Source organism: Tympanuchus pallidicinctus, unplaced genomic scaffold (genome assembly GCF_026119805.1).
Source record: "Tympanuchus pallidicinctus isolate F22 unplaced genomic scaffold, pur_lepc_1.0 scaffold15, whole genome shotgun sequence".
NCBI lineage: Eukaryota > Metazoa > Chordata > Aves > Galliformes > Phasianidae > Tympanuchus > Tympanuchus pallidicinctus.
In genome coordinates, this window is record NW_026294669.1 from 4,195,196 (window position 1) to 4,339,374 (window position 144,179).

The 144,179-nt window shown below is 38.0% G+C and overlaps 2 protein-coding genes across 10 annotated transcripts in view; both read right to left on the reverse strand.

Moving 5' to 3' along the window:
- ARHGAP15 (Rho GTPase activating protein 15) overlaps positions 1–5,002 on the reverse strand; it is a 319,740-nt gene extending 314,738 nt beyond the window's left edge. The window contains exons 1-2 of one of the 2 annotated variants that reach the window (XM_052676132.1): positions 4,960–5,002; positions 2,105–2,252 (exon numbers count right to left, since the gene is read on the reverse strand). The gene's annotated coding sequence lies outside the window, so the exon portion shown is untranslated. Of the gene's footprint in view, positions 1–2,104; positions 2,253–4,959 lie in introns of those variants that run through there. The other variant, XM_052676133.1, reaches the window with a different exon arrangement.
- Positions 5,003–15,372: 10,370 nt separating this feature from the next.
- KYNU (kynureninase) lies at positions 15,373–101,069 on the reverse strand. 8 transcript variants are annotated; one of them, XM_052676128.1, is made up of 14 exons: positions 101,066–101,069; positions 65,654–65,840; positions 60,926–61,046; positions 55,029–55,111; positions 49,438–49,499; positions 47,880–47,951; positions 46,397–46,471; positions 44,924–45,070; positions 38,441–38,539; positions 37,628–37,701; positions 21,657–21,709; positions 20,095–20,180; positions 16,787–17,017; positions 15,373–15,706 (listed from the first exon to the last, which is right to left on the reverse strand). In XM_052676128.1, the coding sequence occupies exons 2-14, from the start codon at positions 65,817–65,819 to the stop codon at positions 15,554–15,556; spliced, it is 1,422 nt and encodes a 473-aa protein (XP_052532088.1). In that variant the 5' UTR covers positions 65,820–65,840; positions 101,066–101,069; the 3' UTR covers positions 15,373–15,553. The 8 variants fall into 8 exon arrangements, with proteins under 8 accessions (XP_052532088.1, XP_052532087.1, XP_052532085.1 ...); XM_052676127.1 differs by lacking the exon at positions 101,066–101,069 and adding an exon at positions 72,834–72,851; XM_052676125.1 differs by lacking the exon at positions 101,066–101,069 and adding an exon at positions 70,411–70,506.
- Between the last annotated feature and the right edge of the window lie 43,110 nt (positions 101,070–144,179).

The window sequence follows — 144,179 nt, forward strand, 5'->3', positions numbered from 1 at the left end:
AACAAAGAAAACCATGAAAGTTATCAAAGCAACTTCATACAGATGGCATCCACCACCACCTGTGAAATGGATTTGGTAAATCCATGTAGAAGTCTTATCTGAGAGATGGGATGCACAGAAACTGGCTGAAGTTCCAGTGATGCATTCTTTTGTTTTTAAAAGATCAACCCAAGCTACACTTAGATATGCCAGGTTAGGAAGGATCAGTACAAACATCATGTTTCAGATCTCTGATTAACAGCACACATAACAGAGAGACTTCTCCAGCATCAAGGGAAAGATTTTACAAGTATGCGGGCTTCAACAACACTGATTAGCAACTCAAAGCAATTGAGCTGATGCAGCAGAGTTATATTTCCAGAAAGTATCAGAATTGCACACTGTGGGCCTCAGAGAATTTGGTAGACGTTGCACACAACCTCCTAAGCACCATGTGACCTGGTAGAAACAGGCCACGAGGAGGTACCTTCTCCTGCTGCTAAAAGTCTGTGAGACTCCATAGCACAGAGCTGAGATGAAGTTCTCTGGACAGCAAAAGCCATCTTTTGTAATTTCATTGTAGTATAAAGTATAAAGTTTAAAACACAGAGTTTTGGGGCTAGTTGTTCCATTTGAAAAAGAAAATGAACAAATATGTGCTACTGATGTAATTGGATTGAGAGGTAAAGCGAACAAGAAATGCTGCTTTTAAATGAATTTCCTTCGGACACAAAGAGCTAAATGGCAAAGAAGAGAATTAAAAAAAAAATGAATCTGAGAATCCAAACTTAGTTTACCAAATCTCACAGCTCTATGAAAAAAAAAAAAAAAGCATTTCAAATCACTCTAAAACATTGAAGCAGTCGCATAAAACCCACAACAGACAGCCCAGGAGGACAATGTGTTCTTTTTATACAATTTCCCAGTCTGTGCTGTGTATGCAGGCAGGACAACTTTTTTTCCTCCAAATATAGATAGAAAATCTGAAATGTAGTCTTACAACGCTGCTCCAAAATCTGTCTCTGATTACTATACATGATTTCAAAATGAACTTAAACCCATGTGTGATTTCTTTCAACTCTGACCCATATTTCCAAATGAAAAACAAGTTGCTTCTAATGGTAATAAGATTATCAGTTACAAACATGAGCATGTCACCAAGTTTGCAAAAACTATGTATTAGCAGGAAAACAAATCTTGTCTCTCCTTTGTGTCTGTAATCAGAACACTCTATTGTGTTATTTGAACATCTTCCAACGTTGCGATTTCTTTGTACATCTCTAAAAGCCAGAAAGCAGTGCTTGCTTATGGAGAGAAATCTAAAGCTAATTTTGCATTCTTCATTTTCTTTGTGGCTGGCTCCAAAGCAGATGACAAAGCAGGCTGGATCTAAATAGCTTTATGCAGAAACATTCTATTGTAGCATTTCCACCAAGCAATGGTGGAAATACTCCATAAAGAGATGCGTTGAGAGTCCCCATGGGTATACCAGGGGTATTTTTTGTACAATGACCCTTACACTTCCCCATGCCCTATTTTTACTGCAACGACTGATGAGTAATAAAGTAGTAGCAAGCTAGCTGACGTGGAGCAGGGCAAGAGACTCTTCAGTCTCCAGTAATACCTAAAATCAACTAGAGACGAACCTCCACCACTCACTGACTCTTGCAGAATTTACCATTATTGATCACAACCCTCATGGTCACCAGCAAGGAAGCCATTTAAACACACAGGGTTAGCTGCAGCCAGACAAGGTAAGAGGGAAACATAATTTAAGTCATTTTCCCAAGCAGTATTGCTGATCTTTTCTACTTTTGAGGATGACTACTTACAAGGGATACAGATGGCAGAAACGATCATTAGTTCAGGATGTTACAGATAATTAAATATTGTGGATATCTGAGGATATGACAGGGTTTTTGTTAGATTCTGAATATTATTTTTACATCTAAAGCATAATTTCTTATTAGCATTCTCCACATTGTTTTCAAATGAAAAAAATTGACAATAAAATAGTCGTGCTAATACAACTTGTACTGAAAGCATACAGAACACAGTTACAGATATTATTAAAACCATTATCAGATTTCCTAAATTAGATAACAATGAATTTAAGGCTCCTTACCTACAGCCTCGCAGACGTCGTCATCTCATCTCAAACGGTCATCAACCAGCAACAGTTTAACTGTTTCAAAAAACGGAAAACTTGTTGGTCACGTGTCCATAGCAGCATTTGGGTTAATTTCTCTCAGCTCGTAAAGATAGAAAGAAAGCTAGAAAAAAAAGTTAAGTCAAACCACTTCCTGCAACAGCAGAAGCTAACCATGTCACCCTAGTCTATGGCAAAACTTTTCTGGATTGGAGAAAAAGCCAAATTTTAAAGTATGAAAATATCTGTTAAATTTGCACCAAACAGGTGGTATTAGATTTTTTGCAGAAGGTAAACATGAAGTTTAAAAGGAAATGCTGAAAGGAATTACAGATCTAAGCCTCAAGACAACTTCCCTTTTCAGACTTTCAATGAAACCCTTTGAGTACTGAAACAAATAGTTGGCAACAAATCCGCTTTGCTGCTTTGATATGTGGCTTTGCTAAGTGAGACACTTCCACACAGTTACTTATTATTTATAATATAGCAAACTCTGGATAATCAGAGTCTGCTAGTAAACAACAGCAAGCTTTAACTGTTTCCTGCTGAAGTTCTCTCAGATAAACACTTCTGTTTCTTTAATTTTCTATTTTAGCACTTCTTCATAAAGAAGCACGGGAACATACAGCTGCTGCCCTGCTCCACTTCCTGCAGTGCTCACACCGATGTTGTCCCCATTGGGCAGGGGCAACCTGAGAGAGGGACATCACACAGCCCTTTTTCTTTCCTTTTGCTCAGAAAGGAACAATAATATCTTCCCAGTATTTCTAGCATAGTTTACAAAGCTGGTACCCCATCTCCCTGCAGGAGTGGTAGATCCTGGTTAGGGCACAGAAGCTGTGGTGCATGCATGAGGACTAGTCAGGCTGCAGAGCCCTCTGTTGATGCTTTGCAAGAATTAGAGTTTGGGGGTTTTTTTTGGTTGTTTCCCATCATAAAACAACAATCTGCCATACAACTTGAGAAAATCAAGTCCATGTTTATGGCTTTGTGGCAATGACAGTGCCAGTGGAGCTCCTTGAGAAGATGTGTTCCATCAGTGCAGACATCCAACAATAAAACCCCTGGGCACCTCAGTGGAAGATCCTGAAAAACACCCCAGTATTTGGGGTGAGTTATCTCTCAGTGGGATTTGGGCAGAATATTGTATTGCCAGGTCAACGTCAGCGGGAGGAGAGTGAGAAGGCTAGAGTGTAGGACAGATCAGCAGGACAGGCTTCAGGATGTAGCCCACAGTTATTTTCATTGGAATTTTAACTTTCCTCCACCTCTCAGAGGCCTCATTCAGCAACCTTTCTCACTCAACTGTTCCTACTTTCTCCCCTGATTTCTACAGTTGATTTTGTTACCTTCACAAAAGATGGGACAATATTTCTCTTACATGAAAATCAAAAGGCAGAAACTGAGTGTCCAGGTAACCAGAGACAACTGCAAGTTATCCTCAGCTGCCCAGCTGTCCATCTCCTATCAGCACACTGGCAAAACGTCCCATGCTGAGATGATTTTTCTTATATTGATAGAAAAGCAAAGAGTTAAATGCTTCTGAAAGTTGAAGTTTTGTTTTGATACAAAGATGAACATTCACAATAGAATTAAGAGAAAGGGCAGAGATGGAAATCAGGCTAGGACTGAGGCTGGAGTAGAGCTAAGAACAACCTAGAAAGGGAAAATGACTGATTTTACAAGGCAGCACAGAAAAACCTGATATGCAGGCAGACCATTTCCCATTGCAGCAAGAAAAGAAGAGTTTCTATAAAGAACTGCTTTAATGCAACATGCATTTTCTGAAGTACATGGAAAACAAGGAACACAAGTGACCCCCAAAAAATCAGAAGGAATCAGGTGGAGCATTGCACTGCTGAAGGAAAAACAGAGCTATTAGGGTCCAGAGCGACCCTTACATTATTACTGCTGATTCCGTGCTAACTTCTAAAACCTCTATCTTACAGCTAAATATCCAGTTATGCTTGTTTCATATGTTGTATGAAACCAAACTCAATGCTGTTTTTGTCCCTAGTTGCTTGCTTCCTGCTCCAGGAGGCAACGCACACATATGGGCAGGAGAGGAAGGTGATAGCATGCCAGCTGGTCTTCACAATTCTAAACCACTAGTTTCTGGTAGGCACTGCAATTTAAGGATGTGTTTTGAAGATGGACTTGTGGAATATCAAATTAGACAATTTGTGTAAGTGATGATGGGTTGTTCCTTCCAGATGTGAGGATAGAAAGCAGTTCACTGTTTTCTCCACAAACTAACAAAAGCTAAGGCTTAAGGAACTTCTGTTGGAATTTATTGATTATATTTTTATAAAAGCTATATGGTTCAACAAATTTCTGGGAATCACTAATTTAAAAATCTACTTTAGTTGTACATCTCTACACACTTTCTTCAGATGAAACCAAAGGCATTTTTACCATTAGTAAATATTAGTGGACAGTGTGGACAACAGAACTTCATCACTTAGATGTGAAGAGACCATCAGTAAATGTGTAAAATACCACAGCAGAACTTGGCTAAGTTACCTTGTCGAAAACCTAGATTACTAAGGACATGACATTTTTCATGAAAATGTCTTTCACTGTACACCTAACATTTTAAGTCAAGTTGCATACTCTGATTTCCTTCACATCCATTTGACAGTATGTCAGCAGTGACAAAATTCTATAAAAAGATGGCAGCTTTGCATACTGCTGAAACTTATGCAGCACAAGCTTCCTGTGTGATCTCTGGAAAACTGAAAATAAGATGAAAGTGCAAAAATCCATTTAGAGAAATCTAAGAGCTCACTAAAGTAAAATTAATCAGGAAATGGAAATTACAGAGGTATTACCTGGAGCATATTTTTGGTCCGTAGGTTGGTCTTTGTGCATTAACTGTGCAAAGAAAGAGACACAGAATCACTTCTGGAGCTCTGATTTCTCATCTCTATTTCAGCAACTCATGGCATCATTGCTTATGAGATATGTCATCAAGCTGGTGAACGTCCAGATTTCCATATCTCATAACTGAGAACACAGAGACTAAGGCTAAAACAGCGTTTTAAAACTCAGTGCTGACTGAGTATGCCCTGAATGCCCATCATGTCATAAATCCAACGAGTATTAGAAGTTTCATCAGGTTCTTGAACAGGCATCCAAGACTAGCCCTGAACCAATAGCCATCTGAGAGAGAAAATTTGACGTATTTTTCTTCTTGTTTTGCTCAATCTTTACTCTTTTGGAGTGACTGACAGGCGGTCGATAGTACGGCTCGTAGAGCAAACAACCTCCTCTAGCAGAAAATCTAATTCAGAGGGTAAGTCAAGCTATAAGATACACTGTGCATGTGGACAGTAATCAAAGACAATCCTGGAAGAACTATGCATTGCATGCAATCACTTTTTCCTGATGAAAATAACTGTTGGAAATGAAAATGAATGAAGTTCCAAAACTTCAAAGTCCATTGGAAAAACAAATAAATGAGCAAAACTCACTAGAAAACTAGCAGCCTAAGTGCAAAACTTTTTTTTTTTAATTATCACAGGTGGTAGAAAATAGATACTAAGAGCTTCTCCACATGCTTAATGCTGGCTATATCAAGAGAACATATGCACTGTGAGTCAAGGTCGAAAACCCAAAGCATTCAAATTTTAGGAGAAAAATAATCTTATGTTAAGTCATCTCTTAATAGCTCAGCTGCTAAGGCAATGAAAACATGTATACTTTACAAAGCAGCAGAGAAATTTAGGATAGAATTCTCTGAACTTTTACTTCCAGATAAAGATTTTGTCTTATAGCAAGCCTTGGATTTAGGAATATTCAAAATTAGGAACATTTTATTTTCCTAACATATAAGCTTCTCACTGCTGAAAGAAAAGGGAAGAAAAAGGAAGAGAACTACTAGGTAAGAAAGTTCTACAGAAATCCAAGCTGGTCCATTTCTCTCTTTCCCAGGTGTTTTAGGAATCTGGACACTATTTTAAAGGCAAGCTTAGCCTATGAGTATTTCAAATAACTTAGAAAAGCCACTCCAATCCATTATATAGCTAGACTGTACTAAAAAAGAAACACAAGCATATGTTGATGCATTATGTAAAGACTTTCTCTGACAAGATTTAGTTACATGCAAGCTTTAAATGCAGTGTAAATGCATTTTCTGGAGCGTTTGGCTTCCAAATGCTAAAAGTGCTACAAGACCCAACTGCCAAAATGGTACTTTTACATTACACCATTGCAGACCCTAAAAGGACAAATGAGTCATGCACTTTGTATGGCAATATCTTAATCCTTGGACCTGTGATAAAGTCAGAGGTACAAATTGATGCTAGCACTGGTGCCCAGTATGGCCAACTATCAATGCCAATAACTGTCCAGAAAAAAAAAATGGGGTTTTTAGGTCTAGGGAGCAATTTTTCAGATTTCAGTAGCATTCTGAATTTAGGAAAGTGAGAGTTTAAGACATTAGATGTGACACTGCAGTCAGCAGTCCCCAGTACTTGGCCAACCAACGTGAACAGAACCACATCTCTGCTGTAAGTCCTGTGTTGGTGAAGATTCATTTAATTACAATCCCTTTAGCCAGCCACCATGATACCAATTTACCTTTATGTCAAGCTTCGATCATCTTGAGCTTTCCCAGTTCTTCTGAGTAAAACAGCATTGAATGTTAGGCCTGTTAGGAAAAATATTCCCTGCAAGAATTCTTAATCCTGGTTTATCCTTCCTTTTTAATGAGGGCTACTCATTCCTCATGTATCCTCGGCTCAGAACCCTTAGATGACCTTCAGCAGCAAGTGGGTGATGGAGGCACCAGCCCTATTTCAACAATGAACAAGCTTGCATAGCTGAAGTATGACCGTAATGCAAAAAAAAATTAAACATTGGAACTCTACAGTCTATGCTATTATGATATATGAAATGCAAAGCAGCTGTTCTGAACAGATTTGACATATAACAGGGGTAACGTAATTTCACACAAATCACTATGTTCTGTATATTAAATTAAATAGATTAGAATTACTCAGCAATGTCTCTTACGCATCATCTTACGTATACATTTCCTTATCATTATATTCTAAGGTGTTCTTCTTTTTCTCCTCAATTTTTTGGTAAATAAGCAGATAAGTCTAAAGGACTAGCAGCATAAGTCCCTAAATTCATAGCTGTTGAACCTCTTCCAATGTAAACAGTTGAAAGAAAGGTACACAAGAGAATTAGAAAAATACATCATTTTTTTCCTGATTTTTTTCCTGAAGAGTGAATGTTTTGGTGTTTTTTTTCCCCATCCTACAGGATGAGATTCTGGACTAATTTTTCCAGCCAGAAACTTTAAAGCGTAAAAGCTCATCAAATATCTTCTCTTCAAAGACAAAATGCTATCTATGTTCAAAAAATGTATAGCCCTGAAAAACTGATGTCTTATTTCAGAGTTAACGACCCTGCTTTCATTGAAAGTTTGATTTCATCAAGTTAAAATTCCTCTTATATGTTCTCTAAACATTTAAAAAAATGGAAGACAAAAACAAATCTTGCTATTCTCTGAGAAAGAACACATATATACATACATATAGAAGTGTGTATATATTAAATGCATTCAATTAGTACGTATTTCAGCCACTTTCTAATATTTTTAGGATAGATTTACTGTAGATTATGAGGTATTTTGTGTGTTTTTTTTTTCAGATGATTTTGAAGAGCCTTTGAATTGAAAATAGCAGTCTTACAAAGCATTAGCCTTCATGAACATCATTATAATTAAGAGCACGCTTTTCATAACTAAATATAAAAAGATTTTTTTTTCAAGTAAGTCTGGGTCTGATTACTGATGGAGGAACTTAAAGACCAGTTTTGCTAGGCATTTCAATATTCATTCAGAAAAATGTCAAGATAACAGACTTCAGCGTATAATTTTTGTGATTCACAGTTTTTTTCCCCTTATTTTATCACTTCAGTTTTAATATTCATTTAAAGGAAGAAAGTTTGAATAAAATAAAAATACTAATGAAAATGAAGCAGTCATATGCTTCTTCCATACTTCCACAGCATTTCAGATCTTCTAAAAATAAACCATTACTTTATTCTTTATACGTATCTGAAACAGAAAAATAATCTACACCTTGTTGGTTAATTTGAGAAGTTGAGTCATTTCTTCCAAATTTAGTTCACCTGTCACTCCTGCATTGATCCAGAAGGAATTTATCTCGTCAAGCTCATGTTCATTCAACAACGCATGGAGCTTAGATGACAAATAGGTACATTAATTTACCAGTGCACTATGTTCAAGCAGGAAGTCATAAATGATGATAATGAATGGGATTTTCAGATCAATCTGAGTCAAATAGCAGTATTTTGAGCATGTCACTGTACACAACAAATACATATATCATAATAAACCACTTCTGCACAACTGTATGTTAACCAGCACGTGACGTAGGAAAAGAGGAAGCCCAAACAACGAAGACTGATATCTACAAATGCTCCTTAACACATCTCTTGATAGCAGGATGGTGAAATGCAGAAACCAGACTGTGATCTGAGGTTCCCTTCCGGGTGGAAAAGAAATGAAGCACCCTGAAGGGCTGCATCACCAACAGAAGAAACCAAGTTACAGCAGGTTTAGCCACTACCCCACACTAGCAGGTACCTGAAATTTAGCAGTGAAAGTTATGTCTATGTTCTTGCCCTGCTCTGACGAGTATAGCTGATTCAGAAGCTCCCATAGATTCCTCTGATCACCCTGATCATAGTAGACTTGTCTTGTGATTAACTATGTGGACACATTTTTGTTAATGAATCAGTTCTTCTGGTGGTGCCTCACAGCTCAAAAAGAGCAGCTTTTTTCCTTTGTCAGTTCTGCCTGGTTTCAATGTCTCTTTTACACTCTGGCACCCCTCCAAGCTGCAGCTCATGGCTTACCTGCCTGTCCTTACCCACCATCACTCTACACAATTACAGTCATACGTCATCATGTTATATTCTTAAAACTGGACAAAAATATGAACTTACTTCCTTCAGGCAAATGTAAGTGGAACATATTGGGCTCCCCTCCTGCAGTCATGCTCCCCCACCTGCGAGTTCTTCTTAGCAAGAGACGTCTCCAGTACTCGTTCTTTACTACTTTTTGCTCTGGTAGACACTGGGTCTTATCTTGCCAGGGTGTGCTAGGGATGTTTTCTCAATACTTGCTTTGACTGGGCTGTTCTAGAGATCTAAGCAGTGCTTTGGTTCTGATCATGGTGAGCTATTCCTTCAATTTCCTTCCTTCCTTCTAGTGGGTGAAGCCTCTTTCCAAGTTGAGTACCAACAAACTTTTAGGTTAGCCTCTTATAAAAAGCCATATGTTATTAATGGTTGTTTTTATAAGGACTTTAACCTGTCTGAAACTCAAACCCAAAGTCAAGAAACAGAAAAGCTTACTGACATATTTGGACCTTGTAGAAGAACAGAAGCATCATGAAAAGTATTGAAAGCTGTGTTTTTAATATTAGGCAGTCTAACACGAATGGCAACTCCTGGGGACAGAGCTTGGAATACCACTGCTGGTGCTGTTATTGTACCTGATGAGCCATCTTACAGGGGCCTTTTGAAGCTGAAGTTCTCCTTTGTCTTTCTCTACACAGAACCAAAGAGCCCTGCTCCTATAGCTTGTATATTTTATTGCTTCTGCATCAAAGCCATTTTTCCAGCTCAGATGTGGATATAACCCTTTCAGAGGCAGTTAACTCAGAAGCTGTTGAAAATGGACATCCATGTATAGATATTTTCTGTGAGGAAATCTTCACCTCATTTCTTTCCATGGGAAGCATCAGTTCAGGAAAAGATAGAAGCATCTTTGCAAATGTGCACTCATTTCCTTTAAAGCTTCATAGTTGCAAAGCATTATTCTAAAAAGGGAAAAATAAGCAGAATTAATGACCACTTTTCTCAAACTTTAAATTAGATACTGCACACAAGAGCATCTGAGCATTTTACATAAACTTTCAACTAAGACACTAAAAATGCTTCTATGCCCTACCTGAAAGACTGGTATTTCTTCCAACTTCCTTTCACCTCCCAAGTGCAGCTTCAAATAAAGCACTCATTAAGAAGAAACACAGTGTCAGTATGCTGGACCTAATTCACTCCAAAAAGAAGAATATGGCAGCACATTTCTGCTGAGATTCATTAATGACTTTTTCACAGCTGCCTATTCTTGGCATCCTGTGCTGAGCATCGCTGCAAGCTTTGCAGAAATCAGCCCTCCTTGCAAGAATCTCACTGCTTTGTACTCCCTCCTCGGTGGCAGAGATGCAAGCTGTACCCAGGAAGTTTGATTCATACTCTACAACCACAAACACCTACACCACTCCGGACAGTCTCTCCAGCATCAGGGAACTTGCTTTATATTACAGTAGGGGAGCCCATGAGCCAGGCTACTGCCTAGATGAGTATCTACACATGCTATGCTCCTCCAGGTGGGTGGCATCCCAGAAGACACAATCCTTTTCCACGTGCAATATCTCCGATTCTAAGATGCTTTCTTTCATTCTGAATGCTCTCTGTTATATGCAGGAATTGGGAAAGTTTTCATACAGATCTTTGAATTGGGAAAGTTTTCATACAGATCTTTGTTTTTATACCTGGCATGGTGATAAGACTGCCACTAGTTTTCATTTCAGATAGCACATTTACAGAGCTGTGTGGCCCCATGATTATTTCAGAACCCTGTATAAGTCTTGCCCCATGCGGGAGTTATTTCAAATGTATTAAATAAAAGCAAGAAAAAACTAAAATCTGTTCCTCTTCCACTTTGATTGAGCCTCTTAGGAGAAAGAACTAGCATGGATATAAAACTTGGTCATGTTTTAACAATTTGACAATCTCTTTAAAATCTTTCAGTAAAATAGAAGATTTTGTGTTGTTTTTTTTCTTTTTTTTTTTTTAAGAAAAAAACTTCTGCAGTTGAAAAGGGACCCCACACCCCCTCACAAGTTATAACACAGCAACTTTCTGAGCATTTACTTAAAATTTGCATTTTGTTTCATAGAGCTTTTTTAATCATTTGATTAATTGCTTAAAACTGTACACAAAGATAAAGGGAACTTTGAAATTCATACCTTAGAGTATTAACACGTACTCAGGACTAGATGTAAATGTCAGAGAGAAAAAAGATCTAATGAACTCTTTATTGGTGAGATACTGTATTGCAACTGTCTGGAATTTTAAATGATTTTGTATCAGGCTCCAAAGCAAAATATCTACAGAAGTTTACTTACAGTGTGAGCTCTCATTTAGCATTTCTAACGTCTTCTTCCAGGGTGGATAGATGCCATTTGTTTTTCTAGAAGTTTCAGCCATTTCGTGTCATTGAAGTTTTGTGGATCATCTTTATGTTGACAAAGTGTCTGGGGAAAAAAGTAAAAGAAAAAAAAAAAAAAGTAGTGCAACTGCAGAAGTATTTTTCTGTCTAGAAAATTATACCACCATTAGTTTCCTTTTTTCCCTGATGTCTTCTCTGCCATAATAACAGCTTCAGGATTTAAATCCTTTGCTGCTATTGTGACTTCAAAGCCTTAAAACTGCAATTGAATGAAGTAGTTCATCTGTCATTATTCAAATATGAAGCAATTATGATGAAATAAAGATAGAACTCCATTGAGAAATGCCCCAATCAATTCTCACTTATATTTAACTAGAAGCATAAAATGATGCTTAGCAGAGTAAGTTTAGGTAATAAAAACTTGGAATATAAAGAAGTATAAATTGCTGATCTATAACTTCTTCATTTCTGAATAAGCTTTCTAAACATATTTCACAAATATTGACAAAAGTTTAAGCTTATGATGCAAAACTGTCTCTCAGATGGTCATAAAGACTGACTAGATTTTCAGAAATGTATTATCATTACTTGGTATGCCCAGAGGTTCAGATGGGAACCTGCTGAGAATTTAAGGGACTCTGCATAGGTCAGCTCAGTCTGAAATAAGTCAGGTGGAGACATGTTGATTGGATCTGCAAATAAAAGTGGGCTTTACAAGTGGATATACAAAATAGCATTCCTACCTTGGCCATCTCTTCATCCAACTGCCGCCACTGCTTTGGTGTCTGCACATTCTGTAAGCCCTCCTTGCCATTTAGCACAAGAGGAATCTTTTCCGGGGCTCCCTGTTCCTTTTAAAACCAACTGGGAACACAGCAGTAACATAGCTTAAACATCTTGTTTCACTATTTTTTTTTCCCCAAGAACTTATCATATAGCAAAGCCAAACTAGGGACTTGGTTTCTTTTTCTCACTTTTTTTCTCCTTGCTTCACTGTCTAATCCTCCTTCTTGCTTGATACCCTGCTGATAAAGTGAAAGCAAGATGGACTTTGCAGTGGTCAGAACAAGGACTCCCAGTATTTTACATCTTAATTCTCTTCATATGGTCTCATTCTCAACCATGGAACAAGCCTCAGATGAAAAAAAAAAAAATAAATGCACAGCATACCTTTTTCTTCACTCAGATTGCATTGTTCTTTTGGGAAACAAAACCATCATTTTCTATCTTGTCTTCTCCCTAGTCTTGCTTTAGTAAAGTAGTGGGAGGAAAAGAAGGCGCCAATCGACCCTACAGTATTTTTCCCTATTTTTTTCAGCATTTACAGTTGACTTAAGTGATCTGGACAGTATTGAATTGGTGCACAAAGAAAGATCACATACAAACAAGGACCTGCTTATTCACAATTCTCTTCATTTTATAAGCATTTCCTACCTGAGTATCAATTTTCTGTGCCTACATACACTCACATGTTGCAGTGTAATCTGAAAAACGTAAATGTGATTTCTTCAGACAACCCAAGAACTCAATAATACCACAATTAGAAAACAGTAGTACTTAATGCTGAATTTTAAATTAGAGAAGTAAGTACCAGAAAGCATTTGGGGCATATACAATTAATTATTTCACACATAATTATTCCCGATATTACTTTAACTGTGATAACTTAAAGCATTTCAAAAAGCAGACTATAATATTCCTTTTTTTATTTTTTTGTACAGAAGCTCCTTCACTTGATACTCTCTCACTAAATAATATGTAAAATACTGACACCTAATGTTAACTTTCAGTATTATTCATTTTGTAAACTTTCACAAGAAATCAGGAAAGAATGTGTAAATGTAAAGCTCAAGTGTTAATTTTGTTTCAGACCCCTCAACTCATGCAAATTTTAAAAATGAATAGCTGATGTCTATACAAGCAAGGAATCTGATGCTTACCTTCATTGCTTTATATTTATCTTCACTATTCATAGATAAAAGAGAAAGTTACTCAGATAAGTTGACCTACTGAAAGTCATCCCTCAAATGAAATGTAAGTGCTTGTAAATAAAGTCAATACCTGTATCTGTACCCTGAAGTGACACTAAAAGGCAAAATACTAATAACCACTAACTTAACTGTACAAATTCAGGAAGCACTTTACCAACCTTACAAGATTCACTTTTCACAGTCCCCAGTGCAAGAAGTTTCTTTCACAGACAGCGAATTTAACACAGATGCCGAACTGCTCTGCAAGGACAAAACCTCACCATTGTTCTCTTCATGAATTCCAATAAGGATTCTACTAATTTGATTCCTAGATGCTATTTGGACATGCTTTGCTTCCTTACAGCATATGTCCAGCTGTCCATCAAAATAAGGTATGACATAGTATGACTCAATGTGGATTTCTATTAAGCTTGCTTAACTTTACAGTGAAGACTTAAGAGAGAATAATCCAGTAGCATAAGTGCTTTGAACTTACTGGCAGTGAAATAAACCACCTTTTGCTATTGTGGCCCATCACGGTTTTATACTTGATGCTTTCCCTCATCAACTTTATGAAAACCGGTTCTTTTCTAAGGTCGCCTCACTGACAGATGAAAGTAGCTGTGCTGCAGATGTACATATAAAAATAAAACCCCAGGCACTGAAACTCAGATAGTTGGTCTGCAATACAATGGCACAGCCTTGGCTGACTTCAGAAGAGATGACGTCAATGCAATCAGAACCTCTCGAGTAAGCCAGAGATGCCCAAGTGCTACTCTTTAAAACAATATTGATGCAAAAGGAGCTCTTCTTAGTTCTCACAGGTGCTAACAGTACCAGCAAATTCTTTATTTGCTGTTCTTTCAGCTTTCCTTTTCACATAACAGATGACGAGAAAGGTCTTATTGAGGCAGATTTTTTAAAACTACCCTTTTTGGGGTAGTTTTACAGTGTTCGCATCCACTATAAAGGTTTCTCATTTGCAGAAGCCCCAGCATGCACTGAGAGATGCTCAATTATGCAAATAGTTCGAACAGAAGAAATGCTCTTGAGCCAAAGTGGTTTGGAGTAGTCCTCACTTCTTCCCCACAAATCCTTTCTCACTCTTGAAGAGGAATAAGTAGTACTACTAACAGTAATTCTCCAAGCGTTTCCAAGCAATAACCGTCAGAGAGAAAGGTTTCCAGATTAACAGATTCTTGAAGAAAAAGATCCGTATAGAATAGCTACAGACTTAGGAACTCAGTTGCTATTCAGGTCAAGGTGTTATTTATTTCTCAATGCAGTTCTGGGTATAGCATTGGTGAAATATAAGAAGTTTTTCTTCACTGCTCTTAGCTGCCAAGTGCAAATCTCTATAAATATTTGGGCCACACTGTGAGTAAACAATGAGGTTTCTCTCTGCTTTTGCTGAAACAATCCAGTTTTCATTTATTTTAATCCAAAATAAGCCTTGTTAAAACCTCAATACGTTCTCCTGTAGCCCTTCACAGTAGGTTACATGAATGTAAAATCCTTCTCAGCTTTCTCAAGCCTATCAACTTCAAAACGACTACCTAGAAAGATAAAAGATGCATTGTTTTAGGCAACTGTATCACAGAAAAGAAGGTATCCACAATGCAATTTAATTCTTCAATTAAATCATTAATTAAACAAATTTTTAGGTCCTTTGAGAAAGTCAGTATGTATCAGCTAAGAATTATTAAACAACTGATTGTTTAACTTTTACTCTCCTAGTAAACCACATATTTTAAATGGGATTGATAAATTAAAAATGTAAATTGGACTGTATCTTTTAACTGTTAGCGACTGGTCTATTATTTTCTACTTTCTATTATGCATCATTTTTGTAATAAAGAAGGTGGGTTTTTTTCATTCCTATTCTAGTTGATAGTGATTCTTCCCTGCTTCTCAAAGCCAGTGTAATAAAACTACATGAAGTGTTTATGAAAAGCCCCATTAAAACATACAAAGCATACTAATTCATGAAGTCAAAGTCAAAGCAAAGTGGAAAAATGAGCTTTAATAATATTAGGGCTGTTGTAAATAACTATTCAAGCACAGTCATTTTTTTTTGCAAATTGCATGGGATATAGCTTCGCTTACTCAAAGCAAGGAACCACTTAGTGGGATAAATGCATCATAGTCAGAAGTAGATTAAAAGATATGGCAGAGCCATCAATAAGAACCCGATAGTGCAGTATTGTTTGCTGTTTGTTTTGAAGAAGTAATTGCAGATCCCAAGATTTCAATAAATCTGTGCACATCCTGGAAAGAATTGTAGAGAGGAGCTGGGGCAACACGAAGAGCATTTGGTTCTCGCATGTCACACTGCAAAATAGAAAGGGAACGCTTAGTAAATTCAGGTCACTTTGTATTTATTTTATCAGACAGTATTTTTAAGAGTTACACCAAGGAAGAAGGGTATCTGTACAGACATAAGTGAAAATTTAGGAACATCCAAGAAACTGTTTGGAGGAGCATTACTGTGAGGAGCAGAGCGAGAAGAATGGTGTGTGGCCAAAAGGAAAGGATTCAAGGCTTGGGACAGCAGTGCCAATAGGGGATCTAATTGGCTATGCAGCCTTGTAATTTATGCTGAGGTCTACCAGTAACCCATGGCTGAGGAAGCATACAGGTGACTAAAAAGCTGCCACAAAAAAGAAACATCCCTTCCAGTAAGATAGACTTGAACTAAACTCTTGAACTAAAGACACAAGTAATGTTACAGGGCATACAGTAATTTTCTTCCCCTCTCTGTGAATTTGAGCATTTTGCTGAACAGAATAGCCTCTTATATTTGAAGCATATAATTGCATCGCAAAGACAAGCCAACAGCATAAGGCCCTCTTAAAAGCTGCAGTTCCTGGAATTCCCTGGCAGCACCAAAACAGCAGCATATTTTACCTGTAGAGTTGCCCTCTGGGAGCATGAGTTACCAGCAGAAATAAAACTCATATATTATTTATATGGCATTAGGCTATCAGCCTCTCCTCCCAGTACTTCTAAGTCATGAAATGCATAGCCTTAAATTTAGTTTTGCTTCTTTGTGAGCAGCACTGACTGATAACCATGCTGTTACATGGCACCACTGGTCCATAGTGTCCTACTTGGACCAGCTTAAAGTCAATAACACCTACACCATTGTGCACCAGCAAAGCCACTCACAGAATTGTGAGAATTAACCAACAGAGAAAGGACAGCCTGCACATTATCAAATAATTTATAAAATAACACTGCTTTCTTGCTCATTTGCACAACTAAAGATTGAAGTTATATAAGCACTTTTCATTATTTCAAGACTTTCTTGGCCTTACAGAAGATTACTGAGGAATAAAAGACAAATGATTATTTTCACAGGGCATGTGCTCAAAATGCAATGAACAAGAAGTTGAAGTTTGATTTACTCACAGCTACTCCTCTCTTCTCCAGCTCCTCAAACACAGACTTTATTGGAAGAGAAAAAGTTAATGTGAGTTGGCATCCTCTCTCTTCAATCTGAGGTGGTGTGATGATTTTTACAAAGGGCTTCTCAGGATTTGCTTTATCCTCACTGTAGTGATGATTTATCAGGTATTCCAAGTAACCAGTAAGCAGAATAGATTTTCTTCTCAATGCTTTCATTGTAGTTTGACCAAAAACCTGTAATGATTTAAAATCATTAAAATGGTAATGCATTGCAACAGAAAATAGAAAAGGTGAAGATGATTAAGGCCATTTCTGAAGTTAATAATGACTTACATAATAATTATTTTTTTCTTTTAACTTTATGACTCAAGTCTGCTGTTGTTACCAAACATCTTTGGACTGAAGCACTGATATCAGGCAGATACTGTTGGTACACATCTTAAAATTGGGTTCTTGAACACATAGTATAACGTTACTACTTTCAGGAAATTAAAGATGTCTGTCTGTTATTAAAGATTTCTACGCATCTACATAAATTAATTTACATACATACACAAAAAACATTTGCTTTTCTAAGCAAATCTGAAGATACGCAACAAGGATGCACAAGGAAAAGTCATATAGAACGTGGTATCATGCCTCAAGAAACAAAAGTTAAGGCCCAAGGCAAACTTTATGACTAATTTATCAACTCTTATTTTCAAAAATATAAAATTTGCTTTATTATGCCCTGAACAGAAAGCTTTCCAGAAGTTCTGCATCTGATAGCCCACATAAAGAAACAGGGTTTGTTTGGCTGGTTTAATAGCTCTGTGCCCTCATCCAGTTACAAGAACTAGTGAGCTTCAACAAACAAAAACCTGTGTCAGAACATCATGAAAGAAAAGTAATGCTTAAAAATGACAGCCCTACTGTCACACATACAAGCACAAAAGGCATGGCACAACAGTTTGGAAGGCCATGCAGCTCCTGCTCCTCTCCTGCTGGTCTACATGGAAATACCCAGCTACAGGGAACAATAGAAAATGCAACTCCTGCCTTGCACAGATCTTCCCTTTTCTTCTTTCCATACAAGCAGCTGCTGGGGAAAGAGGCAAAATAGTGGTGTCAAAGCAGACAATATTCTATCTAGGCTGCATTGTGGCTCATAGCTGCAATATAGGGGCTTAGACAATCATGTCTCCACGGACTGCAGCTGTAAAATCAGAACCAAGGTGAGGTTCTGCACAAAAAAATCCACCGTCTTCATTCTCAGAAAATCATTGTTTCAGACTGAAGGAGTCACACTTTCAAAACCAATACATATATAGTATTACCTTACACACACCTCAAAGAGCATATAAAGAGGTAGATGAGAAGTTCCACCAGAAATACAACAAAGTTTGGTTTCCAGCAGCATCTGGAAATTTTGTAGAATATTCCAAGTATTGCTCCACCCTGCCATTAAAGGCTGTACAAAACTACATTTTCCTTCTGTGATCCCAACTGTTAAAATATGGCTGCCGTAAGACAGCCTTAGCAGGCATGGAAATGAATATGGCAGAGCCACTAGCAGCCCCTAGACACATGTCAACAGAAATCCAGAGGTGCTTTCCTCACCACACAGGTGGGCAGAGCATACCCATAGCCATTTAGCACATGACTGGAGGTAAAACAGAAACCTGCCTCCTATTTCTCAGTGCGTTGCAGCAGGATGAGGAATGAATGCGAAAATCTGTCTGCTCAGGCTTTGTGCAAGGAATATCTGGTCTCCTGGGTGAAATTTTCAAAAAAAGATCTTTTAAATGGGGCTGTAGAGCACTCTCCTTTTTTCCATAAAAGGGAGCAGCAACTGCCATAACAGTCACTTTAAGCATTATTGAGGAATAACAGGCGCTAACACTTGCAGTTTTCATTGTTTTCATTGGAAACACTGCCTTCTGCTTAATGCGTCCCAGTGAAGGTGGCATGCAATTTCACTAGCCATCTCTTGCCAGACATGAAAACTATTTTGTTTCCCACTGTATTAGAGCAATTAGCACTGGGAAATCCTGGCTGTGCCAAAAGGTAATACAGGCACAGAAAGGGGAGGCGATGGAAACTGCTCAGCCCTCATTGTTTCAGGCTCCCCGCAGTGGGCTAAATGACATCAACCCACACAAACTGGAGCACTGACAATCTGGGTCATAGCAGAATAGCTTTCAGCTTATCTCAAAGGTCACATAAAGTTTAAAATATATTGGATGTTTAAGGACTAACAAAATAATTGTTGGGGAGAACAAGAAGCATTGCTGTGCCCTTTGCAGTCCTTCAGCATTGCATGTAAGCAGGGAAGAGCACAATTGGCAATTTTCTGATTTTGTTTGTTTAAAATACTGTTTTTTCAGTCAATAAGGAAGAAGGATGTACAGTGTACAGACACTGCTCTTTGTATCAGCATCAGCTTTGCTGTTACGCTAATGCTAATGGAATGCTGGCAGAAATAAATTTCTGTCATTATGCTTGTGGCAAAACCTTGCTAACCAAGGCTGGCTTGAAAAGCAGCTTACACAAAATTTAATATAGGGAAATTAGTGTAAAACCATCCTCTTCATCTTCAAATCTCTAAAGTCACGCATGTCAGGGGTGAACAGTGAATAGCTCCATAAATGGAACTGTACTATGCATGGGGCCCTTCTCCTTTTGCCACCAGAAAAACCAATGAAGAGATGAAAGGCAAAAGTCCAGATCCGGAACACATTGATGAATTGTCCTTTTAGGAAGCATTAACAGACAGTTTCTGTCTTTTCTGCTTGTGATAGAAGAGATTACAGAGGATAACAAAATCATAGAGCCATTGGTTCAGTGGAACACCCAGCTGCCCCATCTAATTTTTCCTAAAAAGCTGAGCCTGTTTTGCACAGGGGAATATATATAGAAACAATTCTTGATACGGTCCTTTGGGTTTACATGATTCCCTCCTAGGAAAGTTTCTATTGGTGTCCTTCATATGAGTTGCATAGAGGCAAATCCTAAATGCCTGCACTGGGCAACCTATCTTTTGTATTGACCCTCTAAAAGCCCAGTGGTCAGGCCTGTACAAAAGCAGAACAAGCAAACCATGTGTATCCCAAACCTGATGGCAAAATTTATGGGAATAGTGAAGAAACAAGTAAGATTTGTAAGGATTTGGTTTCTCAGGGTTGAATAATTTTTGGTTATTTGTTTTTTCCCTACTTGGCTTTTTAGCTTTTCTGGACTTTTAAAAGAGAGACAGCAATAAAATCATTCATTCACATTCATTTCACATTTTATATTCACAAATTCAGACTCAAAATAAAGCAGTCACTTACCTCTAAACCAGCTTGGAGAGAACAGACCAATAAAATAGGAGGATTTGATAACCGAAATCCATTAATTCCTTTACTTAGTTGTAATTCTGGAAAATGAATAATTTATGTTAGTGTTTTTGATTTCTTCCTTTTAATGGATTGGACCTTATCTTGAAGTCCATCCTCATGCAATAACACATTTCACTAACGTGGCCTGAAGGAATCACTCATTAAAAGGAAATAGTAATCTATTCACAGCTAATACTTTTAACTTTGAGAGAAGCCCAATTTTATCCAGCAGAAGACCTCATTAGTAGCTTCATGGAATCTAAAGAACTGCAATTAATTTGTTTAAATGGTGTGTGTTAAAACCACCTTTACACTTGAATCTCTTTTACCACTGGCATAAACCAGAGAAATTCCAAGTCAGCAGAGGCACGCTCGTGCAAAGCTGCGGTGCACGATCAGGGAATCACATCCCTTGACTTTATTAAACTGACGAGACACGTGGGAGCATGCATTTGCAGCTAAGTGTAGCTTCGGGCCACGTACAGAAGTTGCATAGACTTTAGGCTGTGAAATTTCACAAAATCTATTTAATAAAGCCATAAAGCTTCGCTGTAAGTTCTGTGTCATCATTTATATTTCATGCTCCAGCACCAGAGGATGCTGCGGAGGAAATGCTCTTCACGCACAGCAGACTGGCTAATTTTATAATGATTATTGCCCAACTTCTGCCTCTGAACTGTCCATGCAAATGGATAAGCAACATTCTTCCTCTAACAGTATTTCAAGGTAATTTGCGTCTCCTGCTGGCTTTGTATAGTGCCACTCCTAAACTTGGTCAGAAAAGAAGAGCCAGACTGAGGTTATTAGTGAGGTGTTCACCAGCCAAAGTCACATCAATAGGGGCCACAGAAAATTAAAAGTATATTAAAAACAAAACACATTATTAAAAAAAAAAACAAAAAAAAAAACAAAACTCCTTTCTCATCCTGATCTCCCAGGATAGTCTCTCTGCCTTGATTTTAAATGGAGCCAAAGAGTCTAGCTGTCAGATTTAGAAAAAAAACCTCCTCATTTCATTGTGCTCTGGGACAATAAATATTGAGCCTATTTCACAGCAGGTTTTTTTCTGTCTCATATTCCCTCAATTGTTAGTGCAAAAGATTCAGATGTTAAAAAAAATTAAAGCTATTGCAAAACTTATGTCAGGCTGCTTTACTGTTTCCCATTAATTCCAGTGGAATTAATCCTAAATACATTATCCATGTGAATAGTAACAGATCCTCACTCAGAACCTTATGAGTTCAATGCATTAAGGTGATTCAAGTGTTTCATCCATAATCTATGCCTGTATCTTATCAGCAAAGTGTCTGAAAATGGATAGTCAGACACACATCCAAATTTATTCAATGTATTTTATTGACTCTACAGTACTATATATTTGGGATAAGCCTAGCTGAACACCTTTAACATAAGCAGGAAAACACAGAGGTCCATCCTTTCTACTCCAACTTATTTAAAAACTATGTTGTTTGGGATAAATATACAGGTAAAATTGAAGGTGTAAAAGTACATACTGTTTTCCATGAGGAATCGTGTTTTGAACTCATGACCCCACCAGCCGATTAACCTAAAATTTTATAAAGTAGATGAGTAGCAATTTTACTATAATATCTTTTAACTTACGTTTCAGAATTAAGAAATATATACATTTTTAACAGATTGCAATTCTAACAATGACATAAAAAAGCAATAAATTCTATAAATAGATAGCATTGAATACTTAGTTTTACTGTTTAGAAGTTCCCTTTTGACAAGTAATGATAAAATGTACCACATCTTTCAAATTAACTATTGATTTCTAAGAATAACCATTTTGTCGGAATTCATTTTGCAAAATGAGAAATAGAACAGAAATATTTCCTCCGCTTTGTTCCAAAGCATTTAACATAACCCCCCCTAAGCTTACTGTATTTTAAACACTGAAAGCTAAAAGGTGGTATAAGATCAAACTGAAGGAGGTTAGTAGTAGTGGGCAGCATGCTGCCAACTGGGCCTTACTAGAAAGACTGTGTTGGCATTGCCTTCTCCATACTGTGAGATAGCCACATGAGTCTTGTAGTAAGTTTTTCTACTGAACCATTGTTATGACTAAGAAAAGATGCTTTAAAAAGAAAAACCAAATCAATTTAAACCAGAAATCAGTTATTCACATAATCTCCAGGAGAAAATAAAATGAAAAGTTATTGGTTTGAAGAAAATTAGCCAAGCTTTTAAACGAAGTTGATATTAGATTATTAATATTCCTATGTTTGTTGAGAAATACACTCTGAACAACTCGGAGAAGCAGCTGGAGGCACCAGACCACCTGATGCCCAGGACACTTCAACCTGTGCTGCAGACAAAATCAACACCTCAAAACAAAGGATTGTCTCCCCCACATCCCGTGGGTTGTGTACTTCTTGACTGGAAACATCAGAGACTAATCACATCAATATTAATTGAAACTTCCCAAACATCAGTGCTATTATAACATTAGAAATTCCTTCCTGACCTCCTGAGCTCTCCAAAGACAGACAAACAGACACCATTTCCTTCAAAGCTTTGGCTTTGCTCAGTTTCTTCTATGTCAGGTAGCAGGGCTGTTAGAAATAAAACCTGTTCTAAAATTCTAATAGGAAAAAAATCTATAAGAGGAACCACATGGGAGGTCAGCATTTTCAGAAGTAAACAAAGAGAAAGAAGAGCATTGACCATCTCTCTCTGAAACAGGAACACTTCTTTGCAGCATGCTAAGAAATGTTTAGCTCTACAGAATGAAGACCGCATTTGAGTAGAAGACTTGTGATCTGAATACTGCATAGTGTAAAATAAAGTATTTTGTATTTCTGTATAACAACATAGGTTTTATGTTTACTTCTGTGAAAGGCTCTGAGCTGCATCCAAACATGATGTATACAGAAAAAACATGGACTTTTTTTTATTGTTGTGTGATGTTTTTACTATTCTAAGGCCCATGAAAATCAATAGCGCAATATACATTCATTTCAAATGAGATACTATATTGCCAAAATGAATATACCCAATATAAAATAAACTGCTGCTTCTGCCCAAATGCCTTAGTTAGTGATGCTTTGAATCATAAAAGATATTTCAACTATTTAATATGCACTGTATATCTATAGGACATTTCACTGTAGATACCAAAGACTGGATGTTACTACAACGTAATATCAGTAATGGTAATGTCAGTAACACGCACTACATGAATTTCTGAAGTTTTAAACAGCAGAAGAAAATGTGAAATACATTTGGACTGTTACTCTTTAGCAAGGAAGAATAAAATACAATGTTCCATGTGGACCACATCGTACAGTTAAAGAAAAACATCAACCAGACTTCTGCCCCAATAAAACTCAATGGAAAGCATTCTGGTTGTATGTGGAAAGCTCAGAACTTGCTAACTCTGAAGCTGGCTTAAAATCAGACCTCTGCTGCAGCACCACTTTCTCATCTTGGAAACTGAAATTTCAGAACTTTTCCAAAATGACAGAATAAATGATTTTTTGAAGACAGTTTTAGCTTTCTTGCCCTTTTCTACCATAACGTTGACAATTTTTACTTTCTTAAAAAAAGAGAAAAAGATAAAAATTGGCTGTTCTAGATCTTTAAAGGTGTCACTACAGGATGTGCACTTCAAAGCAGCCCTAGTCTTACACTATCATTGATCTAATAGTCCATATGGATGTCATATTATTTGACATTTAAGCTGACAGACTTCAAAGTGTGGACTCTAACAAAATCTTCATAAATTAGCAATTTGCTGTTTACCACTTCCTGTGAGAAAAAAAAAAAATTGAAATGAGGGTTGCCGCTGCTATGCCAAATTTCAACCTATTATGATGGGAAATAGCTAAGGTGTTAAACCCTAAACATAAGGCTTTGTAAATGCTCTCTAAAAATAATAGGCAATAAAACAGCACGTTAAGATGCTTCAGTAAAATCTCTTGCTAAAAAGTCATTGCTCTGAATGTAAAATGAGTATTTTGAAATGCAGTCACCATTTTGATTATTCTGATTTCAAAAACAGACACCAAAATCTAAACTAATTTTGAATTCCCAGTCACGATCTTTACAAAATATGTAATATGAAGGCTCTTGAACTGTCTAATATACTCTGTTATTTAAAAACACTTTAGAATTTGACGTAACTGGACTTGAGAGTTAAAACTGTGTCCACTTTTGGGTTCTGCAGTTCAAGAAAGACAGGGAACTTCTAGAGAAAGTCCAGCAGAGGGCCACAGAGGTGATGGGAACCTGGAGCATCTCTTGTGTGAAGAAAGGTCTGAGAGACCTGTGCAGCCTGGAGAAGGTGACTGAGAGGGGTTCTTATTGGCACTTATAAATATCAAAATGGTGGGAGCCAAGAGCACGGGGTTAGGCTTTTCCTGGTTTTACCTTGATATAGGACAAAGGGCAATAGGCAGAAACTGGAACATTGGAAGTTCCATGCTAGTGCAAGGAGGAACCTTGTTACTGTCAGAGTGATGGAGCACTGGAACGGGCTGCCCTGAGACGTTGTGGAATCTCCTTCTCTGGAGATATTCAAATCCATCTGGACATTCAGGAACCTATTCCAGGTATCCAGGTGCTCCTGGAGCACTCCAGCAGCTAACTTCTTTTTCTTCAACATTAAAAATAAACATGAAACCCACTGCTGGCATGTTAAAAAGGAGAGTAAGTTAGGACAGGAAGAGCTGTATGTTTTCTGTGGAGTGTGTACCTTTACATAAAACCCACTTTCGTAAGAAACAATATTTAAAATAACACATGTTCTGTTTCATCCTGCAAACAAAACCCATATCTTTGTGCTTCAAAAGCACAGGGACTTTCCTGGTAAATTCTGCCATTCTCCAATCTATGCACAGAAGTCATTTTGAAAGAAGCAACATGCAATTTAAAGCAAACAGTCACTTAGTGCAACTCTTAGCATATCATGAATATTGCTGAAATATTTTTCATATTATTCACTTTACCCCAGAATGTTCTCTTATTTTTCAAATAAATGAACAAAAACTTGCTGGGTTTGGAAATGACTCCAGAAAGGAGCAGTACACTCTCATTTAACTCTACTCCCTTTAAGAGTATTTACACCAGGGAACAATCTCCTCAATAAGTATTTTTATTTAGCTCATTTCCTTCCTTCATATCTGTATGCATTAGACTGAAGCACTACTTATTCATAACTTGAGCCACCTCGTTTGTAGTTACATTAATGATGCAAGAGCATGGGCTATAATGATCATGATGCATGCGCAACGCAGACATCAAGGAACATCCAGTTAAAAAACACAGAAAATATACAAAAAAAATTTTGCTGACCCTTGTGTCCAAGTTACAGATGATCATTCTACCCATTTATCATTTACAGCCTGAAGCAGCACAGCCTCTCATTTCCCTTCTTCGCAAGGAGAAAAATAAACTCTTGAGTAGTGATACAGAAAACAGGGAAAAATTATTAATGCATTTTGACTTGCACAGTCCAGGGCAATGCACTGGAAGCATCCTTTCATTACATTGTGTGAGAAATCATTTTAAGTTCATGAGAAAGCATGTTAAAGAGCTGCAATGGGAATTCAGTGTGAAATTAGTAATATGCTACATCACATTTGTTGGCTTCACCATGCGTGTGTTTCTTCACTCCATAATCAGGTCATAATGCTATCTAGAAATTTTACATGCATTGCTTCCACAGTGTCTATGTTAGGAGCACATACCAGCAAACCACGCTCTGTTTATGAAACTTTGGATTAAGTTAAATCATAAACGGGCAGTTCTGGGACAGGCTGTGCATGCAAAGGTGCTGATGTAGTTACTGGGCTGCTACTGAACTGTTCATTAACTCCTCGTTTTATTTTATAAAGTCTTCTGGGTATTGACATAGATTTGAATTTCTGTGCCAGTGTTCTACCTATCAGTACAAATCAGCATTAAGAGTTCATATGATGCCTTCTCCTGCTCTTGTCTTTAAATGAGAAGTTCACAAAGAACACAGAACTGAACTGACACTATGTCTGCAAAGACAACTTCCCAATGGAAAAGGAGTTCAGAGGCCAACAATATCCACCAAGATGAGTTTCCTGCAGTCCCACACACACCCAGAACCACTGGCCGGCTGAAGAGCATCCCTACCATATCCACCCCATGTGCTCCTGGTTTATAAGACCATAGAAGCACACTATGATGTGATACACAAATAAAGAATGGAGGTCCGTTGCATCTCCTATGTTTTCCTGTTAACATGAAAAGTGTTAAGTAAATAACTCACAAAGTCTCAGGAGTTAGACTGAAAAGAAAACCAAAAGCATGGAGTCTGGGACCAGTCTGAAGCTGGGAACAAATTGCATGTGGCCTCAGTTACAGCAACTTGACCATGTTTGATCAGCATCTCCTGCTATGCAGGAGAAGGTTGTGGTGTGCCACACTACCAAGGCCAGCCCCATCCAGCACTCATGTTTCAAAAAGTACTTTATAATGGAAAAGAAGTGACAGCCAAATCCCAAAAGACCTGAAGTATTCCTCAGCATGCCATTTATCTATATAAAAATCTCCAACTTGACTGTTTAGTTCCAGGTGGTGAGGCATATTCCACTATAGAGAGCAGTAAAGATGGAAGAGGTAGCCAGGAGTCAGGTCCTGAGCAGGAGCATCTCCTGCAACATTCAGACTAATGTAAATCCCAGATCTTGACCTTGTGTAAATGAACTTGTACCACCTCACAAAGCCATAATACGTACTACAATGCAACCACTATTGGAAAACTGGGAGCAAGTGAGAAAAGAAAAAGAGTAAAGCAGCATGCATGCTCCCACCCTCCCAAATCACACACTAACAAGGTACAACACTGTCTCTGCTGCCAGGGGCCACCTACCACAAGGGTGGCGTTTGAGGTGCATGGAACTGGATGACAGGAACATAGATTTCACCAGCCTGGAAGTAAGCATGCTTCCCACCTCCTCTAAGCATAGACATGATCCTCAGGTTCAATAGCTGAGGCAGTCTTTGCATTCTACTCTGCATTAATTTTACTCCGTTTTTAACACCAACTACTTCTAAATTTCAATATCATATTGTACTAATTGTACTGCAAGTTCAGGAGTATGATTGCATTTGTTTGGATTCAATGACAAAATTTAGAATAGTGTTGGGAATCAGCTCTCCTAAAGAAAGCAAATAGAAAAGATGCTCATTACTTTACATAGCGTATTTTTGGCTCACTGACTGAGTTTGAGGAGTTTCAATTTTCTTATCACAGACTTCCCTGATCGCAAATGAGTAATTTCATCGTTCTATGCCTCAAGCCTTCAGATCCAGAAATACTGCTCAGTATTGCCCTAACTCTCTGGTGAGTGGTGAGAATATACTCGTTGACATGGTTTCACATACTTAGTAATGAGGTTTGTGTACGTATGGAGAAACAGATTTCCTAAGAGTATTTTTTACTGATTTTTTTTAAATACAGATGGGAGGAGGGAAGCTGTAGGCAATGACTGATGCCACTCTTTCCCCTCCTCTCGGCCTTTTCCCAAATTACTCTCTCAGACTCAAAAGTTGTTGCCAATCTCAGGTTTCTGTTGAGTTCAGAATTTAATATTTTTTTTTTATCCATGTCACTTAACAGGCTTTTATGGAAAGAAAGAAAAAAAAAAATTTTTTTTTTCCTTTGCTTATTTCTACACATTTTATAGCTGTTTTGAAATAAAATAAATTTGCATAGTAAGACAACATTATTCAACAGTCACGCTTGAAAACAGGGCTTGCTAAACAAACTCCCATTCACCAAGCCTGCCCCAATCTTCCTGCACACCAAAGCAAGGTCATGCTTCAACCCAAGTCTTCCTTGCTGACAGTTTGCTGGAAGGGAGTGAAATACTTACATCTCATCTGGGCTTGAGGGGTCTGTTTAATCAAATTGAAGAATTTTGAAGGAACACCCAGTTTCATCACGGAGATACAGAATTCAAAGATTTTAACCCTCATGTACAAGTGAAATTCTTCACATGCCATGAAGCTGTCAGTTACAGAGTGTTCTTCATAAGGAACACACTGAGGTGAGGATTTGCATGAGGAGTTAGCAACCAGCTCCCGTTGGGCTCTGGTAATGTTTGCAAACTTAACTCTCACTGTCTCCTTCAGAAAACCTTGCCAGGATTGCCAAAGCTATATTAAGGAACCTTCCTGCCCAAGCCCACCTTACATCTATTTAGACATCCTTTTTCCCAAATGATAAGAACGGATTTTTTTTTCCATTATTCTCTTCCATTCAGTGGCTATAGTTAATTTTAAGCAGGATCTGTTGTTAAAGAATTCATAAAGCTCAGGTAATTACTTGCCTCAGACTTGTGTATTTTCAGACTACCAGACACTGTGATGCTTTTCAATTTATTACCTAATTATTAAGCACATGCAACTTGTGAGCAATGCCATACGTTATAAACAGACCAGTTTCTTACAGCTTAGTGGAAAAACAATCAAATCCTTATGAAAAGTTGTTACTGTGGAAGTAGTAACTTTTCATATTTAATATAGTGAGGCTTCACTTTGGTAAAGGACCAAGGTAACATGACTGCATTAGGGGCTAATAGTGTGATATTTCTATTAAGCAGCTTGCATTTTTAGTATCAGCATAAAAAGAATACTTTGAGCACTGTTTTTGGTTAAAAAAAAATAAAAAAATCATTTCCTGCCTAGTATCAAAATTTTTTTGACCATTATCGTGAAAAGCCAGTTTCATAATGGACATAATGACATTTATTGAGAATACAGCTGCAATAGCTGACATGACAAAATCCTCCAAGCTCTTCTTCCATCCTTTTTTTTTTTTTTTTTTTTTTTTTTTTTCCCCAAAAGTAACCAGGCAGCTCTCAGCTCCTGTGTTCTCAAGGGTGGGGAATTCAATGCAGCTGTTGCCACAATTAGAGAGACTCTTGGGTGAAAAACCAAGGCTGTTGGGTCAATCAAGCACAAGGTGATTTACAGCCAGTAGGTATTTGAAGACAGAGGTTGCACATGCTCCTCTTGCATTGATTTTTTTCCTTGTTAGTCTTTTAGGCTCGACACAAGTGGGAATACACCAATTTCAAAACGTCCCTCCACATTACCCCTCCAGGTTAGAAGGAAAGGAGATTGAGCTCACTTCTGCAACAAGAGACAAAGTGCAGAGGAATAGGAATGGCTGCCACGTCCCAAGTGCAATCAGGGCCAGGAGGACTGACAGCTCTGCGCCAAACCTTGTGATGAGGGGGGATAACTTCATTTGCCATCATCAGGCAAAAGGAAAGCACAATCGAGCAGCAGCCAATCTGTGGGCTAAACTAAATCCCAGAAAAAGTTCTTACAAAAACAACAAAAAACAACACCTCTAAGGCTAATGAATTAAAAACTAAAATCAGCTTATGAATAACTATTAGCACAAAGTGCTTATATATCACTCGCACTAGAGAAATATCAGATCTGCTAAAAGGGGAAATACAGCCAACAGTATGCTAACACACTTAGCAGAAGTAAAAATCAAATATTCTCCCTAGCATCAGAAATTAAAAATCAAGCAGGGAGCCAACTAGCGTATAGATATATTAATAAAATTCTCAGCTATTTTTATAAAGTATTGAATAGTTCCCAATTATATTATGGTAGTGGTAAAAGCATATTACATTCTTTCAGATTTCAGTAAATTTTTCTAGGGTGTTTCAAATAGATTAAATTAAACAAGAAGCAGAAGCAACATTCCCTCCAAGAAATACTTCTAACTGTTAATTCTGACTTATAGGAAACTTGGATGGTTTTGATTATTATGATGCATTTACTATATGGCCTCCTCAATCCCTTGAATGAATCTTTGAGGGAATAATATCTAGATAGATTTCTAAATAATAAATGTACCTGACTGAACTATTATATGAAAATTTAAAGATCTGGGAAGATATGCTTCCTTGACTCTTTGTTGTTTTTGAATAGAGCAATCACAATATTAATGCAAGACCTTTATCATACTGGAATCCTTATTAGCTAAAATGCAAGAGTTATCACCTCTGCTCTTTGCCTGAAACAAAAAGCAATCTACATTAGATGAGGGGTTTTGTTCTAAACGTATGTCAGAGATTGGAACTAATTGAATTCAAAGTTTTAAGCGTTAGAATAGTTGCAATAGAATCTTATAGATGTATTACCAAACATTTATTATCACTAAATGGCACTGGAAGATTCAAACTGATGTTATTGAGCTGAAGTCTAAGACGAGAAATTAAGGGAACTCCCAGATTGGATTCAAATTTGGAAGGGAGCACCCAGATTGGATTCAAACTTGAAGGAAGAAGGAGATGAGAGGAATATATAACATTCCTCACAGTATCTCACTTCTCTTCAGGCACCAGAGTGAGCACAGGTATCTGCATGAAGTCGCAGCCAATCCTGAACCTCATAGAATCATCACAGAATCATGACTTGGGTTGGAAGGGACCTCAAAGATCGTGAAGCTTCAATTTCCCTCCCCTCTCCCCCCTGCCTCCCCCACCTTATAGGCAGGGCCACCAACGTCTATATTCAGTACCAGACCAGGCTGCCCAGGGCCCCATCCAACCTGGCCTTGAACACCTCCAAGGATGAACGGGGCATCCACAGCCTCTCTGGGCAGCCTGTTCCACCATCTCACCAGACTTATAGTAAAGAACTTCCCCTGATATCCAAAATAAATCTTCCCTCCTTCAACTTAAAACCATTTCCCCTTGTTCTGCTATTATCTACTCTTTTGAAGAGTTGACTCCTTTCATGTTTATGGGCTCTCTTTAGATATAGAAAGGTTGAAATGAGATCACCCAGCAGCCTTCTCTTCTCCAGCTGAACAAGCCCAGCTCCCTCAGCCCATTTTTGTAGGGGAGGTGCTGCAGCCCTCTGACCATCTTTGTGGCCCCCCTTTGGTCCCTCTCCAACAGCTTTTTCCTCCCTGAGCAAGGGTGCATACTGAAAAGCAAAGAGTGAGAAAAGCATGAGAGAGGAGATAATATCTCAGTGACCTAAGGCATGGAAAGGTAGCTTTGCCTTCCATTTTGAAGTATGACACCAACGTGAGTGCTGTCTCTCAGGAAGCTCATTCAGCAGGAAAGAAGCCAGCTCATTGCATTTCCTTACTGGTAAAATTAAGGCACAGCAGAAAAGAGCATTCAGAACTAACTGAGGATGAGATCGGAGGTGCAAAGAGCAAGCAGGTAACAACACATATCTTTTGAAGTGCGAAAAAGAGATCACAGCAGCCATAGACTCTGAGGAGAGCCCCAGGATTTCTTCCTTGCTAGTTAATGGGGATGCAAGAATTGCCCTTAGGCTACACTCACCTTTCCACCAGCCTAAGACTGTTGGGTTCCTTTCATGTGTTCAAGCAGTTGTGACTTACACCAGCTGATGAGAAAAACTTCAGGTTTCAGATGGCAAATTGCCCTTGTGAGAAGTGTAGCTGCCTCCCCTCTCACTTCCAAAGCTAGAGGCAGGAAGGGGCTGTGGCAGAGCAAACAAGTATTTTGTTTCCTGCCAGCACGGTCCAGAAGGAGAGATTGAAAGTAAATTGGAACTGGCTCTGATCTATCATGTACACTGGTACTGGAGAATGAATATCAGAAAGAACTAAAAGATTTGACCAGTATTGGGAAAAAATAACTGTGAGAAGAATGCTTGAAAAGACATCTCTTCATGTTGCTGGAGTTTTGGACAAATGAAAAAGCAAGAGATTAGAGGCCAAGGCTTAAATAACATGAAATCCCCAAATCTGCCTGTAAGATATCTGTAGATGTCTGCAGCCAAAACAACCAATGCTATAAATACCGTTTGCAAGAATACATGACTCAGAGAAGCTAAGTGCTTTTGTTTGCCTGTTTATCTCTGCTTATTTCAGCATTTTGATGCCTACAGTCAAAAGCAGATATCAGTTCAGCACCATGCTTTTTAAAGCTCTGTACTTGAGAAATATAAATGGAAACACATCTCTGATTTTCCACATGCTCTACTGCAAAGATTAAGAATTCAAAACTTACAGTAAAGGTCTGTACATCATGGGAGCACACAAAGGGAATGATAACAGCGCATTACTTTCATACACACTCCAGCTGCACTATAAGGAATGCATACTTGATATCCAGCAACTTTACTTGTACATAATCCCTTGAATTTACAAGGAGACTCACAGGCCCTCTCTTGCAGACCTTAAAACCCAGACAAGGCAGTGACGACAACACACACGTAAGGAAACACCTTCAGGGAGGAGAAAATGGGAGGATTATTTATAATGAGAAAAGACTGCTTGAAGATGAAGCTTAATTACAAGGGAGGATTTGAAGGAAGATAGAAAATGTTGACAAAGAACAAGATAAAAATGATTTTTATCATGGCAGTGACATAAAAGGATGCACAGAGCTGAAAAGATGAAAGTGGGAATGCACATTAACCTCTCTTTTTTTGTCCCAAAGACTTATTCCAAAGTTAAAAAGTACTACTGGATATTTGCCATTCAGCTGGTGAATATGAGAACACACCCCTGCAGGCCCATCATGGGTCTAGATTGGCCTAATAAATCACTTGTCCCAAGACAATGCAATTAAGCCTAATTAGCCGATGCCTTTATTCCTAAACAGTCTTTTCCCAAGGGAGGTATTAACTTTTGGTTTCTAAATTAGCTCAAGGATCTAAATTGCTCTCATCTCCTTGGCAAAGAAACAGTTCCTTTCTACCTCAATACAGAACACTTCATGCACTCCGGGGACACATGTTGCGCTCTGCAAAGACACTGCCTATACATCATTCCACAATTTGAGTGCACCACGACAGGCCCTTCTGCACACAGCCACACACACTATCATCTGTGACCCCTGACTTTCCAACACACCGTGTTCAGTGCAGTGTCCTGGAAGTCTCAGCACTGCTTCTTCAGATTGACTTGGCCAGGCCAGGATGCTCTACCCAGTTATCAGCAGTATCAAGATCTGATAGACTATAAGGGCAACAATTGGAACATCAGTCCCCTGCTCTCAGAAACATTTTAACTAACTTTACTTCTTTCTGGTGCTGTAGTTATAAAGCAACCTTCCCAACGTTTCTGTTATTCTCCCTCACTCTCAACAATAATCACCTCACTCCAAAGCCATCAAAGAAGCTTCAGCTACTTCATTTGGGGATTAAGCATCTCCAATTCTAGAAGGGATAATATGGTATCTCTCCAGAAATTGAGAGAATAACTAAAGGAAAACAACCAGAACCCTGGAAGGAACTGAGCCTCTACTTCCAAAGTAGAGCAAATGGGAAGAGAGGATTAGGCATGGGAGCAGGGTGGGGACAAGGGAGAGGAGGGAAGGGGAGACATCAGTCACTGACTCAGCTTCACATATCACTGAAATAGTCCACCTACCAAAAAGATATGCAGATCAACATAAAAAGGTGGAGAGAAACCTCTTGTGCTCTGGTATTTTCAATTTTCAAGAAATCTAAAAGAAAAGAGATCTAAGAGAAATGGCTGATTTTTCACCTCAATGTACAAAGAACTTGTCTGAGGGTATCTTGTCCTTCTCAAAGGTTCTATGAAATGGTTGTTTTTATTTATTTTATTTTTTTTACCCTATAGCAAAAGTAGATGTGATTTGGACATCAGCTGCTTCCTGCACACGCAACACTTCTTCACATCACTTAAACTTTTCATTTTTTTTACCTGCTGCTAGTCTGTGCTGAAGTCTTGATAAATCCTTTTGCTTTAAATGCTAGGCTGTGTACAGTTTTCATTTAATCCTCTGCCAAGTCTTATCTATTATTCTCCTGACTACTTTACATATATTTATTTCCCTTTCATCTTTTTAAATTGTGCCTTACTTTTTTCTTACAAGGATTCAGTGAGGACTTTTGTTCCATTCCTATCTCAAGACTCCGAGAGTTTGTTCCCTCCCCATCCCTTATGTCAGCTGACAGCAGGATTAAGCTCACCATGCATTCACAGTTGCTATGAATACCTGGCTGCTGCTGTACCATATATCCTAGGTGCTTGCAAACTTGCACATTTCTGTAAAGAATCATAGAATCATTAAGGTTGGAAAAGACCGCTAAGATCATCAAGTCCAGCCACCAACCCATCCCCACCATGCCCACTAACTTTGTCCCTAATGCAGCTAACCTGCATGGCAAATTATCGTTACCCTTCTTTTCATAAATGGAGAAATTGAGAATTGGAAAAAAAAAAAAAAAAGGTTTCTCTAAGCTCAAAATGCAAGTCAACCTGATTTTCAGTATTAATCTCCCATTTGCAACACAACAGAATTCAAATGGAAATTTGGTGGCCTGGGATCAGCATGCAGCCAGTGGTCAATGCATCAGCAGTGTTCCATGCTCTGCCCAGGTCTACCGCCACAGAGAAATGGCTCTGGCACAATTAGCCAAGAGTATACTGCTCTGTGATATATGTGATATAGATAGAACAGGTATTAAAAAGAGCCATTCAAGTAATAAAACAGACTTCAAAGGAGCTGAGATCATGAGAGAATAGGGATATATGGGGCCCATATATGTCAGATTGATTAAATTTTACTACTGTGGGAAGAAAGATAGTGGACTAGTGAAGGACTGCCCAAAATACTCAGGTACAGATATTAATTAGGATGGTTACACAATGTAACTTTTAAACCCATGGCCTTGCTATGAGTTAGAGGACGATATCTAGCTAAGCTCAAGTGCAGGATAGTATTTGCAGTGACACAGAAGAAGGGGACAGATAAGCTTGTGCTGCCCATACCTTCCACCTTCTGATCACCAGGCCCAGGGATCAAACCCAGCTCTTGAACTGGTGAATTAGTGACTTCAGAGAAACTAGTGGGAAACTAGCACATAAACGGAAGTGAGATTGGTGATTATTTCAGTCTGTTGGAATATGACATGGTATTACTGCACAATGCAGGTTTGGAGGTGTTAGATTTACAGTTAGGCTGACACAATGCCTCAGTTTGCAGGCTCAAAGCAGAGATCAGTCCTGAGATGGCCCTATCTGCTGTGAGAAGGCTACTAAAATAAAATTAATAAATCTCTCTATACATACACATATGCATAAAAAAGAATACAGAAAGAAGCAGAGTTTTCACTTTTTCTAGTCCAGGGAGCAGACTGGATGGAACAACATCTGTGAGTAATATAAGCAGCCATACCTACAACACCAATGCCCACTTCCTTGCAATGTTCATATTAGCAAGACTCTAGGCACAAGAAAAAAAAAGCACAAATAAAAATAAATAAAGAAATAAAGGAAATTAAAACAACAACAAAACACCTCTAAATGCCTTTGATGAAAGGCAGTAGCTGGACTTAAGAGTGTCTTAGTAAAGAAATATGGATTAAATTGTTTAATTTCCATTGAGTACTTAAGTCCTTTTTGCCCTGAAGTAATAGAAAAAGGCACCTGGCAGATATTCTGGGTTTGTCTCTCTGAATTACGATCAGAACATATATATATTTTTATTATTAAAATATGATATATAATTCCAATGGATAAATAACTACTTAGTCAATAACTTCTAGAAAATATAAAGGTTGAAACAAATTAAATCCATAGAACTGGGTAAAGTGACATCCATAATGCTCATCATGAGCAAAAAAAACAATATTTCAGATGCTTTAAATGACAAAGGGCTATCAGTTGGAATGGAATTTAATTAGCCTTTATGTGTGGATGTGGTGGAAGTGAAGGAAGTATTTAGTGCTTCGGTTTTGAATGAAGTTGTCTGGCCACTGGGTGTCATCCTTGATTCAGATGACAGCCAAAGACTTTTTTCAGATTCAACATAAAAACTGCAACTTCCAGAGCAGTTAAATTCCACTCTATTTGATTGTACAACACACAGCAAATTGCTCTGCATTTAAATCAGCTATAAAATTGAATACTTTGACAAAGACAAATTCTCCTTTGTCTCACTGTCTTATTTGGAAACCTGAAAAGGCTGGTCGGTAGGGAAGAGGAAAAAAAAAACAGGATGTATTAGCTACAAACAGTTTGAAGAGTGATTATCAGATCTTAAGAAATATGAAATAACTGTGATTAAATAATACAGAAGGTCTACACAGGAAGCTTGGAATAATATTCTCAATTGAGTCCCAGGTTGAAAAACTTTCATACAAGCATTTGTATTTAAGGCATTCAACATCGAGATCCAATACACAAGTTAATGATTATGTATGAAGAAGCAGGTTCAGGAAAAACTAGTTTAAGCCCTTCCCTACACTACCAAGCCAGTCCCCTCCCTAAAATTCCAATGTTTCATCAAGGAAGAAGAAAGACACAAAGTTCTTGAGACTTTTTTCATTCTTTCTATTGCTATTCTGTGATTTCCAGCTGGTCCACTTTTTCCACCTCTGCCCAGCATCTTCCCTGCATGCCACAGCCAAAGCTGGAGGCCAGGAGACCAAACCTGCACCTGCTGACTAATGGTGGACTAACAGACACCTTTCCAGCAGCGCTATCCCAATATCTGGAATATTTTGCCAGCATTCACACATGAAGATCAAATCAGCTCACAGCAGGTCATATGTCATCCTAATGAGTTTTCTGTTATGGGTGACTGAGAAGAACCTATCAGCATTATTTTGTTATCTCCTGAGAGTCTAGACAGTCTGAAACCAGCACATAGCACAGCAAAGCTGTTTATTATAATATTATTTCTCTGAAACCTGATTTAGTTTGCCTTCCTCAAGCTAAAATAAAAGTAAGTGCCAGCAAATTCTCCAAGCATTAAAGCCAGAACGTGTTTACATTTGTCAATGCATTAAAAGTATTAATCCTACTGTTCTTAATACACATAAAGGGCAGACATAATGTTTTAAATAACAGGTTGTTTTTTTTTTAATGCAGCTAACTTCAGTTCTGATAGCACAGCTTTTCCTGGATTATAAAGTCTTTGAGAGCACAGATCTCCATGTAATGCTTTCCAGCTTTACCAGTGGATATAATTTTAATGAAAACATGCCAGTATTAAAGGGCTATTAGACACAGAGTTGAAATTGCCTTTGATTTTTGTTCACCAATAAAAGACTTCAATGATTAAAAAAAATCCATTTTTAAAAAGAAGATATTAAGTATTCTCTTTACATTAAACCATCTCACAGGCATGATTTGGGTTTCTTATTTTTAATATTATAAGCATTCTCTTTTATGATTACGCTTAGTTTAGAACCAATAGCAGACTTCAAGGAAAAATCATTGAAGATGTGAGCTCAAACACTAACTATTTCAAAATACACCCAAATTAGCATAAAAATAACCATTCTGAGATAACAAAGTCAGATAACCAGATTATCTAAACTTACACTACCTTCTTCATTAAGGCAATAAGTCAGCAACAAATATTAGTCTAATAAGTCTTCTTTGAAGCAGGGAATTTTTTTCTGCATCCATCCATACAAACATATTACAAGTCGATGATCAGGAGTCCTGTATACTTTTCCAGCTCCCTGTATTTAAGTTCAGAAATACACTTACGCTGGTTGAATACTCTGGGAATGCTTCTCGTGAATGTAGGCAGCAGCGAGGCCTCCTGCTCCAGAATTTAAATACTGGAAAGAACAAATCAAAATGTAAGCATCTTTTGTGCTCGTTATCTGTAATGTATAGCTTTTCTTACCTCACCCTGCTCTATAAAACAGACTAATTTCAATATTTCTCGTGGTTTTTAAAATGGAGATCTTAGCACTTGTCTCGAAGTGCTAACGTAGGTAGAAGTAGATGTATTTTTTCAAATTAGTTCTAAAAATATTCTTGGCTTACATATGGTATCTGAAATCTAACAGACAAAAGGCTGAAGCAGACCCCCATTATAATACACAGAGAAATAATTCATTAACCTGTGTTTATTGACTCTCAATCTCAACAGAAAGTGAAAAGAGCTAATAGATATCCTGCTGCATGATCTGAAATTCTTTGAGTTTAGGGGAAATTGCTCTCATTTAGAGGCAATTTACAAAAATCCCATAGTGGCAAGACTTCTCTGTGTGGGAAATAAGAGGAGAGCCTTTGATTCCATGGCCATGGATCTGAACATCCATCAGGGCAGATGTTTAGCCACTGCTAGCATCTATCCACCAACATCCACTAACACTAACAACAACTTACCGCTTACTTTTTGGAGCTTCTCATAACAAAAGCACCACTAGAGTCAGTATCCTTCAAGAGGTGCTGCAGCTGGTTCAAAGATTCAACCCAAGCTTTGAATAATAACATGTCAGGTACAGCTCATACTCATCTTACCTCTATAAATGAGATTATAGAGGACCTCAAACAAGGAATCTCTTTTACCTTGTAGGTGCACCAGCATGCAAAATCCACTCCCCAGTCATGCAAATGGAGCTCTATATTTCCAACAGCATGAGCCAGGTCAAATCCAACAAAGCAACCCTGCAGGAAAAATATTTAATATATTGCTTATCACGATAACCAGCACCTTAAAGTTACTTTGAAAAAGAATCTTCAGAGCTAGTTGTATGTATTGCTCTCTATACAGGCTTGATAACAAGTTCCATCATTTATATATTTTTACTATGAATGAGAGCTGTATGTATCTACCAAAACTGTCATTTGTTTTATGGGCTTGTCTTCAAGGACACTCAGAGATAGTTTAGATTTCTATTTTTTTTTCCTCATGCAGTAAAGTGGGATCACTCGAAATAAGCAGTCAGAGAAGCTCTAAGCAGAGGAAAAACAGTAATATACATAATGACATTATTCAGAGAAGAGCAGTTAGATTTTAATGTTTTCTTATGTTTAAAATCCCCTCAATTTTCACACCCCGATGTTGCTCTTTGGGAATCCAAATTAGTGAGATAGCATCCTATGCAACATCTTGATTTTTTAGGGATTTTTGTATTTGTTAACACACTGCCATTTCTCTGTTAAAAGTGGGTGTATTTTAACAACCAAAACTTGCGTGGGGCACTGTGTAAGGAAGGAGAAAAAACGATATATAATACAGATGTGTAAGATCACAAATAGCAGTTTTACACACAAAACAGCCACTGGATGGCAGCATTTTTTAACTAAGAAAGTCTTCTTAACTTTGCTATTTATTTAAGCACAGAGAAATAAAACTGTCTTTTGTGCCTAGACTACAAATAAAATGCTATTTTGCATTTTGCTTTAAAAACCAAAAACAGCCAGCTTGAAAACAGCATGGTAGGCGTAAGAGTGAGAGCCCAGGCTTCAGAAAAAAAATCAGCATCCAATAATAAAACAAAGGATTTTTCTTTTTTTTCCAAGAATCTCTTGCTGTTTCTTGCACGAAGGGAGTCTGAACTGAATTATTTAAACAATACTTTGGTATATTTAATCCTCTGTATAAGATAGATAACAATTTGAATGAAGCAGCATTTTAAGAAGATCCAATGGTAATTCCAGTGGAGGAACTAGTGAAGTTATCAGCTGGAAAAACCAACCCAAAATGATGGGAAGAAGAAAATCCACTGCCACAGTATTTGCATAATATAAGCATCTGCTATTAAACAGAACCAGATTTCCAATAAATGTTCCAGCCTTCACACACACTGCAACTTGTCTTCATAGAGACACTCAGGAGTAAGTTAGGACAAATAAACGTAAATGATGAGGTTAATGCAGAGAGCTGAAGCACACTGGATGCCCATGGGAATGCTCTCATCCAGAGATAAAATGGTTTAGGTTCAGAAAATAAGATACTAAAACCAATCTGGTAGTGAATGAAAAAGCTTAAGACATTAACCCGGCTTCAAAACATCCGTTGTCTGGATTCAAACATTTACATGCATACGAACTACACCAATTTTTTTTTTAAACTGCTATAAGAAATTCATTGGTTTCAGTGAACAACAGGCATACTGCAATATGTTAGGAGTCTTGGAGAATTAGCGTGGCAGCACATTAACAATATTAATACAAAAGAACTTGCTGCTCATGGAAAGAAGTGCATAAGAAATGCAACTCTATGGTAAATTCTGTCTTGAATTCATTTGCCCTTCCTTACATGTAAGCAGTAATTTCTACAATATATTTAAGTGCAAGATGAATAATTGAGAAAAGATTGTAGAGTGAAAATAAGAGAAGATGGTGAGGCACCCAGAGAAGCTGTGGATACCCCATACCCGGAGGTGCCTAAGGCCAGGTTGGATGTGGCCCTGGGAAGCCTGATCTGGTGAGGGGCAACAAATGCACAGCAGGGGTTTGGAACTGGATGGGCTTTAAGGTCCATTTCTGCCCAAACCATTCTATGATTCTGTGACACCAGGAAGTTGGATGCCCTTGTAATCATGGTACTAAATAGATGTTCCATAGCCAGAGCTACATCTGTAACCTCAATATGCCCAAGTGTGCCAAGAGCACTGACGCCAGCTGGTAGGTGTTGGCTTGCATCAGTGCCATGCACCTGCAGCCCACCAAGCAAATAGTCACCAGCATGCCACCCATGGGACATATCCCTCAGCCATTTTAACCAATCCCCATTGTTTTGAAATGGCTTGGCAAATCCCGCAGAGCACCATTAAACTTCATGAGGTTCCGTGCTGGTTTCCTGCATCACCTCGGGAAATCCCATTCATGTTTTGCTCAAGTTGTCATCCCCAAAAACGATGCTGCTGCTTGGCTTTCCTAGGAAGGCGTCTGGCACGAGTCGCATGAACAGCAAATGTTTAGCCACACAGATTTCATGGAAGAAGTAAAACAAACTGAAACAGCTCTCCCTGCACACACCACGCAGAGCAGGGACTGCGTGGGAACGTCACTTCCCCAGGCACAGGGAAAGCAGAGCTCTCCATCTGTTATGGGCAAAGCGAAGGACGCAAGCACTCCCCTGCCTCTTCAGTTTTATTTTAACATCTAAAAGTCATTCCTGCAACATGTCTGGGTAGCTGCTGATAACCAGCAGGTAACAACTCAGCATGGACAATGACATTTGGAGAGACGCAGAGAAATGACAGCCTCACACAAGCAAAGCTGGGACATTTAGAGTGAGACGGGAAAAGAAATGAAGATGAAGGATCTTAAATCTCCTCCTACTGGGACTCAAGAGATTAAAATACTTTACGTACTGTACAGAGACAGTGAAAAGTACAATGTAACTTATAAAATGAAAATCATATTTGAAAGGCAGTCTCCTAGAAGTCAGCCATTTCTTTGCTTGCAGAGGAATAAAACAACTAAATCTCCTGCAACCTCTACAGCAAGCACAGAAATGTGGAGCAAGAAAAACTGTTACATCCTCTTTCAGCCTGCTGATGGGTCTCTAGCACAATACGCTGTAATTTTGATTTATCTGAGAGACCTAAGATGGAAAAATAGCCTGAGGTAATTTTTCAAGCTTAATTTAGTTCATTTAATATTTAATGACTTAATGAAGCTGTCTATGTGCAGAGCTTTCACTCTGGGAAGAATCTTAGCGTACGTAGAGAACTTACAAAATTGGCTTAAAAAATGTAAAAGGAAATTGGTAACTTAATTCATAAATGATTGACCTCAAGGATCCTAGGACATTTTCCAGACCTCCAGAGCTTGTGGCTCAGACCTCTAGTTAAGCCCTGATGGGGTAAAGCACTGCAGGACTTTATTTCAATTATCCATTACAATAATTAAGACCATCCGTAGGACGTTTTTTTCCCCTCAGCCACACCAGTTGACTAGTGATATTCTTCCCCCTCTTCTCAAATGACACTGTCTCATATTGTTCTTCCCAATTTCTCGTTGTCAGCTCTGCACAGTTTCACTGCTTATGCTCAGGAGCATGGGACCATTCACTACTCTTCAATTCCACTAAGGAGAGCCTTGTATTTCTGCTGTCAACATGACTTCTCAGGCGAAGCCTTTTTTAATGCACATTTTAAAGGACTTCAGCTGTTCTATGTTAATGTCACGTATGAGACAGTCATTCTAACCACTGCTGGTTTCATCAGGTCCAGAATCTCTTGAAGAAATGGTCTTCAAGTTCTGAAAGCCTGTCAGCCCAGGGATAAGTACTGTACAGAAAAGAAACCCATAGACATTACATGGATGCTAATGACTAATCCTATCAGGCAGTTTTATCACATGTATCTAGCTCTGCTTGATCTGCTGCATGGCACTGGAATTTCCCTTTGAGTCATTAAGTTGACCTTTTGAGACACTGAAACATCTGCATGATAAACAATACCTCTTCAACTCAGGGAGAATACTGGATCCGAAGTTCTCATAATATTCCCTAACTGGTCCATAAAAGAGGAAAAAGACAATAAAATAAAAGCAAAGTACTTCCTCAAACAACATATGGAAAAGCCCTTGTGAAAAAAATACAATAAAATAGCAGCTTATCATAAGTACCTGGAATCTCCCTAGATGGTTGACATCTCAGTAGCCTCACTGTCCAACATAATCAAGAATTGTTCTAGTTGACACTGCATTTCAAGTTCTACTTGTTTCAAAATTGAGGACCAAAAGCACTGGATTAAATCCAATCCAGGTTAATCATCTGAACTCAAATTTCTCAAGCAGCAAAGGCTGTTTCCTTTTCATCACATCTCCCCCTCTCTGTACGGCTGGGTCAGCAGCTGTTCCTTGCTCTCCTCTGGCCCAACATCAGCTCCTACCATCAGTTCTGATCTGGGAACTGAGGAGAGGAGCCAATTGTGTTTGAGGACCCAGCATTTTCCCTTCAGTAACCAGAATCTCCAAAATCAAGAAGCAGCAGCTTACAGGAAAACAACTTACCACTATTAACACAGCAAACTCTCCATGAATTGCTGATTTAATAGCTGCTCAAGTAAATATTTGCAGTATGCTGATTGTTTAAGTGTGGTGAAACTGTATGTCAAAAACTAGTTTTGTATAAACATATAAACATCACTTAGCCCAGAGGCAGAATCCATAAGGATGTGGAGCTGAATGTATCTGACAGTGGCTGAAAAACAAGAGCTGCCTTATACTTTGCTTTTAAGGCTATCTAGGTGCTCAAGCACTTCTACAGACTTTATTACTTTTCTTTAAATACAATAACATCCCAGGTCATGAATGTACTCACTTCCCAGTCCAACAAACTATCCACGAACAGGTTAATTACTTGCATGCACAATTTATGCCTACATTCACTAAGAAGCATTCATAGGGACACAGCAGCCCACGCACCCTCCTGCTTGAATTAATATTTTGACTTGCACAGCCTTATGGAAATGTTAAGCTCTCTATAACACATCCTGGTTATCCTCTCAAGCAATATAACCATCAAGCCCATTTTTGCTCTGTATGAACAAACTATCACTGACTATTTTTCCCCTGGAACATGTCTCAACGTGTCAGTGAGTTAGTTCATAGCTTTCACTGAAGCCACAGAGCTTCTGCTCCTTGAAATGCATGCTCATAGTCCAGTGGGCATCTATAAGAGAGAATGTAAAGAGATTTTTCCAAATTGTTCATGTTTACAGTGAAGAGAGATATCAGATTTTTCAGACCCTTCACAGAGTGGATTTGGAGGCATGGTTTGTATGTGGGTGTTAGTAAAGTGAGCAAAAAGTTCTGCTACGACAGAGAGCATGAGTAAGCAATGCACTGGCTGGCATCACCCCATCAATCACCTGTCTGCCCTTCAGATGTTGCAGTCCATCCTTCTAATTGCTTACATTCAGAAAAACACTTAAAGAGGAAGGCACCACAAAGGTGTTGTTTTTAGAGCTACTTGGAGCTGATGCACAGACCTGCTTGCCCCCACAGCTGATTGCCTTCCTTTCCTTCTTCCTTGGCTCTCTACATCTGTACAGCAGGTTGGTGCTGTTTTATATTATGTTCAGGACCAATTCTGTCATCAAGTGCTGTTCAGTCAGAACCCCCCTCTTTTTAATAATCCACAGTCCCTGTACCTGCTCTTCTCATACCTGCTCTGCTCTTTACTGTCATTTTTCAGAGCCCAGCTGCTTACTCCCTTGACCTCCAGAGAAACGCCCACAGCCAAAACTACAGCTATGGAAGACACACTGTGACACGAGTCAGGAACATCTCCAGAGTTAAAACATCTAATTGTAAATAATTTACTGCTTTGCAAATGCACAGTGATACTAAATAAATTCACCTATGAATGGTTTAATCCTCAATTAGATAAAAGGTACATCTACTAAAAGAGTGCCCCTATGCAAAGCCTGGAAACTTCCGGGAGAGTAGAAGACTTAATTAAAAACTGTTTTCTCTTGGATTCCTGAGGCAATTGAGATGGTTAAAGAAGTTTTGCAGCTATGCCCATGGAGCACACTGCCTGCAAGTTCCTAAGGCTGAGCCATCACTAAAACACAGTCATCTTGTGATGCTGATGCGTTCATCTCTGGAAAAGTGAGCAGTGGGGTTGGAGCAGTGCTGGCTGTGTGGGAGCTCACCTGCCTTAAGGGTGAACACTGCTGAAGTGAGGCCACAGGGAAAGAGGGAAAACTATGGAAGTCTGCCAAACGAGGAGAAATCTAGCACAAATTAATCTTTAAAGAGAGACAGAAGCTATGATTTCCTCCTCCCCCTCTACTGCACTGAACCTCTTAGAATTCTATCCTTAAGGGAAAGCCAGGTAGAAGTCAAGTCGTGCATAATCTCCATAATCTCCTCACATAGTTTAAGACCCACCTATAAAATTGGCTCTCTCAGCCCTCTTTATTCCCACAGCACTCAGTTCCCAAATGATTTGTGCACAGCATGCTTTTACCTTTTATCAGAGTCCCACAGCTTTCCACATACGCTCCAGTTTGTTCCACGAAAAGAGGAAATCAAAAATATTTCATTATACATACATTTAGGCTGGCCTTGGAGCAATCCTACCTTCTTTTGGCCAGCTTTTGTTATTCTAGGGATGTCAAACAGCTGGCCTGTGTAGTACTGCACCCCACTGAACAGAACAACAGCAATAGAGTCCCCTTCCTCTTCAATCACAGCAAGAATATCTTCAATCCTCAAGGTCTCCTCCCCCTAAAACAAAGTTAAAACGCACATTTTACATCAACTTTGGCAGTAATGAAACTGTCATTTCTGATTTCGTAATCTATATTTTACCACAAGCCATGCTGCTTGCATAAGGAGATCAAAAGCAAATCCTTAGCACAGTAATGATATACAAAGGTAGAGCCATGAAGTAGCCTATGAGTAGAGTTATTTCAAAAAAGAAAATTAGCAAACTTATCTCGAAAGTGCCAGTTTTTAAATGTCTATTCACTTCATATTTTAGCATGTTTCGTACTCTAATATTTCAGACAGCTTTAATTTACAAGCCAGCATATATGGTTATTTTTAAATATCTGAAATTTGTGACATTCACAAGGCTTAAAGCTGCCTAACAGTTTCATCCTATACTTTTTTGATAAACTTCATATCCCAGAGGAAACCATTATAAGTTTGCTATATTTCTGTTTCAAAAACAATAAGTCTCGCATCATCAAAGCGCAACAATCCCCAAACATGGGGTCATTACACGTAAAAGAACTTTAACAAAAAGTCTCGCATTCTCAATTCTTTACAGGAAAGCAACTACTCTGTCCTCCTTCTGTTTTACTAGCAAGGGATTGTGTAAAACATACCAGCACCTAGGGATCAATTAGGCAGTGAAAAGCTAGAATTAAATTAGACTTGTTACTGAAAAGAGCTGGGACAAGATTGTTGAATTGCAAGTATTGCAAACTGCTGTTATCTCAACCATTCTTGCAAATCTATCAGCATTCAGTAGTGGGCTCTTTACTTACAAGATGATTCAGATTTCAGAAGCAAAAGGTCACCACCAGTTTATAGTTAGGTGGCAGAGTTCTTAATACTGCAACACTGAAGCAAGGCAATCTTTCAAATTACTCTGTGCTGCATATTATTCAAAGCAGACCTTTTCCTTAGCCTGTGCAGATAAAGGCACAGTGCTGCTCATGTTATGGCAATCTTTTACCTTAGGACACTAAAAGGACATTAGTGTTTCTCAATGAACTGTTCCATTTTGCAGTTCTCTCAGGATGCTGTTAGCTTTCTGCAAACAGGAAAAAATGGGGTTGCGGTAGGGGGGGGGAGCCACATTTTTAAGGCAAATGCACCAGTTGAATCAGACAATTGTAATTCTGATCATAAAACTGAAATTCTACCTAAATATACATTAAACTTGTGTAAATTTATCCAAATACTGTAAAAGCATTATAGGGAACATGGGACTATAACTCCTGCAGGCAGCTGCTAGAATATTTGAAAACATATGCCTTCTCTCATATGAGATCCACTTCTGCCTTAGGACTAGCAAGGAGAGCTGACGTGCATCTCACCAACCTCCCGTGGCCGCAGCATGAGCATGCTTTTCTCCACATCGAGTCCATGAAATCGAAGCTGGGACTCAACAGCATACTGCAAGAGATTTTCAAGCAGAGCACATTAGCCTAAGTACACGATAAAGCAACTAAAGGAAAAAAAAAGCCAAGCACAGCAGAACTTCAGAAAAGCAATTCAGATGCTTGCCTTTCACTAAAATTAATGCTCGAAGCCTAATCTGACTTTTCTGAAAACATTCTAGATTTCCTTCGGTTTGAAAAGATCAGAATTTAATTCACATCAGACAGCAAGGACAAAGTCAAAGCCTAAATTCTGTAAGATAGGCTGATGGAGCAGAATGAGGTTGGAAACAAGGCAAAAGATGCATTTTGCCACATGTCAGCAAACAAAACCTTCACAGATAATGGTCCAGTGAAATCATAGCAGCACAATCTATAGCTCATTCTGCTAAACCTGGGCCATGGGTATGCACGTTGCTTGGCACATGCCAACTCCCAAGCTGTCACATATGCACTGCTTTCCATGCAAACAGGTCTGACTGGCACATGTTCTTACCCATGTTACTTACCCTCATGTGCTGCACAGCCAGGAGGAAATGAGAGTTCTAAATTCTTACACACTGATATTTTAAAATCAGTAAATAATGGTTCTGGAGATAGCATAAAAATTATCAAGTAATACCATGAAATAGATTAAAATTACATGACAAGAACCGAAGTGACAGGAGTTGAACTGAGTATTACTGAAGCACCATAGAAATTTAAAAAGATGGAGTCCCAGCGTACAAGTGCACCTGGAACAAATGCAAGATTAGCATGAAATTGCCTTTGTTTGAAATAAAGGCAATTTGAAGTTTATACAGTTGTGCTGCCTTTTCTTCAACACAAATAAACTTGGAAGTAGTTTGAGTCGTGTCTATCACACCTTAGAAATCAAATTTGTTACCAATTTCCATGAGTTTACGGAGCTGATGATAAAGTAGCAGTGGGTCACAAATGCAAAGATTAATTTTCTGTAAGCTATGATGCATGGACAATTGCATCTCATTTTATAGCAGACAAATTATGTTTGAACTAGTAATCCAAAGTGCTAAGAACAAACATTTCCATCTCTGTCTGGGGATACATAAGTGTTAATGCTGTGAATTTGTATTGATTTGGTTTCATAAAGTAAAACAGCAACAAGAATTAATAAAACATTTACAACTCGAGTTGATTTAGGCCAGTAGTTTGCTCGATGTCTTTAAAAAGACTAATAAATCAATGTGTCCATTCAATCTTTTCCTCTTGTAACATTTTTTATTTGAACAAAAGGAATAAAGTTACAATCTGTAAAATATGCTTAGCTCAAAAGCTTCTGACAGATTTTTTTATTGTAACGTTACTTGGACAAGATGAGCTAATAAATATTCAAATCAGGCTACTAATATTCTTTGGAAAAATATGATTAATAATACAAATATGGTAAAATATTAATTTCTTACATGGTCAGAGGGAAAGGCTTTGGCTTCTAGAAGAATTTTATAGCGTGTTGGAGTAGGCTTAAAGAAAGATAGCTGTTAGGAACAAAAAAAAAAAGATATGTTGAAATGTACCTCAGCAGAGATGCTCCCAGCATGTAACTTAATAAAGACTGTTTTACTTTCATGCAGACTACAGAGAATCCCCAGAAATCACAAATATTTCTCTGTCCGTATAACATTTATCAAAGTAGGAGAACATTATAATACTGTATTTCATAGATTCATAATGAAGGTCACGAAAAATCCAATAGTGAAAACTTGCTCTTACAAGAATCAACAGCAAAGATTTGACTGCAGACAGGGAAAAGTCTGGATTTCGCCCAGCCCCATCTCCCTTCTGAAGAATAGCAAACAGCACAAAAGAGCTGCATTTCCATGTCAGCTCTAAAATATTAGCTATCAAACCATTGCCTCTGAAACAAGCTGAATGAAAGGACCAAGCTTTCTGTAAAGACCTCATTCTCACCCATCTCAGCATCTTCAGGGGAATTGCCTTTCCTACTCATCATCATCAAGAGGAGGAGTAGGAGCAGACTTAGGAACCCTCTTGTTCATGATAGAGGTGTAGAGACAGTTCCACAGGGCTCAATCTGGGCTGTTTACTCGATTTCTAGCTGCATTGCACCTAATTCTCAGCAAAGCAATTAGGTCAATTAGCTTATACATAGCCCCACCCTGCCCTGCTTCAGGTGCCTTAATTTGAGAAATTCAGAGATACGTTACAGACAAGATCTAAATGCTAATACGTTTATTCTGCGTGTTGACCACACAAAACCTCATGTGATCATTCATTTGATGCAAACTTTGGAATCACAGAAGAACCATGGATATAACTGTTGAGGGAGCTACTTAAAAGGAAATCACATTTAGGGCCATGGTGTCATAAAACCAACAAACAGATGTTTTGCATTTTGTAGTTATATAAAATTCAGGACTTAAATAATGATTTGAAATTTAATAGACATTACTGCTCCATCTTTACTCTTTGGTCTTGTCTTTCTTTAGCTCTCAAATTTGGCATGGAATCCAGAGTTGAGCAGCTATTTAGGATGTTTAGTTACCATCAATTAATATTCTGATATCCTCTCTGAGGACTGACATACAGCACATGTGAGAAAAGCTCAAACTTTATGAAATCATAGAATTATTAAGGTTGGAAAGAACCTCCATCTACCACCAATACTGTCCAGTAAATCATGTTCTGGAATACTACATTTACCCTTCCCTTATACATCTTCAGAGATGGTGACACTACCACTTCCCTGGGCAATCTGTTCCTTGAAATCATCTTTCTGTCCAGCTTTTCTGTTCAAGTGGAGCCTGGTTTTATAGAGAAATGATGTTGCTCAAGATACTATTTCAAGGGCTTAAGGAAAGTTAAGCATTTGCCTGGTGTTGCCTTAATGAGATCCCCACAAAACAGTTTACTTACATTAAGAAAAGCATATTTGTCACAGCCATTCATAAATAAAGGAAAAAACATTTGTAGACCTATCAGATAAAACTCATGAAGACATACCATCAGGAGATGCAAGTTAACAGTTAGTCCATTCATTAAGGCTACTTCATGTCTTTGGGCACCTGAAATAAAAAAATGTATATACTATTTTGAATTTGATTCATAATTCCCGAGAAACCTTGTGAAGTGTTCAGAAAATAAAATAAGAAAAATGTTTTCAGTCAGCGTTTCTCTAAAGACAGGAAAGTAAACAAATGTTTGAGATGTCATCACAGAGAAGGAAAAAGATTTCTTGTCTGACTCACTACACCACACTAGCAGGAAAATATTTCTTTTTCAGGTCAGCCACAGAAAAACAAGAAGCAATGAAGTATTTCCATTTCTTGGCAAACCACTAGCAGATTTATTGCCATTAATACCTCAGACAAAAATCAGGTCATAAGCCTATACATAAAGTAAGATTTCAGACTTATTTTTGTCATTAGTTTATCTGTAAAACAAGTAAGAAAACATATTGATACAATAATCTGTCGTAGGTGGTAGCTGTGATGTCAACATAAACCTCATCTCTAATTAAAAAAACAAGCCAAAATGGCCTAATGAATATAACAGGCCATTATTAATGTGGCAACTTAACAGGAAGCAGCCATAGCTACATAGCTCTAGGGAGGGGAATAACAGATGCCTTTTGGCCACAGTTAATCACAGACAGAGCTAATGGAGTAACAACTAATTGTTATTACAGAGTATTAAGCAACAAATTCTCAAACCTTTATCAACCACTGGTGAAAGGTTTCAGGCAGGATGAGGGACTCTAAGGCAAAGTACTGTGTTGAGATATGGAGAAAATCAATTCCTATTTCTTTCTGTTTTGCCTGATGTCTGTTGTTGAAAAGTAGTAATTCACCCTTGACAAATCAGTGCTTTCAGAGTTTTCTTCAGCTGGAAGGAAGATAGGCTTGTGCACATTGCTGTAGTCATCACCCATCAATGGAGTTTGCTGAAGGTGGAAAGAGACTGAAGAGAGGGAGAGATGAAGGCAAGCTCAAGCAGGCAGGGAGGGCAGCAGCCACTCTGATGGAGAAAGAGGAAAGGAAAACCTGTTGGGGCAAAAAGAAGAAGGGGAGCAGCAAGAAAAGGAGAAGCAAATCCTGTCTTTCTTGTGTCCTGGCCCCTAATCAACAAAGGAGAGACAGTCCCACTATATCACAAGTGGTGTGGCTTCCCTGAGCTACAACTATACCAACCTTAGAAAGAGACACAGTCATGAGCTAAGCTCAATAAATGGAAACTTAGTCAAAGATCATGGAAATCTGTGAAAAAGAAGAGTTTATTCCTAAATCCTTGCTGTGCAGGTCTAAGCTTCTGCCATCACAGGAAAAGCCAAGAACCACCTTGATTGAGAGATTCAATGGCCTTCTTTGTGTTGCTGAAATCTTTGAAATTATTTTAAATTATTTAAAATTGAAAGTCATTGAACAACAAGACCTGCTGATAGCTGTCAGTGAGTGCTAAGGACCTGTTCAGAGGATGATCCAGGATGAATAAAAGTTGTTCTAATTTCCCTCCTCCAAACATGAGGAACTTGGAGTTTATGAGAAGAAATACAAGTGAACCTAGCTCTTGAGCAAGAAAAACGAGATTTTTCATCACTTAAACTGCTCTCCTCTGATATTTTTTCCCTCTGATAGCACTGCATCCACAAGCTCCATGCTGCTGGAAGAGGTCACCTTGTGCCCCTTCTACTGCAGATACACAGACAGCTAGTCAGTGATTGCAGCTCAAAACAGTGTTATCTGCAGCCTTAATGTTTCTATGGAACTCTTGAGGCTAGGAAAAAAATAAAATCAAAAATGGTGCTTTCCTGTCTATCTCTGCTCTTTCCAAGAAATCTGTGGTTTTCACAGCAAATTCTGCATGAGCAATCCTTTGCTCACTGCACCACTCCCATATCAAACTAATGGTTAATCCGTAGATCACTTTTAGCTGCATGCTAGCATCCCAAATTAAATATGACACTACATTTGTCTTCCGTAAATTATATATTTATTAAAAGCTTTCCATTATTGAATTTCATGCCCACAAAACAAACCTCATCCGTGTCATTGGAAAACTGTTACCCCTTATAACCTGCTCTGTTTTCAGAAAACAACCTTTCTGTGATCCAATTAACCTATTACAATATTCAAAGACCCAGCACACAGGAGACAAAATTATGTTTGCTTGCTTTCTTTCCTAACTTTATACCATATCTCCAAGACAGGCTAAAACCTGTATGTTCTGCTTGATAAATCTCCTCTTTAATAAAAGGAAGCAGCATTTGCAAAAGACAACTTCAGAGACAATTATGATTGTGTTAGGCAGGCACTGCCATCTTTCTCCCCTCTGTCTGCAGCAGGAGATTGATCCACAGCAGAATAAGTAAAAAGCATTCTGTGAAGTGATTGCAAACAAAGACTAAAGGCTCCCATTTTAAAAGCGGTTTGCTTATTTCAAATACTCCTTATCACTCAAAGTCACTACAAATCTGCTCGGTGTTCAGTCTTCCCTCAACAGAGACCTGTCTGAGCACATCGTGGAGCAGCAGCCACACAGTTAATCTTGTTCCATCGGAAGGTGATCCTGCCAAGGTTGTAATGTTTTAATAAAGTCTGGTAGGAGCAGCTGAGATTACCGGCATCGCGTTATGCCGCTTGGTGTGAGGGTGGAAAAAAGCTCTGGCCTCCACTGACCTTGACTCTGCATTTCACAACATATTTACTACTGTAACTTTCATTGAACAAGAAAATGGGGCCGCACTTAATAAGCAAGATGTTACAGCACTATAAACCATTAGATGGGCAGAGATATTTTACAGTCTTTAGCCCATTCCTGAATAAATATTTTTCACTCACTACCACTTAGAGTGAGAACTGACAATTCCTCTTTCCCATAACATATTAAATATGGAATAAAAACAGCATAAAATTATGTTTATATTCTTACATCAAAATCACTATAAAGAGAAATCCAGAATTCACTCAAGTCATATACTGCGTCTTGCTGGAAGACAGTACATAATAATAAGTAACAGCATAACGTATTTCCTGCATTTATTCTCTTTATCTTTTTACTGATATAGACAGGTTAATGCCATTTTTACAATGCATCTGTTATTTGGAAAATATTAATTTGTTTACCTCCTAAGGATTGCTTCCATAGGTTCTGAAAAATGCTGTAAGGATATTATATAAATAAAAACCTGCTGATGTGCAGATCAGATTTCAGCCTAAAACTTATTCCATTTTTTAATTAAACACATCTGAGAAAGTTCTGGAGGACAAAATCCAGAATGATAATCTTGACTATACTGCTGAGGAAAACAATAGAACGACAAAAAGCTTCCCACTGAAGTGTTCTAAAACTATAATAGGTCAACAGTAGGGTGGCCTCAGTCATCATAATTTTCATAGAAAATATATATTTAGAGAGAGAGAGAGTTATACACTCTAAAATGAAACAAGCTGTTGTAATAAGTTCCAAGTAGTTTGGTCCATTTGGTATGAAAAGCATCTGTGTCACCCGGAGTTCGGAAAAGGAAAGAAAAACAGGGAGGCTGATAGGAAATTAGAGAAAATTTAAGTAAAACTCATTTCCCTATTCTTGCACCTAAAATACCTTTTAAAATAAACAAATAAAATGCACTGAGCTGGCAGCCTCAACATAACAGATGGGAGAAGGGGAGAAGACCCCCAGCTGACTCCTAGCTTTCTGCAGTGACATTAAACTAAAACTGCGCCAAATTGAAGCTGGCACCTGTGGGGGGTCAATGCCCAGCTCACTCCTGCACCCCACCAGGTGATCAGGAACCCCATTTTGGGAACAGATCCACGGCACACATTCATGATATCATGATATCATTCAGATCTGATGAATAACGAGGCAGTCATAGTGCCCTCCAGTTACTGAAGTTCAAGGTTTACAACTGAAAAGCCCTTCTTATGCATCAAAGTAGTTATGTGACTGATCACATTTCTCACCTGCCCACAGCTCCCCAGTACAACACCAAAAGAACAAAAGCATCAACTTGCCAGGAAAGAGTGGTCAAACTAGAGAAATCCCTAAGTCATCTACGTCCAGCATTTCAACACACTTCCCCTTTATAATCAAACATTTTTGTATTCTGTGATAGTTACCAGATACATGTACACTGAGCTTGCCCTTGAACATTGTGAAAGCAAAAAATAAAGCAATTTCTTCACTTCCTTGGGAATACTAGGTACTACAGCAACAAGTGCCAAAAAAGAAAATACAGGAAGACAGAAGAACAGATCTGCATTTTGGTTTTCATTTCATTCTGCAAATGGGATTGGTCCACACAGCACAATGATGCTCAACATAGCCTCACCAATATTTATATAATCTTGTCACTTACATAACAGATAGGCCAAGTATAGAAATGTTTTCCAGTACTTGTTCCTCTCCAATAATAGTTTCCAAAATTCTACTGATTTTGAAACTTCACAGAGAAGTCAAAGTTGGCACATGCTCTCTTTATTTGCTTTAGGAATAAAATAAATTTATAAGTACGCTTGTCATTAAACATTCTTTAATGTCTCCCTTTCCTGCTGTTCAGAATCCATTAGCTTTGCCTGAAGGAGAAAAACGCACCTTTCTCATTGAGCTCTTGTCTAGACTTGGAGAAGAAATTACACAAGACAATATCTAGCATACGAATGGTCAACAACAGTAATATTTTATCCTTACAGAAGGCATAAATGAACACATGATAATTTGGTTAAAGTGATCAATATTGACAATTAAGCTCAACAAATAAATTGAAATACTGGAAAAATCTTAATAGAATCTCCTAACCTAACCTTGACAGCATCCGTAAGGACTGGGGAGAAAATGGGTCTGAGACAGACTGTGTCAGTAACATCTCTCCCCCCCCCTTCTGATAGCAACAAATCTTAGCAAAATCCCAGTGAAAGGTTATTTCAGCAACAGCACACAGGCCAGAATAAGAAGCAATAGAGGAAATTTGCATTCAGTCTGAGACGACTGCTTTTGTGGCTGGCAAACTCACCAGGAGAAGTCTCCAGGGCTACTTTTCAATCTCCAGAATAACCAGCTGCATTTACTGCCCACGTCCTGCAGCACTTGGACTCCTCAAGGAGTACAGTAGGGTAATGGGAACTTACAAATAGCAGGTCTTGCCCCAATTACTTGCTTCATTGACATAAGCAGTTCTCAAATATGAGGCTGGATTTAGTGATGAGGAAAAGAGGAAAAGCAGAAAATGTCTAGGTAGAAATCATTTCTCAAAAGGGAAAGTTCACTAGTTCACTTCTAGGAGGGAGGATCAGAGTCTGTAATGCCAAGTGCCCTTTAAAAGGACTTCACATGTTAGACCAATTGGCTTAAGAGGCTCCAAGAAACCCTTTGCTGCAATTAGATCCGTGATATGCATATGCTCGTATATTATTGCCTACATTCATCTCTTAAATCACTTGCAGCCTTAAAACAAAGTGTTACTCCATGTACTAGGCAATCAGAAAAAACTACTTCAACATGAAAGAATACAAGGAATTAAGAGCTTAAGGGCTTTCCATCTTAAAAGAAATTTGTTTCCATTTCTAGAGAAAGTTTTCTCTGCAGTTCACACCTACCAACCAACTCAGCCATCAGGTCCACAAGGCATTCATCCGCCAGTGCCCATGGGCGCTGCCCATTGAAGTGGCCATGAACCCCTCTGCAAGGAAAGAGAGGGAAGACATGAAAACATACTGCTCCATTTGGGTCAGTCCTAAGAAAAATACCTGGTTAGGAAAGTTAGGTCATCTTGTCCAACCATCAACCTATTGCCACCATGTTCACTAGTGCTCCTGATCCCTCAGTGCCATAACTAGCCCTTCTCTTGAACAGTTCCAGGGATGGTGACTCCACCACTTCCATGGACAGCCTATTCTACTCTTCTTGTCAATCAATTTCTGTCACACAAGTCTCCTCTCTGAGCTCACCCATCTGCATAAAGCTGCCCAAACAGCTATGTGTAAATTGCTTCTTCTCTCCCTGACAGATTATTCTAGATGTGCAATTAGATGTTTTTGCTTTAACAGAGCCTATTTTGAAACTTTATTTTGCAAACTGTTCCTGCCTACAGTGGATAACGCCGGCACTATAGATCTGAATGCATCACTACTCCAAAGAGACTTCACTTCTGGATTTAACTTTATTTTTTTTGCTTTGAATGTGACAGAATTAAACTTTTAAAGTTTAAAGTCACCATGCATATAAAAATAAAAAATTGTAAAATTTCTTAAACATACAGGGGGTGGTGTTCAGATTTAAATGCAAATGATAGCAGATTGAGAAAAGCAATAATGGTGCTAATCCAGGGGAACATTGCTCTGGGCTTCCATCTCATTCCATCTCACACTGGATGATTTTCACATTTGCAGAGCACCACAGGGTACCTGTGGAGTCAGAAATGCCAGGCTGCATGGGAACCAAGTATAAAGCAGCTTCAAAAAGGGACTGAGACAGTAGGAAACAGAGTAGGAAAAATAAGCCTGAGAAGTTGTGATGAGAAAAAGGAAAAACAGCATGTAAGAAACCTTTTAAAGAGGAATGAACCCACATATTCACTTAAAATCAAGAGAAGACTTCTGGCAGATTAAGGTGTGACAAAGGAGTGTGTATGAGAGAATCCGAGCCAGCCCCTCATCCTTCACACTATTATGAAGATTGTTTTTACCCGTCCACCTCCAACTTTCCTGCCTCAAGCAGAATTTTGTTCCACCACCCACGCAAATAACCTGGATGTTTTTACAGTCAGATTTTCTGATTACCTCGTCTCTAAATCACACTTCTTAGAGATATTTCAAGAAGAACCACAACCCCAAGCAAAGAAAATACAAACTGCCGCCAAGTATACAATTTGTTTCCAACATTTTTTGCCTATTCTTTGTGAAATACCAATTGTTTTTGGACTAGCTGCTGCTTAACACAGGTAATACTGAATATCTCTTACAGACAAAATACAGTCTCCCTACATTCAACCAGTCTAACTCCACAGAGATTAAGAGGAGGACCTCACTCCTTAATTTGGATAAGGTCACAGTTCACCAGCTGACTGCTTTTCTCAGTTTTGGAATTACTCTCTGATGAGATCTTGAGATGAGAAGCGGGCAGTGTGAAATAGGGCTCATTTACAAGAATATTTCATAGATGAAAAATAAGGGCAGTAGCTGGGTAAGTGGAGAAACACAGTTCCTAGCTTCTCCAATCAGGACATAATGCAGCTGCTTTCCCTAAAGACAGTGGTATGTGTTTCACAAACAACAAGACGCTTATAGCCAATTTTCCTTCCTATCCTTAAGCGTAATACAGTGACCAAGAAAATTTGGCATAACACAGATTGTTTTTTTTTTTTAAAGAAAGAAAAACACAAACAGATTTTCAGTGGCTCCCAGCCTGAAGGAATCTGCATTTCTGAAAGAGGATACTGAACATAATAAGATAGGAAAAAGAAGCCCTAACTACCTATGGGATTCTCTTTCATTAGCTTTCTCTGATTTTATAGCCATTAGTGTCCTTCTAATGGGAATTTACTGACAAAAGCTCTCTCTACCAACATACAAGACTAACAAAAAACTCAGAATAAATTTCCAAGTTATCACGAAGACAGATATGAGATTTCAGCTGTGAGATTATTTTATTTCAAAAAGAAAGCACACACAAAAAAATTGAGTACAGTGAAAGAGGGGAGAACCAGCATTAATTATTATTCATATTATTATGGCACATCTTATAGCTTGCCTTCCTCTTGATGGGCAATATAAATGCCAAGAGACAAAAATTATTGCAGCTAAAATGGTAGTTAAAGGCATATTCTTGGACTTTTTTTTTTTTATTTTAATCACACGAAACTCTGTAGCCTTTGCTGATGGCACAATACATCCTATTCCACTTAGGTTGTAAAATTCTATGCTCTGCCTCAGAGAATTTCTCTCTCTGTATATTATGCCACCCCTCTCTGAGCTCTGGTAGGCACTGGGGGTAATAATCTTTAAGGGCAACTGCGGTGCTTCTGGCATTCCCCTCAGACACATGTAACCTAACTTATTTTGCTTCCACTGTACTCTGGATGGCAAGAGAGATTTAAATTGAAGTACTCGAATTAATGGATACAAAACACATCTCATCAAATCGTAAGGCATCATACAGACAGATCAATTTCTTAAACTACTGAGGGAACTTCTCATTCTGCAAATTAATTTTTCGTCAGTTACCATTTTGTTTTCAATTTGGGAAGAAATCTGAACGCCACATTTTATTTGCTGAGGCCTGGCTGATTTAAAAGTCACTATGAAAACTAAAAACACTTTTTCTGATACGATCCCAAGGTTCCAAAGGAGGTAACAATAGGGATTTACATTAACTGCCAGCTTCAGGAATCTTCTGCACTCATCCAAATCTTGTTCAGATGGAAATTTCCTTTTTGCTTCTTTGCCAAAAATGATGCAAGCTGCTTAAGGAGCCAATACAGACTCTTAACTTTCATGTTGGCTTCAAGCAAAGAAGTAGTCAAAGGAAAGGACATATCCAAGGAAAAAGAACTGCATAGCGTAGTAGATTGAAGATAAAACTGAAAGAAAAAAGAAAAACCCACAAAAACAAAAACCTGGACAATAAAGAAGACATTTACAGTCCTAACATACAGTGTGCTAAAGCGTATAATACAGAGATGACTCTTACAGAATGGCAGAGAAGTGGCTTTGCCCAAGCTGCCCTCCTGTTCACAGGGCTGTTATGTCTTGCAGGGTGAGTTCAGCACAAAAGACACCTTTTAATGCACTAAAACCAGTCTTTTGGTACTGCAGGTGCCATGTTGTAAAGCTCTCATCAGACTTGCATATTTTTTTTCCATTATACCAGAAGGTTGTTACCAGATTGCTTAAATGCTTCCAAGCATATACAGTTAATTAGCTTCTACCCTGAGTGTATTAATTCTCAGTTTATATTTATCATACCAGTATGTTATTTCACATGCTGTTCCTTCCCCCCAGTGCTTATACCATGACACATTCAGCAATCCTTTTCCCTTTCACTCTTCATTTTGCCCAACTAAACAAGCTCCTCAGACTTCCATATCACAGGCTCTCCTCTCCCTTGCCATCTCCTTGCAAAGCACAACTGACCTACAGCAGGCTCCATCCTGATCTAACAACTCCACTTCAATGAGTCACCTCAAAAGGCAAAGTTTTTCTTTTACATTTGAGTATGTTTGCATGCAATTATTCTGTAAAATGCATTAATTGCATAAACAGCTTTGGCAGATGAAGAGGGAAAAAAGATACTGTAAAGCATCTTCTGGCCTTCATCCAACCAGGCAAGTCACTGGAACTTTAGTCTTTTAGATTTCAAACAGCGGACAAGTGGAATCTTGGTGATTCTAGGCTAAGCATGGAGGAGAAAACCCTTCATCCCTTTGCCCCCATTCAGGAAACCTCAGATTCAGTAGAAATCAGAACAAGAAAACAAAAAGGATAAAGTCTCCAATGCTGCTCTTTTAATCTACACTAAGAACATCAGTGGCTTAAATATATCTATCTCTGAAGTCTCTATATATTAATACAAAAGAGAGAAAGGAGGAACATGGAAAAAAGAAAATCCCAAACCAGGAGTTATGTTGGAGTCAGAAAAGTCAGCAAGGAAAGAAAGCAATAATCCCCCATTTGAACTGTGTGTGGGGGGGAATGCAGTACCAGTGTGAGAGGGAGCACAAGAAAGAAGAAAACACATGAAAGCCTTCTCCTTTCCAGGTCTTGTGCTAATGAGTTGTGCCCATCGCCACTCAGAGACATGAGCTTCCCATCCCCAGTGGCAGCTCCCAGGTAATTGTCCCTTTCGCTCTTGCCACCAGCTAGAAGCAGTGAAAACATTTTAAATAGACAGTGCAGCAGCTATTTAAGATGAGTCCTATGACACAGCAACCAAATTGGTTTATCACGTTTTCTAAGAGAGACAGAATCTGTGTCACTACTGACTTTAAGAAATGGTGTATGAATTAGAAACATCCTTCCAGTCTTGCTACTTATTTTTATGCCAGCTGCAGCCACTAAATTCAACACTGCCAACACAGAGGGCATTAAGCAAGCTTCAGCTGCTGTCTTATACTGGATTTTGCTAAGCTGACCTTGGTGACCAGAAGAACTATTTGTGTTTCAGCTCCATATCCCTTCGCAGCTCCCATCACTTGATCCTCCCTCCCTGCCACCATCATTTCCTTTGCACAAATTCCTTAGTTCAAATTTTGCTCGACCTCACCTTGACTGTCTCAGTTGCCTTAAATACATCTGCAGCCAGCACCATTTTGGAGATTTTTTTTCTAAATTTATTTTCTTTGAATCTTTGATGTATTCTGGGTAATCTGTTTGCCAAAAATACAACTCAGATCCAAATAGCCTTTTTGGGTTTGCTGCCTCTCTTCTGTTAGCTAGAAATCACATCCAGCCATATTTCCCCCTTGGATACAGCTACTTAAGGGGCTTTTGATCTTCTGGAGAAACATGCTGCCTACACTTTTCTTCCAAAATTTTATAATCGTTGAGGGGGAAGAAAAAAAATATATGCTTCACTGTAGCAAAGACAAACATAGGGATGGAAGCGAACCAATAAAAAAGGTGCACTAAGGGAGCTGAAATACATTTGCACTCGCAGTGCATCAGTAACAGATAAGAGTGCTATCTGCTTTTTAGCTTTTGAAAAAACTCAGCTGTTTCTCTGATAAAGTACGATAATCATACAGAAAAGGACAAGGTTGCAATTTTTTCAAATGGCTGTAGGAACTGCAGTGCTGCACTGAATGAATAACCAGCAGGAAAGAGGGCTTCCCAAAGTTCAATCCCATTCCCATTCATTCTCAACCTTCTTTTCACTTCTAAGAAAAGTAGTAATAAATATGAAACAGTAAACCATTTTTATTAGTTCACAGCATCCATCTATTAACAAGGCAAACAGCAGCCACAAACTTTTCACATTTACATCATGCAGTCTCCACCTGCAACATCAACTTGGGTCAAGAAGAGCTGATATCTCCCCAGTAGCACCATTTGTACTCTGTGCCATTTCAAGGGGAACTGACCCAACTGCAGCTCCCTTCAAGTGAATCACAAGCAGTTAAAATATGAATTAGAAACATCACAAGTCCTAAAACTGAATCATGTTCCTTAGCAAACTGCAGTAACCAAGTGAGTTCATGCACCTTGTGTATAAACTTACGCAGCAATTGGATGGGGATGCTTAAACTGCACAGCCCTTCAGAGGGGTCAAAGCAGAGCCATCGTGAGCAGCACAGGTCATCATAACTGAAAATTTCTCTCTGCCTCCTTTGCCACTCACACCTTTAAAGGAGATTTAAACCATTCTGGGGAAACACTGAACATTTTATTCCTGTGCAGGAGAGGGTTTAGCACACTATTCTTCTACTGAAGCATTTCTAAAGCAAATCCTAAAATAAAGCATCTGAAGCACAGGGTGGTGTTTCACATGGTCTACTTACGTTCGAGCCCACTTGTCCAGTTCTTCATCCAGGTAAGTTTTAACTTTTTTTGGTTGGAGTCCAAGAGAATTCCCAACAAAGTAAATGCAGCTCTCCTCTCCGTTTACCAGGGTCAGGTCAGCTGCAGTGGGAAACCACAAATAACACAAGGAAGGAATATATCCATGTGTCACCACCCAGAGCTGCTTCCATCACAGCTCCCCACATGCAAACAGGATTGCAATATCCCAGCCTTCCTCCTGCCATACACGTGGCCTCATCATAAAAGTGTCCATGCACATGCACTTTGGAACCAGTGTGAGTTCAGGCAGAATTAAATCCCCAGGTTTCTCAGTTGCATGGAAAGCAGCCACCAGCACTGATTTTGTCAGGTTCCTAATGAACAGTGAGTGAAAATTGAGCATTTCCCTGGCCAGACCATCCACTTATTCTATCATCAATACATCACTATTTTGAGCTGTGAAACTACTTCAACTGTACACTTAGTAGAAGTTAAGACTAGGTAAATTTGTGTCTTTCATTAAGATCTCTCCTCATGATTAAATTGCTATCTAGAGAAATATTCATTTTTGGAATAGTGTAAGGCAGTCACAAAAGTTCTTGTCAGCATATATTGTGGGCTGCACTTCACGTCATCCTTTGCTAAGGAGGAGGAAATGTATGTTGACAAATTCTTTCAATGATTAGGAGAAAGCAAGGCCTGGAAATTTATAAATAATAGCTGCAGTGATGTTCTGAACAATCTAATTACCCCATGTCATTGTCTATCAATCCAAACATTGTCTTTTTCTATTGTTTCTCACACTAGATATCCTTGGAGGCACAGATGATCTTCTTATAAGCAATCAGCATGCATCTATACAGGTACTTACAAAACCCGAAGTTAACATTACCTGTATTCTTAGTAAATGAGGGAATATGTTAAGATGCATGCTAGAATTAAATAAGTCTGCAATTCAGTCTGAAAATATTATTTTAAAGTGGTAGAAAAATAGATTAGGTGTCTGGAAGAGGTCTGTTACTACATTTCACACTAACAATTACCAACTTCATTGAACTTCACCAGAAACACATATTTCAGAAGTATAGGCAACATAGGTAATTTATTCCTTAAAGCTTTAGAAGCTTTTAAAAAGCATAAGTCAGAGAGCAATTTCAGCCTAATCTGTTTTACAGATACTATGTCTGTTTTTCATCCATATTTTAATAGGAATGAAAGGAGAGAGGTATAAATATTATCCATGGTCCTAAATTGGTTCTATTAACAGTTCTCTTCCTATCAAGAAGCAGAGAATATGGTCTCACTGGGAACAGCAAGAAGGGTCTTTGCTCAAGAATTCAAGCTCTAAATCTCACTGTTACTCTTTCTATTTCAATCAAGCATTAAAACAGGTAAGGAATTATAAACAAGGCTGCTTTTCTTGCACCACAGTTCTCTCTAGATAAAACACCTCTTGGGTTTCTGTTGGAAAGCAGCAGCATTACTTCTTTAAGAAAATGTATCTTTCTACTTTTACATCTGTCACTTTTGATATTTATTTTCTGGCATGCGATAGCCTTTATATGAGACTGTACTCTTCCTTTTCACAAAAGGCTGTTTATTTCCTCGTCCCTGGCATCATTAAAATACTCATTTTGGACAGCTGCTGCTGTCTACTCTAGGGTTTTGTTTGCTTCATTGTTTAGTTTGTCTGGTCTTGATCAGCATTTCACTATATTCCAAAATTTCCACTGTCATTGTGATATCATTACAATCAAGTTTAAGACAAGTGTCTTTCACAAAAATAACCCTTATTTCTTACAGTACTAGACCATTTTATTCCTAGTGGAGCTGCGGTTGACATAAATCTATGAAATATTCTAATAAGAAGCAAGATCTACTGATGAGATAAAGACTGGTACAAAAAGATAGATAATTACAGAAATGTGCCCTTAGAATAGCATAAGGTACAAGAACAACAATTTACCTAAAGATTTATCGGATACATTATCAACGATTCTTACATCTATTCCAATGTGTGTGGATTGGTCAGACCTACATAATTTTTCTGCTTTAGAGATGTATTTCCATACCTTTCAAACTTCAAAAACAAGTATGTTTTCAGAAATATTCAACCCAAAGAATCAGAAATAATATTTTCATGAGCCAGAAATTGATTAAATCTGCTTACAAATTACTTGAATCCTATGCCTCGTTGAAGGATGAAAGATCACTTCTTACATATCTTCCTATTTCCCCACGCACATATCCCCAACAAGCCCTCCAAAGAGCCACATTTTTAATACTAACAGTACCTTTAACCATCTCTTCAGGGAAATACAGCTTACCACTTTCATTCCAGGACAACTTTTTATTCTCAAGAAAAGCAAACGATGCTCAGTTCCTTTATGATATGACAAAACACATGCCACAGCCTTAATCAGACTGACAATTTGGTACCTGAACACAATCCAGTCATTCCTACCTCTCTCAACATGCAAGAAAAAAACATTAAAGAGACTATGCTGTCATCTCAGAGGTAGATGATACGTGAATGTTTCCCTAAATCTTCTCCTATCATCTCTTCTTATTTGCTCACCTGTGCATTGTCCCTCAGGCTTGCCCATAAAACCTCAGATTTGCCAGGGACTTAGACTGCTAGTTGTTTCTCCCTGATCGATATAACAAATAAACATTATAGACAGCCAAGACAGTTTGTAAGCTGAAAACAAAATTAAGCTACTATACTGACTTTCTAAATATTTTCACGTATGTAACTTTACAGTTGTCTCTTATGGATGTTCTCATCTGCTTCTTCTAAGGCTTCATTTTAAAACCTCGTTGTTACGCTTTATGTAAATATATAAAAAGGTATTTGATGGCTAATTCCTGTAATGACATTTATCTTAAGTATGCTATCTAGGATCCGCTCCTGTGCCAAGATAAATGTCATGAGATCTCTGTGCTGGCAGTGTAAATATATTTTTTTTTTTCCCCACACCCCCACTGTTTTTCAGCAGGGAAGCTGCTTCTAACAGAGACAGGGAAAAAGGGGGAAGAGAGAACCTTCAATTTGTGAATACAAAAATGATGGGTTCTCTAGGCTGTTCAACTGATACTATCAATAGGCTGCTTAGCTTCGCAAAAAAACATTCACAATCTTAGGTGTATGAATTATAGTAACTTGGGTAAAGAAATTCAGATTTGGTCCAAATATTATGCTAATTGACATATTATAGAGGATGTTAGAAAGGAAGCAACAAATACTGTCACAGAAGTATCTCGTGAGTTCTATGTAGATTTTGATACTTCTGTTAACTTGAAGCTGCTAAGGCACTGCACTAGAGTTCAACTGCCCCTGAGAGTGAAACCATCACACTGCATTCCCAGCATTCCAGATTGCTAGGTAAGGAGATATGGAAGGAACACACATTCAAAAAACGTTCAGAAATTCAAGAAATTGTCAGTTTTCCATTATGGACCTTTTCCAAGAGTAATCTCATGAGTGGAACTGTAATTTCTCAGGTTCCATCAGTACTATCCTTTCGAGAAAAAAATCAGCAGAAATCGTGCCTGCTTTTATTAGCAAAAATATTTTGCAAGAAAACTGTGATTTTTTTTTTTTCCTTAAATTTTTAATAAAAGCTTTCTGCCACAGAGGAGGGTGTTAGAGAGGAGGACCATGCATAACCATTCTCGCCATCCAAGGTAATACCAGCTGAAAAGACTTCAAGTTTTGTTCCCCATGCATTTGACATGTGAGATGAAAATAAACCCAGCTGAGACTTGGGAAGCAGAGCAGAGCCCAAGAGCACATTGCCTTTGAAGGTAGATGCTCACACCAGGTTTCCCTGGTCACTTGTGGCCATACACAACAGCAGTAGCAGCTACAAAACCCTCTGGCAGCAGTGCCAAGCACAGCACCAGAGCATCCAAACATGGAAATGCTTTGCACTTTCTGTCAGGAGCGCTGATAAGAAGCAAAAGCATCCCTCCTGGCTTACCCCTGCACACCAGGTCCTCTCTTAACAACCTGACCAGAATTCCCTCTGTGCCCAAATCCAGTCTCCCCAGAACAACCTACTCATCAGGTTAGAAAAAGGTAGAGACTCTTTTGCATGGCTACACTGAAACATGCAGTGATCTGTTTGTAGGTAATTCATGGGGAAAGCAATCCCCAAATAAAGGCTTTGTTATGAATTATTTGCTGAGATCAATTATTTGCTTTAAGGCACAGTCTTCATCTAGCCTCAGGAAGAAAATCATCTCCTCTACTAGCAATAAGGAAGAAATGTGAATATAATATACATACTGTCCCATTCATTAACTAAAATAATTGCAACTAGACAGATAACACCAAGCTGTATTATACTGAAGAAGCAACTGTGCTGAACTACAAGTTGTAAGCGACATTGCTGCTTCTAACCATTAGCTAGAAAGGCTTCTGCCTATAATTTTCAATCAGTCACTATATTGTTCAAAGCAGCTGACTGACAGCATAAGCACCATGCAAGCACTGTATCCTCACATTTTATTCAGGAAGGGAATGAGAGCATAAAGCTTTCGGTGCTAGAATAAGTTGATGGATTGATTTAGCAACACCAGGGACACACTGTGCTCAGATATAACTGCAATTGCTCAATTATCTCATAAGTGACAATGATTTCCAGAGATTTGCAATAAACATATGCAGAAGATAAGAATTCCCCACCCTCCCCCCACTCTTCCACTGTAATTATAATTCTCACTTGGAGGCAGATCCTTGACTTTCGGGATATAGAAACATTCACGAAGATGCTTTAACTCATCTTCTTCGTCTAAGTAAAAAGCAAGTTTCTTGTCTGTTGGGCTGCATCCTAGCCGTGAGGCAGCTTGCTCTATAATGGTTGCTGGTAGCGCAGTAGATGGATCCATTTTCAGATCACTCAATTTCACCTTAAAATGAGAAGTGCCACAGTTTAACTTCTACAGAATGTATATTCATGAGTGGTTGATAAGCAGCCACCAAAGCTGCAGCATTCAAGGTCCCACATTTTCTTCATTTAAAGCTTTTAAGTAGCAAAATATGAATGAATAATGGCAAAATTGATCAATTCAAGAAAATACATAGCAACGTATTTCTGTTTTTAAGGCTTTTCTTTTTTCCCCCAGCTCCATAGATACGCTGCTGTTGCCTTTTTAAGCTATATCAGCAGCCTCCCAGTTCTCCCACCAGACCAACAGCAGTTACAAACACAGAAGCATCATTCACAGTTGCCAGATCTGAAAACCAGAGGCAGCATTGTTGTTATTACAGTCTGTGCTCCTAAAGATAGCAGGTGCATAGCTACACTGAAAGTTGTATCCAGGCTACAATGCTCAGACTCGCTCAGCTTTTTTTCCTTGCCAAATAGGAGGGGCCCTTTGTGCTAATGTACAGGGGTAGACAGCAAGTATACAGATAAAAAAGACATCACAAGATGCTCTCAAAAACAAGACCTTAAAATATTTTAAGCTACATCAGATATCCTATGGTCTTACCTCCCTTGTTCCAAAGAAGGGACAAAGCCCAAGCCAAGCAGTAAGCACAAGAGTGTAAATTAGTGAGTTTTTGTTGTTGCATTTTTTCTTTAAATCAAGTTTTAATGGTAGCCCCTGAACATCATCCAAAAGAGCTTCATGACCACATACAGGAAGGACAATTGTGGGGATCTCAATATAACCCTCTGAATAGAGCAACTCCATTAGTGCCAATTAATTCAAACCTCTTTATTCTCTAGGTAAATGGCCAGCATGATGCCAGTTATCTGGTTTAATCATTTGATTTATGATCAGAATGTTCCTCTCCAGAGTAGATACATTAAACAGTATTATTTTTCCCCCCATCTCAGCAACACAGAGGGGGGAAAAAAGCTGATATTGAACTGATAATATTCACTTTCTTTTAGGAGCCTTTGGAGATAAGCAATTGCTGAACGTGGGTTGTTCACACTTCCTCATCATCACCAAATTTATCATCCTTACCCAGTCATCCTAATCACTTCTTAGCTACTAAAAAGGAAAGGAATACTGGAAAAGTGATAGAAAGGTATTAGAGCATCCCTTTTGTCAGTGTTTTCTATGGCTTCTGGGAGGTGAACAGCTACAGTGTGATAAGTTGCTGAGTGCAGTGCTAAAGGAGCAGCTGACATGGATGAAAACAGTACACACCAACTGATCACCCCTGGAAGACACAGTGGGAACTGCTTCCCAGAGCCTCCACAGCTGTGCAGCAGCTCCTGGACCTTGCATTTCCCAGTTCCTCTGCTGCAGTATTGGCAACATCTGCAGCCTTCTATAGGTCAGAAGTGTACTCTGGACCCTCTTGGCATTCATCAGAGAATATTCTACAGAGACCTTTATTTCTTCCAATAGATGCAAAATATCTACAGAAGCAAGCTAGGATCATGACGTGCCACGGACACCACCTGTACCAGCACCTTGTTGTAATATAAAGATACTGAGGCAAAAGTTTACACTTCTCCCATTTATAAATTATAAGAAGGCACGGGCTTAACCAGCACTACTTTCAAGCAATACAGGAATCAGCACTTGGAAAGTAAAACTAGTTCCAAAGACTTATTTCTTTTATTTGCAACACTATCATAGAAAGAATGGCCTGTAAACATGAAAGCAATATATAACTGTATTATTTTTTTAATAGAGATTTAGTGCACACTAAGGAAGCAAAATCCTTGAAGATGGAAATACCTCCTTCCTTACTGCCTCATTCCAGATAAAAGAACCACCCAACAGCCTTTCCTACATCCAGGCTTCCCTTCTCTCTCATTAATGCCTAGATTTTTTTGCTGCTTATGAATACAGTTCCTGAATTAAGACCTCAATGTATGTAAAGAGCTGAGGCTCTTTACCTAGCAGAGCAGGTGTACTCGACAGGGAGTTGAGTATCACAGAACAGGTTCACAGGAGGGGTAATGTACAGCATTAGTATTTCCAACCCCACCTTCTCTCCTGGATAAGAGACTACAACAAATGTAGCTTCCATCAGTTAGCTCATTCAGATAATGCAGCTAATTCCATTGCAATTTATGACCAGAAGATGTATAAGGATATTTGAAGGATAGTTTGGTTTTGTTGGTTTTTTGTTTTGTTTTGTTTTTTTTTTTTTTACACACCATATCCCTCTCATCTGGTCTCCAGGTTTTTTGTTTTCCCAACACATAAAGACATGACAGCATCCTTCCATCTGTCTCTTTCCTATTTCATTGTAAGGACTGTAAGTTATTACAGTAGATTAATAGCTATCATAATCCAGGTCATCCACCGGCCTGTGTGGAAAGCCTAAATGGGTTTTGTATCCAACTGAGGCCTGACCCAAAACCCAATGAATTCAGTAGGTGTCTCTTTATTAGAGACAAATTTCTGGATGGGGCTTCTGGTTCCCTGTCATTGCTGCAGTTTGCTGCATCTGATCAATGAGTTTTGTTTATTATAATTCTTATATTAAATTTTGACAGCAAATATAATATCCAATGCAAAGATCTAGAAGCTAAAAATGATTAAGTGCTCTGAGGTATCTGATTTAATACAAGCATTATGAAATTAGACAAAACTACTAAAATAAAAATCAATCAATCAAAATCCTACTGAGCAATGAAATCCCAGAATCGAACTCTGAGACCAGAATAAAAAAGCACTTTTGTTCTTCAGTTGAGAATTAGGCTTCAGAGGAATACACTTTACAGCACTTCCTAATTGCTGTAAAACAGAGTGCCATGTAGTTATTTCACAGTAATTTGTGAATTATTTTCTACATGCAGATATTTTTTTTAATCAAAAACAGTACAGCTTTATTCCACCCAATCATCTTCACTTAACTGAGAATTATATTCTGCATCCTCTTCAAATCAAAATCAATGCAAAATATTCTTCCCACTTCCCCACATCTCCTTACCAGGATTTTTTTTTTTTATGTGACTTGAAGTATAAACACACAATACTAAGAAAAACCTCTACCACCTTCTCTGAAGTATAATAAAAATGTCAAGCATTTTCCTCATTTCCTTGAAATTTCCTGGCACTCTTGGCTTAATAGAAAGAGGACGTGAAATCAGCTTTTTTTTTTCTTCTTCTTCTTTTTTGACATCTTCACTACTTCCCCTACCATAAGATTTAATTCTTCTGCAGCTTTTCTTTCTGTTCCCCATCTCTTCCTGATGTTCACTAGTTTCTCTCCCCCCTCCCCCCCTCCTCTCCAAGGTACTCTCCACTTCAGCCCTTACTTCTCCCACCCTCTTGGTATATGCAGGAAATAATTCACCAGTGAATGCTGGCAGTGTTTAGCTTTCAAAAAGAGCATGTGGAATCAAAACTAAAAAGAGTCATTACATGTTTGCTCAACACAAGTACCAACTCATTTCATTCGCAATTTTTAACCCATAGAAAACAGTGGAAAGACCATAAAAGACAATGGATGAGGAAGTCAGGCAAATGACATGGATGTGATTATTTCTCTTTAGTCCTTTATGCATAATTTACTGACTAAACAGAAATAAGTATGAATATTAACAAGCTATCCTATCAAACTCACACAGAGGTCCATTAGGCTTAATTGTAAGAAAAATCTCCCTTATTTCTAGACGTGCTTACTGTATTTTTATAGTTCTACTCTGCCTATGTTTGTATTTTGATGCCTTCAATAAAAGAACTGTACAGTCCCTCAGCCCCTTTAAACATTCTCTTCAAGCATTCCAAGTTTTTACTCACAGTCTTTCTACGCAAGATAGTGTTGACATGGGCATACAACGAATCCCTAATTAAAAGCTGTGTCAGTAGCCTCAGGGGAGAGTTTATCAAGAAAAAACAGCAGGTCCTGCACTTTCTGTCCTCCAATGGCTGTCCAACAGGTTGCTAAACATGGCTCAGCCCACAGACCTTTGAGTTTTTCAGGTGACCCTGCGAGTGAACTCTGAGTATTGGGATTGTGCACCTACACAAGCATACAAGTTAACAAAACCGATCTGTGCTTTCAAAGCACACCCAATGAGAGCACCAATGGCATCATGGCATTGCAGCTGTTTGAAACAAAGAAAACCTACAGCTTTGTGCAGTGGGTAAGGGACGATCCTTCCTCCCATCTTTACACAAAGAAAGCTGCTTTTGTGAAGACAGAAGTGCAGAAGGCAACTCCTAAAATACACAGCCCAAAGCAACACATTCTAGATTATTTCAGGTTAAATACACTTCAGTGAATCTGTTTACATTACAGGAATGAAAAGGAGGGAAAAGAAACCTAAACATTTGCAGGTACCCAGCAACAGTCAGTAGCAAACACAACGTGTAATTAAATAAGTAACAGAACAGTGTCACAGCTGCACAAGGGAATGTGACAAAGGGATTAGAATAAACTCAGTTACTTAGAGCAATTTAGACATACATTGACCTTAACATCGAGCAGTGACTCAGTGTTACAAGTAATTTCACATCTAAAGCTCATCTTTCCCCCTCCACAGAGAAGTGACATTACCCTGAGATTGGCAGCCGTTCCTGGGAGAGGATGAGGAAACCCTTGTGCAAATGCATGAGTCGTGTTAGGAAAGAACTGTAGTCATGTGTCTGCTCTGTCAGACTCTGACCTGAGCAGAGGATGAGCACGTGACCTTCCCACCCCCCAAGAATTAACTGAAAGCAATGGCTTGTGTGCATATTGTACATATAGAAGTTTATATATTGCTCTTCTTTATCGCTGTTGCAAAATTAAAATCTCTGATTAAGACCTTTATCCCAGGGAGGTGCAAGATTGAGGCCACAAACAACCATAGTGAAAGTGGTTTTAAACTAAGCTGTTTGACTTTAGGGAAGGAGCAGATCGATATGTAGCAGCTAGGAGTCAGTAAAATGTACAAGAACATGGCTGGGCGAGCAAGGGGAATTTACATGGAGTGTGGATTTGGCAATGTGGGAAACAGAAGAATCAGAGGTGAAATTAGAGACAAATAGAGTTTATACTTCTATTTGCTCTCCTGTAAAGATCACCTCAAGCTACCTATGTATTCCTATTTCAGCTCAATCCACTCTGTCTGCACTAGAGCTACGTTAATTCCTACACACAGCTAGAGCATGGTCACCTCAAAACAACCAAGAATTTTTACTTTTGCCTCATTCAGTACCAAAAAGTTAGAAAAAAAAAAAATAAGTCAATACTGAGGAGAGTTAAAGGAGTCAGAGTTCTATCTCAAATTTACATTTAGTCTGCAATTCCAGCATGGACTTGTGCGAACATAAGCCTGTGCTAATGCTGATTTGTTATCTGGATTTCCATTTTCAGTAAACACCACTGTTTTTGACACTGCTAAACTGAAACACTTCCTCTCATCTCAGAAAAAAATTGAGGCACTCAGTATAGACCCAAAATAAAGCTAACATCAAGCCCTCAGTTCTTATACTCGCTTCATACTGTCAAATGAATTTTTGGACTTGCCACTACTTGTCTTGAGCAAGAGTCCAAATGTCTCGATAAGGGACTAAACAAGACAATTTGTACCACCAGGAATTTGGGCCAAAAGAAAAGCAGGATGCAGGGATACCACAGCTGCTGAAGTAATAGAATAAACATCATTCAACCCAGAGTAGTATTTATGTTTCATTTGGTTGGCCATTTAAATCACAACAAGCTAAAATACAATGCAATTTTTCAGCACGTCCTTGGAAATAAAGAGACAATAACAACAGACTGCAAGCTTTCTTAGTGCATTTTCCTTTGAAAATGGTATTTTGAGTTTTATCCACGATTGTCAGTGACAACACAAAAACAGCTATGCTGGCAGAGACCAACTATGTTTTTGTAGATTTTCATGATAGTAGGAACATTGACCCCCTTTTCCTGGCTATTCTCCTCTACTCTTTAGATGAGATGAAAGAAAAACAATGACAAAAACCTTTGCCCTAAAATTCAAGGCTAAAGCAATCAGCAAATCTGTCAACTTAAAAAAAAAAAAAAAAAAAAGTTGAGAACTAACCCAATCACCTGTCTTCTCCCCTCCCTCCCCTCCCCATGATGCTGTTAAGTAACCAGCGGACAAAGAGATGAAACCACTGTGAACTGCAGTAAGAGCAATGTGCAGATCCATGTTATTGTTACAGAGAGTCAATTCTCTAACAGGTGAGTTCAAACAGGAGAGGAGAACAGTGTTATCTGCAGAGTGAGATTGCATGAGACAGAATTTCAGTGTGCTAGAAGAAAAGGAAGGAATGCCATGACATGAGGGGGACAGCCTCAGCCTCAACCCGTTTCTCAAAAGAGCTATTAGGAGATCAACAAGAAGGCTCATTCTGATGTGCTCAGCTGCACAGTGCCAGACAAGTCCATGAGCATGCTGATACTGCTTCATCTCATCTTTCACACTACTCTTTTGTTGCGTCCACCTGTTATTCATCCATAGCATCACTGGAATACACTCCAGGTCTTACAACAGAAGCCTTGGTCCTGGATTGAAGAAGAACCAATCTTTTTTTTTTTTTTTTTCCCCATGTAAACATTTACATAAAATTCATTTGTTACCCTGAGGAATCTTACGTGTTATTCTTAAGGCATGCAGCAGCAAATAAGTGAAGGCATTCTGAAGCTCACCCACCTCGTGATGGATGACCTGCTAAGACACCTGGCACATCAGGTAGCAAGCCCACACCACTTTTGCTATCAATAGAATAAAATAAACTAGAAAAGGGCTCTCTTTAACAGCAAAACTTTTGTCTTATCCAGGATAAGACAACCTGGAAGGCCCTTGACCAGAAACAACCTCAGTTTCTACGGTCAGAAAAGGAGCAGTTAGGCAAAGACAGCAGCCCACACTACATTGCTCAGCACAAAGTTACTGAGGAAAACTAAGTTTACCAGCATAAGACAAGTCCTACAGCTATTTTTAAAAGCACAATGCATACCCATCTTACCTTCACAACTGCATGATACAATTCATCTCAGACCTAACAGCAACAACTACACAAACAGACAAAAAACAAAAAAAAACACATTTGGTTTTCTATGTGTCCAACTTGATGTACCAGCACCCCTATCCCTGTTGCTATCCCTCCACCTACACACCTGCTCTGTTCAAAAAGCTCCTACTGCAGCTGAGGTCACATTTGTACCCTGCTTGATTAAAATATTCTACAGCTGCTCTAACTGACATTGTCATCACTCCCAGGCCATAACACCTGTGTTTTGTTTCTTTAAGCAAACACGTGTTCTTGGCCTGCTTGAGTTATGTTGATGTGGGGCTCTCCTTATGTTAGTTTGCCTTACACAGAATTGACCCAAAACTGTGGATTTATATTTTCTTTTTTCTCACAGAAAAATTAGCGATGAAATTCTTAATTATTGGCTGCATTTTGGGTAGCTAAAGTGAGCTTCTGAAATCTTCATTTCACATATTTCCTTTTCAATTGGACTGTTATCTCCAAAAATACATACAGATTTTTTTCCTTTTCTCCCAATATTGTTTTCCTTCACATTGAATATCAATTATCATTTTCATTTCTTTCTGAGTCTTTATTCTTTCTAAGAATTTATCCCTGAAGGTCTATTTTTAAAGTGGAGTCTTGGTGAAAAATAGATGAATATAAAGAAGAATTTATTTACTTTCCTGCAATAACATTTAGAGAACAGTATACCACCACTACACTAATAATGGTAATAGAGGAGGACAATAAGGGAACTGGGGTCAAGTGATTTCCACACAAAGAAAAACAAAAGCAGTAACTCCCCCTGGCTTAGATAATTCCATGGTAGAGGCAACAGCAAGGAAATATATTTTGAATAGATGAATCTTCCACAGATCTCTCCAAGTCAGCTGCTGCTAATAAAAGACTTCTGTACTGCTGATGCCTTCATCAAATTTCCAGGCAGAATGCACATACACAGATGTTTTAAAACCCTTTTGCTATAAGGAAGCATTTATCACTGTCTATCTTAAAGAAGTTTTGCAAGAGATAGCCACTTAGTTTCCCCTAGCCCCCCCCCCCACACACACACAAATCAAATATTTGTTGATAATGTTTACTAATGTTTACTTTGGGCAGCATGGATTTTCAAAGTCATTTCTACCAAAAGCAGGGGCAGGATGGGTCTACAATTAATCCTTCCTAACAGACATCACTATGACAAAAAGGGGCATTTGAGAGACTGAAAGGAAAACAGGGTATCTGGCACCCATTTTTCTTATGGCAGCTGCTTGGTATGTTTTGCATAACGTTCTCAAAAATAAATGTCACTGCTTTGGGAAGGGGGATTTACAGTGTTCCCAGCCACTCTTTCTCCAGGATCCTCTCCAACGCGGGTAGAGGTGTCTGTATCAGACAGAGCCTCCAGGCATGGGTAGATCTGCAGCTCCCCATCCACCAAATGACCAGCTGTGTGTCTGGACACAACAGGACAACTGCCAACTTCTTCATCTACTCACAGCACATTTCCTGCCTGTGGTCAAAGAGTTTCTGAGAAGGAAACCGGAGTTCAGCTACAGGCCAGATACAACAGGATAACAACAGTGAGACTTGATCGTGAGGCATTCCATAATAAGAGAGCTTTCATTTTTTTAAATGTTTGTGTACCATGTCCTTATGATGCTCTTTGTACCACTACAGGTTGACTAATAACCGAGGACATTAATTTAACTGAGTTAGACAAACGACACTGCTGCAGTTCCCTCCTCCTCTGCTCCCTGTTTGCAACTCCATAAAAGTGAATGTACTTCACAGTTTTGATTTTATTTTTAAGCTCTTGCAGCAGTTACCATCTGGAGTAAGATTTGGGGTGGGGAAGAGAAGACAGGTTGGAAAATAACAAGCTGAAATGTGCAAAAAAAACTTGAGTGGCACATGGTGTGTTGCACATGGTGAACCAGAAGCACCCAGCAGACCTGAGCATTTCAACAGCTGGAGCTGCAAAGCTAGCTGTGCCTGATTGTATCAATGGGCTGCTTTTCAGAACTGCCTCAGAGCAGCAAGGAAACCAGTAGTATTTAAAGGATAGTAGCAGACAGCAAGGTGAGGTGTTACACCTGGGAATGGCACAACAGCAGGTAATGGCTTGGGAAGGGGATGCATGCCTGCATATTCTTCAGTGAGAATCTCTTTCTTCAACTTTTGATCAAATGTATTAGCGAGCCCAGCAGGTACAAAGGGTATCTTACACAGGTAAGAACCAAACTCAGGGCTAAAAGAGCAAAGATACATGCTTATAGAATCGTAGAATAGAAACACAGAGTAATTACACTTGGGCAAAGACCATGAAGATCCTCAAGTTCAACCCCAGCCCTCCCCCACCATTCTCACTGACCGTGTCCCTCAGTGTCACATCTGCACAACTCTGGAACACCTCCACTCCCCTTGGCAGCCTGTTCCAATGCATCACTGCTCTTTCTGAGACTAATTTTTCCCCAGTACCCAACCTGAACCTCCCCTGGTGCAACTTAAGGCTGTTACCTCTTGTCCTATCACTGTTACCTGGGAGCAGAGGCTTACCCCCACCTCTCTACAGCCTCCTTTCAGAACCTCCTTTTCCATGTCTCCGAGTGTCCTTTCTGCATCTCATGCTCCCTCTTTCTCTCCCTGTCCCCACTATTAAGCCTCTCAGCCCTCCCTGACTGCTGCAGATTTAATCCTCCTTTGATTCCCTAATAAAATGCTTATATAGCAAATCAGACCACAAACTGGCCAAGGTCTGGACGAAGCTGTGCCAATAGCTGACTTCCTACCGATATTTATAATCCCCAGCTCACCTCTTGCTTGAACCTCGAGGTGCAGGCAATGACTCAGCAGTCACAGGGCTCATATTAGTATTCTCAGGGCATAACCAGAGCATTTTAAACCGGCTGCCTCCCCTGTGCAGTGATCAGACCTATCAGTCTGTGGTGAATTGCTCTGAGGAAGGTTACAGGTCTCCATAGGGACCGCTCATGATCTTTGAAAAGTGCATTTCCCTCTAGCAAGTCATAAATGCTCAGGAGAATTGCTAAAGATCACTCAAACTATATTATTGAACACTTTGATGCCTCGCACTCATTCTGTGTTATCATATACTTTAAGTATATTAAAAGGTTCCCTAAATACCAAGTGCATTTGTGTGGAATAGAATTTATTCTTTCCAAAGCCAAAAGAAAATAACTTTGGATCATTACAGGTTGCGTAACTCTTTTTCTGCAATTCTGCAGAATGGATTATAAACTTGACAGTGTTGTGTTGTTTTTTTTTTCCTACCCCACCTCCGACGACCGTTGTGATAGACTTTAGTTAACTTCTTTGGATTGTTTTTTCCTTGCTAACAGTCCCCAGTCAAAATGAAAAATAAGAACCTTCTGGATCGTGTCTTGATAAGGTCAGATTGTAGAATTTTTCTTTGCAGCAATTTAGCCAGACTTTCTCCTTCCAGAATACATTTACTCAGTAATAAACATCTCCAGACAGCCGGGCTGTACAGACTGGAAACAATTAAACCAAAATTGGGGAAAGCAGCACATGAATAAAGTATTTTGCTTTAATGAAATTGGACTGAAAAATTCAGGAGCAAAGGAAGTAAAAGCATTTTCAAATTGTATTAATTAGACATATTTGTAAAAATCTGTGCTTATGCAAGTACCTTATCCATTTTTTCATATCAGGCTACACAGAAAACAGGCAGGGTAATTGCAAGCCTACCACTGTAATGATGTGGTCAGACAACAGGCACACACCACCATTTGGGTACAAAGCTTAATATCTAGAAGAAAAAAGATGAAATTTAGCCTATTTTCTTAAACTGCATAACATGCAACCTGTCAAAAAGAGGTTAAAAAGTTTTTTTTTTTTCTTGCTAAAGTGGAAAGAATTTAAAAAACTGCTTTCAGAAATTAGGTAACAACTTATTCTTAGGAGGAGCCTCATCTCTCAATTAGTAAAACAATTAAGTAAATGTGCTTAGCTCTCCCCGTTTGCTAAAGATCCAAGTAAAATCTGTGTGAAACAACACAGTTTTTTTCCTATTATCACAGCTATTTCACCAGGTCTTAAAATCTATAGTTTTCCAATTTCTGCATAAATGCCTTTACCACTTAGACATAACATACTTCATTCTAAATCTATCACTTGTTTACTTACAGGAAGAGAACAAACAGCACCTGTGCTATTATTTTTAATTAAGTTATCCTCCTACACTTCCTCTGTCCAACATCATCCAATAGTTTTTATATAATTCTAAAATAATTTAGAATTGAATAAATTATGCACCATGGTTGTGACATCTCTCAGTGTAGCTTTCTCAGGAGACCCACAACTTGTACAAAACTAAACTTGGTTTTACAAAGCACTATTTCAATTTGGAAAGTTCACAGCATTTTCAAGAGGAATTAATGAACGTGGCTAATAGCTGGATCTGAGTTATAAGGCATTAGTAGGACACAATCATGAGGAAAGGCAATATATAACCTTTAGAGGGGACAATTAGAGATCAATTATTAGAGCTAGAGAAGAGCATTCGAAAGCAACTTCTTCATTAATCAAAGATTACCTCAAATTAGAATGTTTAATTATTTGCCAAGGTGCTTTGTACATTCTTTTGTGCACAAAAAGAAAAAAAAAAAATAAAAAAAGACAGAGGCTTTTGGCAAATTGCTCACTTCTGGATCATTTCATCTGAATGTGGTTTTAAAGATAAAATACAAATATTTTACAGAATGTGTAGCACAGCCAAAGTAGCAGAATTCAGAAAATGACATTGAAGATGTTGCAGCTGCTTGGTTTTATTTTACCAAGCCTGGTGGGGTTGTTAACTATTTGGGTGTGTGGCTACACTGAAAAAAATGTTTTAGTATCAGTGGCAAGAAAGGAAAATGCGTAAATATCCTACACACTGTCATGATTTGTGGCAGAATGCTTGGATATAATGCAAGTTTTAGGTCAAACTTGTAGCATCTGAGAAAATATCCCAGAACCAGGAGGAGGCATCAGGAACAAGCACAGAAATGGAGGTGGCATTGGCTTTGGAGTTGGAAATGGCTTTTCCATATTTTCTATAGGGGATGCTGGTGTGATTCCCATTGATAACAGAGATAGGAGTTTAGTGTCCCAAAACTCTGTTGGCAATGTTATCAGCACAAAGAAGAGGATTTTACCTTTTCTGCACCACCAAATTGTGATGTGAGAAGGATGCCATGTGTACCTTCACCCTTTTATTTAATTGTGTCATGGTTTTTTATGCTTTGAATTCTGACGTTCTACCAAATGATGATGGATGGCTATTTATGCTGTGCACTGTTTGCAATTAAATTCAGTTCTGGAAAAAAATAAAAAACTTGATCTATTTTTTCCTATATTCTGGGAGCGTGAGTCCGTAGCAATATGAGGTGCTGTTTACATTTATTTCAGTATTCCACCAATAAAAGCATCTGACATAATAATTAAACAGACATTACCAGAGACCATAATCAGAAGACATATCTAGAGCAATGTCACGCAAACATACATGAACATTCAAAGTCATAACCAGGTCTGAGGAAGGAGGACAGTGTCCATGGAATATCTCACACCTTATCAATTCCTGGCTGCCTTGTCTGCCCTTTGAATCAGTCACTAATTGCCTTGGTGAGAGCAGATATCTGGACGCTCAAGGTCAGTGTCACTCAACCAACCATGCCAAACTCTGCTCCGGTTGTTAATTATTTATGCCTCCTCACAGCACAAGTCACACACACCATGGTGCCCTGCGCTCCACTCGCCATTCCATACTGCTTTGTAGGTAAGATACATCCCTCAGGTTGAAGAAAGGAGCTAAAAGGTTGCCGTTCCCCACTCATTTTCAGTTGGTGCAAGGCTTGGCTGCTGCTGACAGGTCTGATCACTATATAAAGTGTGCATTAATGTTCCCTACTTTTTTTGCTAACACTAGCACTTCTATAACCAAATCATGAGCTGGAGCCATATATACTGAATAGCTGGATTAATTTTCCGCCATATATCTGCACAGGTGCAAGAACTCATGTGGGGAAAACAGTAAGAATAAATTGCTGGTCCAAAGTAGGGTCGTCCAGACTTCGGTTCCCAGTGGCATTGTAGCCTAAATCAACCACTACACCAACTAGGGAAGTGGCTACTGTGTTATGTATCTCCATTTCCTGAAGGTGCAGTTTAACAACGTGCCACTAAGGCACACATAAATATCTGGACCAGCAAAGAGCAAGTTAATCACGGTAAGATGTCCACATATTTGAAAGCAGTTAAACAAGCAAGGTCATTTTTTTGAGTAATAAATTCATATATTTGTAAATGAGAAAAGCAAAAGCCCAGGATGCTTCATGGGTCACAGATCAGTGAAAGGAGTCACAAGCGATGAGACAAATTTAAGGCACACACCATCCTAGGTATTTTCTAGTGGCAAATAAAATCTCACATATGACATAGGGAGATCTCAATAATATCGTGTAGACTAAATGCTTACAGATGAAAACAAACAATATTTGAGCTGAAGTACATGACGGTCACTCTGAAATCTGAAAGATGGCTTGACAGGACGTTCCACTCAGCTCCTTGATACAGACTTATCATTTGTGGCAGAAGAGCCACCTCTTAGAGCTGCCCATTGACTTCAGCCAGAGGATGAGCAGCAACTTGCAAGATTTCTGCTATTTTATCTGTGTAGAAAAATGATTTGTCTCAGGTTTTAAGAAAGTATACGATTTACTTTTGAATTACAAAAAAGTACACCAATTTTACCGTCTATTGGCATGAAAATTGCTTATTGATTTGAAGAAAATGCTAGCAATATTTTACATAAATCTACTGTGATAAAACTAGAGTTTATAGTGCTGAAGACTTTTGTGAGGAGTCATTAAAGGAAGGAAATGAGTTTTATGATACAAAAGGATAAAATAGGCTTTTAAAATGTTTCACAAAAAAGTTAAATGCAGAAGTTTATTTTTTAATAAATCTATTCCTTCTTAAGAAATACAAATGCATATATATTTTCTTCTAGTTCTTTTTAATTTCTTCTAAATTCATGTTATCTGTATAGAAATGCAGATTTTTTTCTGCTGAAAGCAAAATCATTTGTAGGAATGCAACGTGTCAAACGAAATTACTTTAAGAAACAATTCAAGTATAAATAGGAGCGCTGTGTCTGCACTCCTGTGTATCACAGGTAGCTCCAAGCCTGTTCAATCACTTCAGCTAGAGCCATCAAATAACCCAAGTTGGAAGGGATCCAACAAGGATCATTGATTCCAAACCCCAAACAGCACCACCTGAAAATCAGACCATGGTACTGAGAGCACTAGCCAAATGCTCTCCGCGCATCAGCAGCTTGGGGCAGTACTCACTGCCCACCTCTCTCTGATGCAGAACCTTTCCCTAACCCCACCTGACCTTATCTCACCCAGCTCCATGCAGTTGCCTCAGGCCCTATCGCTGTCACCAGAGAGCAGATCTCAGCACTACCTGGCTGCTCCATAAGAGGAGCTATAGGCTTCCATAACATCTCCAAGAGAATTCTTGCCTCTTTGTTAATTCTGGTTTATCACACGATTCCTCATTACCAAAAGTATGTCCGACACAGAGCAGAGATAGGAATCTGCAGATTTTTGGGTTCCAGAGGCCAACTTGCATCTCCCTACTGGCTTGGGTGCTTGTGGCTTTTCACTCTGCACATCTAATGGGCAGGATTACCTGGGATTGACCTTTTCTGTAAAAGGGAATCTAGAGAATAAACACTGTCAAACAGAGTTATTGTCTTAGTTGCCATGCTTCTACTAAGTTTAAGACAAAGACACAGCCCTCCATGCAGTTAAATCCTCTTTTGCACAAGGGGAGATGAACTGGGCTTGGAGGGTCCCCTACACACACACAAAAGAAGAACTATAAAAATCCCTCTTCCTATCTTGTTTTTTTTTTTTGTCTCAGAAATATAATTTCCTAATCTTATTTTAATGATGCAAAAGCATAAAGTGCTTTCTACGATCATCAGCTGAATAAATTTGCACCAGGCAGAGAATTTGAGAACTGAATGACAGAGCCCATAAAAATTAAGTTACCTGACAGTGGCACCAGCAGCACTTTTCTGACAGAAAGCAAGTTTCACTTGACTTTGGAGAAAAACATTCCCAACAACTTTTAACCTAAGGGCTCATCGCCATATACATTTCCATGTGCTTTACATGCCAGATAGTTCTTCACCTTCCTTCTCCCATAAAGTGGAAAAAAAAAAATGAGGCCATGAATTCGATCAGTTAAATTAGAGATCAATCTTTTGCAGTTGGGCCCATTTCTCACTATGGATGTGCAGAATCTGATAAGAAAGGATCCCAATACTTTCCTGAGACCACTATAAGCTTTTACAAATATAATAATAATTGCATCAACACAGGTGCTGGAACTCTGGCCAGCATTTCCAGTACTCCCAATCTATTAGACAATATCAACCCACCTTTAAAATGAAAATTAAACCTGAAGCAAATTCCCAACTCTTTTCCATTTTGAGAAAAAAAAAATAATATATATATATATATATACATAAATCCCAGGTTAGTTGTTTGAAAACTTGCTGCACACATGGTGAGGTATTTCTGCACTGCATTAGGATTAAGTGAACATGTCTCCCATTCTTCCTCTGCACTGTTTCAAAAGCCTGAAATCAGGGCTTATCAAAGAAATTTGATCGTAGCTTGATCGTAGCTTGATCGTAGCTTTACAAAAGAAAACACTATAATTTTGATGTTTCTGAGGTAGATTGGAAAAGCACGACACCACAGGTCATTGCAAATTTGTATTAGTCAATATCTAATTTTGCTCTGTATCCCATATAAAACATTACTATTTTCAAGTCTCTCAGAGCAGTAGCTAGGGGGCAGCCCTCCCAACCAAGCTCTCAGCTTCACTGCAAGCTTCTTCTAAAGTTCCTGCAGTACAAAGAGTAATAAATGCCACCAATAAAACCACTCAAAAGTCTTCCCACTACAGGGTGAAAAGTCTTAGTCATTTCACTACTGAAGTTATGACCTTCCTGCCTCAGAATGTTATCCTGGTGGACAATAAAAATAATTTTTTAAAAATATGCATAGCTAAATGTCTTCAATGCCATGGCAAATACTACTTATGAAAGAGTTGAAACTGCTGAGAGCTACAGCAACACTATTGGTGGCTGAGTTGGGGTGAAGCAGCTGCTGAGCATGGGGCATCACAGAGATATGAAGCCATGTTGTCCTCTCCTTTGTCTTTATGAGAGTGGATAGTGATAGGACAAGGGGAAATGGTTTTAAACTAAGACAGGGAGGTTTAGGTTGGATATTAGGAGGACGTTTTTCACACAGAAGGTGGTGACGCATTGGAACAGGTTGCCCAAGGAGGTTGTGGATGCCCCATCCCTGGAGGCATTCAAGGCCAGGCTGAACGTGGCTCTGGGCAGCCTGGTCTGCTGGTTGATGACCCTGCACATAGCATGTGAGTTGGAACTAGATAATCACTGTGGTCCTTTTCAACCCAGGCCATTCTATGATTCTATGATTCTCGTGCACATGTTGGCCTCTAGATGGTCCTCCATCAGGAACCTGCAATGGTTCCACGCACAAGGTAATTGCAATATAGAGTCCATATATTACACTTGAATGCTAGTGCTAATTAAGGAGCGATTGATAATTAAGGAGAATGATTGCAATGAGAACAGCCGTGTGTGTTCAGAAAACTAAGGTTTTATTTCCAAATCAGTGCTTTAACACCAAGCCTCAGTAAGAAGGGATGTTCAGATGTTAGATTAATTAACAATGTGTCGTGAAAAATTGCAGACACTTTTTCCTCTGTCTTTAGAAGGACAAATGTGATTAGCAGAGAACACATCCACCTGCATAAGAACATTTTCTAATTATTCATGTGACCATAAATGACCTCTGGCAGCTCATAACATGGTGAAAACTGAAGATGAACAGCATATGCCACTGGGAAAATAATGCAAATCCTTCCCCATTCTCCATGATATGAAATTTTTCGCTTTGTTATTAAAGAGAAATTAAATAGAACACACAGTTTTATAACTGGCTTCCTCTCTCATCTTGGCTGCATGCACCCAGACCGTCTCCTGTGCCAGCACTGATATTCACTTGTGTGATGGTTTTTTCCCCTTTTTCTCTTTTTTTTTTTAATGTAGGAGAAGGGTAGAGGTTAGACACAGACAGAACTGGGGATGAAGGGAAGGGAATGATGATATAGACCTAGACCTGCTCAAACTAGCTGCAAAATTGCTGCCTGATCCACCTGCTACTGAGGTAGCGTATATGTCCATATTACATGGACATAGGGGCAGTGCAATTATAACTCGTGCAATCTTTCACGTTATGTTTGTAACTGTTAACTGTAGCTCAAACAACAAACAATACAATAAAACAAATTGGCTCTCTCTGAAAATAGGAGAGGCAAACTTGTTAGATAAGATGAAAGTCTTTGCATTTCACTCGAAACAAGTCTTACAGCTTAGTCATAAATATCTAAAAGTCTTGTTTTCTAATTGAAATGCCATATAAGTTAATGTATAGCACTTATGGCTGGCACATGCAACATTTCAGTAGAGTTTCCCTGCAGGATCCAAGTTCAAATGAGCCTTTGCTGAGAATTAAGTCAGTCACTAACTCAGTGTATTATGGCAAACACAAAATAAATTGTGTTACACAAGTATCGCCACCAGACGTAAAATATCAGCAACGTAAAATATCTATGAACTTTTCAGTGTACTGATGTTGATGAGTGGCTATTTCACAATTTGTTTTGTCCTAGAAGCAGGTTTGTCCTGTTTGCAGATGGAAGTATTACATTTCCCCCGTTCCTTTTTTTTTTTTTTTTTAAGTATATCTTTTTTTTCCTATGCAATTTCACCACAGTTGTGCTACACTGAGATAAGTTTTAACAAGTTAGCAGCCATTTAGAGAAGAGAAAGAAAAAAACAAAAAATCTAAGCTATTATTAAAGTAACATTAGATGCCTTAATAATCATTTTTGATCAGGTTATACTTGTTATAAATAAAATTAGATGCCAGTATAACCTTAAATTAAAAATAGCAAAATCACAGTCAGCAAGAAAATTAGATGTCTTACCAAACTTTGTATTGCAACTTTTAAATTCCCTGAGAAGGTTTTACTGGAAGTGATACTTAACCTTTATATGTCATGATCTTGGAATGGCAAGGTCTACATTTCTATGGCCAGGCCAATTACCTTCAATTAAGCAATAAATGTGCAAAGCTTATTCGGCCAGTACAAATTCCTTAGCTTTATTCTATACCCTTAAAGATACACCAAGAATTAAAAAAACACAATCACCTTCCAGGAAGACTTTAATGAAACACTCTTGTATGTAACTTCACCTTTTAATATCTTTCATTTAGATAAGCTTTTACAGTAGCCTTAAAGAATAAAACTGCTTGGCAACCCTAATTTAAAATAGAAGGCATATTGCCCTGGTGCCTTACAGGGATGTCTTAACTATCCGCCATGTATATTTCTTCTGGACAATGACCATATAAAAGATTAACATGTTGAGTGTGTTCATTGTAAAACACAAAATTTATCAGTGCAGTTCATTTTTTTAAAATTTACTATAAAAGATTACAATCCTCTACCTTGCAGGAACAATGGCAATATATCTGCAACACAGCTTCCTCGCATGGTTCTTTTCCTATGCAGGAGATGTATGAAATATATCTAACCGGGACACACACTGAGATTTCTTAGAGGTGCATCAAAACTATTATTTAATTTTTCTCAGAAGTAACATATTCTACTGAAGTGCTCTTATTAGATAAAAGACCTTGATTACAAAGGTATGAAGTGGTGGCTGTACAAACTATTCTGCAATTACCAGTACACAACAGGAAAGATCAGAATAGGTGAGAGAAAAGTGACATACAGCGCTCTCCAGGAGTTTCACTGAGTGTGTATGGGCCACTTATGTCACATTTTGCTTTATAACATAATCCCTACTTGTGCCAAAGTTTTAGAATCTGCAGAAATGCTGTTATGCTTTCCCTGACCCCAAAACCATCAACAAAATTGTAGTGTGTAGGGACAGAAAGTAATACAGGGAAAAAAAGTAAACAGTAAATGACTTACAAAAATGTATCACTGCATTTGCTACCATCTGATGCACTCTTTCAGCCAAATAAAAAGATATGGTTCCAAAAATGAGCCTTGCAAATGATAATGAAATAAAAGACCACAGTAACGACATCCTTTCTCTATGAAATGACAACACCAATCACTTCTATTTCTGTCTTGTGCATAGCCACTACTCTATTCATCACACACACAGAATCACACACACAGAATCGCAGAGATTGGAAGGGACCGCAAGAGATCATCGAGTCCAACCCCCCTGCTAAAGCAGGTATCCTACAGTAGGTTGCACAGGTAGGCATCCATATCTCCCCAGAAGGAGTCTCCACAACTCCACAACTCTATTCATGCATTTTTCTACAAAATTCCAGGGCCAGATCAGTCCTGCCACCTCGATGTACATTCACCATGGTTAGCCATGGTTCACCTGTGTGATGCTGGCTTCACAAAAACACAAAGCAAAGTTACCAAAGGCTTTCAGAGGAGAAGGCTCTGAAAGTGCAACATCAGAGAAACACGAAGGAGCTATTTGATAGTAAACGGCCCCCAATAAAGAGGCTCAGGATATCCTGACATTAAAAGAGAAAATGGAGAAGCAAAGCCCAGGTTGAGTCCAGCCTCCAAGAAAATACCAACAGCTGTGGACAGAAGGAAAAGAAAAAATGCAAAGCCACAGTGCACAAACCCATGGCAGCAGCTCCCTGCTGGGATTCACACTGGCTCACATTCCCTCTGAACAAACCCCTAAGCTGTCTAAATTAACAGGCTCATGGGTGAGTTTCACTGAAGCCACATCAAGAAGTCTAGCCTGCCAAACTGGCAGGCACCGAAGTTTAAATATTCAAAATACTTAATTCTGTTTGCGCCTGTAAGGCCACTGCTGTTTTACCCATTGTTTTCTGTGTTTTACATTGCTATCTGCCTGTGAAATAAGTGCATGTGGACTGGCGCTGAAAAGTCTGCATTTAATCACTCAAAACAGGCAGAAAGGGCTCAAAAGTGCCAGACGGCTGGGCAGAGGATGACACAGCTTGTTGGATGTGGTCACTAGCCTCATTTTCCTGCCCTCTAACTTACTGGCACAAAAGAGCTCACTGGCTTGGCATTAAGCAAAGGAACCACTAGTAACAACTACCAGGCCATCTCAGACAAAAAAAAAAAGAAAAAAAAACAAACAAACACAAACCTTCTTTATCTACACAACAAAAAAATATTCGAATAGGCTCTAAATGTATTCAAGCATTTTAAGTGTCATTCCTAAATAATCATAAAATAAAGCTCCAAGGCTGTAAATAATCACTGTCCTTTATCCAAACAATCCCCTTTTGCTGACATGATGTATATTTTGCCTCAAGGTTCTGAAGCATATGTGTACGTTTTACATCTTGTATCTCCATGCAGACATATTACGATCATCCCACAGAAGTAGATTTTAATTTGTCTGTAAAAGAATTTGTGCTTGCTAATTGGATTCTCCTGAGCCTGAAAACAGTGGAAACTTGCTTTTCCTCTGAACACTGGAATGCCATCAGCAAAGTAATACTTAAAAGACAGCTGTTGGATCACTCCCTTAAAGTGCTTTGCTTCATACCCAAAGAGATGCACATATTATGATGCAGTCGCAGAAAACTGGGAAAGGAAGGGCTAACATCCACACAATGGTATTCATGCCCCTCTCCTCCCAGTTCCTCTCCTTGTCCATTCGGGTGGTGAACCTGCCAGATTCCTCTGCTTATTGGAAACTTTTCACAGTTTCAAAGCAGCTATTGAACACATCTGATAGCCACACTCCTCTCAGTGTCTTTGGATCCTTCTGACAAATTGCTTTACCTTTCTCTCAATAGAGATGAAAAGGATTCAACTAAGAATCTGTCTCACACCTCCTCTTTCCTGTCGCCCTCTCTTTCTCTGGACTTAAAAAGCAAAGTAAATGCTGTAGCACAGGTGTGATGGTGTGACAGAAATGTGGTCTTTACTTCCGATGGAAGGAACTTCCTCCGGCAATGCTGAAGATCAATCAGAGTAGCTAAAGGAGGCTGTTTCTCAAATTTGCTCTTATTTGGCTCCAGCCCTTGCTAACAAAATTCCTGCTGAAACAACAGTGCCATCAGTCTGGAGACTGCCAGTTCTCCCAACAAACTCAACTGAGTTTGTTGTATTTTGTAAATTTAGTCTTTTCTCTCACCTTTTATGGTGAAATGAGTGCATTGTCATCAAAATCCAACCTAGACCCAGCACTAACTTCTCTGGTCTGTGCAATGCACACTTAGATTCAACTCTTCCAAGAGCTCCACATATTATCTTTAAGGCATCTCTTCCCACTAAATGAAGTTGATTGTGATTTTTCATTAGAATGGGACTGAAGAAACTCATAATGTAGTCAGAGATTTGGATGCACTTTAACACATCTGTTGAACATATGGGAGTAGCTGTACCATTAACGCCGCCTTTAGTTGGCATTTCCTGATGGTGAGTTATTTTACAGTGTAGTGTAAAATAATTTATTGGTGTGGCAATTACACAGCATTGCCAAAAAACCTACATAAAAATATCAGAAAGATGTCTTTCAAGTCTTTGTGGAAAGATCAGTCAATTTCATCAAACTGGTCAGGAAGGTATAGAGGTTTCCATACCACCTTTTTCATTTTTCCTAAATTATCATTTGTAGTTTGAGCACATCTGTACAACATATTAGATAGATCACAGTTTTCTTGTGCATAAGCACCACATGCAACAGAGCCTATAGCAAATACATATCTACAAGTCCTGGCAGCAGCCCTGCTCCATCAGTGTCACAATAAAAGTGTTGTAAGCTGACATCTTACATGCTTCTGCTTCCTTTCATAATCAGCATTAAACACCTCTGTTTCCAAGATAGCCAGCGTGAGCAATTACAAAAAAAACAATCAGGAAGAATGGTGGACTTGGCTTGTTGTAGTGCAAGGATGGAAGAAGGGCAGCAGCCACAAGCCTGGGGCAAACAACCTGACTTGACACTATACTCTCACGTATGCCCTCACATAAAACAGTTTTGTTGGGTGTACAGCTCTTAAAAAATAAAAAAATAGTGGTAAAAAGTCCTGACAAGGTGTTGTAACTTTTTTCCCCAGAGCTGAGCCATCACTGCTGGCCAAAGCAAGCTTCCTTCCTCTCAAGGCTGAGCAGAAGGCAAGCAAAAGCAGACAGCTGAAAACCCAACATAAAAACACCTCCAAGGAAATATTATCGTCGTTGTTTGAGATGTCAGAATTCAAAAGAATTGAATAAGTTCTGAAACATTAACAGTTTTTTCAAATCAGAAAATAAACCTGTGGCTTCGCTTCAAAGAATCTTCACATAAGTTTGAAACTCCTTTCTGTGAAGGGCAACAATAAGGACTATTGAGAGACCAAAGAAATGGACAGAATCAGCAGTGGCACAGGGCCATACTTGGTACTGCGAGGTGACTGTCAGAAGCCACATCTGTTCATGTTCACCATCCTCATAGCCAGGTGAAGTCTGACATGCAGAACAGACATGCAAAAGAAATGTTTGAAGAAGTGTTCAGACGCTGTATTAAGAGACATGATTTAGTGGGGAAATTCTGGTGTTAAGTGGACAGTTGGACTGGATAATATTGGAGGTATTTTCCCAACATTGGTGATTGTATGAAAAGAACAGAGACAAAGTTGCATGGACAAGCAAGTGCTAATCGTTGTGTATATATCTGTTCATTCCACTTTAATGTTCCACTTAGTTATTTTTTAAATCTCTGTCCTGCTTTGACCAGAGTCATAACTGATACCACTTTCTGATTTCAGAATGTGAAACCACTCCATGTAAAATGCCTGTGACATGATGCACTGAGTCTATGTTTTTGAGAATATTAACATAAATAAGGGTATGAAGCTTTCAGTACATACCTAAGGCTTCAAATTAGGATTACTTTCAGCAACTCAAGAACAGCTTTTTACTTCTATGATGAGTATCCATTTCTCTTTCAAGGTGAGAATTCTTATAGAAGACCTCCATGTGTAACAGATAGTATAGGAATTTGCCACTGATAATATTTATAAATTCCAAGGACATTTTTGAATTGGCAGCATGAGGCCAATAGTATTATGTCATTCAAACTGAGGTCCTCTCTTACAACACAGCATTACTGACAGATGACTGCAGAGCATGTCACCTCTTACTTTCAGTTGTCTGTAGCTGACACTCTTCTTATTTCATATGGCAGAACATTAATCCACAGTCATTTAAGGCAATTTTTCTCTTCGATGGCTTTGAAGGAGATAAAGCCATTTGTAACACAAGTCAGACAATTTTTACACTGCAGTGACACATCACACATCCCACATTTTTCTCATCTGCAAGAGTTTCTCTCACAGTAGGAACAAAACACTTATTTAATATCATCCAGGGAAGAACTCACAAACCATGAGCTGTGTACAATTTACAAAGAAATGTAACAAGATTCTAACATTTAAGATAAAGACACTCCATGATGTTCTGTATCTTGATTAACATTTTGCCAATTCAAAGGAATGCCAATAAATAAAGTAAATAAATAAAATTAACAGCTGCAATGATTTTATGACAGATTAAATTTTGCAGGAAAAAGAAAATTTGGCTTCCAAAATTTTCTTGACATAAAGGAATATTGGTGAAGGTGGTGGAGGTTCATTAATTAAATCCTGTAGGGGCTTTATTAATAAACTTATCTGCTCGCTATAAAGACCAACAATGATATCTTGCAACGTTTTGAACATTTAGCATACCTGCAGGAATTGCCTTTGTTAGGAACTATGTTCATACTTCAACTCCGCTAATCAGACAAAAACTGCTGAAGTCAGTATGAAAAAATACAAAGCAGTAATTTGGGCAAAGATGTGCTTGCAAGAAGGAGTAGTTAATGAAAGCACCGGAGGGTAGTAATCTGGATTTTTTGGGGGCAGGATCTATTGACCCAACAGCATTTCAGTGTATCAGACAACATTAAAAAGTTGTAAAATTAAAAAAAAAAAAATCACGAAGAGCTGATGTTCACCTTGCTTACTGTGCTCAGTGACTTCACAGAAACAACTACTTGGGTTTTGGTATATGAGCTGCAGACTAGCTCTTCCGTTTTTGCATAGCAAAACTGCTAATTGCCATGATTAGTCAATGAAATGCATTAAGCCTCTCTCAGAGAATCTTGACCGTGAACACAATATTTCTGGGAAAATGTCAGATTCTGTGGTTGAAGATTAAATTTACTCTGATTTTTAATGTACCAAAACATTACCTGCGATGCCTTTGTTAAAGGTTATTCCATTCTATAGAACAAAACAAGTAGATGCAAATATACAACACCAACATTTAGGTTATTAGAGAATTGTTCTCTTCAGTTTCAGCAATAGAATCCCTACCCAGAACTTTGATGCATGCAACCTAATGCAGTGTTTAATATTAAATAAATAAATAGATATCACTGGACAGACTTTTTATGAATCTTCAACAGAATGGAAAATATATGCTTTTCTACTATACGTAAGCCTTAATTTTCAGATGTAGAGTCTACTCTCTTCAAAGATTATTTTAAATCTTTCTCTGCAAGATCTTTCGACACAGTGAAGATCTCAGCAAAGCATATTATTTAAAAATAAAGATCATCCTCTATTTTGGTGCTTTGTTCTAATTAATTTTTGTAGATACCATTAACAAAACAATGACTTTATTTGGAAAGACCTTACTGTACAACCTCCAAATGATCTTCACTGTGCTCTAAGCCATCTTTATGACTGTTGAGTAAAAGCAATCAGGCCATATTTTCCACTCACACTTAATGTAAATCAAAAATAAATTATGTGAAGCTAGCAGGCACAACCCAGTGAAAACAGGTTCCCAGCTGCTAAGTATGAGCTTAGTCAGGAAAGATTTGTTGGATTCTGTAGTTTAACACTAAATGCGAGTAAAGAGCAGATTTATCTTTGCTCCTGGTTTATTTAACATGCCTGGGATTTGGGCTTTTGTAACATACATTATCATTTTGCTCTCCCCTGAATATATACACTACACTAATTGCTGTAAGTAAAATGAATCACAATCCCCTCCAGAATCTCCTATTCAGACCCTGATATTCACTGGCAGCCTTATCATCCTCTTTTCTACACTTATCACACACAGTTGAGGCAATTTACTCACAAACTACAGAGCTGCACAGAGAAATAATGTATTCCCTCATCTTACCATGCTTCTGGATTCACTTCTCTAGGGATTAAGCTCAAATTCCAAAACCTCAAGCAAAGTCAAACACGTGACCCTTTTTTCCACTGCATTTTTCTGGCCTCCCATTTCAGAGCTGCCCTTGCAGACAGCGCCTCAGACTGACAGGAGAAAAACCACAGGACATCATGCCATTTCTTGATATCTTATTCATCTGCTTGCAAAATATGATAATCATGGGCTAATCTATTAGACCTGATTTACCTTGTGGCTACTCTGAATACACAAGTTCATATGTCTGAGAAGAAACAAATAAGTCTGTCTGGGCTGAGTAAGGGTAGAGTTTATAGAGTTTCCTCATACAGTGATGGATGAATATACATTCATCCTCATAAAGACAAAGTGCATGCAAACATCAAAATCAAATTTAATTTCTTCTCTATCAAATAAAAGAGAACATAATATATTCTTCAAGCAATCGGTATTATCTACTCAGGCACTGATATTTCTGATCTAAACTCTGTTAGCTTGGTCTTTGGAAGACTTTTCTCCATGATTAGATAGTAGATGTAATGTGGTCAAATGAATGCTTGTATCAGTTTATGTACACAATTGCTGATGTCTAGGAATTGATACTGGGAAAATCAGATCCCTTCTCGTCTGCATCCTAACAGCTGAAGAGAGAACAGTGGTTTCTTAAATGGAATAACATCAAGATAGAGATAACAGGATTGTCTTTACCAGCTCTGTCTTCAGTAAAATTACTCAGTTCAAAAAGACACGCAATAAAAAACCCTAAATGTTAAACACTTTCACCTAGAATCTGCTGAATCACTGATTAGGAAGGCTATAAACTGGATTAAACTCAGGTAGCTTTTCCCCCTACTATAAAGTTCATTGAGGAATAAAAAATAGCTTTTTCTTTCAAAAATGTATCTTCCAAAACTAACATTTCCTTTCAATAAAGCAGATACATCAAGGGATCAATGCCTTATTCAATCTAAACATCTAAATTACTTAAAGAAATGTAAAACAGAAGCAAAATGTTAAACAGCTACCAGAAGTGCTGAACAGCCGTGGGCTTATCAGGGAGCTCCTGGCCAATTTGCATCAGTTAGGCTCAGCTCCCAGGACTCCACAACTGAAGAGCTGATGGGAACATCAACATCTGGTTCTAGGCTGAGATTCAGAGCAGCTCACAGAACTCTTGAAGGTATAAGAGCTCAATCCCTAAATATTTAAGTGCATTTATAATCTGCCCAGTGCAATTGCACCCACCATAGCTCCATCGGTGTGCTCCCAGTGCTGAATACTCACCCATAAGCACTTGGGGTCTTTTCATGCTACCTCATGCAGAGGTAGTTAGGTAGCTCATGCTTTCACCTCTATCAGTCTTCTTCCTGTGTAAGCCTGCCTTGCTCTAAAAGCAACTTAATTAGGGCCTGGTGTCTACCTTTACGAATATTAGCATTTGTTTGTTTTGCTTGTCAAAGAGTTATATTTTCCAGTAAAAAGTAATAATTTTAATATTTTTCTTTGTATGATTTTAAAAAAAAAAAAAAAAAAAACTAGCTATAGCAGCAGAAAGCAATAGAGAGATTGCAGATCTTTTCAAGTCCTGGGATCAGGAATCATTCAAGCAAATGAAGTCAAAACAGCTGCAGTAATTGGCTAAAATTGCCATTTTTAATGACACAAATTATACTGAAGTGATGTTTAATGAAAGCTACAATTCCCAGCTTCTATAAGCAAAATTTAAAACATTCTCCCAAATTGTATTGACCTCTCTCATTTAATACTCTGCTAATCTTTGAAAATTGAAAACAAATGCTTCAATTAAGAGACAATTAATTGACAATTAATTCAACAATAAGCAGATGGCCAGAAAGATCATTCTGTAATTAAATGAATTATATGTGAGAGGCAGCATTTGACCTTTCATACATAACACCTCCCCACCTTGAAAAAAAAAAACAACAAAGAAAACACTACACTGCTTAAAAAGAGAAATCATGTGGATTTTTTGGTATCGTGCTGTGCAGAGCTATAACTTTGAAAAATGAAAATAAAAAGCTTATTTACATCACTATTTTGGTCTAGGGGATAGGAAATGTGAATTAGGGTAGGAATAAAGAAAAATAACATGCACGAATGCAGGAGGATTTACAATAGCTCTTGCACCCCAAGGCCCAATATAAGAAAATAAAGCCGCCATTATCATCAGAACTGCAGATGATCTCACAAAGGGCTTGTCTACATAGGGAGGTCAGCACAGAAAAAGAGCTGTTTTGAATTTAAAGTGCAACTGCAACTTCACCCTCCTCTCTGAGCAAGCACCACAGCTGCTTTCCCATGGTTACAAACAACGAGGCTCTGGAGAGGCTCAGGATAGAAATGCCTTCTCTGATCGTTGTGCATTAACAAAAACTGGAGGAAGACACTGCAAACATAAAGCAGAGATCAAGCATGAAGTGCTCAAGACACAGCTGGAGAGGTTGCTGACCTGAACTGAGACTCCCATTTCTCACACCCTAGGATGGGATGAACAGGGCAGGCTCCTTACATTCAGCTTCCTACCCCCTTCCTAAAATATGTACCCATGAGAACATTATTACCCATGATTTGTTATTACCTCTTAGTACACATTGTTTTTTAGTGGGGATGAGGAGAATGGCTCAAATCTTAAAGTCCTGAAGTTAATGACTTCACTCTTCATCTCACAAAAGATCAAAGTCAGATTACAAGTGACATTAGGATATTCTCAGATATATCCATAAAATGGCCCTTCAGGTCTCTGTTTTGTTGAGAACAAGTAAAAATACTATTTTCTCTCAGAGAACTACCATATGTTTAGAAACAATGTTGTGCTGAATGTGTAAGAGTGTGTAAAACAGAGAAGACAGCACCTGTAGAAGACTTATTCTCATGGATCATAAAGAAATGCATTTTATTAATAAAAGCCAACCTATTTTCTCACAAATAAGTTATGCAAGATAAATGGATGAGTAAAGATAAGGTTGACCATGCTGAAAATTTCTGGCACAGAACCTGACCTATAGATAAACTAGTTTCTATTTGTTTTTGGTTTTTTTTTTTCAGAATAAAACCCAACTATATGAAAATGCTTAATATAATTATCAACTGAGACACATAAAAGATTCCAGTCATCTTGCACATATCACTGCAGGAGCTCTCATACTGTTTCATTTGTCACTGTGTTTTATGCAGTCTGGCTATGACTTCAGCAGTAATTTATACTGCATAAACCTTGACACTTTGTGTGGCAGAAGCAGTAAGCCTGGCTTTTTAGGGCTCTGACATAGTAAAAGCAGGCAGAGTTTCTTCTACTTGGAGTTGTCTGTATTTTGTTATATTCATCAGATACTCCTGCTCTTTATTTCAATGCACGTCTCTTAATCCCACTATAAGAACAACCAGGCACAAAAGCTGGAGCAGCAAGACTGTTAAGCAAATTCATGAATACTTTACTCATAATACTCATCTTTCATATGTCAATATAATAACGATGGCTTTTTTTCCTGTAGTATTAATAATACATTTGTACTTGAAAAAAGGTTTTCTGAGATATTCTAAAAGTTAAATGACCAGATAGAAGTTGCCTTGTGAAATCAAACATATCCTGGCATTAGAAGACATTGGTGGAACTGGAAATAAACTTGAATAGCACCAGAACAATTATCATAAGCATCAATCTTTGACTGCTATTCAGTTTTCTCTTCCTCAGGTGTAAGGCCTTGCACTGTTCCATAACAACAAATTGTAAACTGATGTGCAGAATCATAGGGAAATAGATTTGTACATCTCTGTATCTTTGCACTTGAAGAGTGAAGGCTTCATGATGCACATTATTAGCTTAATTTTCAAAGAGAGAGATATTGCAACTGATTGCTGATTTCTTTTGCTTTTTGCCAAGTCCAGGCAGAAGAGTGTAAGTCTAGTTTACTTTAGCTCACTCCACTAGATGGTTTTAAACCGCTTAAAAATGTGGTGGTTTCACTTTCATTCCTTTATTAGGCTTTAAGAATCCCAGCAGTTTTGAGCCTGTCTCTTTTTCTCAAATAGTTCTATCAATTCCTGATCAGCATACTGCAGACTGCTGAGGCTGCATATTCATCAGCAGATGCTACATACTAGCCAAAGGAAAAAAAAAAATACACCAAAATGTGCTGAGTTGATCTTCACATCTCATTGGAATTTCATAATATTTTTAACTGTTTTCCAGTACAAAAAAAAAAAATAAATAAAAAGGAAAAGATTTTCTTGGAAATGGTAAATTTTGGCTACTTTATTGTTGTAATTTCCTTTACATTAGAAGTAAAGGAAAAAACATATTTTGACTGATTTTGACAATGTGTTTCCTCTTTTGTATTTTGAAATATCTTTTGGAATATTGTGTTGTTACACAAGAGTCTAAAACTAAAACAAGTCAAAACAACAAAACATGAAAATAAAAAGTCAAGTTTTGTATGAAGCACATTTTCTTGGGAAGTATCCTAATTTAATTTTCATTCTTAGATTATTTGAGAAGAGGTAGAGCAAGAGGAAAGGGAAAAAAAAAATAGTGTAGATCCTTCTGCTCTACAATGGATCAATGGTTTCATTCCTGTGGTAGTCAAGATATTTAGAAAAAAGGAAAATCTTCAACTCCTTGGCAAAGAGGTTGTCAGAACCAGTAATATAACTTATATTCATAGTATTAATACAAGAATGAATATCTATGTTATTAGAATAATCCAGTCATATTTGAAATGACCAGAAGATATCTGGACAAAATGTCAATATGTTCTTGTACACTCTATTAACATCTGTGTAATTACATTTCTTAGGCTTTCTTTCCACAACCAAACTACTTATCTAATGGCACCAAAATTAAGGGTTTACCTTATACAACACCCCATCAGTCCATAAGGAACCATTACCCTGAGCAAACTGGTGAGTGCTCTTCAACACTACACCAAGATCAAAGATTTTTAAACTGGAAAAGTTCAGAATATGGTTTATTTCATTTATCAGTAAGGGTTATTACTTTATTTCAAATAAGGCTTGTATCTACTTTTCTATTATTAACGGTCATTACTAATGATAGATAAAGATGACATTGTATTTTACTTTAACATTTATATAGATATTGGAAGGGAACTGCACTCAGTGATGAGTTATTTTTCTTTGCAAACAATTAAAAGCCAACATTTTTTCTAGTCTTTTGCCCTAATTTTCCTTTGTTGTTACTGGAACATTGGTTTAACTATTGCGTGCAGCCCTTCATCAAGTGTTGGCAGTTTATCATCAGCTGCAAGGCAGGATATGGGTTAGCAGGGTATTAGCAATGCGTTCTCTCCACTTGAGACCAAAACCATAACTAGTCAGCTAATGAAAGATATACTAGGCTTTAGCAGTTATTTATAAATCCTGTGCATTGTATTATAAACCTTCTAACAAGCAGGTACACTCCTGCAGCTCTCTGATCTGCGGTAAGGCACTTTGGGGATGCACCGTGGATAATGTTCTCTTTTAGCTCCAACTCCAACCCTCTGCTAATCTCCTGTCAGCTGAATTCTCCTTGCTCTTCTTGGTTTTGTACCGTGCTTCATTTCAGAAATCCTTAATTGGACATCAAGGCAGTTTCAAAAGTGTGACATCACTGATGAGTCAGCACTTCAGCTAACAACTAACAAAGTTTTTTGGGGGAGGGGGATTGTAGCTTTTTTTTTTTTTCTCTTTCTTTCTTTCCCAAATCAGAGAAGCTCACTCTCAGGGTCTTTGAAATGCAAATAAGGAAGTCCAGTAGATTGAAACTCAATCTGAATTACTTAGAAATGTCAAAACAAACAAAGCTTTGCAAGCTCAATGCCCTATTTAACAAACCTTTTTAAAAGATCACACCATGGAGTTAGTCACTTGAAAGTCTTTAAAGATTGCTCTATCTAATCACAGTTACCATACCTTTTTCAGCAAGATTTTGAACATACCAGTACAGACATGTTCTTGACAAAATGCAGTCTGCATCCAATTCACTAAAAACAGTTTACTGATTTTATACACTAAGGTGTCAGGGCAAAGATGAAGAATCCTGCAGTGGCTCTGAATGCAGTAATCCTGTAGCTGACTTCACCAATAGCCTTCCAAGAGTGAAGGGTCAAGTCATCTGATATAGGTTTATTCAGTCAAGATCTCAGCAATTCACATTGAGTTTCACTGGTGCAAGTCAGGTCATCTTAATGTCAATGAAGCCCCACTTCCACGAGGAGAGGTGAGCAACCACATTAGAATCCATTGAACTGGATTCTTCTGTGACAAGCTGCTTCTTCTCATGCAGTAATTAGCGGGAGCTAATTCAACGTATTAATTTGCTTTGCTTTTATAATACTTTTTTAGCAGCATGGGCATTCAAAGGAAAATCTTATGCAACCATGAAATCTATGATTTATCAGTTTTAAAATACAAAGTCTATGTGAACAGTCGTTTCCAAAGATAGAACATCAGATCTCCTCCTTTTTCTATTTGTTCAAATACTATGTGTGGTCATCTTCTTCCCTTGCAGATCTGGGACCACCTTCCTTCTTCTAAGCTGTCTCCTGCATATCACAAGTCAAACACTTTTTCTAAGGCAATAAATAGATCATAGAATGGCCTTGGTTGAAAAGGACAAAAGTGAGCATCTAGTTTCAAACCCCCTGCTATGTGCAGGGTCACCAGACCAGGCTGCCCAGAGCCGCATCCAGCCTGGTCTTGAATGCCTCCAGGGATGGGGCATCCACAACCTCCTTGGGAAACCTGTTCCAGTGCATCACTACCCTGTGTGTGAAGAACTTCATCCTAATATTTAACCTAAACCTCCCCTGTTTAAAACCACTCCCCCTTGTCCTATCACTAAAGATGCCCAAGCAACTGCTCGTGATTTACTCATATATTTCTACCAGGCAAATAGTCCACATTGTATTATGAAGGCTTTTCAGAGCAGACATTAAGTTTAATCTCATGATGAATTGAATGCCTTGCAACATTACTGTAGAAGTCTGTTTTGTAAGCCACTGGAGTTTTCCATGTGATGGCAGATGCCATCAGGGCTTGGACATTGCTTCGTAGAGCTCTTGGGTGACACCTGCTCTGCAATGAGGACTACTACTTGGGCAAAGAGTGACATGTCAGGGTTCTTCTGTATTTCTGCATGGTTTTACCCAAAAGAATGCTCTGTACAAGAAATGCCTGAAGAAGTACAGGTGCCATCACAAGCCTTACTGCAGCCCCTTGCAGAGCCAAGCTAGTATTGCCCATCAGGCTCTACCTTATATCTTGCAAGCCGACAAAGACAGCTGGATACTACTTAATTTTCCACCTACGTATACAGCATAATACAGCAGCTTTCCTAACACTGTTCAGAACCCATATTCGGATGACAAGAGCAACTCACTGCTTTATTTTGAGATGAAGACTTAGATTAGCGTTTTGCTTCTATGACATGCAGACAAGCTCAGGACTTTAAGGACTTTAAGAAATAAGACCATCTTAGATCTAATTTTAACCATCAGTGAGCAGTTTGAATCATCATTCATTCTCTTCAGTCAATGCCTGCGAGCTCAGCCATTTTACCTCACCCAGCAAGTTACTTCAAGTTAGTGTTGTCAAGAATACAAATAACATTTGATTTCACCCATCGCTGTTCCACCTGCTCCAATGGCTTCAGATATTGAGCATCCCTCTAGAACAGTAGAGAGAAATTTATCCACTTGTTTGAGTCTGAATAGCTGTGTACCATCCTACTCGCATGATGATTGCTGCATGCCAACCTTTGGCTGTCTATTCATCATCAGCTTATGCTTAGCCTTCCCATGTGTTCCAACAACATGAAAAAGTAAAACAAAACAGATTCTAGGAATAAAGAAAGATTACACCAAGAGATATCTGCCAGAAATTAAATCAAATTAGCATAGGGACTTTGGTGGGCTGCAATAATTAATGTGAAAAATAACTTCACGCTAGAGTAACAAAGGAGACTTAGTTCCTATATGTTTACACTTTGGAGGAGGGGTGAATACAGTATTCCCATGGGGGCCTAAGCTAGAGGTTCATCCTTAGTGTGCATTTCTTTAGCCCCAATCCTTAACCCCAACACTTTCCTATTCCCAAAGGACTTGTGCTGTGCTGGATCCCAGTGCCTCTCCATGCCAGCAGACACAAGGCTCCCCTCCCTCCAGCAGCTTGCTTGGCTGAATCACGCCTTCTGCAACAAAAGCAAAACAGGCACAAAGCTAGTGCAAATAAACAGGGGCTGCCACAGACATATTTTGGAAGAGCTGATTCCTGTACGGGAAGTGCTGCAGTGCGATAAAGAACTTTTCTATCTGCGTAAGCACGATATGTTGGGATGGCACTGGCAGCACCAAAGAGGGAAAAATTCTCATACTTAGTTAATCTCGGTAGGAAAGTTCAGTGAAGAGTTCAGTGAAGACCAAAATTTGATTTAATTAATATTGCTTATTACTTACAGAGCATGCCTGTGCATAACACGAAAATGGAATGAAGGACATCCTATTTTCTTTGCTTGAACTGATATGAATGACTGAAATGCAGTCTTCATCTGTTCTCAGAAGGAGCCCAACTGGTTGTGCAGAGCCATAACCTGAGGCAGCTCCATTTTGGGGCAGTAAACAAACATGCCTTGAAAATGTCTACCTGCCCTCTATATGGAAGGACCCTGATTTGAAGTGCCACGTGGAATTCTGTGTTTCTACCATGCAATTTTAATGAGTTGGACAATGGCCTGATGACATCCAATAAATTTATGTTAATCAGGATCAATCAGTAAATACAGGCATGCAAATACAACGTTATGCTCTGTGGCAGAAGATAGTACCTTTTATTTGCCTTAGCATAGCAGAGTCACTGAACTGATAAATAAGTAATACTAAGTAGCACTGAGACTACTGTCAATGTTGTGTGCCAAAAGGAACACCATGTGACACCTGCCAGGAAGACAGACAAAAACACTTTACGTAGTATGGTTCGGTAACTAAAATTCACTGCCCTCTGAAGTAATCAACAAGGGCAGGAAATGCATAAACATAGGGAAAAGAACATGTCCCCTTTCTGCATTTCAGATGAGTGGCCACACTCTGAATCAAGATGAGAACCCATGCGACCATGACCAGGCAGCATTACACTGCAGCTGGTGGGATTTCACAAAAGCACAGCTCTTCCACAAGGGTTTATTAGTTGCTCTTTTCAGCTTTCTGTCCATTCTAAAACATGCTACCTGCATCCAATTGGAGACATTGAGATGCAAGGCAGCTGGGCTGTCAGGGATCCCATTAGCCCAGATCTGTCAAGGTGAACATGTGAAAGACTTAAACTTTCTATTGAGTGGTTAGCAGAGGAAGATGATACACTGTCCAAACTGTGCTGCTGCCATTGGGGACTCAGTAATTTCTCAGCAACATCCACTGGTGTTTGAATATAAAACATACATCAACATTTTCTACCTGCCACGAGGATGCAGCTTTTGGGTACCAACTGAAGGGGCTGCTGCCATGACAAGAAGTGAGAAGTAATGGCTTGGTGCATTCCGTGGAGGGAACTGTCACAGTTATTTCATACTTCAATGGCTTCTCCATCTGGAGAGCATGCTGTGTGGTCCAGGCACCTATCCTGGTAGGATCTCTGCCTGAACCACAGTCAGCAACCCTACATCCCTACAGCATTAACTCAGTTTTTCAGCTTTCTGCAGCCACGATGCCTTCAGTTCTGTAACCAATAGTTACTGGGTGTTCTTTTGGGAAAAATGTTAAAATGTGGGGCCTTGTCTGCTCCACTAGGACATTAAATAGCTGATGACATTTTAGTTGCAACCTAGAGCTCACCACAGTCTTTCTAGTTTCTTTCAGAGACACTACTTCAAATTTTGACAAGATTTTCTATGAGAAGTCACTGAAGTCAAAGTTCTGCACAGTTTTCTTTTAATGTGTGCATAGATAGAAGCACAGTGGTATGTGTGCTGTTGTAGGAAAGATAAGAATTCTACTAAAATAAGAATTGAGAGAACATCAAAAAGAGATACACCGGTAAGTGGTATCCTGACAGCACGCTCAGCAGATTTCTCTCAGATAAACCTAGTCAATACTAGGATGAGCTAAGAGAATACTCAGAAAGCATCAGGTGTTTGCAAAATGGATGGGCCATTAGCAGCAGATAATTGAATCTTCTGGTTGAGAAGTGCTGCTGAATTCAACGGGAGATGCACATACATCTGAAGTCAACACATGGACAGACAACAGATAAAGTGGTGGAGGAGCAACACCGTACAGAGCAACAAAAGCATCACTACTTTACAATCAAAATTGTAATTACAAAAAGCAGCTCAAAGACTTTCGACATGGACAAACATTTCCCAAAGTAATGACAATTTTGGATGGAAATTTAACTCATTTTGTTGGTGCTGCTTTGTAGTTAAAGGCTGTTTCCTCGGGTCTCATCTGCGGAAAAGCAAAGCACTATGTTTGTTCACCAGATGTCTCAGGGGGGACAGGTATGCAGGCCTTCTGTAAGTTTTCCTTCATCATCTAAAACTTCTTTTGGAGAATATATATACACCATTAAAGAGACTGGGTTTAAATCCAGATTCTGTTGGGTCACTTCAGTCCCACGCAAGGAGAAAGTAAGCTGCTCCTACATTATAGTATTCCCAATTGCTCAAGAATTTTGGCATCCTCTAGACCAACAAATGAAGCATGTCAAGGATTTCAGGCAGCTGAATATTCTCCCATAGGGAAATGAACAAATTCACACAGAAAGAGTTATCCCAAAACTGACTCAAGTGGTTTCTGGAACACAGATCTCAGGCAAACACTGGCAGATAGAAGTAAATATTTCCTTCCAGTGATATTCAAACCCCATCAGTGTTACAGGTTAAGTTCTGCTGCCTCTTACTGTGTGTAAGCAAAACACAGATGAAGTCTCAATGGCATCTTAAGGCAATAATTATCAGTCAAGCTGTAATGACCCTGTACAGCGATACAACACAATCAACACAGAGCTGTAAGCAGCTCTTCATTGGTTGATAGGAAAACATTCTATCTGGTGGGCATGCATTTGTTCCTGTGAGATGAGAGCTGCACATAAATTTAGAAACAAGGCTTCCTGGACTTTCTTTATGATGTACATCACAATTTTCCTAATATACATGTGAAAAATTGCTAATTGCAGATCATACAATACTTTCTCCTAATTAAATATTTATTATTTGTATTAAGCATTTGAACTATAAGCTTAAATTTTGCGGCTTCAGAATATTACTTTCCTGTTCATTTTGTCAATCTACAAGGGTATTTCTTTGATATTTCTCAACATTTCTCTAGTGTTTCAGTCTATCTCTGTAGGCTTCTATTGTTTACAGCTGCATAAAACAAACTTGCTCACATTTTCCACCATTTCCTGAGTTGAGGCTAAATCTATAATGCTGTTCACAGCACATCTGAAAGAGCCAGAAGTGAGAACTTTAGAGACATCTGATGTACCAGTGTCTGTACTGCATGATACTTCGCAAACATTTTCTCAAAATTAAAAACAATTAAATCAATCAAGCTTTGGCTTTTGAATCTTTATGGTGAATATTTTCCAGTACAAAATGAGACTGCTTTAATGACATCAATGTTGCTAATCCAGTGAGTATGTAGGTACACTGAAATAGCAAAGAGCTCTCTCTGATCTTTGGTTGTGCTTCATCCATTTTGGTTTAAATAACTGCTTTGCAGAGCTAAAATAAACCAACCAAAAAATCAGACAAAGAAACAAACAAAAACCAACCAAATCGACCAGCCAGGGAAAAAAAAAAACATAACACATTGATAGAAGATGTTTATGAGTGCATATTTTAGGTGTATCAAAAACCTGACATTTTCACCAATTTTCCTGGCTTTGCAACTGAAGAAAAAGAAGGGAGTCTAGAACTGGGCTTGTTTGCACAACTATCCCAATAATCTTACAACTAAACACTTAGAGGTGATATATTGGTGTCTCACAGGCAGGATGTAGATGTAGTCATTCTTCTATTTAAAGATTATTCCTACAAAATCTCTAGACATCATTCTTTTACTGACACTGTTCTCTGAAACTGAAGGTATTATAGTTTACCAGATGTAACTATCAGAAAGATCAATGCCTTGGAATGGAGGTACAGGAGGCATAACGACAAAGGGACTAACACAATAGAAAGGTGTTATAAAGAAAAAAGGAAAAGCACTCACCCATCTCTGAAGATTTAGGATCTCCAACCAGAGATCCTTCCAGAGTAGCAGTCAGCCCTTAAATGAGGTCTAAGAGAGGTGCAGCCAGGCTGTACTCCTTCCAGTCACACACATGAATTGCCTTCACCTGTGCTCCCAGGGCTGACCAGGTCCTTTCCCCAAGTGCTCAATCAGTGGTTCAGGCCATGACTTAACAGTTACCACACACCATAGAATCAGATCATATCCCAAGTTGGAAGGGATTCATATAGATCATTGATTACAAGTCCATACAGGACCACCCAAAAATAAGATCAAGTCTCTGGAGAGGAGCTGACTGTTCAATTTGTAAGCTGTATGATTTTGCTCTTCAAGTAACAACAGTACAAACTCTTTTTAACTCAATAAATATTTATGGAAGACTCCATTAAGCAGACAGTGAAGAACAAGAACACTCGAAGGTAATTTATCTCCCTCCCTAACTTCAGCTTAGTCTTTGTCTTTTCCTAAGAGGTCTTAGCTAACAGCTAGCAGCTTAGCTGTTGAGAAAAAAAGCTCACAAAAATTCGACACGTTTTAGAAAAAAAAAAATCACTGATTTTGATCCTTGCAGCTGACAAGGAGGAAATTTCCAACAACCATAATGTTTTGAACAATTGGAAATGCCTAGTACAAGTGTAGAGGTGCCAAAAATGCTACCTATTCTGCAGGGAGTAGTAATCTTTATGAAGAGCAGCAACACACAGCACCTTCCCCACCCAAAAGCATTAATACATCAGAACACAGCAACAATGCAGTCTGTAAGCAGTCCAGTTATATGCTGGCTAAGAAGGTAGCCCATGAATATGAAAATCCAGCACAGAGTGCCATGCAGCTCTCAGGTAGCAGTGTCACCAAGAGCTGTGCCCTTCCTGTACAGAACATACATATATAAAGATTTTCATTCAACCCATCAGAATTTGTGCTTGTGCATTGAGAATTCATCAGCCAGCTATAAAGCGTAACAATAGCTGGTCAAGGACAGAGCACACAATGCCTTTTCACACGGGGCAAAGGCAATCAAGAGATTTCACACATATTTGTGCTGCCTGAGAAACATACTTAATGTGTAGGGACACAGACAAGGGTAAGAGCAAGAAAGATAAATTATCTTGCTCCTAGCTACAGTCAGCCTGTGGATAGAAGCAGATTGACACAGTTGAGTACAAGCACCAAGAGCCAGAGACTGTAAATACCTGTTAGAGCACAAGCTGGGGTGAGTGAGGAAAAATGCCTTTCTCCTCCTTCCTAACCCTTCCACTTATCTTCATCTGTCTCTCCTAGTAGCTTTATCATCCTTCTCCGAGAGCAAAAAGGGGATGGAAAGGTAAGTGGCATTTCTACCCCTCAACCCTGGATATTTAAGGATGAGGCATTTAAAGTGGTAAGATAGATTTGAGAGTCATCAACCCCCAGAGACAAGCTCTTAGATGAACAGCTCTAAGAACTCCTCTGGAATTACAGCTGAAGAAACTCACACAAAGCCTCCCAGTAATCCCATTTTTTGCACATTTGTAAAAATGGATTGAAGAGGCTGAGAGATATTCAGTCATCCCTGAAACCAGGTAGCTTAAGTGGCTATCGCTGCAGACTTTGGCTAATTACCAAGTACAGATCTAACAGAAGATTTAGACCCAGAAGAAATACATAAAAAAACGTTGAATGGTCTTTGAAACATTCCTGCCTGCTCACCTCCTAAATCCTTATGTATTCTACATATGTTGTAAGATTGCTTCTGCTTCTTTAGGGCTGTGGCATTTTTAGGAAGCTGGAAAAATACAAGAGCAAACCCTTAGGTTTTGTTCTATTGAGATTATATTGCTGTAGCACAAACCTCAACACTATCAGGTCAATAAAAATTCTGGATCTGTTACGGGATGTAGCCTGCTGTCCTGCTTTGAGAGGATGGTCCCTTAAGATGTCACCTGTTTTCATAGAGCACAAATTGCTTTAGTACTGCTGTGTAGGAAACCAGAGCCAACAAAAGGCCACTTCCAAGCTGTACTCCATCATACACAAAAACACAGCTTTTCTTATCTCTAAACTACAGAGTGGAACACTCTCTTATTCCCTTCATGACTTTCCCTTCATGGAACATAGGCCAGGGTTAAAAAAAAAAAAAAAAAAGTTGAGTATAAACTTTGCCCTGTGTATAATCAATAAATGTACAGATGTTATAATTATGAAATATACCAGAAAGTTTGGCTTAGCTGTTATTACACCAAAAGAGAATAGATAGAATGCTTACCTGTATCCTAAACTCACTATGAGACTCCAGAGGAGGGATCTCCAAAAGGGACCCTTCCCCACTCGTGGTCAGCTCATAAGTGGGTCTAAAAGAGGTGGAGCCAGACTTCACCCCTTCTGGCAGCATGGGTGAATTGCCTTCACCTGTGCTCCCAGGGCTGACTCATTGCTTGCCTCAGGTGGTCAATCAGTGGTTCAGGCCATGATTCAGCTGTTCCCATACAGTTCTGCCATTTGTTCATCTGGGATATGGAAACCTGAGATTTTTTTTTCTGCTAACTTCTGCATAACTAAAGCTTAACATAATTGGGACCTGCACCTGGGGACATCTCAGAGAATACTTGTGGAGCCTCAGCTCCATGAGCACTCAACATCCAGAACTTACTATAAACGTGTGCAATGTGCAGAACAATGGGAATATTGCTGTAAGAGATGCTGGTCACTTTGTCTTCTTACATTCCTGCAGTGGAAGAGATACAAAAGATCTCTTTGTATCAGAAAACTGATGTCCTGAAATCCTGTCAGTGGCCGAGACCAGCATAGTGATCATCTGCATACACAACCATATGGCAGGTCATACATGCCAGGTCATGGTCCCAAGAGAACTGTTTCCACTTCCAAATATCACTGCTAATCATCCTCCTCCAGACTGTGAAAGTCAGGATAAACAGGACCCCATCAGGCTCACGGAGAAGGCAAGAAAAGAACCAGATTATGCTGTATAAAGAAAATTTAGTGCAATCCTGAAATAGAAAACAACAAAATAATACTATTTTGTTGTAATCCTGAAATAGAAAACAACAAAATAATACTATAATCTATTTTGAAATGCAGCAGTAATGTTCTCTGAGAGTCTCCAACTGAATATTCTTGTTTTGTTTCTCTTGAACTTTGCATTTTTCCTCACTTTCTTATTTCACATTAAAAGATTCTACCACAAAACAGGGGGGAAAAAAGCTCTTCATCAGTCAAAAGAAAACACTTTCCATTTAACATGGAAACACAGTTCCTTTTAAAAGCATGAAATGCTGATCAAAAGAGAAACATAATTTTTTCTCAATACCAAATATTAGAGATTACTGTAAGGTTCATTGTAAATACCCACACAAATACTCAAAAAGCCCATTTAGCTCAGAATCTGTTCACAAAATCAGCCATAATAATAACCATAAATTAGACCACAGTTTACTGAGTGCTAAGGCTGCTGAATGTTAAACAAGAATCTTGCAAATTCTGACACAACCACCCATCTTCTAGATAAGCCAGCGAATGGAATCTCCCCCAAAATGTACTGTTGAGTCGTGTTTTTCATTTCTGATTGAAAAGCAGAGTGACTCCATGTTGTCTTAGTTTTATCTCCATAGAGAGTCAAAGACAGCTATCATCAGCCCAGATGCCAACTTTGTCACATTTGGGATATCTTGCATTGGGAGCCAGATAAGTATTACAGCTTTTAAGTAAAATCTTCTCAAAAGCAACCTACATGCTCTGAAAAAATCTTACCAAGAGAGGAAATAAGAGAACCAGTTTGTTAGGTTGCAAGTCAGATGGAAAAGTGCACTTCTTCACCATTTCACCTCTAGAGAGAAGAGGAATACCAAAAATCATAATCAAACACAGCAATTTATGTCTGAAACAATTCAACACAAGCTCACAAATAATATGTGCTTACTGCAACTGAAAGCAAAGGCACAGGGCAAACTACCTTGCTGGCAGCTCTCACTGTCTGCTGGAGTCTCTGTGCTTGTTTAGATAGGGGATGACAGAACACACCTGAGCATCACCTAAATGCAGGCTAACAGAGTGGACTTGGTGCTGCTGGATGAGACCATGAGCGGAAACATCTGAGCAGGGAGATTTTCAGGTTTTTGCTGGACTAAGCTCATCAGAAACAATATCTTGACTATTAAAAATTAATTCTCTTAAGCAGTGTATGACATTGAAATGTAAATTTAAAGCTCAGTCTTTCAAGGTGCTGAACCACATGGCTTTAATCCACAGAGGCGTTAATGCAGGTGCTTAAAGTCTGTATGTATGCAGTCTTATTGCTATAAGCACTTTGCTAAAGGCACAGATTACAAAACCTCTTGGAGGATCTAGCCCTTAGCAGCAAAATGAGGCAGTTTAAGCCAAAGGCATCGGAGTAGGCTGGAGCCCACGTGTTATTTGCATTTTGAATGAAAGCATTTTAATAGTTTAATCACATTTGGAAACCTTTGTAAAATAACGATCCTTAGTCATTTTGGGGAGCTAAGTCCTCTTAAATTCTAATTCTTACCCTTCTGCTTGTTCACCAAATAGCTTTAAAAAATATCTTGGCATGTCTGAGCTTTTCCATCTCCACAATGCTTACCTCAAAGGGCTATTGTGGATGTCATTAAATAATGCTGGTAAAGCACTCTGAAGATCTGTACTGGATATATATATATTCTAAGAAAAATGATTATTGTAGCGTTTATACCATGCAAAGTTTGATACAAATGCACGAACTACACCATTGGTTACAGTTCTTTAAGCACAATCTGCAGCATAAAGACATTAAGTGTTAGAAATAGTTGACTACTGTAGAACATAGTTCTGTAAACGCTTTATATCTTATAGCTATATTATAATCAAATGTCAGTATAAATCCAAACCTCTATTTTTATTTTAAGCTCAGCTGATTTATTGATGGCTGTGCTTAATTTTTAAAACATTTTCTCCTTTAGAAATTAGTCTTCTGTCAACCTTTCTAATGTACACAGTCTGGAGTCACAGTGTTCATCTTAAGCAGCTTAGCATTAATGTTTAATTCTGCAAGCTTTACCCTAGCTGTGCAGAACAGTTTGATAGTTTATGTGCCTGTGCCATCAGCAGTTAACATGTATTTCTGTATTCCCAACAATGCTCATAGCGAGTTCCCATTCTTCTCCAACTGTTTTCCCTATTTTTTTCCCCTGTAAATTTTTAATACCCTTATAATTTTTCAATAACAGGTAATTTTGGAAGCCAGAAATGGAAATGCTGTAGTACAAAGGCTCTGTGGACTGCTCTGTGGAAGCTGGAGTCGATTAGGTGGTTGTGCGAGCTGCTGTGGCTATGGCTGCCATTTTCTGCTCTGGATCATCCTCTAGCCACCAAGAGCTTTGTGTCTTCAGTGTTACAAGCAGTTCCTTTCCCACAGAGCTATACAGATACAATATATGTTCTGGTCTAAACAAGCAGAAGCAATATCCTATGCTTCCTCATCCTTCCTGTGCAACTGAAATTAATGCAGAGTGCTTTATGCACTGGCTTGTACTCCCCAGGGGATTTGATTTAGATTAAATACACTTTGCTTTTCTTTATTTTTCATATACGTGTATATATTTCTCATAAATTCTTCATCTACTCCAGGTTCTGCTATCTGCTAGAGGCCACACTCAAGAAAAAATCCTTCACACTCTTACAGATTACAAAGTTTTCTTCTCTGAAATATATGGGGACTGGAGAGGTCCAATTCAACCAACTATATGCTTACCATTAAGCTGTGCTTATCTTCTATTAAGTCCAATAGGAGTAGGAACTCACTTAATGTTAATTATACACTGATGTGTTTTATGGATTGGTCCTGGATTACTCATTTGATTACAATTAGGCCTGTGATTGTATGCTCATTGAGCTGAGGTTGCCCAGCAGTGAGTCCCTCTGTGCAGCAGGAAGAACCAGCTTGTAGCACCCAGGGCTTTTCCTTCCCTTGCTGTGCTGCAGGGATGAATTCTGCTCTTTCTACAGGTTCAGCTTCCAAACCTCAAGTACTACTACTTTTTTTTCCTTGTGCCTTGCAACCGTGTTCAGAAGAGGCAGAGCAAACATTAGCAAATAGAGAAGGAGACTGTCCCAACTGCTGTAAAAGCAGAAGACCCAAGGGAGAAACTTCAGCCCCATGAAGCACTAACAGGCTTAGAGCTGAGTGTGACAGTGGCAATTTAACAGCTGACCTTGCAGAGTCAAAACCACTCATCAACTGGAAACAATATTAATTAGAGTGGCACGAGAATGATGCATTTTTAAATCATTTTATAGAGGGTAATGATTACAAAGAAATGAAGTATTTATGAAACTTTATGCAAAGTGCCTCTTCTAGACAAACACATGAAGGAAAGCTGATATCCTCATCAGATCAGTCCTGCGGTTGAGAGAACAGACTGGGAGTCATTCCTGAGGTCTGTGTCTTTTTCATGTCTTATCTTTGAGAGACAGATTGTGAACCAGTTATCCTCATTGATGACCAGGACCAGCCCTAGCTGTCCCACACCAAATAACGATGCAGCCCATGCGGGCAGCCATCTGTCACTGCAAAAAGACATTCTCATTGTAACCTTTGGATTGCATGAGATGCTCAGGAAAGTTACAATCTCCTCTGTGTTTAGCACACTGCTTTCCCTGCAGCTGCTGGGTCAAAGTATCTGCAATATAGGTAAAGACAGCCTCAGTGCTAGCCAAATGCTATCTTTCTGGGAGATTTAAGTAAAGGTTACTGCAGGCAAAATGTTAAATTCTCATGGCTTTCTACAGAGTGTTTACAGTGTTTTCTATAGTTCACATCCTCACATATATTTCAGGCTTAGAAAAACAAATTCCAGACAGAAGTTACAGGTGAAAATTATTATCTACATACTGATTCATATATAAAGGACTTTTTTTTTTCATAAATGACAGTCATTCAAACTATCAGTTGTTTGGAGAGGAAGAATCAGCAGGCAATCTAATTCAAGGAATTAGATTGTAGTGCCTGATGTAGATCTACAAGTTAATTTAAATAATGAGTCACCTGGTAGGCAATCAAATCTAGGTCAGGACATTTAGCAGGCTGAAAATAATGAGTCTAACAGCAACAGAGCTCACAAAACAATCCACATAATAATGGCAGCATAAGAATGACAGTCCTAACGTAACCAGACAGCATGCTCAAACTGTAAATAGACAGAGCAAAGAGAATGAACTTGCGTGGGGAGGCAAAACATACTCTCCAATGGAACTATTATAGAAGAATTATGTTTGGTTAAAAGGCAGCACACTGACAATCACAGTGAGGACATTCAATATTTATGCGCTCTTATTGCATCTGCGATATCGGTGAAAGCACTCTTTTCCAGCTTTTTCTTGTTATGCATGTAAAGCAAATTGAGTCAAATGTGGTTGTTGGTTTCAGGGAAGCTAGGCAGACAGACAAGATTTTCCTGGTGTCTTTTGCTGGCTTTTGCTTGCACTGATTGATGATCTTGATTTTAAAAGCTGTTTCTTGGTTCAAGAAGATAAGAATATCAGGGAAGGAGAAAGTAAATGTTCAAACGCAGCTCCCTCTGCAGTCCTCTTTACTTCAGTCTGCAAAAGGATAGGCCTTTAAAAATATAATTAGTACAAAACAGGAAATACAGAGGAGGAACTTCAAGCCTTCTCCCTCTGCAACTCCCTTACAAAATGATGCCACTGATCTCTCTGTATGCTTCGAGCCCAGGGGCTGCCACTAAATCCAGACCCTTCTGCTCTTTGAGAATATATCAGCAGAGGATTTGTTTAAGCAGAAAACACTAGATGTCAGCAGTCCTCCTCGCTCCTCGATGTGTGTTCTTCCTCAAGAACACAGCACTCATTTTAAACTAATCCAGTTCTTTCAGGGCAGGAATTCCCTTACCATTTGATGTCTTTTGTGTTTTGGTTTTTTTATCATTTTTATTTTTTGTTTTTCATTTTCACATTGTCCTTCCTGCACCTGGCTACTGCAACGTGTTTTCTTCTGGTTGTTTCCTTTAAATACCTATCTATGTTCCTCTTTTAAGTTTTTGTTTTAGTCTTGCTCATTTGAACAGGCAAAAGACAGCATTTGCAGCTGGTGCACTGGGAAGGCAGGAGTCTGAAAATGTTTTTACATAGAACCCACTGGGTGAATTGCCTCTGGGTAAATCATAGAATCACTGAATCACCAAGGTTGGAAAAGACCTACAAGATCATCCAGTCCAACTGTCCACATATCACCAATAGAGGGGACATCAGCTGTATCTTTCTACCTTCCTGCATAGAATCATAGAATGATTTGGTTGGATGGGACCTTGAGGACCATCCATTTTCAACCCCTTGCTGCAGCCTGGTTGCCACCAGCTTAGGATGCCCAGGGCCCATCCGTGACCTTCAGTGCCTTCAGGGATAGGGCACACACACAGCTCTGAGCAGCAGTGCCCATCATCCTGAGTGAAAAAAATTCCTCATAATATCTAATCTAAATCTCCTATCTTTTAGTTTAAGTCTGTATCCCCTTGTCTATCCCTGTCTGCCTATCTGAAAGATCATTCACCTCCTGCTTATAAGCTCTCTCCAAGTACTGGAAGGTTGCAGTGAGATCTCTGCAGCACTTTCTCTTCTCCAAGCTGAACAACTCCAGCTCCTTCAGCCTTTCTTCATAGGAGAGATGCTCCAGCCCTCTGAGCAACTTTGTGGCTCTTCTCTGAATCCGCTCCAACAGCTGCACATCTTTCTTGTGTTTGGAACCCCAGGCCTGAATACAGGGCTCCAGATAGAGACTTATGAAGGCACAACAAAGCAGGAAAATCTCCTCCTTTCCCTGTTCCTCCTCTGTTGTTGCAGCCCAGCCTGCTGTTGACCTTCCGGGCTGCAAGTGTACGCTGCTGGCTTGTATCAAGTTTACGTGGTTTGGTCCAGCATTTTAAAATGCATTTTTGTATTAAGAGTAGTTCAGGCTTACCAAAGACTGTACTAAGTTATTAAGATAAAATGTAGAATAGCAGCAGATTTACCTATTGAGAGTCATTTTATAACCAATTAACCATATGATGCTCCCAGCAACTGGCACTGCTGGCTTGTTACTAATGCTGGTCTGTTGAGTTTATTCAGCTTAAACTAATAGGGAAACATAAGAGATGACTACCAAATAAACATTCTTCCATTTTGGCCTGTTATTATGACTTAGCAAGGCATAATTCCAAGTAGCTAATATTGAATAGCTTTTTTTTTTTTTTTAAACTCTGTGAGCAGTTTTAGTTTATAATTGCAAATTCCATTATAAAAGAATTGTTAAGTTACATCCAGAGATTCAAGAAAGGATATTGCTTTGTAGCTTAGCTATGTGGTTCCAAAGTTGTTACTGATTTCTTTGCCCCTTCAAGAGAATCAGTGGGAGCTCTGTGATGCCACCTATTGTGCTTTTATTTCTTTTCAACATCAAAAGAGAATGATCAGATTTTATTCTTACTTTTATCAGTGTGAGCTATATTTGCCTATAAGCAGTATCTGCTGTGGCAATAAAGACATGTCTGGTGGCTACCTGGAAAAACTTCATCAGGCTTCAGTAATGCAAAATGGATGACAGAGAGACTAAACTGGATCTTATGCAATTGTAAAAATGTCATCTTTTCATACAGTCTTAATCACTGACTTATTGTTATCCGTATTTTATATATATATAACCTTTTCCTTCATTTTCAAAAACACAAAAATAGCAGTGAAAAGCATTTAGTATCAAAAGAGCAACGGCTCTTCATTCCTGCAGCAGCATGACTTGAATCACGTCTGAATAACAGTACCTGTGAACCAGGCAGTGGATGCTGAATTAATAGATCCAAGCTATTCCTCCATTTCTGCTAATCTTTTTCAGTTTTTTTTTTTTTAAATCACTGCTATTTTTGAGAAAATTCCTCTCTCCCTCTCTGCTTACATTGCAGATTTCCTTTTGGACTTGTGAGCTACACTGCAGAGTGAGTGGTACCAGTAGCAAAAGGTTGCAGAGATATATCCATCTTACTTCCCTACTTCATGATAAGGAGGCTATTCATAGTACTGCAAACTCAGATATCTTTGTTGTTGTTGTTGATATTCTGTTCAGTTTTATGTTAATCAGTTTTACCTGTTCCCAAAGTTAACAAGAAGAAGAAAATGAAGAAGAAAAGCAGAATTCACTATGAGTGCATTTGAGGTCCACTTGGATGAAGGGAGCATTGTAAATGAGAACTGGTAACCAAAGAACACAGCAAGATGAAAAGCACCAGAGCTGTACAGGCAGGATGGGAATCACAACCTGATGTCTATTCCCTGTGTATTTCTCCAGCATTGGAGCCAGTCACACCTAGAATGTTTTTCAAAAGTTGGGAGCAGAACATTTCAGTTGTAGGTAGCAAAAACATTTGTTTGACTGACTTACTAAAATGGTGATCCTCAATACAGCAATTTTCCTCTCTTTAGTTACTTAGATTTTACAGTTTATAGGTGCCTGAAATAGTAATGCCATATGCAACCCTTTTTAGCCAGACCTACTTAAAATGCTCGTTCAAAAGTAATAAGCACAATATTTTTCTAATCAGGTCCCCTTGGAATGAAATCACTGGAAAAATGTTCCTGCCAGTTCATGCTGATTACCTGTGTGTCTCATTATTCCAAACCCTATCTGACAGCCACACAGCCATAACTGCCTTTCAACAAGAACCACCACTGAGTCTTTTAAAAATAATTTTATTTCAATTTCTAGCTAGTTCTAACTTAAACAGCACACATAATTGCCTAATAAGCAGTTCATAAGAAGAACATAATTTCAAAGTGAAATGTTGGACCCATCCAGCCTTTGACAGTAACAGAAATTAGAGATGCCTTTTAAGTTCTCCAGTGCAAGTCATTCTGCAACAGAAGAATCAGCAAACTGGAAACTTGTTAGAATGGAGATTAAACTTTCAAAGTATGCCCAGAATTATTTAAAAAAAAAAGAAAAAAAAAAAAAAAAAAAGATTGTTAATATTAAGCAAGCACTGAATTTAAAATGTAAAAATCTATTTCAGAAGTAGCAGCAGGCTCCAAAATGATAATAATATCAAACAAACCAGCTAACAATAAAAACCAATAATCAAACAAACAAAACTGAGCAGGTAGGATATTTGAAAGTGAAATCCTTTCTTACTACGTGAAAGTACTGTTATTTTCTTAGTAGATGCTGTATGTATACACATAGTTCATGTATAAATAAGGTCTAATTTTGTCTAATCTCCTGTGTAACAAAAGTCACAGAGATTAATCCATGTATTTTTTTCTTTCAGCACACTTATTTGTGCCTGATGAGCTCAAATGGCAAAAAACCACACTACCTCGAGATCTGCCAGAGATATTGGTCTGGACAAAGTCTTGCTAAGTTCTTGAGGTTTTTTGGGACATTTCTGAAGGACTTATTGCTTGTTCAGTCAGCAGTGTCAAGTATCTCGCCTCCACTGCTTTGTATTCCTGTCTCCCAAGTTCATGCATGGGAAGCAAGGCTCTCTATTTCCTCATGAGCCCAGGACTGACCAGGGGAACCAGAGCACTCCAACATTGAAATTGGAGGTAGCTGTAATATATCTTGGAGTTATTCATATCCCAACTGTACGTGGGCAGATATAAAACTCAGCAGGTTACAGATGACAGAGTAAGTCCCTCATTCACATTCTGGAAATTCACCTTTGCCATTTCCTTGGTTCCTCAAATAATTAGATGTTAAAATATGAAGACAGAAACAGAGATAATGGACATATGGTTAAACCCCTTATTTTTTGATTAAAAATGGCAGAAATGGCAGAGATGCTGAGTATTCATTATAACAAGTTTCATTCCTATGTTTATCATTCTTGGATAAATAAAACTTTTTTGGCAAGGACCACAGGAATCAAAGGTAATTGGCAGATCAGAAGATCAGATAAGCTACAAGCTTGAGTATTTATTTAACATCAAAGACAGCTTTATTTATCTGGAGATACAGCAAAGGAAAGAAAAAAGGAAAGAAAAAAAAGGGTTGAAAAAATATTGACTTCTGAAATTTAATACATTTCCTAATAATTCCTTCATTCTGATGAAATTTTAAATAAAAAGGAGTTAAAGCCCAATGTCTTTCATGAAGTCAAATGCACTCAAATATCTCTATTTTATCTAGAATTACTTATCTATATTTACAAATTGGATGATGTAAAAAATTCTAACATTTCTGTATTTTGTTTTTATCAAAACATATGGGAGATTCTTGTCATTTCAAGAGAAATTATTGTGTTCCAAGAGTGTTGAGAATGTTGCATGAGGTTACAAAAAAAAAAACTTCCAAGAAACAATTGCTGAACAGAACAAGTATCATATAAAGAGAAATACAGGAGCATAATCAAAAATAGAAGGCATAAGTTAATAGAGGAAATACTTCTGAAGAAGAGAACTTCTTCTGCCATCAGTTCAAGATAGAATTACCTTTGATTTTACTCCCAAGAAAGAAGAAAGTAATTTTGTCTTTGAGCAAGAGCCTTTAAATAAGTATTAACATGAAAATGTACACCCTAAAACCATAACTCAAATGTAAGAAAAATTTCAGAAGTGATCAAATAATAATGTATTTTCTGCTATACACCTGTCTATAGCTACATCTGTGACAAACTCCTTTAACTTGCTTTTCTCCACAATTTTGGGGGAGTATTGTATATTCAGTTCCTCAACAAAATTCTTATTAGGTAAAGCATTAATCACTGGTTAATTGCAATTACTTAGCCTGTGGAAAATTTGGGAATGGAACTAGACTGTGGCTGCAAGTCAAATAAAGTTTGCTTTTACTATTGATTTAAACATTTTTGAGACAGATCTTCAATACAATTTGCTTAGCAATTTTTTTTGTAGTGCTTGGTCATTGTGCTGAATAATAATTGAACTCAGTTTTCACACCAGTTTTTGCACCACGTATGAGTTACCTTGTAATCATCAGTATTCTTAACAGGGGAAAAACATACACATTGCTTTTCCAAAATACCTACAGAAATTTACAGATGTTTTGTAATATTTTTGAGATATTATACATTTTATTGTTCAATCACGTGCCTGACTGTTCAAAATCTTTTGAAGTCAGCAATAGACACTTCGCTGCCTTTCTAAATGCTTCTAAACTTTTCAGTGTCAAAGTCCCTGTTTTCTTAATCTCTGAAAAGCTGAATTTTGCTCAAAAAGCCAGGCACTTTTTGTGCTTTCAGTATAGCAAAGCAGTGACTGATGGGGCTCTGCTTGCATCTGGCACTGGGGTTTTTTTTTCAGTGATTCAGGGCAAGACTGGAAGATCAAGGGCTTAATCTTTCTCTCTAATCTTAATCCTTTCTCTCTTTTTCTTCTTTTTTTTTTTTTTTTCCTCACTGCTGTGATGAGTTCAGCTATGTGAAAATATATATACGTATGTATATATATGTATATATATATAACGTTCTTCACTGATTTGGACATAAAGTGACCCAAGTAATCCTATGAGGTGGTTTCCTCCCAGTCCTCTGTGTGTAGCAGAGTGTCTTTATGAGCTGGGGCTCCCAAAGTTTTTTCTGCCTCTGGTAGACCACCTGGAATGCGGAAAGTTAGTTCATGAGCAGTCAAACAGCCAGAGTTTGGAATCCATTAACTTTGTGCCTCACAATGCATGGATGTTTCCATTGGATTATGTGGGTCCTTCTATATGAATATGTCATTCACTCTTGACATGAATAATACAATAGTAAATAAAAATGTGTTATTTTTCTAAGAACTCTGTCCTATGAAGTAGAGTAGTAGTTCTGAGCCTGACAGACATTTTTAGACACACACACAAGGATTCAAAATAAAAACTTTGAGAGGATGAATACAGAGCTGCAGATGTCAAGAGCTGCAATGTAACTGTAAAGCACAATACCAGAAAAACGTTGCATCAGCTTCTCTAAATTTGGTCATGATATAATTAATCCAGTCCAAATCCTTTTGTTAAAGAAATAACTAGGAAGATAACTTTAATGAGCTTTAAATTGCATATTATACTTCACATTCTCACTGTATTTAAATATTGGCAATAATTCCTCTTCCAAAATGTTTTCTTCTATTATAATTTCAATAACTACAGTGCATGTAAGCGTAGATATGCCTTCATGGAAGAAAAGAAACTTTGGATAGTGTATCATTAACCTTAGGCCACATGTTAATCTTCATTTCTAAAGGCTTCCCTTTCTGCACAGTTTATTCATTACACACTGCCCACTTACAAAAAAAAAACCCAAACAAATCCAGCACATATTCTTTATCAGCGTTCCTTTGTAGGCTAATGGCTGACAGTGTTTCCTGTTGTGCTGTATAGGACAAACCAAGGAGGCAGATTCAACAAAAAATAAATGGTCGATGCCCAGATTTGCAGTCTATTTCTTTAAACATAGTGAAAATGTCCTTAAGAGCTTCAAGGACACATGGTAAAGTGTCCCAAGAGGAGACTAATTCCTGCTCTGACCTTTTATATCAGTTTGGTTATAACATGGACTCAATTACCCAATTAAAAAAAAAATAAAGAGGAAGAAAGCAAGTGTAACCCATAGCACTGTCATCTCACTGCCTCTGATTCTTGAACTGAATTATGCCTTACTTACAGGCTACAATAGGCCCTTGGAAACTAATAATCCAAAGGCAGTAAGAATTTTTTGCGAAAAACATCTCATCTAAATCAAACTTTCAAAATCAGCAGCTCTGTCTATGAAAGTGTCACTTTTGTCCATTACATAATATCTGAATTTTATGCTCACCCCATAATTCTGTCTCCATAAATGTAAATATAAATGTGTTTTCGTTTGAAGGAAGGAGGAGATTCGTTACATCAAAGAGTAAACAGTGCACTTCTATCTCAGTAAATGAGGTCATTTTGTTATTACTCCACTATATTTTTTTCTTTCCCTGGATACTGAACTCTAAAACCAAATTATCTGCTCTTCATATTTTAAAGAACTGAAGAGGCTTCTTTTGTGTATATCATACTGCCTTTAATAACCACAGGGGTTTAAACTTTGTAGTTTGTAGGTAAATTTAGGACTTTCTTTTAACTAAAAGAATATTTTATACTTTTGTTAGTATTTCAGTGTATTATTTATGTGAATTACCCATTCCTTTTCTTGGCTATGTAAATATTGTATGAATCAAACAAAATCCCAGGCATTTCTCAAAAAAACAAAGAAATATTATCCAAAACTTTAGCTACATACAAAAAATATTTTCAAAAATATCTACACATTTTAAATTATTTGGACATTGTGCTATTATTACAAGTGCTAGATAGGTGGAAGACATTCACAAAGTCTTTAAATTGTAGGTGTTCACTAAATTTCACTAATTCTCACTAATTCCTATATTGGACTTTTTTTCTTGGTCACTGATGTCAATTTGAGCTTTGCAGATCAGAGAATGGCACCACTTTTAAGTCTGTAACTTAGTATGACACTGGGGAAGATAAAGTTTCCTTAATACCATCAATCACGATACAATACAAAAACAAGAACTTTCAAGGTGTTTTTATCTGAACAGTTTATGTTATAAAAGAAACACAAAATTATCTTGATTGCATTAAAGAGAGATTCTAATCTAAATTCACTGAGGTCTCTTACTTGAAGAGCAATTACTCATGTGACTATGAAAGCTTGAAGGAGTGGCTGTAATATGTTAAAATTGTGTAATAACTTTCATGAATAGGAAATCACAGATCAGCTTTACAAGAATGGATTGTGTTTTTTTTATTATTATTATCTTTTTTTTTTTTACAAAATTCTATCATTAGTCTTTGTAAGGAATGTCTGGAGACTGAATAGAATTACGGTATTCTCCTGTCAGGAAGAGAAAGATTAGATTACGCTTAATATTTCATGTGAAGAAAATTGTGGCTATTTTGGTCATAAATATAGCCCATAAGAAAAAAATTACTGAATTTGGATAGCCAGTGCAATGCTATTATGCTAGAGCTATATAATATCCACACTGATATGATAGGTGCTTTCAAGAAAGTAAAGATATGCAACATGATACAGTGAACTCTGTAGATGAAACATTCCTTCTTTGTATATTTCCTGCATAACAATTTCAGTATAATAAATGGTGGGTGGATTTCTTATTATTGATTCTGCAATTTCAGTCACTTGGAGGTCAGCATAAATTTACACAGGACTACCTACAAATCCCAGTAGTCATAAGTACACTGCTTCAGCCCTTTTTTATCATATAGTTGGAACAACAGTAAACACAGAATAATAATCCTTAGTTCTTAGCAATTTCTTTTATTGTCCTTTTATTATATACAATCTTTTGGTGTGAAAGCCCTTAAGAGAAACAAAATCAATAGGACACTATGAAACTGTAATAGGAAACTGTCTACAGAAATCACTCTAAGAACCATCAGCTATAATAGAAAGTGATAATATCTCCATAGGGCTTTTCTTTCTAGGTTAACGAATTATTAAAAAAAAAAAAAAAAAAAAAAAAAAAAAAAAAAAAAAGTGAAAAGCTTGTTTCCTTTTTTCCTTTTTCCTAGTAAATTATCTGTAAGGGCCAAGGAGAAAGCTTCTGAATGTGTTCTCATAGTGAAAATGTAGATGCAGGGCTCCCAGCTGCACACGGCAGAGAGGATCAGTACTCAAAGGAGGGATTTCCTGAAGGATTCACAGAAGAAAACACTCCCAGACTCCACAGAGCTGCAGGAGGGGTGTGTATCTATTTATTTATTAAGGAAAAATTAGAACGCCTTCTCCAGTGATCTGAGATCACCTGGTGGTCAATTTCTAATGTAATCTCTGAGATGCAATGCAGCATCAAGCCCCTTAAGAGAATAAGCAGATGATACATCTCCCTTAAAGAACCACCAGTGTTTTTCTTCTGTTTCTTTGGAAAGAAACCCAGAGCAATATGGTTTACTTTTCTGCACATTTTTTTTTTCATATGTTTTTTTGATGTTAGATTGCATAATTCTTTCACAGTTTGATAGCTTTAGCTGTGCAGAGTCCCTGTCCATAAGAGCATATCCCAATGAATAGATTACTTACACAGTGTACAATAGTAACAGAAACCAGGAGCACCACAGAGTGTTATTTTTAATTTTCATGGTTAGTGAAACTCTCAAAGCCTTCCAAGCAGTTTGGATATTGACAATAGTATAGCTTTCTATACTACTGTAGTATAGAATATATTATAGTATAGTATATATTGCAGTTGACATATATTGTATATGTCAACTTTTTATAGCTTTCTCTTTCTTTCAAGAAGAAAACTTGCCTTCAGTCAGCAAGAACCTAGACTTGTTTATTTAATCCCGTTTTAGCTAGATAACAAAGCCAGTGCTGAATTTTAAGTCTTTAAATGTTTCTACTAAATCTCTTGAGTTTAATATTATGTATACAAATCCATTTCCAAATCAGGGTATATATTAATTATATTAAACACAGACATAACATCTCCAATAGGCTTCCTTTGCATAACTAATAAATTCACAGTGGAAAGACTCAGAATGAATCCTTTAAAATTATATTCAAAGAAGCTGGGTTAGAGGCTGGAATATTCCCCGTCAACTTTAACAGCTCTGAAACCTGTAACCACAGAGTCATTCAAATAACCTCTTTGAATGGTTTAACTTCAGATATCTCATAGAGGTATTTTAAACACCTATATGCAGACACCTGTCTTTCCTATGTAGCCTACTCAGGCTCCTAGCTTCAGAGAGCTAAAATATCCGAGATAAATTCCCAGAAAATCTGAAATATGTTGTGAATATATTCTCAGTCAACAAAAAATGATGTTGTAAAACCTCCTCTTCTTCCAAGTTGGTACAAATTCACGTAACTGAAATGAGCTAAGATTCATTTGCACTACAATTTGGTTCTTTATTAATTCTCAAATAATTTGCCCAGCTATGGAACTGTGTTTGTAGTTTGTAGTTTTGTGTCATGCTTTCCATGGTAAAAATGGCATTAATTAGAAAGAGATTATTCTTATTTTTTTTTAAATCTCTGAAATTGTCCGGACCAAGTGCTGAACTGATTCATTGCAATGGTAATATTGAAAACATTAATGTTCTATTTCCTTTCAATGTTTCAGCCCTGGAAGCACCAACTTCAGCCCATATATTCATCAGAGTATTTTAGTGTACCTTTTACATTTTCATTATTCTCTTTGCTCCATTAATAGAACTATTTGCATGAAAGAAAGAACAAATTGTCTTCTAACTGGTCTATTACAAGGTACATTAATGAATATAGGGGAATTTTATTAGTACTTTTATCGTGTACCCGTTCGCTTGAGATTGTCATCGGTGTTATTGCTGTAATGGGTTGCTTCACAGATGTCTGAAAGCACTGTTAGGCACAACAAACAATGCATTGCAGCACAACATTTACACCTGTACTCTTCTCTTTCCTTGTAAAACAAGCATTTTTTAGAGGAACATTTACCACCAGTTATTTGATAGCAACTGATATTGAAGAATCTTAACTGTATTTGGTAAATCAGGTGCCTCGCTTTCTGCAAGTCACTGCAAAGTTACAAGTGTTTTTTAAAGATAAAAGCAGTAAAATAAAATTTGAAGACTACAGTATTAACTTGATGTTATATCACACCACAAATGATGTCCTGTTCAAAAAAAAAAAAAAGTTTTCTTAAGGTACTGTCTTAAAGTTAACACAAGATTGAGCATTACAAATGGGTATATTCACTGTAACACTAGATCCTCACTAGGAAGAAACTTCCAGTCGCACCTTCGAGAATTCCTCTTCAGCAAGCCTTACACTAAAGAGGAAAATTATCTGAATCATACATAAACCTTCTCATTTCTTAAGGCTGACAATCATCATTTTTATCAAAAAGGAAAAGGCAAATTAAAATGCCATGCTAATTGTTCACTCTCGTTTTCCACAACTCAGCAAATGCTATGGTCCAGCAAGGGTTGGGCTGGATGGAAATGTCTTGTACAGGATATCAAACTGGCTAATCCTACAGCAATTTCCTACATTCTTCCAAAGCACTATCATGGCTTCTTTTTTTCAAAAAGGTTGCAACTCTTTCGTAGTCCAAAATAACAGGAACAGAAGTCAAAATCTGAATGAAGGATAGTTGGAAAAGATTTTTTATATATATATATATATACACATACACACACATATATATAAAACAATGTATTACTCACATATATGACATTTCTATCCAGTTATAGAAAAGTCATATTTTAACATTATCATTCAGTTCCATTTTTTCATTGTCAACACATTGTTTGCTTTAAATATAAACTATTATCTAAAAGTAAATACTTGCTCCTCTTCTTCATTTCTGAAAGAAATAAGATTCCTCTATCCAAAAGTGAGCTAAAAAGTCTTATAGAAGATAATGACACTCTTTATCTGATTTAAAATGAAGGACTGCAAGTGGGGCAGGAAGATTTAGAATTGTATTGCTCAGTTGGACCTATCAGTGACAATGATGGGACTGTGATAAATATTTACAAATGTACATGCTACAGATAGCTTTGACATGACCTAATTTCACTTCATGTTCATAATCAGTTCATTCATAATCATTTATCAACTTGATTTTTTTTTATGGAGTACTGTTTGTCAGAAAGGTTTGAAGAAAACCTTGTCTAGCAAAAGGGTTTAAACATTTCAGAAGTACAATAAGGCTGAAGTCATCACTGATGTTTATATTCATGAAAATCGTTATTGTCTGAGCATTTCACGCTGCTTTCTTTCCAAGCTGATAACATAGTCTGACGTACCACGATGCATTTTTTATTAAATGTTTGATTATTCAGTTTGATTTCCTGAAGGCTTTAGTGTCTCATTTACCAAAGGAAGAGATCAGATAAAACTTTGTGCAGAAAAATGAGAATGATACCTTCCAAGAAGACTTGTTGGAGTGTGGCATGATTATATGTAGCGAATTCTTTGGAACTCCATGTAAGTCATCTCACTTAATAATAAGCACCAGCATGGCTGAATGCATTCTGTTACTAAGAATACTTAAACAGGAATATAAACTTCATGTAAAATTCTCAAAATTTAAAAGGAGGGAAGGAAATATATTGCCACTGGGTTTAACTCCCATTTTGGTGTTGATTTGGCAACAATACATTGCAAAGGCTAAAGTGTCTTACAGCTATAATTATACAGTTTCTCATTTCAATGGTCAGCATTATTCTACCGATGCTCTCCAATCTACACAGGCAGCTATTAGGTAGCACAGTTTTACATTATGTGAAATTGAACCCAAAAAACCCTTTTCTAATGCTAAAGTAAAAAAAAAAAAAAAAAAAAATTAAAAGATAAAATTTCCCACCTTTCCAAGGTTTACAAAAAGATATTCCAATTTTACTGTTATTATCTAGTAGTTTGCTTTCAATTGTAGGTTGGATATGATTTACATGTTGCAAAACATCATATTAATATTTATACGTGTTAAAAAAAATTAAGATGGACTACATAACTACCATTGAAGAATTCTTCCAGAAATAAAGAGAAAAGGTAGATGTGAAGGAATAGCAGCATCAAATCTTTGTGTTCTTCATCTAAACCCTGAATAGTGCATGGAAAAGAAGATATTCACAGAATGAAATGTAGATATGCCTCTCCTTTTATTTATTTGTATTGTTCACAACCTGGATAAAATCCAGTTTAACAAATGTCTTTCAGGATAGTAGCAGAAATACTGGAGGCAATGCAGCTAAATGTAGTGACATTTCTTCCTTATTCTTTATTTTGATATCATTTATACTTCTATTTTTTGTTAGAGAAGTTTAAAGTACCAAAATGAAATATATATTTCAAGATGTATGCATGCAAGAAAAAAAAAAACTATGAAAAATAAATATATATAAATTTAAAACACAACTTAAGGCATATCCATCCATTAAATCTGGGGAAAGTCTCAGGTGTTTCGGGGAAATGAAGTAAAAATATATTATTAATATATATTTTACAGATACAGATACATATATCCATAACAAGAGAAGACTTAGGATAGATGTAACACAGAAATTCTTTACTGAGAGGGTGGAAAGGCCCTGGCATTGCTTCCCAGTGCAGTGCATGTGCCCCATCCCTGGAGGTTCTCTAGGCCTGGTCGAATGGGGCCCTGGGCAGCCTGAGATGCTGAGGGGCAACCGGTCCATGTCAGGGGGTTGGAACTGGATGATATTTGAGGTCTCTTCCAACCCAAGACATTCTGCTTCTGCGATATACCTAGTAGGAAATCTGGAACTGGAATAACTTATGTGGAAAACAGCCAGAAACTGAGGTAAATTACATAAACATAGATTTATCTCTGTATTTCATCCAGAGATATGTAATATTAATGCAATTATTTACACAGGTTATTTTAAAACAGAGAGCACAGCAATCATGAACAGCAAAATAGAAAGACAACCCATTTTCTTCCATTATTAAGCTCCTGACATTCATAAATCACTAGGAAGGCTGACCAGATATTCTGAAACCTGTCCAATTCATCATTGCATTTGTAGGTTACACTTTCTAAACTCGCTTGTTCATTCTGATCATTATACTAATTTGAAATGGCAAGATAAATGCTTGTATTGATTTCATTAAGACAGTATTTTCTGCCATTAGAAGCATGGTTTAATTTTTTTTTCCCTTCAGGTTTAAGCACCAGCTCAGAAAAGCATCTAAGCATAAAGTTTAATATGTACTTTAAGTTTAAACATCTACTGAAAGCATGAAAGCATTTAAATAATGCACTTAACTGCCTTTTGCATGGAAATCTCAATATCAGCATTTTTTTATAGCAAGTATTGATTGCAGCTGGCCTTGCTGCCACCCACAGTTCCTGACTCCTGGAGCAGCCCAGTCCCTGTTCCCAGTCATGATTCTCCCTCACTAAGGCCACCTTTCCCTCTGCCTGGAGAAGACCCACAGAACTGATCAAACAAGATATTTCATCAAGCTTCAGTATCTGTCTTTACCTTATGGGCTAAGACCAACAGAGAAGAGTAAGCCCCTCCCCCAGTTTTTGTGGATGGTATATAAGCTATACATTAGAAATAAATGATGCTCCAAATGTTCCTTGTTCTAATTATACAGCTGATTAAAGAGCATATGGCATTTATAGAGATGCAACCTGTCAAAATTTAGAAATGCTGCCTCTTGACAGGCCAGTGTACTCAAAAGTCAACCTACAATGTAAACTCAGATAAAAGGTGCCATAAATAGCAGAAGGAATGGTGGAAACTTTGCTATTCACCAAGGAGAAATCTCATTCAAATAATTTTCTTTTTAATTTTTTTCACTAAGTGTTCTTGACAAAATCCCTCAGAGAATTTACTCATATGAAATGACGAAGAATTTTTCCAACACTTCAACACAGAATCGGTGATAATCTTCAATTTGATGCACATCTCTCTCTCTCTTTCCCCGACTGAGCTTCAACCAACAACAACATCTCTTTGCACACCGTCACATATCTTTGTGCTAAAGCCCCTCTGCAACCTTCTTCCATAGTTGGCTCCTGTTCAGAATGCTATCAATTAGTGTTTCTAAGTTGCCTGTTGCCTTCCATTAGTAATGAGCAGATTGGAGCAGGTCTGACTAAAAAGAAACTACAAGATAAAAGTGCCGTATTGGGGATGGCTTAAATTATTTGTTTGTAACTGAGTAGCACCCAGGAATATTAGTCAAGAACTTAATTTCCATTGTGCTAGGCTGACACAAAATTAAAGGGTAATTTTCCTGTGTGTAGCTTTTAAGATGGCTGAAATAAATGATTGCAATGTTTTTAAATAGTAATTAAGCTTAAGGGTTTTTTGTTGTTGTTGATTAACGATTTGTTAATTATTCTGCTTTCCTAGAAAAAATCTTAAACTCAAGTTTAATTTTAATATATTTGACTTGATTGGACTTAAGCTTGTATTTAATTATTTGCATCAGGTCCTACTAAATAGCTCTACAAATTTTGATAAACTGTTTAATCTTTCTGTGTAAGGAGTGTGATCATGGAAAACACACCAACAAATGAGATTCAACACTACAATGAAACAAATACTTTTGCTGTCCAGGTATGGTTTGCTCTCCAAACAGTGATCCATCTAAAAGACTCAGTATTTGAAAGGCTGTCACTTAGCAAGTAAAGAGAAAATCCAAATATGTTAATCTCAAAGGATTACAACCAGCACAAATGGAAACAAAGTTTCTAGCTCTTTTCTAAATTAAACAATTAACTCTGATATTCACATCCTCTGAGACATTTCACTTGAGCTAGCATGTCTAATTTATAATCAATGATTAACAGAAGATGCAACTAATTTGTCTTTGTTATTTGATTTTACCACAGTCAAATTTACTCTGTGAAATGGATTGAAACAATGCTCTGAAAACTGGTGAGCATTGAATTAAAAATCTGGTATGGAGCTTCTTTGTAAGCCAGAACTAGATAGATGTGATACAGGGCCATATCTCTTGCATTAAATAGTTTTAACAAATTAATTTTGACCTATGAGCTAATAAATTCTGTTAAATAGACCCAACATCTCTGTTAAGTTGAACAGAGAGTGAATATTTAATATTTTTTTTAATTGTCTGATAAATTTGGTATTGAGAAAGTAACAGCCCTGAAAGTCTTAAAATATATTTTCAGCCTTGTGTGTCATTAAGCATTACTCTACTGATTTTATTGCATTCAAGAGGTTACAAAGTCAAGCCCAGCCACCCTTGATTGAATAAAAATTGCACATTAGATCAAGGAAAATAGTTTGTCAGAGGTTAAAGTACCAGTCTAGGGAAGCCAAGATACATTTGCTGGAATATTTAAAATGGTGATTAGGTGGTAGAAGGAATAACAAAGATGAGCAACCTTAATAACAAGAAGATACACTGTATTGCCATCATTCTTGTAGTAAAGAAATGTGAAAGTTCCTCAGGTGTCATCTACTAAAATTTCACTTTCAGTCATCTTTAGTGCTAAACACGTATTAAAGAAGAGGTAATGGTGGCAGAAATGTGCTGGTAGCTACAGGCTAGCAGCACTTGTCCTCCCAATTTGCACTAACACAAAGTCTCTGCACACACTCAGCAGTCTTTTTTAGGTTCTTCTTTTAGATTTAAAAACCTTCTTACACAAACTTACTCTGATGTACTTCAGAGTCATGATTTCACAGAAACATCTCATAGCTGGAACACCACAAAATGCTGCTATTGATTTTGTCCTGCATCTCCTGATGCTGGCATCTACCCATCCCCAAAAGGTCTGCTGAACTGGATCAGTGAATAACTGTATTGTCACAAAGCAGGAAGATGCAGGGAATGGAGAAATAGCAGAGATGTAGAAATGCAATTAAAACATCTTAAGAGTTGTATCTTCTTATTAAAGAATATATCAAGTATAAAGTTTTTGAACAGTCATATTGCTCAGAAACTAAATGGAAATTAGTTATAATTGGGAATCTGATATTTCTTAAGCAGCTTTCTCACTGTTCTGGACTGATAACAGAACCTGCAGCTTTTTGTTTAAAATGGCTCGAAAAGAAATAATCTGCAGTTTATGGGCACGCACTGCAACAGGCCTCTTCACAAAATCAGTTTTTGGGTTTTTTTTTGTTTTGTTTTTTTTTTTTTAATTTTCTGTAATAATCCAATAATCCAAACAGAACGCTAGCCCTAATAACTCCAGCTGAGTCATCTTATCTCTTCGAGTAATTGTTTTACTGAGAAAAAAATATTTGTGAAAGCGCTGTCTCCAGAGGATGGTTCTGCTCTGGGCACAGAAGGACAGATACTAATCAGATGCAGTAAAATATAAAGAACAGAAAGCAGCTATGGTCAGTATGCTGAGAAGCAGTTCCTGTTAGAAATCAATACTGTGATTAATGCTGAAGAACAGGAGATCAGAATCCATCATGCAATATTTTTTCCTGTCTGTTCTGTTATTTTTATTGCTTTAACTTTGCTATGCTGATCTGCTTTGTTTCAGAATAATTGCTGGAAACCAGCTCCAACCCTTTCATGGGGAACAAAGAGAGGCTGAGGTTCATGCTTAGCTGAAAAGGAAGGATGATAAAGAAAAATGATGTGAACACAAATCTGCATTACTTTTCATTTCTCAGATGAACTTTGTATCATAAAATAAACCATACAACCTGGCAACAGCTCCTGCTGAAACTGAGGCAAAATTTCTCAAGGATTTCTAAGTGAAAGTCAGAGTCCCTATTGCAGAAACCATTGTACTGGTGGGGCTGGAGCCTCAGGACTAGCTGAAGGACCTATGGCCTTCAGGAAGAATCATGCTCTTGTTTTCTACCCTATGGAAAGCAAACACTGAAAAGGAACAGGGACATGATCAGGTTCATATCACTACAAATTGCCTATTCAGAATAATTTAGTCTTATAATTTAACATGTTGGGTATCAAACAGTGACCTTGACACATAATAAATACGGTGACTTCCTGATAGCTTCATAGATAAGTTGCAATATGTGCGAGCCTGTTTTACAAAAATGAAATAAAATTCTGCTTTTGTGGATTATTAAAATAACTAGCCATTTATCTGCGAAGTTTGGCTGGCGACATACCAATACTTATTGTATAGAAACTTACACAGACTTACACATCTTGAAAGAACAAAAATAACTTTTTCCATCCATTAAGTTATAACCAAGGAATTAGTCATTAATCCCAACATTCTCCACTTTCACCTACCTAAAGTGAATTAGCATGCCCAGGTATACCTGGCCAGAATTATGCTGAAAAGTAGACCAGTGAGTACCAGCAACCTCAGAAAGAAGAAAAACTAGCATAGAAACATCTCTATTTCACATCATTAACTTCAGAAATTCTGCCTCATACAGAGAAACTCATTATCTCAGCAGACAGAAAAAGAGTAAAGATTAACTAGGAGCAACATTCAACATCTACTAAAAATATCATGACAAAAACATAATCTGCTCAAAAAACTAAAGTCCATAGGTCAGAATGATATAAGATGAATAGAATAAGTGAGATGACACAACATATTTTTTGTTAAAGTTATTCCCTAACTTTCTGCTTGGTTGGACTCTCTGGAAGCATCTATTTCTGAAAAAATAGAAGCAGAGCCCAGAGATGTAGTACTATCATGGTCCTAAGAACATCCCTCTTCAACAATGATAGCCCAGAACATCATTGGCTTTTAAATAACAAAAGTAACTTGCATTTGCCATACAGTTGACATGAAATGAACTTGTTTTCAAAACCTTCCTGATCTTTTGATCTTATAACACTAATACATAAGAGCTGCTGATGGGTTGTAGGTGAATATGTCAAAATTTTGCTATGTTCATTATTTAACCACGGTTAATTATCACAACAAATGATTTCAGAATAATTAGCAAGTAATATCATACAGAGGAGGCACATATATTTTCTACACCTAGCAGATTTTATTAGACAGCTAAACTGGGCTTTGCTTTTCATCGTGTGCAAGTTTTCACATCAAAGATTTTACTTTGACACTTGCTTTTTTTCCCCCATTCCATTTTATAACATTATTGATGTATAATTTAACGATAGAAGATTTTGAATGCGTTTGTTGATAAATAGACGAGAAGCTTTGTTCTCTATAGGATCATTGCTTTTTATCTTTTCTTCATCGAATTGTCAAGACTGCATACTTAATCACAGCTAGATGCTGGGCCTCACCTTGAATGCCATGAAGTCAATGAGAGCTTTGCAACTGATTTTTATTGGAGTGGGACTGAGCACACTATTGGTAATGTGCAACTTATAAATGCCATTTACACACATATCAATTTTATTAACTCCCTTAGTATGGAATTTTCAGAATGTAATAGTTTGGCAGGCATTATTTCAGATTTATAGTGCTCCAGGATGACACTATTAAGCCACGTTCACACCTCTGAAAATTGCTATAGCAACAGACTAGGACCAGTTCTTCCTCCTCATGGGTGGGTGAGAATCATCACAGTAACTGAAGCTTCTCCTGCTGTGTTTTGGGGGATATCACTTAAAAAGAAATGTTTATGTCAGACGTATACACAAATACAAGTGCACATAAACAAATCTATCTGCAGATAGAATGAGCAGATGACTAAAAACTCAAAGGAAAACCCAAAACAATATGAGAAGGAATGGAATATGTGGGACAGATATGTAATTGCTACAATGGAGTTCTCTTCTTTGGATAGGTGCATTCTCGATCTTTTGTCTTCTACAGATCCAGACATCTAGGACAAGAACTGGAAAGACTGTTCAGAGAATTGCTTAAAATTATAGCAATTCCTACAAAAACAAAATTGACTGATGAGTCTGGCTCCTAGTGCTGTCTCTAAAGCTTCCTACACAGAACTGACTTTGCCAGAGCCTCCTTTCTGCCAATGCAGGGGAACTATTCCTTACTTAATCCTCATGAGGCTCCAGAAGTCAAAAATAGTTAAATTATCATAGTCCCTTCGAGTTGCTAATCATTGAACAGAGCATGCAGAAGATCTGAACAAACAAGAAAATAAGAATGTGAAGACGCTATTGGAGAGGAATCTCATGCCCAAAACTCTCACTCACCTTTGTGGAAGAGGAAACAATCCCGATGGAGGCAGAGCTGTGTTGCTGAACTGAACGTTGCTGATTTTTCTAGGGAAGGGCATGGTGTTTCCCCCTTCATCTGAGAGAACAGCAAACCAAACCAATCAGAAGGAACGGCAATCTCTTGTTGCTCTTTTCTACGCTACAAAGTCAGCCTTTCTCATGGCTGTCAATCTAGCTTCTCAGAAACTGAAAATGAGCAACTCCTATTTCTCTGTAAAGATACTTTTAGCTATATCTTTACGTTTCTACTCATCTAAGGAATAAAATGTTTTTGTAACTGCAGCACTGTGTGTTATTATACTTTTAAAGCATACTTCATAATTAGTGCATGGGTCCATCTCCTCTATTGTTGTAATGCATGTCTGAGCCACTTTTTTATTTTTATATTTTTATATTTTTTTATTTTTTGTAATGACAACACTCCTGACTGATGCTGAATCGTGCTGGGAATGGTATTTGATAATTTGTAATGCAGCAGATGAGATACATGTAGTACTTTACAAAGCCATGATCTAAGACTTATTTTTTATTAAAAAAAAAATTAAACTCATTATATACTTGTGAGTTTGAAATGTTCTCTTATAGTTACCTAATTCTGAATTAATGCCTTCTAAAGCATTCCTGAACAATTGCCTTTTGATAAGATTATTGAGATATAGGTAGTTAACAGGCAAGCTTTTGAAATACAGAGATTTAAAAGCCAGAGAAGTAATCTTCTTAGTGTCTGGAGATGGAGTGTAGCCATCACAAAATCTCTTCAATTTTTCTTCTTTGTGAAATGATTAAAAAGAACAAAAATGAGGATCAAATTAATGTAGTACAGAATGCAAGCAGAAAGCAGAATAAGGAGGCTTTGGTGTTTCAGAGGTCCAGCTTTGGTGGGCAGCAAAGCAGTAGGAGTTTCCCTCTCCTACAGCAGCTGGTAGGTGGTAAACATATGATTGCTTCAAACCAGATGCTTGAACACAGCATCCTGCTTCTATCTGCTTTCTAACCACTGTGTAACAGATTATCTCTCCTTCTGCCATAATATCAGACAACACTCAGAAGAGACTTGCCAGCAGAAGACTCTTGTCGTCCTCCAGGACATACTGAGACAAGCGCTGACAAGGACATAAATGATATCTTAAATCAACTGTGCTGAATCCAGCAAAACCTCTCCTGATTCATTGTGCTTAGAGATTTTTACTGAAATGTTGAACCATCATCAGCCACCAGCTATATGGCCTCTCCAGCTCCAGGCTATTCTCTGGGTAGTCACTGTGTGAGCATAGGATGGTACCAGAAGGCACTTTCTGAAGGGGACATGAGAGGAAGAAGAAAAACATATAAAAGCAAAGGAAGAGAAATAATATCATCTTTGGAAAACATCTACTGTATGAAATCTGAAAGGCAGCTTTTTGCTTGTACATAATTTCTTTGCTGTGTTTGCTTGTAAATCATTTCTTTTCTATGGACTCCTCTGCTAATGCGTAGCTATGCCCTCCGTGAATGAATTTTATAAAGCTAGTTTAGGGTTTTTTGTTGTTGTTATTATTGTTAATCTGAGCTATTCCTCATAAAGGATGGAGTCTCTGTGCAACTTATATCTACTGACATCTTCCTGAAAAATGCATTGTATATAAAAAATATGGCATAATTACTTTTTATTGTTGATGGGTAGTCACTAGCAATCCTAGAGATTTATAAGATCTCCCATTCAAAGGAGGAGGAAAATAGATGGAACAGCTAAATGTGAAGACTCAGTCTTTCATGGAAATTACTTTTGAGGAATGCTTAGAAGAACTGAGAATCACAGGCTAAAATTGGAGTCCACTGATATTTTTGTAGTGTAAGTAATTCAATTATTTTGCCATTTGGGGCAGTACTCTCTGTGCCAGTGGTAAATAATACACATGATCTCCAGAAGCCTTCACCTTTTGCCAGCTCACTTCTGCCTACTCATCTTCAACTCAGAGTTTCTACGGATCAAAGCATATAAATATCAGGCAACACACAAACTGCGTATTATAATCTGAGAAAATACTGTTTTTTTTCCTCATTTACAATTTTTTTCAGTTAAGTTGCTTAGATATGCCTTCCCAAATTTCTTCAGTCTTTATCTGCTCTCTTAAATCTGTTTCCTGCAGACTGATCTCTGATAAAGCTCTTTTCTCTGACAAAGACATTACAAGGATGACGAAGCTGTACATCACTATTGAAAAGAAACAAAGGTACTTCACACATAAAACTCGCAGCGTGCCAAACATGATTTATCTTTAAAAATCTATAAAATATCAGTCTTCTAATAAACACAGGAAATATTCCGCAAAAAAAGCAATCATTCATTTACAGAAAAGGTAAGTCACAATGCAGATTTCAAACATCAGAGATTTTCATTTGAGTTTTCGCATTTTATATTGCTGCTATTAATCTTGCACCTAAACTTAAGATCCAAGTCTTTAATGTGCAGAACAGCTTGAAAAATAAGTGTGATTAAATGCTGTCCACACTGTTCTCTACATAAAAACAATCCAATACAAATTCAACTTTCTTTACATTTTCTGCTTTTCTTACGATGTACATGAGCTGTTTTTCTCTCTTAGCAAGCAGACTGCTTTAAAAAGAAAAAAAGGCTTGATGCATATTATGCTATTTCACCATAAATTAAGTTTCCTGGTTTCTTTTAATCTATCTGTAAACTCTGAAGTCTGCCATTAAGTAACTACATATTAGCTGTGGGTGTTGTAACCCATCAATCATGGGAGAATGTTTAAATTAATAGGTTTCCTTGACAGTGATTTTCTCCTGGATATCAAGTTATTTCCTTCTCTAGAAAGGTACGATAACTTCAGACACATACATAAAGAAGCCACAAGAAGATTGTGGAATCTGTGGATTTATTCCTGTTTATAATTGTGACATTCTTAAAAAACCATGTAAAGTTATCTTCCTATGAGTAATTTTCACATTCGGTGATTAAACTTCATGGCTACAGTTACAGATTTTCTAATACAGACAAAAAAAAAAAAATAAATAAAATTAAGTTGTACTTAACTATCTTGAATGTATGGGTTATAATCTTTTATTAAGAGCAAAGAAAATTCCCTCCTGGGTCCATCTACTCTATCTGGGAGAGACTATATTACTTGTTCCGATCCACTGTTTTCTCTAACATTCATATTTATTAGATTAGGGAAAATCCAAGCAGAGATATCTCTACTTGGTTCCTTCCTCCAATGTACTTCTACGTATTTGTTAACCACAGATTTGTCTAATTCCCTTATGAGCATGCTGGGGTTGTCTCCACAGCCTCCTAAGACAATCAGTCCCACAAGTTCACTACCAGTGGAGAAAAGGTGCTTCCCTCTGTATGATTTGAACAGATTTTCTACTAGTTCCAATGAGCTTTAGAACCGAGAGGATTTTGATATTAAAATACCTCTTTGGTCTATCCAAAGCCCAGACCTCAGAGAGCACAGGACGACTCATTTTCTCTCTTTTCTTATGGTTTTCTAGCGCACGGCAGTGCCTACAAATTTCACTGTCCTGTGTTAGCGAGCCTACAGACTCTTCCACTCTTTTCAGTACTACCACATCACAGCTTACTGGATTCATAGATCTTCTCTTTCAGTTAGTCGTTCCAGTTCATTTACCGTCAGTTACAGGGCAAAGAGTCTCCCTGTTGCGTAGTCTAGCCTTACTCATTGCATGGACATCAATGAGAGCAGCTCAACCTGAACGCACGGCACAGAGCCATGAAGCAACGCACAACGCGGATCAGAGGCGAGCACTTTGCCCTTCCTCAGATGCCAGCTGGGAGAATGGGACCCTGTAGCACGAAAGCTCCAAAAAAGAAAAGGAAAAGGCAAATAGAGAACTCGCAGGAAATGCTTACGCCATGACTTGCCATGGCAAAGATTAATTTAACCATTAAAATTAATATGAGACTGACCATCACAAACGCAGGAAAGAAACACATCTCTCTGAGAATATTTATTTAGATTAAATACTCTTTTTTTTTGTTTTCTTAGTAATACATAGCAGGTTCCGTTAACTAGTATACACTGATGTCTGTAAAGATATAAAAAATGAAAAAGATTTAAACAAATTGCATGTTTTTTTTATCTTGTTTTTGCAAGCTAATTCCTTATGTGGATTGTTTCAACTTTTTATTTTATTTTTGTCATTTTTAAATGGAATTTAGATAGGTGCCACTTGGAGGCACTCTTATACTATTCTCTTTCTCAAAGCATCTTACAAGCGATGCCATGCAGTTAAAATCTTTTTAGTTGTTTTTCCTTTTTTCTTTACTTTTAATAATCATCTAGAAATGTGTAATTAACAATGGTTTGAGTAGTTAAACTTTGACATTATTCATATTTATTACTCTGTAAGTTTATCTGAGGTAAACAATCCTCTATGCTTTCAATAAAATTGACCAATTCACTTGTGCAACAGTTGACAAGCCACTGTCAGTGATGCAACACTGTTCCAAAGAAGTGGCCACGAATGACTGCAAACTTATATAAATTCTTCCCTGAAAAACTGTGTGGGGTTTTCAGATTTCCAACTAAACATACAGCTTGTAATTATATCCTATATGTGTTAAATTACATATAATTATCTTCAAGAAGCAGGGAAAATTATTTCTGTTTTACAGGTACATATAATGTTTCCATTTTGACTGCATGATAGATATGAAACTTTAGAATATATTTCATTGGATTTGGAGCCCTGTTTTTCTTGCACAGATGTGAAACTTAAATAATTATTCTCATCGTAAGCAGAGATGACATTTTGCAAAGCATTTGTGCACCACAGCAGTACTTTTGAAAATTTAATATGAAGTATATGTTAATTTTCCATAGTTCACCAAAGAAAAAATTAATCAGGTTAAATCAAAGTTTGCCAGTCATTTTCAAGGCAATACATAGCACACCTGTGAAATTTTGCAAAGGAACAAAACATCAACAGCTTGAAACTGTCCGTAATGAATGGTAACGTAATGGGACATAATGGTAAACATAATGATTTAGTAACAGAGGAAAAACAAAATTATGACTCAGAAAGTCAAAGATAGGATCTTGCTTGCTTCAATGCAGCAGGATCCCATACCATTTCATGCCTTTGTGATTTATCAGCCACCCAAGATCTGTAACGGAAATGATGTAGGACCTTGTATTCTGCTGCTCATCCTGCTGAGAATGTGGCACTAACATCAGGACAGGACCTGTACTGACCTGCACAGGCACACTCTTATTGCATCTCAGCACCAAGCCAAGAGCATGGTCCTGGCACAATCTTATTTCAAAAAGACTGTTTCACACAGCTCAAATGTGCAGCCTAAAACACTCCTGAATAATGTGTGTAATTCAGAGAGATGTATCTCATGTTCATCTTTCCAAAGAAAATCTTGCATATGCTCTAGATATATATTAGGAATTCCTCAGAGTGAAGGAAGAACTACACTTGAGCACAGTGTAAGCCTAAATACTGAGTGATGAGAGATAATAACTGCCTAGGGAGCCATAAGGACAAAAGTGTACTTAAGGAGAGTGATGGGTTTCAGCAATGTCATAAAGGCAGCAGCAAGTGGAAGCCTCCTCGTCGGAAGGAACAGAAGCATCTGAAAGCTGGGGAACTCATGCTAAAGAGCAAAGGAAGATGGGTATTAACTTTTTGGAAATCTGCCTCTGCTTGCACCCTTATTGTTAGGCTCTATAAACTTAATTGGCTAGCACAGTTCATGGTTTTCCACCATCATAGTTTTGTTTTTCTCACATAGGAGCAGCACTACAGGGCTAGAGCAGCAGCATTAGTTTCCATGCCCTGAACCCAAGAGCAGACAAAAGCAACAGCCTGCCCTTGCCCTATCCCACCAGCAACAGCCCCACGCCCACAAAGTTTGCTTTCCAAAGAACTAATCACTCTGGGAGATTTTACTTCAATACAAGTGCCTTGCTTCCACCTGAACATACAATCTCTTCACTATGCCTTTTTTTTTCCCCTCCAGCACAAATTTTCTCAGCATCCTATGGCAGGAGTTTCAGTGCTCACCCCCACACTCTGCATCTTGTTTGTTTTAAACTTCCCACTTCCTTCTCATGCCTCTCTTCAACCATTTGAAATGATCTTTCTAGTTTTTTTGGCTCGCTTCTCTTCCTTACTATTTACTGTTTCTCTATCACTTTATCCTTCCTCTTTTCTTATTGTGTTGGTTTCCCATCTTTAATTTCTCCTCCAATTTCTACAATCCTGTAAGAAAATTTTCCTGGAAGGTACATTTTATTGGCATTAAAAAATTCACTGCAAAATTAAGTAGGAATTGGAAAGCCGTATCTCCTATCAGGCAAGATTTCTTACATGCTGTATGCTGTGCAGCAGAATCTCCTGACACCAAAGCCAAGTGCGGATTATGTAGAAGTCAAATTTCCCATGAAAAAAAGTGATGGAGACAGCATGAATTACTCATGTTTGTTACACTTAATGAACCACATACGCACGATGTTAAGGATTACTCCCCACTCAAGGCAGTCCTATTAAACGTGGCTTTCTGAATCTACATCTGGAGTCAAAAATCTCAGCAGCAGTTGGGTCAGGGAGCAATGAGACCCTGGCATCAAGGACTTCCAAATATCCTCTCGTAATACTTCCATTATTTTGTGGTAAGGCACTAGGCAGCTCAATGCAGCACAGAATGAAGTATAGCCCACAGAAAAGAGGTCAGCTCTGACTAGTCAGCCTCTCTACTTGATGATGCCCAACCTCTCTGCTAGGAAATCTGTTCTAAGTGGCTCTGCCTGAGCAGCTGGGTTGGGCTTGATGACCTCCAAAGGTCCCTTCCACCCTAAACCATTCTGTGATTGATGATGTTAACAGAGAACAGAAAAAGCCTTTTCTTTTTTTTTCCAAGTTAAAAGTTTCCTTTTAGCTAATACTCCATCTACCCTCAGGTCACCAAATAATTTATGCTTGTGATTTTACACCCAAACTAGTGCACGATGTTAATTTGACAAGCCAACTGGTGAATCCTTAAAACACTTTCCTGTTAAAGTGACTAGACATAGTTGAAACTGTGCATTAGGGCGTCAATCACAGAAACCATCTGTTCTAACAGGGTTTTTTTGTGCTTTCCAAATTCAAGCTTTCTGAATGAGATGCTGAGTGTTTTATAAAATACTGACAAGAATCGGTATACAAGAAATTACCTATTCAGCATCTCTTCAAGATGATAATTGACAGTAGTCAGTTAGCAAGTGAAGATATTTTGAATGATTAACATGAGGGAAGATGAGTTATAGTCTCTTCATTAATCCTGTATTAAATTAACCTTTGTAACACTCACAGTTTGAGAATTGATTCGCAAAACATTGCATACAAGCCTGAAGTACAAGGTGTTGTTTCCCATAGCTAGTCACAACAGCCACAAAACAAATCTGTGAAGTGGATGAGATTTGTTTTCTTCAACTCAGTATCCCAAGGTAATTTTATTTTCAGTCATGAATGACTTGTTCTCCAATCACCATCAACTTTTCCTTTATCAAGGCAGCTTTCCAAAAAAGGTAGAGAGAAAGAGTGGTAAATAGGAGAAATACCTTTTCCCCATCATGACAGTCAAATGGGAACATCTTGCCCAGGGATGTCACACTATCTCTGTTAGATCCCAGAGTGGGCCCTGCAAGGATAGAAGGTTCTACCAGACACCTCTCAGGACCTCTCTCCATCTGGACTGCTCCACAATACTGCTATCCTAGGATAATCCACTTACACCCAGTGCTCCACCATTACATTTTATAGACTGTAGGCTGACTCTGACTTGTCTCAAGTACCCTGCAGCTCCCTGATCTTCAAGTTTAAGGCACAGCTATTGTATTGGTTCAGTTCTCACCAAAATACAAATTACCACTGACTACAATGATCTCTGCTGTCCCCTCTGGCAAAGCTGCTGGTGGCTTACAATATCAGGCTTCTAGAGAGAGAAAAAAAATGGGAGATGATTTTTTTTTCCCTAAAATTTCTCCCCTCCCAGACATTCTACAAGAGTACTGATTGAGAAAAATGTCACCAGAGAAAATACAAACATTTTGGACACGATTGTTTTTAGCAAATCCTGGACCTCTCTTAAGAAATTGTAATCAGCATCTTATGGGATACCTGTGGGTGGCAGGGGACACTCTTCCTACTTAGGGGACACAATTTAGAGAGAATCAGATAAGATCGAAAGCTCAAAAAAGAATACACTGTACCTACAGGCCCCTGATGATCTACAATAACATTAGTATTCAGTTCATTTTCAAAGTAGCAGTCACACATTTTTCTCTACATTCCCTTTGCCTATAGATCTTTATCAATACTTTTAATATCCACACTTCACCTCAAATTCCTCTTAACCTTCAGGAGCCCAGGATGCTCTACAAACAAAACAGTATTCACTTCTTGTTGTGATGCTGCAGAAAGCACAATTCCTTAACAATGTTCATAGAAAACACCTCCAGAGCCAAAACTTTTTTAAGAGAGAGGAATATAGAACCTTCCAAGAAGAACTGACCATGCAAGGAGGGAAGAACTCAGTTTAGGTCTTCCTTGCATGCATTTATATGAAAAACAAGAACATGGGGGAGAGAACATGATGTAACCATTTATTTTTCTAACAATTAAAAGAGGACCTATGCTATTTCCTCTCTTGAGCACAGCATTACTTTCTAGCAGCAGCCTGCACAACTCACAATGCCCTAGGTGTTCTCAGAAGAGCTGGTGAACAGACTGCAGTGATAGAACAGACCTCTGCTCTGTGAAATCCTGCTGACAGCTCTGAGCTGAGCGCTGCAGTTCCTTGTACCCTTAAGGTAACACAATTGCTTGTATGCAGCAATATCTTGTACAGTTTAAGAGATAGTGATCAATCTCTGATTGACAATTCTAATTAGCAGATCTCTTATATGCAAGATTATGGCATTTCATAACACTTTTCTGTTGCCCATTAAATCTCTGCAGCCATAGATGGATCATTTGATACCCAGTGCTGTCAATAATACTTGTTGATACTGAAGGATTTTACTGGTATTGCAGCATCCTGGTTTTGATATGAAAAGTCATGTCTGTAATACTTAGTGATACTTTCTAAGACCTCAGCATTACTTCTCTACAGAGCTACTGCCATTTGAGGCTGGCACAGGACTACTGTGTCCTGTTATTTCCAGAACACAGTGTTTTTCAGGTACAAGATTTTGTGCCTTATAGAGATGACTTTTTTCCTTCCAACAGAGGTGATTCATAACACAATACAGTAATCACAAGAAAAATGACAACTGTTTAAAAAATATGGTTCTCTGTTACAGCCACGATGACATATCACATTATGCTTGGTTGAAAACATGCTAGAAAATGGTTTTCATATGAGATGTGTTATGAAATGTCTAAACAGATTTTTCATGGAATAACATCCTTCCCAGAAATCTAGCTGCAAACTAGACAATAATTACACAGCTGGGTCATCCCTTAGCATCTCCATTAGAATTTGTAACGAGCAGACTGAAGCCCATAAGAAATGCTGTAAATAATATTGTCTTTTGGTTATTGAGTTTCTCACCTGCCTTGAATATGAGTTGCCTTCAGGTGGGGTGGCTTTTTTTTTTTTTTTCTGTTTGATATTTCTGTTGGAACACTACGTTTTCCATCATTCAGAAGGTGATAAATTACCAGGAAAAAAACAGTATCTTTTCTTGTCATGTGTGTGGATTGTACCAGAGATCCATTTTCCCTTGTGTCCTTAGAGGAAAAGACAGCATATAAAATAAAGTTTTCCTCCCTCTCCCCAGAAATCCCAGAACAGCAATTTGAACTTAAATGTTTCCTTAAGCGTACTTTAAATTAACCACCAAACACTTCCAAAACTAAATTCAAAGATGAGTGATCAGCACAAATTTCGTAACAACACCAAAAAAGAAAAAGAAAAAAAAAAAAAGATTGTAAAGTACTGATAAGGAGGTCGATGATATATGCGCTTGAAATGCTCGGTATCAGCAAACAGAACCCAAAGCACAGCAGGGTAGTTACAAGTCAGTGTAATTCATCTCCTAAAAGATAAGGCTTTTCTAATTTTATGAAGTATTTGTCATATCAAATGCTTCATAGTTCCATGAAAAATTTCTTTGATTCCTCTCCCTTAGGATTTTGATGTACTGCATGGTGTAGCGCTCACACAAGGATTAATGCTGAAATTATAAATAAAGCACTCAATATTTAGGTGGTAAGTGACACACTGAAAGTTGAATTTGCTCTCTTTGCAGTAACTTCCCAGAGTGGCACAGGACTAGGAGCCTAAAGGGATGACTTTATTTCATTCAGAAGGCCTGCAGATGCATCGATTTTAAACTTATTTTTACAAGTTATCATTAAATATTATAAATCTTCCCTGGAAGTAAAGAACATATTCTCCTTTCCTTCAGAAATTAGTCAGGAGACAATATACCTGCATATGTCTAATACACAAGCACATATTCACGCTAAAACATCACTCAGAGAGAAAGAATTAAATGACATTACAATAGTAAAAGCAAACAGATTCAAATAGGACCTTCAATATAACCAATCTCTCCCAATCTTATCGACAGCACACAAGTTGAACCACCCAGGATGCCCCTTAGCTCTGCCTACCTTCTTGCCTTGTCTGCCTCCTCCTGCTCCCTGTTTACCTTCTGATTTTTGGCTCAGTGACACTTTCCTTCAGCTGCCAACCCCAATTACTATCTTTGCTGCCAGGTGCTCTGCATATCCTCTGCTAATGAGAACTCTCTTCTGCTCTGCTGCAAAACCTTGTCTTTTGCTATTTTGGCAGGATTCATTCCCACACGGCTCTTTCCTTCCATCATCATCCCCTTTCTTTGCTGCCAAAACATGTCTTCATTGAGCCACTCTACCTCCAGTTCACTTCTATAATGCCATGCGGTCATATAGGGCAGCTCAGATATTCTCTTCTAAATAACCTCCATGTCTTTAACAAGGGATTGTTTCTCTCCACTACACAAACCACAAACAGAATGTAGTAGTTTTACACGCCTTTCCATGACATAAAACAATTTGCATTAAAAATAAATAACAAATACAATTTTAATGTTATTTTTATTTTTTACCATGAGTGGCAGGGAGCACTTTGCCCATTCTGAAATCATTGCCAAATTTGGCATCACTAAGAGTCCCATAGACAAGACTAAATTCTCTCTCTTATCCACATTCAGGTGCCATTTGTATCTCTGCTATATATTCTACACTTCTGCTGTTCCTTACCTATTCTGGTAGAAAGATCAGTGCGTAAAGCATGCAACATATACCTGTGGTGCAAACTAGAAGAGTAAGTTTATTCCAGCTTTGATGAAGGGAAAGTGGATTTCCCTCATCTTACTACCTAGGCAGGAAAAGGGAGTTCCACAGTCCATCACTGGAAAGTAGAGAGCTGCTAGCCCAAATAACTTAATCCAGTAACAAAGTAAAACCATTTAAAAAGGCAAAACACATTTCTAATAGTTGACTAGAACTGTGCAACATTCATAATGTAGTAGCAATACCAGTACAATTTTTAAAGCGTGGAACTTGTGGAGTTAATGACTACATTTCACCTACATATATCGGATCTCATCCAGGAATCAAATTTAATAAAAATCTATTGGAATGCCTTAGGTGTATTTTAAACATCCACAGTTTTTCATCCAATATCCTGAGATCTATATCCAAAATGAAAATTAAGTAATGCAGGATGTAGACAACAATCATGCTGGGAATCGTTTACTTCCTCGTAACAAACTTTTCTTTTCTTTTTTTTTTTTACCTGATCATACATCTATGTCATGGATTAACTTAAAATTTTTCAACACAAGCTCTTTTTCTTCCAATTTTATTTGGGTGACAACCCACCCAAAACCGCAACTTTTCCACATAATGAAGAGTTAAGAATGCAACAATAATTAAATATTTTAATATTAATTTAATTGGATATCTTATGCCACTTTATCAAAAACTATTAAAAATGAAGTTAAAATATTAATTTATTTTACATTCTAGAGGCAGTGGATTTTGTTATTTAAAACTGCCTATCAAACATGTAGAGAAATGGTCTTTTGATATGTGTTCCCTGTACCATGTCCTCCTACTGACGTGCCCTCAAAAATTAGCCTCAGAAAGAAAATTATTTGAAAATGCTCCTGTATTTCTGTATAGATGGAAAACAAATATTTCATTTGCCCATGGTTACTTAGAACACAACTTAGAAAATCAGAGGTAGAGGCAGGGACTGCATATAAATCTTTCACTTCCTTCTCTCAGATGCCTTCCCAATGAATTCTGTTGTGTAGTGAGGCATAATACTTTTGAAAAATAAAAAAAAATGAAATAATAATTACTCAGAAGATAAATAGTAGATATGTCAGACAGCAGCTCTGCCTGCTACTTTCCCTAGTTAGAAATGCAAACAAGAATTGACCTGCATCACTTTTATTCATCTCAAACCAGTTACCAGAGTGTTTCTCCTCCAGAAGGCAGGCCAAGGGAACTCAAGTAAATGACGATGGATAAAAGCTTTTCCGATAAACTCTCAATTCATTAAACCAAATGGAGACTTTAAATTGATGAAGATAATAATAAATTATTTCTTAATCCTGCTGTATCAATCTATCATACACGGTATTCCAACACAATGAGCAGTCACACTAAAAGCTTTATGAAAGTCATCTCATCTTCATTTGGAGTTCAGTGGGGGCTCAGGGCAGGAGAGGAAATATAACTGGAGGATATAGAGGAGAGCTGGGTCACAACTTCTGAGCAGCAATTTTGGAAGAAGGACCTCGCATTGGCACTGTGTTGTGACACTCAAACCAATGTCAGCATTTGCAGTGGCTTGTACACCTTCACCCTTTGACAGAAGCTTCTCCCATTGTATTCTCTGCTCTGTTGCCACATATTACAGAATCACAGAATCACAGAATTGTTGGGGTTGGAAGGGACCTCCAGAGATCATTGAGTCCAACCCCCCTGCCAAAGCAGGTTCCCTACACCAGGTCGCACAGGTAGGCATCCAGGCAGGTCTTGAACATCTCCAGAGAAGGAGACTCCACCACCTCCCTGGGCAGCCTGTTCCAGTGCTCCGTCACCTCACT

Excerpts from the sequence above, each read along its gene's own strand:
- KYNU (XM_052676128.1), bottom strand. The coding sequence starts at position 65,819 with ATGGATCCATCTACTGCGCTACCAGCAACCATTATAGAGCAAGCTGCC. Across the intron at positions 37,702-38,440 it reads CATGCTGGTGCACCTACAAG|TATTTAAATTCTGGAGCAGG; the intron begins GTAAAAGAGATT and ends TGTTCTTTCCAG. Across the intron at positions 21,710-37,627 it reads TCCCAGAGTATTCAACCAGC|GTTAATCGGCTGGTGGGGTC; the intron begins GTAAGTGTATTT and ends ATAAAATTTTAG.